This window comes from Phocoena sinus, chromosome 15, assembly GCF_008692025.1.
Source record: "Phocoena sinus isolate mPhoSin1 chromosome 15, mPhoSin1.pri, whole genome shotgun sequence".
Classification (NCBI taxonomy): Eukaryota; Metazoa; Chordata; class Mammalia; order Artiodactyla; family Phocoenidae; genus Phocoena; species Phocoena sinus.
Window position 1 is genome coordinate 14,593,976 of NC_045777.1, and position 121,311 is coordinate 14,715,286.

The 121,311-nt window shown below is 52.1% G+C and overlaps 1 protein-coding gene across 1 annotated transcript; it reads left to right on the forward strand.

Annotated features, from left to right (window-relative positions):
* The first annotated feature begins 34,158 nt into the window (after positions 1-34,158).
* CDH22 (cadherin 22) lies at positions 34,159-104,382 on the forward strand. Its single transcript, XM_032606205.1, has 11 exons — positions 34,159-34,410; positions 44,001-44,295; positions 57,292-57,411; positions 66,442-66,609; positions 71,290-71,483; positions 74,048-74,301; positions 83,022-83,158; positions 94,457-94,578; positions 94,697-94,814; positions 99,913-100,164; positions 103,071-104,382. The coding sequence occupies exons 1-11, from the start codon at positions 34,159-34,161 to the stop codon at positions 103,652-103,654; spliced, it is 2,496 nt and encodes an 831-aa protein (XP_032462096.1). The 3' UTR covers positions 103,655-104,382.
* The last annotated feature ends 16,929 nt before the right edge of the window (positions 104,383-121,311 follow it).

The window sequence follows — 121,311 nt, forward strand, 5'->3', positions numbered from 1 at the left end:
AGCCACCCCGTGAGGGTCCCCGCAGGGTAAGGGGCACCCATCTGCTTTACATGCACAACAGCCTGGGTGTTTAAAAATGGGATAAGGTTGATGGCGATCCTCTGCTTCACAAGCTTTCAACAGCTTTCCATCACTATCAGGACAAAGTTTAAAATTTAACAAGGCCCGCGAGGCCCTTCGTGGTGTGGCCCCCTGCCTGTTTTTCTTGCCTCATTTCAGCCCTCCTTCCCCATCACTCCTGATGCGTCGACCTCCTGCTGCCTTTCAGGTTTCTCAGCTCCGCAATCCATCCAGCCTCAGGGCCTTTACCTGTGCTGTTCCCTCCACTTGTCCGCTCTCTCCCTCCCCGACCCTACCACTTCAGTTAACACCCACTCGTCCCTCCAGTCTGAGAAAATCGGACATCCTCAGGGAACCCTTCCCAGAGCTCCAGACTGGACCAGCCCCCCCTGTTTGATGCCCTACTTGCTCCCCCATAACTTTATTTAGTCACCAGGGATCGAACCTGTGTCCCCTGAAGTGGAAGCACAGAGTCTCAACCACTGGACCGCCAGGGAAGCCCCATCATCATTTGTTTTAATGCAGTCCTGAGTTAATAATGATAGTACTAGCTAACAATTATTGAGTACTTCGTGCTCAATAATAAATGATAGTATATTACATGTTTTCTCATATTTTTAGTCATTTAATTGCTCAAACAACCCAATGAGGTAGCTACCGTTCTTATTCCCGTTCTACAGACGAAGAAACTGAGGCCCAGAAGGGGTTATTTGGGCTGTAAGATCACACAGATATCTTTAAAAAGAGTGGATATATGTACATGTATAACCGATTCACGTTGCTGTACAGCAGAAACTAACACAACATTGTAAAGCAACTAGACTCCAGTAAAAATTAAAAAAAAAAAAAAATCACACTGATAGTGAACAGCCAAACTGGCATATGGACCCAGGCAGCCTGGCTCCAGAGCCCGCAAACGTCTGTCTTTTCTGCTTGATGTTAAACCCCATGAGATGAGGGACCATGTCTATCTTGCTCACAGCTTTGTCCCCCGCATCCTTCAGAGGGTGCAGTAAATGTTGAATGAATGAATGGAGTTTAAGCGCTACAAGGTTCGTGGTGTGGGAATGCAAGCAAGGAGGCTGGAGTGATGGACGGGACGGCATGAAAAGGCCTGTATGGCAGCCAAAGGAGTCCAGATTTGGCTGTGGTTCGTGGGAACCATGGAGCTTTCTTGAGCAGAGGAGGGTGGAGCTCAGATAAGTATGTTAGAGAGATCCCGCTGCTGGCAGTTGTGGAGGAGAGCCAGAGGTGGGGTCCTTTCCTGCCCAGTAGCCAGGCGAGACTGGCACCTGCCCCCTCCCACTTGGCCCTATTAGCATTCCGCGTGTGGCTTGGGCTCCACAATTAACACAAAGGTACAGTCATTCGTTCTGACTGGCGGAGGTACAGTCATTCATTCTGACTGGCGGACTCCGTGGATCAGCCAATCGGGGGCTGGCTGCGCGGTGCCTCGGCTGGGAAGGCGTGTCACAGCACAGCGGCCACCGAAATGAAAAGCTATTAATAATGATCCTAGAACTTCACTCCCATCAGCTGTTCGTTTAAAGGTGTTCCGTACTTGGAACTGCCCGATTTATGTGGGCAATAATGCGCCCTGGTCAGTCCGCACTTTTTAAAGCAGCGCTAATGGGGTGAGACCGAGACCCCGGGGGATGCTGGGGAATAAGGCTTGAAGGCCAGGCCTGGTCAGCCTCAAACCTCAACTCCCTGCCCAGCACCATCTTAAAAGGCCCTGGAGATTACGAAAAGGGAAGAGCTGAAAGAGCCAGGAGAGCTGGCTTCAAATCCCAGCCGCTACACTTGACCGACTTAAGCTGTCTCTTCCCAACGCAACCCCCCGCCCCAGCCTCAGCTTCCTCACGTGCACTTTGAGTAAAAGAACACCCAAACGGCAAGCATCCGTGAGAAGCATACAGTAAGGGCTCAATAACGTCTTCGTTTTCTCCCCCATCTCTTTTTTTCAATGGAAAACTTCCCCACCACCTGCCCAGTCCTCTCCAGGAAGGAGAAGCAGTCAATCCACTTCAATGTTTATCAAGGACCTACGGTTGCAATTTGATTTGAATTTCTGAAGGCCTCACAACAACAAGGAGAGACATAGTATCGTGCCCATTTTAGAGATGGGAAAGCTGAGGCTCAGAGGAGGCAGAGACAAGACTAAGGTGACCCAGCTCAAAGTCCACTACAATGTGAGTTCCAAATGGGCAGAGACTGGATCTGTTTTGTCCACTACTGAGTACCCAGCACTTTGCACAGTGCATGGCACAGAATAGAAGTACAACGATTGTTGAGTTGCAAACAAAAAGTGTCAGAACCCTGAATCTTTGACTTGGAGGCCTGCGGCCCTTTCCATGTTGAACCCCAGGGGTAGACACAGTCAGAAGAGCTGGGTGCTACCCCCATCTCCTGGGTAAGTTACGTAATGGGGACATCGCATCAAATGACTCTAGGGAGGGGGTTCTCAGCCTCGGCACTATTGACATCTTGGGTTGGATAATTCTCTGTTGTGTGTGGGGGGGGGACCTGTCCTGTGCACTATAGGATGTTTCACAGTGTCCCTGGCCTCCCACCCACTAGATGCCAGTAGCACCCCTCCAGCTATGACAAGCAAAAGTGTCTCCAGACATTGCAAATGTCCCTGGGGGTCAAAATCGCCCCTGGTTGGGAACCACTGTTCTAAGAGCTTTCTCCAAACATCACACAACCTCTGCACAGCAGAGGGTTACGTCGTGGAGGTCTGGCGGGGAGACGATACTTGAACTCATGACCCAGCCATGACCCGAGAGGACATATCATATTGATATTTCCACAGAGTCACATTTTCCCACTTGGCCTGTTCGAGGGCAGTTCTTCTCTTTGTCCAGAGCCAGTCGCCTGGTAGTTTCTGCTGATGACGCTAACCTGGTCCACACACGGAGGTTGTGGAGGAGAGCCAGAGGTGGGGTCCTCTTCCTGCCCCCCACCCCCCGCCTTACACAAAAGGTCACTTCCTTTTGTGTAAGGTGAATTTCCCAGAATGCATTGTAGCTAAAACCGGGGACTGCTAGGTCCCTATTAGGGTCAGAGGTGAAGAAGAGATCTGAGGCTGTTAGGGATGAAACCTAGGAATGACCTGGGCTGGTCTCCAGGGAGGCTCTGGAGGATCTGGAGACAAGAGAAAGCCATAGGCAGGTCAGGGGGCAGGTACAGCTTCAGCAAAGATGAGGAGGCTGGAGTGAGCAGTGGTAGGGAGCGAGGGAAAAAATGGCCTGTACCCATTCCAGAAGGATAGACACGAGGACATCCTTCCTTCTCCAATGGGCCCTGCCTCTCACTTTCCCACCTGAGGAAGCCACCCCTTTTCCCCCGGGTACACAGTTCCTCCTAGCTCTAAGTCATTCCCTCCAAGCCTCCTTCCACTGGGACTCATTACACAGAGTAATGGCCTGGAGGGGCAGGAAAGGTGGATGCTTTGATGTGGGACACCGAGGGTTTCAATTTCAAACACAGATTGGAACTTACAGCCCTGTGGCCTTGGCCCAATCATATGACGGAGGACGACTGACAGTCAAAATATTAAACAACTGGCACAGCACAGGCACTGACCAGTCAGAGCAGATGACACCTGGAAAAAACCCAAACAAACAGTAGTGCTGGCTGAACACCACCAAGCCTGCCTCTGCACTGCTACTCCACCTCCACAGAATGGTGACACATCTGCACTGTGGGGCTATGGGATGAAATAGAGGAAAAGCGCCCAGCACAGCAACTTGCATACAGCAGGCAATCAATAAATATGCCTTAGCTTCCCCAGAGGATCCAGAAGGTGCTGAGGTCCCTGCGGCAGACCCTGGATGCCAGCAAAGACTTCTCTCTTTCCAGATGTTGAGGAAGCTTTCTAATGATTCCGCCCCGCCTCCCCCGCTGCCCCAACCCTCCGGGGCCCAGGAGCACAGAGGCTGGAGAGATGCACGGGGTCCAAATACATCAACTACAACCAGCGCGCTGAGGCTATGGGCCCTGGACCCTTACCCCCCAGGGGTCTCCATCCTGCCCAGGGGCCCTGGAACACCAACCGTCGCCTGTCCCAGGAGGACCTGGATCTGTCACTCCATCCTGGCGCAGCCAGCCCCCCCTCGGTGTGTTGAGGCAGTTGTCATCATGAAATCCATTTTCTTTTTCCTTACCATATCTATTTTTCTAATTCTTACTTAACGAGCTCCCCTGAAAATAAGAAAATCATTGGAACAATTTCCTTAAGTGTGAAAGATTAGTCTGAAATCGGCATTAAGGGGACTAATTACCTTCATTCTCCCACCTTTCCGACAGCCGTTTGTTAGTGGCAAGGTCTCATTCATCTGCTGCTCAGGGAAGGCTGTCAACATTTGGCTGCGATGGGATTCTCCGCTCCTGCTTTTACTCCCAGGGTGCGTGCCTGCGCGCGCGTGTGTGCGTGTGTGTGTGTGTGTGTGTGTGTGTGTGTGAAAGAGAGAGAGCGACAAATGGGAAGTGGGCACAGACAAGAGCAGAATGTCCCATGGGCAGGTCTGGGGGTGGGGGGAGAGTGGGGTCCTGTTCAGGGTCAGGAGTGGCTGGGTACCTGGGGGTGGTGGAGACAGGGTCCTGCCATGCAAGCTCCTCACAAGCTCCTCTCCAGGGACCTCGATTCCCCACCACTACTCACTGGATGGCTTTGGGAAGTCGCTTTGTGTCTTTGGGCCCATCTTCTCATTGGTAAAACGAGAGTAGGGAATTCCCTAGTAGTCCCTTGGTTAGGACTCCGAGCTTTCACAGAAGAGGGCCCAGGTTCGATCCCTGCACGGGGAATTAAGATCCCACAGGCTGCATGGTATGGCCAAAAAAGAAAAAAAAAAAAGTAAAATGAGGGTGATTTCTCATAGCTACAGTAACAGCACTGTCGGGCTTTCATGGAGACCAGGCCCTGCACAGGTGACCCGGTTAATCCTGGCTATAGCCCCAAGGGCATCCACTGTCATTAGCTCAGTGTACAGAGGAGAGAGTGGACGATCAGAGACGTTAGGGAACATGCCTCAGGTCACGCAGACAGCAAGTTCAGAGCTGCAGGTGGAACCTGGGTCTGTCTGATTCTGGAGCTCAGGCCCTGTCCACTCTACCTGGACTCCAGACCTCCATCTGCTCCCAGAATAGCACTCCCAGAGAACACAGAGTCTGAAGACCTGGGCTCCAACCCCAAATGGAGCTCATACCAGTGGTGTGACCAGAGACACCTCCAGGCATCTCTCTGAGCCTCGGTTTTCTCCTCTGTGAAATGGGGATGGTTGTCATGCTTCCCACCATAGAAGGATGTGGCGAGGCCCACATGTTGGAACTGAAATGTGAGGTGGCCGAGTGAAGGATGCCAGTGGCAAAGCTCATTTGAGGGCGGAGGACACAGGGAGAGGCAAAGACTTGCACATAGGCATCCTCGGAGTCTATGGAAGCTGGGGACAAGAACCCAGGTGTATGTACTCCCAGCTCCCCTACACCTGCTCAGCTCCTGCCTCTCCTGTCCCCAGTGTTGAGGGGCCTCCTTTTGGAACAAGGCTGTGAGCGGCAGGAAGACAGACTGACAAATGGTGACGCCCAGAGCGAGGCAGAGATTATGGGCTCAGCGTCCAGCCTGGTACCTGGTATGGGAGAGGGGCTGTCACCCACCCCCTCTTCCGGGGAAAACTCATTGGGGGAGGCGGATAAGCTCTGAGAAGATGATGGGAACATCTTCCATTTTCCATTTAACCACCTGATATTGAATTATAAATAATTCATACACCTGCCAAACATTTGATTAAAAGAACCCAATTCGCACTGCATTTGTCAAGGGGTAAGAATTGCATTTGGTGTTTTTATTTTAATCTGTCCTTAACTCTTTTACGAATATTTATTTATACTTGGCTGTCAGGTTTTATTCTATTTGCCCTGATTTTATTCTGGCTGTAGCTGGAGTTTTTTCCTTTCCCTTTTTATTTTGTCACTTCTGCCTAGTAGTCATGCATTTAAGAGCCCAGAGGTAATAAATAAGGAAGTGGGACTCTGTCTCTGCTCTCTCCCTGCACTCCTGCCCCACCCCTGTCTACACCCAGGCTATTTGGTCTAAACACCCAGGGTGTTTATGGACCCCCCTCTCCCCCGATCTTCTCCCCACCCACCCAGGCTAACGTACTGTGGGTCTCACCTGCCAAGTCCAGGGTGTCTGGGCATGTCACACACATACACACACACCTCTGTCTCCGGACCTCAGCCCATGCCCTTCCCTACCATCCTCCTTCTTTGTCACCAAGCACAGAGGAAGCCCTCTAATAATTATGTTTTTGAATGAATAAATGAAGCAACATCATTATCAGTGTGTTTGGAGACAAAAAGGAAAGTATTGGTAGTCATCAAGTCTGGTGATGAGAACAAGCTGTCACTGTGGACTAGACAAGCTCAAAACCCCAGCCCTGCCACTTACCCTCTGTGTGAAAGTGGGTAAAATACTTCAGTTCCCTAGGTCTGCGCTCCCCCCATCTGTAAAAGGCATACATTAAAATAGCACCCATGTCAGAGATTGATACACGAATTAGTGCGTGCGCCCAGCACATGGTAAGCATTCAAAAACTGGGAGCTGTTCATTTTTATTATAATCTTCAGTCTCTCTCTCTCTCTCTCAACGCTGCCCATATTCCCACCTGCCCTTCCTGCTTGTCCCTTGAGGCTGAGTTTCGGGCGTTTGTAATATTATCCTGAATGCCGGGTGTAGGTCGACAGATGTGTCTGTGACAAACAAGAAAAAGAAAAGCAGGCCATTCCTTTTTTGCTGGCTACCTGCTTCCGCAATAACGTTCTGTGTTTGTCGGAGGGCTTACACCAGTCGGTTTGTGAGTTGACATAAAAACTTGTTTCTGCCAAGTGATTCAGGTGAGCTGGGAATTTACTTGAGACCTTGTGGTTGCTCTCTGAATACAAAGGGCCTGGGAGGCCGTATGCCCAAGAAAGCCTGTGATTTTGACAACAGAGCATTAGGGTGGGGATATGCGATTTTTCAAAAAGTTTATGAAACAGATTCTTATATACATCATGTGTTTCATCTCAATCTCCTGTAAAATTCTAGCGTCTTTCAAAATCCATCCAGCCACCCCACTCTCCCCTGGCTTTCCCCAGTCCGCCAGGTATCTCACAGGATTAGACGGGACCTCAGGGCCCTGTCTGTCACCTGAACTGTTCAGAGCCTCATCACGGGTCTCCCTGCCTCCGGGCTTGTCCCTTCCAAAGCCATACCCCACACTGAGCGTTCTTTCTGAGACCCAGCCAACCCCATCACTCTCTTGATTAAACCTTCAGTGTTTCCCGCGGCCCTCAAAGTAGAGTTGAAGTTGGCCCTTGATTGTGAGTGGGGTCTGCCACCCCAGTTAGATGGTGGAGACTTTTCCTTTTGTCATCGATAATTTAATCCTCTGAGAAGCCAAGCCACAGCTTCCCTGCGTGCCTACTTTATGTCATGCACTGTGCCTGGCACAGGGTTCAGGGGTGAGTCAGGCCCCTGCTTAGAGCCAGGAAAGCTGTGGGAAGAGGGAAAGCGCAGGAACCAACATTCACGGAGCACTTCCTATGTACATTTTGCCCACTGCAGCCTGCAAACTAGGTAACATCTTGAAGAGCAAGGAAGTGGCTTGTTCAAGATTGCAGGCTGGTAGGTGACAGACTTGGGATTCAAATCCAGGTCTCTCTGAGTCTGATATTCAAGGTCTATGTTAACACTACCTCCCAGAAACTAGTGGGTGAGGGTCTCAAGATAGAGGGCAACCCCCAGACCACGTGGCCGAGGTCTTTGGGGCCAGCTCAGGTGGGGCTGTGGCACTTCTGGGCGGAGGCTGCAGGTCCTCTTGAGAGGGGGCTCAGAGTCAGGACGGTGCCTCCACCATGATTATCCTAAGACATCAGTGGCCCGGAGACAGTTCAAAAGGCATTTTCACCCTAGAGCCTGAAGAAGTAGAAAGAGGGACCCGTGACTTTCCTGGTGGTCCTGTGGTTAGACTCGGCGCTTCCACTGCAGGGAGCACGGTTTCCATCCCTGGTCAGGGAACTAAGATCCCGCATGCTGTGCGTCCTGGCTGAAAAAAAAAAAAAAAAAAAAGCTGGGCCCAGGCGATGGAGCCAGACAGCCGCAGTCTGAAATCCCAGTTTTGTCCCCACATGACACACATGTGACCTGGGAAAAATCACTTCACCTCTCCGTGCCCTGGTTTCCCCCTCACTAGAACACAAATTATAATCCATCCCTCAGTCTTATTGAGAGGATGGAGTAAGGTCACGTGGGTAAAAACATGCTCTCTCAGCTAGAAAATAAACTATACATTCTCTGTGCACATATAATTTTTTTTTTTTTTTTGCGGTACGCGGGCCTCTCACTGTTGTGGCCTCTCCCGTTGCGGAGCACAGGCTCCGGACGCGCAGGCTCAGCGGCCATGGCTCACAGGCCCAGCCGCTCCGCGGCATGTGGGATCTTCCCAGACCGGGGCGCGAACCCGTGTCCCCTGCATCGGCAGGCGGACTCTCAACAACTGCGCCACCAGGGAAGCCCTGTGCACATATAATTTGGTCCTCCAAACAATTTTGTGAAATAGGCAGGGCAGAAATATTTTTAAGTTAATTTCTTTTAAAAACTTAATTTTATAAGAAATACATGAATCCATTCTCTTAGAAACCAGGACACTGTTGATGAAACTAAAGTCCCCTTTATCACCACTTCCAGTCTGGTCTCTTCCCCACTGCCCTAGAAACCACTCCTGTGATGAGTTTGATTTGTATCATTGCATACCATTTTTATACTTGAGCATACATGACATGTACCTACAGAAAATAAGGAGCATTATTTTGTCTTATTTTAGTGTTAATGGATTCCTACTAGATCTATCATCGCTTGGCGACTTGCTTTTTTCTCTCCTACGATGTGTTTGAAAGCTATCAACGTTGATGGATCTGGTTCATTCCATTTAAGTGGCTGTGTTCCATGGTATGAAAATAGCCTATTTTATGTGTCCCCTCTTTTACCAAGAGACATGTAGAATGTTTTCTCTTTTTCCCTTATTACCGTCAGTGCTTCTGTAACTATGTACGCATCTCCTGGAGCATATGCTGGTGTTTGTCTAGCACAGATGTAATAGATCATGGCGGGGCTTATTGATAGTGATGATAGTTGTCCTATACTGAGCTTTTGCTGTGTTCTAGAAGTGTCACATGCATTATCTCATTTAACCCTCACCTAAAACCTCGTGTGAGTGAAGATCTTGTCCAGTTTTCAGATGAGAAGACTGAGGCGCAGAGACATGCAGAATTTATTCATGGTCACACAGCTGGGTTGGGGCAGAGTCTCCACCAGGCCCTGGTTTTCCTCAGTCCGGCACACACCCTGCCCCAGCAGTGGTGTCCCCCTCTGCTCATGGGGGTTTAGGGCAAGAATATTTGGAAAAACCAACTGGGCTAGTCTGCAGTCAGAGCCCAGAATCCACAAAATTCCAAGTGGCAGGTGTCCTCTGGTGATAAGAAAGGTGTCCAGGTCATTTCTGGGACAGGAGGCTCAACTTGTCAGCTGGGAGGACCACCCTCCCCCTTCCTGAGTTTTCCTTAACGGGGACATCAGAGGCTAAGGCAGCAGAGGCGGGGACTGGCAGGGACATTGAACCGTGAAATTGTAGGATCCTGGAGCTGGGCCTTTGAGGAGAAACTGAGGCCCAGGGCAGGGGTAGGGAGGACTTGCTGACGACCACACAGGCAGCCAGGGGTCGAGCTGGATCGGGAGGCTGCCGTGCCCCGTCCAATGGACCAAGCAACTGAGTCGAGGGGCCTGGAAGCCTGGGCCTGGATTAACGGTACTTGAGATGCAAAGCCGTTACTGTCCCCAGAAGGCCACAACCACATGGGAAACAGCAGGAGAGGTGGCCGCAGGGAGCAGAGGCCCCACCCCTGCTCCCAGCTCCGCCCTTTCCCCTCCGGTTCTGTCGGAGGAGCCAGCCTCTCTCTGCCTGTGCTCCAGGCCCGGCTCTCCTGCTTCTGCCCTCCGTCTTCAGCGTGTCAGCGCGCGGGCCCTGTCAGCATAAGCACAGTCAGCTCTCTCTCTTTTACAAGTCCCTCCCTCCCCCGCCACATTCCTCTCCAGCTACTGCCCGCTCCCTCCTTCCCTTCCCAGCCCCACTGATCGAGTTGCCTCCGCTTCACTCCCTCCCACTCCTCAAGCCACTCCAATCTGGCGTCGGCCCCCCTCCCCGTTACAACTCTCCCAGGGTCCCCGCGGCCTCCTATACTGCGATGCTTCGGTTCCTCACCTCCGATCCCTGCGCCATCACCATCATCACCTTGGTCCTTTATCGACATTGGACGCCTGTGGCCCCGGCATCCTCCGAAATCTCCTTCCTCTGACCTCCGAGACCCCTCTCTCTGCTGGTTTCTAACTGCCTCTCTGAGAGCTCCTTCCCCATCACCTTTGCCATCTCCTCTTCCCCCTGCTCCTCCATTTGTTTAAAAATACAAAAAAGTATACAGAGAAAAATGAACCAAAATCACTTGAAATCTCACCAGTTATTCCTCGTTGATGTTTTTTTGAAGTAGATGTGGCCCGTGAAGCACGTGTCCAGGAATATGCTGTGTCCAGAGGGCCCCTCCCCTGCCCTGCAGCCGCTCTCCAGAGGCAAACCCTGATCCCCCGTCTCATAATTCCTTCTAGAAAAATGTCTTGTTCATACTCCAGCACATATGTCTTTATATTATTTTTATTTACCCCAAAGGGGTCATCCTAACACCCCATTCTGTGCTTCAACTACCCTTTAAATCTTGGAGCTGACTGGGCCTTTTCTCACTCCCCTGGCTTGAGCCAGGAAGGTGTTTTGGGGGGGTGTGATGCCCAAATCACTTGTTGCCGGCTTTCATTTCTTCTCTGGCTTCCAGACCCACACATTCAACTGTACAGTTGGCATCTCCACTTGCGTGGCACCTCACACTTTTTGTGGGTTTGGCATCTTCCTCCCCCACCCCCAGCCCTGCCACCCCCGTCTCCCCAAATGGCTCTACCACTCATCCAAGCCAGCAGCCTGGGGTCACCCCTGAAAGCCTAACGTCATCTCTGGTCTGTGTCTGAATCCTGGATGCACCACTTCGGTTGTGGAAACACCGTGTGTTTCAGGTTCCTGGTGTGTCCTGTGGATTAAGAGATAGGACCTGCCAGGTGCTCAGAGGCTTCCCTGGCACACAGTACCTGCCCAAGAAATGCTGGTTGTGGTTATGGATATTATCCATGTTCCCTCCCTTTTCCAATCACCCACATCCAATCCATCACCTGCGATTGTCCATTCTCCCAGCCAGACTGGCTTAAAGGCCCTTGTCTAGCTCCCCCGCAATCATCGTGGGCCCCTCCAATCTGTTCTGCTCTTAAGTGACCCTTCTGTAACCCTGATTACAGCCACTCCCCTATTTGAACCCTTCAGTGATCACCAACATGTGTAAACTCCACGGTCTCTCCCGTGGCTTAGGGCACAGCAGAGATTCAGCCGGCAGGTCCCAGCTGTGTATGACCAGTGTCTTTTCTGATTGGTTGGTGCCCTGCTGAACTGACCGTTACATATTTCCATGTGCCCCAGGTCCTGTGCGGTCCAGCCCCTGCCAACCTTGCCAGCCCCCTCTCTCCCGCCACTCCCCTTTCAGTTCAGGTTTCAACTGGAATAAGCATCTTACGTGTCTCCAAACAGGACACACTTCCTCTCTGACCTCTGGGCCTTCTCACATGCTGTTCCCTGGGCCTGAAACCTTCTTCCCTCCTCCCCACACAGCCAATTCCTACTTACCCAACGGGTCACTCTCCAGGAAGCCCCTCCCTCATCCCGCTCCCGTAACAGCCTTTCGTAAAGTTTATCACACTTGGTGGTTTCTTGGTGATGGGACTCGGGGTTGCCTTCCATGACTGATTTAAAACTGGTTCTTGCCTATGGTCTCTCTACCACTGAAACGCAAGCCATTTAGGGGTGAGAGATTTTTTTACCCATTCACTGCTGTATGCTCAGCTCCTGACGCAGAGAGGGTGTTTAGAAAACGTTTGTTGAATCACTTATTAATTCTTCCACTTAACAAATATTTGTTGAACTCCTTTTTGTGTCGGGTATTGTTCTATGGCCTAAGGGTACATCAGGGAATCAAACCGACAGGAATTCCTATCCCAGCGAAGCAGATATGCCAGGGATGAGAGAGAAACAAGCAATAAGCATAATAAATAAGTAAATCATTTATGAAAAGGTGATAAACACTGTGAAAAAATCAGGAGGAGGAAAAGGGGGTTGGAAAGGGGCTGTAATTTCAGATGGAGTGATTGGGTTGCTTTCCACTGAAAAGATGATATTTGAGCAAAGATATTAAAATTGATAAGGGAGGGAGCCCTGCCAATATTTAGGGGAAGAATATCACAGGCAGATGGGACAGTCAGTGTAAATGCTGTCAGGTGGGAACACGTCTGCATGTTCAAGGAAAACCCAGAAGCCCAAGGGGGCTGGAGCAGAGGGAGGGAGGGAGGGACAGGGTGGGAGGGGGGATGAAATCAAAGAGGCCATGATCACAGACCATGCAGGGCCTTGTAGAAGCTCTGACTTTTACGCTGAGAGAAATGAGAGCCTTTTTTTTTTTTTTGACAGCTTTATTGAGGTATAATTTACATACTATAATATTCATTCATTGTCAGCATACATTTGATAATTTTTAGTAAATTACAGACTTGTGCAACCACTGTCACTATCAAGTTTTAGAACATTTGTTTTATCCCAGAAAGATCCTACAGTCAATCCCCATTCTCACCAGCAGCCCCAGGCAACCACTAATCTGTTTTCTGTCTCCGTAGATTTGCCTTTTCTGGACATTTCACATCATCAAAACCAAACAGTATGTGGGTTTTTTTTTTGGCGGGGGGGGGTGGGGCTCTGGCTTCTTTCATTGAGCGTAATGTTTTTGAGATGGGTTCCGCATGCTAGCACTTATCGGTGGTGTGTTCCTTTTCATCGCTTAATAGTATTGTTTTGTGCTGCTATACCATACTTTGTTTCTCCATTCACCAGTTGATAGATTTTGTGTTTGTTTTCGTTTGTTTTGGCCACACTGCCCTGCATGTGGAACCTTAGTTCCCCCACCAGGCATCAAACCCCCCCACCCCCCTGCAGTGAAAGCGTGGAGTCTGGACCACCAGGGAAGTCCCTTGATAGACTTTTGTATTGTTTGCACTTTGGGGCTATTCTGAATCATGCTGCTCTGAGCATTTGCTTACGATCTGCATGTGGACCTATGTTTTCACTTCTCTTGGGTAGATACCTAAGAGTGCAATTGCTGGATCATATGGTAAATTTATGTTTAACTTTTTAAGAAACTCCCAAACTGTTTCCCAGATGGGCTGCTATGTGGAGAATAGTCTACAGTGGATCAAGGGTGGAAGCTGAGAGACCAGTTGTTTAATGAGCATAATTTATTAAATAAACCCACTGGATCTGAGGAGAAAGGAATTAGGACAGTCATCCGATTGGCACCAGAGACTCTCATGGAGGACCCAGGCCAGGAGACCCCGGGCTGCAAACCCAGCCTTCCCGGCTCCAGGAAGGTACAGAGAGGCCTGTCTCACGCCCACCCCTCCCTCCACACTACCCAATCCCCAGACAACTTTCATGCAGCCAAAGCGTGAAAATCCCCCGTATGGAAAAGGGTCAGCATCAGGCATGACTGTTCGAAGCCATGGAGCCCTCTCCCCTCAGGGAGACGACAACATTTTCTTTGCAATTAAAATTCCTTTGAAACTGAGACCAAGGAAAATTCAGAGGAGAGAGCTTTTTAAACTAGGGGAAATACTCTTCTTAGCAATTACCATGTGTGCATTTCAACAAAAGCTGTTTCTCCTCCCTCCTCCTGCTGGCTGCAGGGAGCTGTCTCTGCTGGCAACTCCGGTTCCATATTCACACTGAGCCCAGAAGTCTCCCTTGGCCTTCAAAACTTTTCCCTGGCTGGTCCTTGCTTCTCTGTCCACTGCCCACTCTTAGCTCCTGGATCCCTCACACATTCCAGACTTCACTCCAGGCCTTTACTTACAATGTCACTTCCCATGAGTCCTCCTTTCCCAACCAATGGCTCATCTGCCAAGATGAACTTCCACCCTCGTGCTCCCTCTGGCTCTATCCTCAACCCACCGCTATCGTCCCTCCGCATCCCACAGGGATCTTCCTTGCTCTGAGCTCACAGCTCTACCTTTCTGCACAGCTCACTGCTCTGACCACAGCCCTCTGTTAGTATCTTGGCCTGGGAGTGTGATGTCCAACACATTAGAAAGAATGGGATGTTGGAGACCTGGGTTCACTGCATCCAGTCAATCAACACATATTCATCGAGTCATTACAACGTGCCGTGCATGTTGCCAAGCTCTAGGGATTAGCAATTTCTGTGTTTAGAAACAGGAGGCTAGGTTTTTTGGAACAACCCTTCAGCTGAAAAGAGCTAAGAATACTGGATAAAATAGGAAAGGCATCTTATTAAAGCATCAAAGAGCTGACAAGTAAGCTCTTTGTAAGGAATTACCAGGAATTATTAGGTCAAAACTGAAGGGAAAAGAGAAACCCAGAGAAGTTTGAGAGCACAGAATCTGTTTTTGTCCTGAGGGCGTTTGCTGATCTCGGAAATTTTGAATTTGTTTTTGATGATCTCCCAGCATAAAGGGAATTGAAATCAAAGTCCATAGCCCAAACAAAGAGGGTAATCAAGTAGGAGACCCTCACCGAAATAAGCTGGGACTCTGGAGGGCTTCACCCTTGCAGTAAGGGTGAACCAAATGTAACCCAGCTTTGGATCATAGATTGGCAGCTTCATCCACACTACTTGGGCATTCCAGGGAACTTTGAACCTTGAATTTTATTTAAAGCAATCCCAGTATGGTAGCACCACAGCCAAATGCAGATCCTTTTTAGAAGCAAATACCTTTATTCTAGGCATGAAATTCTTCCTAAAAAAACAATAAAAGTCCAAGTATTAGGCTGGCCAAAAATTTCGTTCGGGTTTTCTGTACCATCATACAGAAACCCGAACGACCTTTTTGGCCAACCAAAATGTTGGTTGGCCGTTGTATTTTAGCCAACCAAAATACAATGGCCAGCACAGAGTCAAAAATAACCAGACATGCCAGAAAGCAATGCTAATGAGCTAAGTAAGCAGTAGCGGTACAGTGTGAGCAAACAAACGACACTCCTTGCCTCATAGGGCTTACAGTCCAGCAAGGAAGACAGGTATCAACGCTCTTATCAAGGCCACTAACAACCTCTGCGTTGCCTAGTGGAGTCACTTCTTCATCCTCAGTTTACTTTGCCTCTCAGCAGCTTTCAACACGCTGACCTCTAGTTAATGCTCTTGGTTTCCATGACACCACAGTCTCTTGGATGGCCTCCAGCCTCACTGGAAGCTTCTTCTCAGTCTTTCTGTTTCCTTCTCCTCCTCTATTTCATCTCTGATGTTGGAGTGCCTCAGGGATCACTTCTGGGTCTGCTCTCTGTCTCTCCCCGAGTGATCTCATTCATTTCCTCAGCATTAGATACCACCTACATGCTCATGAATCTCAGATTTATATCCCTTCTCCTTGGAGTCCAGACTGTTCCACCCAACTGCCTGCTACTTATTTCCTCTTGCGGATCTCGTCAATGTCTCAAACATAAGATACCTAAATAGGAACTCTTGCTTCCTCTCCCAACCCTTCCTTCCCTCATTTGCTCCATCACAGTAAGTGTCACACCATACGGTGTTAAGCCAGGAACCTAAGAATCAACTTGAATCCCTGGTTTGAATTAGGGTGGTAATAAAGATGATGCAAAGTGGTCAACTTAGAGAGGTATTTAGGAAGTAAAGTGAACCAGACTTAATAATAGATCGCCCATGGGGGCTGCAGGGATGAGAGTTGTCAAGCATGACTTCCAGCCTTCTGGCTTGGACCACTTGACATATAAGGATGCCATTCACTGAGGTGGGGCACCCAGGAGAAGGACCAGCATGGAAGAAGAAGAACGTATGTTTGTTTTTTCACATGTTAGGTTTGAGGTCTCTCAGAGGCATCTAAGTGGAAGTATTGAGAAGCAATTGTATTTTTTATCTCTGGACTTCAGAAGGAAGGTTGAGACTAAGCTTGGGGGTCGTCATAGTATTGATGGTAATTGGAGCCATTGGCATGGCTGAGATTGCCCAGGAAGCGACTGAAGAGTTTGAACATGGGATAGAGGCAGATATGCCTGCAAAGGAGATGCGGAAAGTATTGTTAGAGAGGTGGGAAGGAACCCCGTTGTTTAGTTTCATGTTTCAGATGCTGCTGAGAGGTTAAGTAAAATGAAGAGTGGAGAACATCCATTGGATTTAGCAAGATGGAGGTCATTGGTGACCTCTGTGAGCCGTCTTGATGCAGTGCTGGGGATGAAAGCCAGATGGCAGTGGGTTGAGAAGAGAGTGGGAGGTGAGTAAAGGAGTTCGTGAGAACACCCAGTCTGCAGAGAAGTTCTGCTGTTAAGGGAAGGGGCTGAGAGGTGTCAAGAGGTGTGTGCCTATTTTTGTTTGCTTTAAGATGGAATCTTCCTGAGCACATGTAAATGCCGGGAGCCCATCAGAGACAGGTGAAGATAAGGCAGGAGAAGGGAGAATTTGTAACGTAAGGTTTCTCAGATGCCGGGAAGGTGTGAGTGGGCTTCCGAACCCAGATGAGGTGCCTGTCCTCAGACAAGAGACATTTTCTCTGTTGAAAAGAGGAAGAAAGAGGAGAGAGGAGATGTGTTCTCTCATCTATAAAATGGGGATAATAATAGCGCCTATCTCTGGGACGGGTAGGGTGGGGATTCCACGAATGGATGCTTATAATGGGCTCAGCCTGGGGTAGTAATGGCGGGTGGTTAAAGCTCGACAGATAGCAGCCACCGTTATTATCTTTCACTCTCAAAGCTCTGATCCACTCTCACTTGTGGATAATAATCATCAAACCTCAGCTGGTTATAGCACTTAACTCTTTCCAGAGGATTACTTTGATATTCATCTATGTGAGCCTCACAACAAACCTGGGAGGATTTATTTCCCCTGTTCTCCAGAAGAGAATGCTGAGGCCCAGAGAGGTGAAGCGACTTGCCTGACTGAGGTCCCACAGCTGGAGTAGCGGAGCTGGGAGTCCAGCCCAGGTCCAGCTCCCAAGCCTACTGCCCCCACTCCAGTTCCTGCCTTCTCCACAAAGAAGAACTCGTATTTAGGGTCTCGCCACTCCCCACACGCAGCCCCTACAGTATAGCCCTATGTGTGAGCTCTGTTTTCTTCAACAGTTGCAGTGTCAGTGTCCCCTGGAGGAAGGGCTGGGGAATCCGTGACTCAAATCTATAGCTTTAAACTCAGGAAGGAGAGGATTAAGGTTTGAACAAGGTGCCGAGCTCGGCTTGCTTTCTTATTCCAGCCTGAGACAGGAGATTAGGGAAGAAAATACCCAATCTGCCAGCTCCATCGCTTGTCAGGAGAGAGAGGAAAGTGAAGCCTCCCTCAGGCCTGGCATCGGCGCTGCCTATCTGTCACCCCAGATGAGGCCCTGCTCGGAGTCTGGGGAGTGATTTGGCCAAACTGGCTTGCAGCTTTCAGTTCCAGCAGTCCCAGCACGGGGATGTAGGACCCGTGAGAAATATTCTCTCCCTGTTCCCTTCTCCCATCTGTTCCAGGCAAAGCTAGGTCATAATGAGTATTTCCTGAGTTAACACCCAGCCCCTTGCCAAGGTGCTCAGCCTGGCCACGCCTTACCTTTCTACCCTCTTCCCCACCTCCCAGTCTCACCCCCGCCCCGCACTCTGGATATCCCTTCCTCCAAGACATCACCCAAGTAGTTCCCTCTGCCTGGTCATCCCTTTCCTCTTTGTTCAACATGGTGAACTGCTACTTAACCTTCGAGGAGCAATTCAAATGTCACCTGCTACAGGGAGCGCCATGTGACTTCCTTAGAGAAGGAAAACGAGCCTGTATTGAGCACCTGCTATGTTCTAGTCCCTGGGTTAGGCTCAGAGATGCGTCAGATCCTGGCCTAGCCTCCACGGGTCCAGGATTGCAGTCCAGTAGGAAGAAGTGGCAAGGCTGGAAGTCCCTGGGGATTTGGACGGGAAGCTGCAGAGAAGGTGGGAAGTGACAACCCCGAATGGGCGGACTCGGGGCTGGGAGAGTGCTGACCTCAGGGCCCAGGCCCGGTAATGCAAGTGACAGGTCAGTTTCCCTGACAGAGCAGCCACCTGTACTTCTCCTTGGTATGTTGGCTCCTCTTGGCATCTTCTGTCTGCTCAACTGTTCACAAAAAAGCCAGGCGGAGGGCAGCAGTGGGAGCACCTGGTGAGGAGCTTGGCTCTGATGTCAGACCACCTGTGCGACCTTGGGGAAGTCACCTGACCTCTCTGTGCCTCATCCCATCCACAAAATGGCAATAGAAATAGGGCCTGCCTTGTAGGGTTGTCCGAGAATTAAGTGGATTACACATGAGGTGCTTAGGATGGTGGTATGAAGCACTCAGTGGGCGTGAGCTATTTTATTACTATTTATTATTTTCACTGGCAGAAGATTTGGGCCCATTATCAGCTCCCCCTGTGCACTAGGTCATCCTCTCTCGGAGCCTCTCTCCAACAGGGAAATGAGGAAAGTAGTGGATTTCCAGCTCTGATGCTCTGGGATAGGAATGAAGGGGGGTAGTAATTGTGAGGGGTTGGGGGAATAGAAAGACCCAGGGACAGAGCTGGGCCCTAAGCAGGGCGGAGACCAACCCCCCACACACACCCCCGCACCGCAGGAAGCCTACCGTGTTGGTGAGCCACAAAAGGTAAGTTTCCAGAAGGGAGCTGGCACCTGGATCACAGAGAACCTTAAATGCCAAAACAGTGCTTCTGAGAGGTGACAGGGCTTGATCAATGATTTGGAGACCGTGTCTAATCATTAGACATGGGTCCTTCAGAGAGGCAGGCATCTCCCCATCCCCAGAGGAGTGCGAGCAGAGGCTGAGATCTAAGAGACATCAGACGTCAGATGGGTGGGTCAAGGTCTAAGAGGGCCTGAAACCCTCAAGAGACTACAGCCCTCCAGGAACAGTGGTTGGGGGGAGAGGTATTAAGTGCCGCAGCCCTGGAGTCAACTGCTTCTTTGGTATGTGACCTTGGCAGTTGACCCCACGCTCCCTGGCCCCAGTTTGCCCATCTCTAAAATGGGGGTGATGGTAGTGTCTTGCATCACGGTCAGTGTGAGGATTAGAGGGAATAGCATTAATGTGCTCCTTTATTGCTGGGGTTACTGTTGCTTCTCCGCCTTGGCCTCCAGAAGCCTATTCTGCTGTCTTGGCCTCTCCTCTCTCCCATTCTAGGAGGAAGCGGCCACACTGGAGACTGGGGCTGACGAGTCTCCAGCCTGAGGCCTCCCTAAGGAGCTTGCCATGGCTACCAGCTGCCTGCAAGGAGAGGCCATAAATCCTGAGCCTGGGGTGGTAGGAGGGAAGGAACCCGTGTGCGGGGTGGGAAGAGGGGGCAGCTAAGTGGAATTGAATCTTGTTTAAGGAGGAGGCCCACACCTCCCTGGGCCTGTACTTTACTGCGAGGTTGACAAGACGAAAGCGGAATTTTCAGTGGCATAATCACTGGGACTTCGGGAAGCCGCGGGAGACAAGCCATGAGGCAGGTGGTGGCAGCCAGGGTTTAAGGGAGATCTGGGGCACTGATCCCGCTGTGATCACAGCGGGCAGCAGACTGGGGGCACAGGGCTCCGAGTGGGGCCGTCCCAGCTGGCTAAGCCCAGGGCTCAGGCCACGTCTTGTCTGCTGTCATCTCCAGAGCCAAGGTCAGGCCCCGATTTTTCAGCCAATTTTATGTAGTGGAACGTACCGCCCAAGACAGCTGTGACAGTGGCTGCTGACAGTCCTCAGCTGAGCCCCTTCACCAGGATTGCCCTCAGCCAAAGGGAGGTGTCTAGCTCAAGGTCACACCCCCTGGAGAGGTGGACAACTCACGTCCAATATCTGGTCGATGCGTGGATTCAAAGGCCAGGCCCCTTGCCTCAGCTTGGAGCATCCCAGCTCCAGAGCGCCCCATGGAAGCGGCTGGGGCCTCTGCTGTGACACCCTCACAGTACAAGTTCTCCCTCTGTGCAGCCTTGCCTCTCTCACCCCGCCACAGTGTTCCCTTCAACTCTCCTCAATAAACCTCCCGGAAGCAAATCTCTACCCTGGAGCCTGTTTCCAGGGAAGCGGACCTAAGGCTTTCCATCACCAGGAGGCTTGTTGTAAAACAGCTTTTGTGTACAGTGTTGTAAGAGGATCACAGAACCTTCTTTTCCAGATGGGGAGACTGAGGCCCAGGGAAGCGAGAAACTTACCCAAGAACACTTGGTGTTAGGGGCAAAAACTGGGATGCCGGACTCCCAGCCCATTAGCCCAACTCCTCCATTTTACAGATGGGCAGACTGAGGACCAGAGAGTTGGGGGATGCAATTCAGCATCTATTACAAGGAACAGGGGAGAGTGGGGTCATGGAGGCGGTATGCTAGGGTGAAAACTCACAGCTTTGGAGCTGGATCCTAGCCACATGGTGTCTTGAGCAAGCCACCTCTTCTTAAGTACTTCTATTTTTCATCAGTAATTGGAGAAACTAAAGCCCATCTCAGGAGGATAGGGTGAGGCTCGCTCAAAATAATAAGAGCTCGCACTGGTTGTTTATTGGATGAGCCCTTCACACACATCTTGATGAATGACTGAGAAAACGTGTTGCTCATAGTAGGTACGTGATGCTTGATCTTTGTTACACAACTTTCTGACCACCTGGTCCAGGGGCTCCCGGGTCTGCATCAGAACCTGCTAGGGAGCTGTCCCAGACCTAGAACAGGCTCTGGGGCCAGACTTTCCTAGTTCAAGTCCTGGATCCCCACTTCTTGGCTATGACTTTGGGCAAGTTACTTCACCTCTCTGTGCCCCAATGTCTTCATCTGTAAAATAATAATAATAAAACAGACTGTGGCACAGATTAAACAAGGGAACTCATGTAAAGCGCTTAGCACAGCGGTTAACAAGCACAGCTTCTTATTTTTATTTCATGAAATACACAAGTCCTGGCACGTAGAAAGAACCCTATAAATGTTGCCTATTAATATTACTATCACTATTACTGAATCAGATGGCCCGGGGACCCGGGGATATGTGTTTTAAGAGTCCCTCTTGTTATGCTTCCAACATGACCCTGCTCCCAGCAGGTCCTCTGATGAGCTCTGGGAACCACAGTTTGACCTTCCACTGGACAGAAGCCCAGAGGGGGCAGGGACTTGCCCACGGTCACCCAGCATGGTGGGATCACAGCCAAGCTCCAACCTAGTCAGCTTGCCTTCCAGCCTGGAGAGCTTCCTTCTGTGCTGCAAAGGGACAGATCCCTTAATGTCATCTGCTTGGGTTGCAGTAAAAATTAACTACCCTGAATATGTGTATCATCAACGCAGCTCCAAGACAGATAAGGGACGGAAATGAGATGTGTCACACGTGCTCCTGGGGTATCCAAGCAGTCTCTTTAATGACTCCCTGGAGGTCCCTCCACTCCTCTGTGAGGACCCCCACAAGCCAGCTGGTCTCCTCTGCTCTGCCCGGGGTGAGACCCATTGCTAGGTCTGGGATGGGTGCCCCAATAAGCCTCGAGTGAGCAGAGCTGAGGGTGGGGCTTCACCCTTGGCCGGCCCGGCTCCAGTCCCCCCTCCCAACTCATCTGTGCATCTTACAGGTGCATCCTGACCGGGACCACCTCGGTTCTCACCCCAGCCCAGATGGTAGTGTTTTACTGTCTGAGTGAGGGTGATGGGTGAGGACTTCTCCCCTACGGATGCTAGAATAGAAGTTGATGCACGGGGGCAAAGGACCCTGCTGTGGGCCCCCAGTCTCTGTCCCTAGGGATCCTCTGTTACAGATAAACTTTAATAGACTCAGGTCTGGGGAAACCTCCCTGTGGCTGGAGCCATGTATTCCAGGAACTGCGTGGGGGAGGGAGAGACCCAGAGGGAACATCCAGGCCCCTGGTACGATGGAGGAGCTGGGATCAGGTATGTGTGTGTGTGGTACGAACAGATATAGCAGGCAGAACAATGGGAGACAGACAAACAAGGAGGTAATACAGGGGGGAGAAGAAGATAGAAGGGAAGGAAGAGAAAGAAAGAAGAGCAGGAGAAAGGAAGAAAGCAGAGGAAAAAGGAGAACGACTAGAATGGAGATATAAATCACGGTATACTCATGCAATGGAGTACTATACAGCAGTGAAGAGGAAACACGAAAGAACAAAGATGAATCTCAAGAACAATGCAAACAAGATGCAAAAGAGTGTATACAGCATGATTCCATCTATCTCAAATTTAAAAACAAAATAAAACTAAACTAAGACTTTAGGAAGGCATAATTAGATGATAAAGTATATAAAAAGGCAAGGGGCTGGTTATCGTAAAAGCCAGGGAGAAGGGAAGCAGTAGGTTATGGTCAAAAAAGGGACACAGTTGGGGGGCTTCTGAAGGGGAGACAATTTTCAGTGTTTTGATCAAAGGGTGATCCATGGGTTCACTTTATAATTATTTGTTAAACTCTGCATTTATGTTTTGTGCACTTCTAGGTATGAATGTCGAATTTCACAATTTTAACTGATTACAAAAGTCGAGAAAGAGGAGGAGGAGAGAGAGGAGGGAGCAGCTCAGGCGTGAGAGGGAGAAGGACCTCCCAGGGCTCTGCTTGGCTGGCACCACAGCAGGGCCCTGCCCCCCATCCGGCTGCATTTGTAAAATGGAATAAATATTGACGCGGCCAGGATGGTATTCAATTTGTCCTGATCACTGGGCTGCGGTGAGTTCTGACAGGGCGAGGTGTAAAGCAGCAGCTCGGATGTAATTTCTACTGTCAACATGATGTACAGCAGGCTCTGCCTGGGGCACCAGCAGGCGGGCAGGGCGGGGGCAGGGCGGGGAGACAGGTGCAGGCCCCGGGGAACCTGGGCTGGAGGGTCCAGGTGGCCACCCCAGGGCAGGTGAGCAGTGGCAGCTAAGGTGTGTGTGTGCATGTGTGTGTAGTTGTGAACGTGCATACACGAGTGTATTCATAACTTTCATGGGAGGTCATGCTTTAAGTAGACAGTCAGGCCTCAGGTAAGCAGTGTCAAGAGGTGTTTGAGGGGAGGCACATAGCCCATGCTTAGAGCTAGATGCAGGCCTTTCCTTCCTTCCCAGCAACCACTAAACATCTCTTTGCCCATCCTCATGCCCCTCCCTCTGCCACAACCCATCTGAATTCCACATCTACCAACTAGCTAGCTGTGTGATCTTGGGCAAGTCCCTCAACCTCTCTGAGCCACTGTCCTTTCTTCTGTAATAGAAATTTTAAAGAGAGCTGTTGCGAGATTTCAATCAGATCCTTGATATAAAGTGTCCTGCGTGGAATTTAGTGTTACCTCTTATTATTAGGTAATTGGATGGCACTGTGCCCGGCGCACAGTAAAATGTTATCTATCATCATTCTCACTGACTGAGAATCAGCTCAGAATATGCAGCCTGCCTCCATTTCTTCCTTCTCTATTCCTTTGATCTGCCAAGGCTGTTCCCCCAAAGGAACAAAGCTTGGGACAAACCCCACTGGGTCCCATCAGCCCCTGCATTCTTATCAGAGTGAAATGAGACTGTGAAGGGGGCTATTGTGAGGAAGAAGCAAGGTGATACCCATAAAGTGTCAGAACAGTGCCTGGGTTTTAGTAGGTGATCAATAAATGTCACTTAAAACAAAAACCAGGGGCCACGCCCGATGTCGCTCTCCCTCATCCCCTACGTCAGACCCATCAGCAAGACTGGTCCACTTCCTAAATATTTCATATCCGTCACCTTCTCTCCATCCCACAACGGCCTCCCTGGTCTGAGCCACCACCAGCGTCTCTCCCCCAGACACCGCCACCGTCTCCTTTTGGGGCCCCTGCTTCTGGTCCTGCACATGCGCAGTTTGTCCTTTAAGCCTCAAACCCGTGACCTCCTTCAAAACACAAGTTTGATCACATCTCCTCTGCTAAAAACCCTTCAATGCCTTCCCATTGCTCTGAGCTAAAAATCCAAACTTCTTAAGCCCATTCGAATGTTGCCTCTCCCCGGTCCCACCCATCCCTAATGAGCACACGCCGTGCTCTGGTCCCTGAATTTTCCGGCCCTCAAACGTGGCTTTGCACATTCTGTCACCTGGGCCCCAGTATGTCTCTCTCATCCTTTACATTTCAGCTCAAAAACCCCTTTCTCAAGGAACTGCCCCTCCCCGGCCCCACCCATCCCTAATGAGGTTGTGACCCTGTTCAATGTGGGAGTCCCCTGTACTTTCCCTCTGTGGGACCTGATCCCGTTGGTAATTGTACATTTACTTGTGAGATGATTGGATTGATGAATATCTCCTCCTTACACAGACACACACACACACACACACACACACACACACACACACACACACACACACGGAACAGAAGGCCGTGGGGGCAGGGACTTCGATTTGTCCACTGCTACATCCTCAGCCTCCAGCACGGTGTCCTGCATGGAGTAGATGCTCAATAAATATTTAATGAATCAATGAATGGAACAAGCAGAAGGAAACGATGCCGTAGAAGGGCAGTCTCAGGGGAGATGGTGTGGCCGTAACCAGGCAACCCCACCACCTGGCCTTCCACCCATCCATCCAGCCGTGCATCCATTCTTTCATCTGTTCATTCACTCGTTCAGCAGCACCCACCGTGAGCGCGGCACAGAGCTGTGAGCTGAAGAGCAGAGAGCAGTGAGGGAGGTGCCCACGGCCAGCTGATGCTGAGACCGAGACAGTGTGGTTCTGAGCCACCACTCAGACAAGTGAGCTCACTGGGGTCGGGGGTGGGTGAATTGGGGGAGGCAGAGAGGCTGCCTGGAGAAGAGGGCATGGGCCCCGAGAGGTGGGTCAGTGTTGGATGTGGGGCAACATGGGAGAAGGGTATTCCTGGCAGAGGGAACAGCAGGAACAAAGGCCTAGAGGCACAAAAGTAGTAAACAGGGGTCCACCTGCCCAGAGAGGTTAGTACATGAAAGGATGCAGTGACAATAACGTAGCGGGGGGCGTCCAGCTCTCACAGGGTCTTGAGTGGCCACATCCTCCCGGTTGTATCTTGGGCAAGTTTCATGAACTCTTTGTGCCTCAGTTCCCTCATCTGAAAAATGAGGACACATAACAGTCCCCACCTCAAAGGACTCTGTCTGTGTGGAGTCATTGAACAGGAAAAACTCTGTTACTCTGAATGGTAACTAACGAGTGCCAGGCCCAAGTCTGGACTTTATCTTGAAGGTGAAAGGGAGCTGGGGAAAATTTTGAAAAGAAACTTCCAGACTGAGCTGGGCTTCATGAAGGTGCATCTGGCAGCATGCCCAGCATAGACTGGGGGCAAGACTGGGGGCCCTTGGACCAGCCTTTGCAGATGGGGTGACCCTGTATATGGGGTACATATGGCCCCAGCCCTGCTCATCCCTCTCCCCTGACCTCCCACCTTTGCCATCCTGGATAATGGTCCAGCTGCCAAGCCCAGAAGCTTTGGCATGTCCTGACCTCCCACTAAAACACCCAGAGAGGCAGTCGCTACCCCACCTAGCAATGTAACGCTGAGCTTCTAGGACACGTGCATCACCCCCAAGACCCCAGGGACAGCCCACGGACTCGGCCCACACAGAACAGGCCCCCATCCAGTCACGCGCTCCACACTTCCCGAGCGCCTAGCACATGCAGGAAGTTGTTCTAGGTGCTGGGATACAGTGCACACGCATGCTTCCCCTGCACACGTCATTACTGATGCAAACGCACACACATGCTCAGGCACACACATGCTCATGGATGTCACGGCGGCCCAAGGCCGTAACTGGTCTGCTCTCTTGTTTATGGTTTCACCGTGCTTTCCTTGGAGCAGGGGGCGGGGGAGCAATGAGAGGTGAGCAGAGACAGGTGACCCTGCCCAGCACCCCTCCACACCTCAACAGCTCCCGCATTACTCTGGGATCCATTCTGGCCTGGAGGGAGAGTACTGAGCTGGTAGAGATCATTTCCCCCCAGGGAGAAGGCAGCAGCGAAGCACAGAGATCTGGGCTCAGGATCCAGCCGGCATGGTGCCCTTGGGACACGGGCAGGGCAGACAGGAGCCAGGCTGCCAGACACAGTTCCCACTGGCAGACCGGGGAGCCGGGCGGGCACGGAGAAAGAACGTATACACGCCAAACCAGCGTACAGAATGGAGGGAGTGAATGAATGAATGCGCAAAGGAATGAGCTGCCTCTTCCTGCATCCCCCAGGCACCAGCCTAGCCCTGGAGCCAGAGGAACTACCCTGAACCGGTACAAGTCTTCACTCTTCTTGGAACAAGGTGCACTCATGGGCTCATAGCAGTTGTTAAATATTTATTTATTTGTTTATTTTTTTGGCCACACCGTGTGGCATGTGGGATCTTAGGTCCCTGACCAGGGATCAAACCCGAACCCCCTGTATTGGAAGCACGGAATCTTAACCACTGGACCACCAGTGTTAAATAATCCACAGTTGTTAAATAAATGCATGAGTGAATAAATGAATGACTGAGTGGACAGATAATTACGAACCCCTTTTACCTGGTCAGGATACTTTGTACATAATAGGGGTCCAGTAGTATTTTTCAAGTGACCAGAAATAATAATAATAACAGTAGCCATTATCGGTACACTAGCTAACATTTATTGCCGAACACTGTGGGTCCCTTCACCTGCATCATCTCATTTATTCCTCACACTAGGTCTAGGAGGTAAGCACTGTTATCCCCATTTTTCCGATAAGAAAACTGAGACTCAGAGAAATGGAGAAAATTACCAAGATCATACATAAAGTAAAACAATGGAATTGGGACTCAAACCCTGGTCTGACTTTGGACCTCGTGGCTTTAGGTCCCCTGAACGTTAAATTCTGCCCCAGAGATAGGGGCCGGGAAGGTTATCAGGAATCTGGGGGAGGAGGCAGGGGTGAGGAGCCCCAGGCTGCACCGTGAAGTCTCCCCTGCTTTGTCCTGCCTGTGGAGTCACTGAGCCCAGCCCCTCTTCTTGGTCTTGGCAGAGTGAGAGTCTGGGAAACAAATGTGGGATGGGTAGGATAAGAATTCCTTCCTCTGTCCCCGGGGAGACAGCCAGATGACAAAGGAAGGCCTGGCGCTACTGAGCTTGCAGTGATACAGCCTTGGCAGCAGTGGTACTAGGGCACTGAGAAATCAAGAAAGGACATGCTGGTCACCCAGCCCAGATTCTGAAAGTATGCAATGTAGGCAGTGGCAGTGATGCCCACAGCAAACCAGCAAGTCTAGCAGCTCCTCAGTGAGAAGGAAAGACAAGTTGCCCAAGCAGCTCCCCAAAGCTATCCGAGGCAGAGTTCTCCTTAGTCCCTCCCAGACCCCAGCTCCCTGTTTGGCTCTGCCAGGTGTATGGGGGAAGGAGCAGGGAGGGATGGAGGAAGGAATAGGCATGATCTCTGTCCTCCAGAAGCTTGCCATCACTGCTGACAGCAAACCCCAGAGGAAGACCCAGCCATAGGGGTCTGAGGGGGTTCAGGGGAGAGAGAGAATGAGTCTGGAGGAAGTGGGGCTGGAACTGGATCATCCAAACCCAGAATGAATAGCTTTGGTGGTTCAACAATATCGTCAACGATACAGATTGTGCCCTCATTTCTTAGTAGGTGCCTTTGGCCTCTTGGAATAGCTCCCCTCATTGTCCCAAAATGGTTGCTATTGCTCTGGCCATCACCTTCTCACACATGCAGAAAATAAAACATTTCTCCTCAAGGCATCTCTTTTTAAAGAGTAAAAAATATATATCCAGACGCTCTTCGGGAGTTATATTTCACTGGCCAGAATTATGTCACATGATACTTTCTAGACCAATCACTGGTGGGGGTGGGGGAATGGCTCTTATTGGCTTAGACTAATCACTGTTCAGAGGGGAGGGGCTGTACACGTGGCCAAGTTGTAGGAAAGTGGCTATCAAAAGAAAATTGAAACAAGAAAGAAGGATGGGGGGATGAATTAGCCTTTAGCAGCCAGCCCATCTTTTATATTTCCCATCGCTCTCTTTACACACCATAAAACCCAGCCAGACTGCTGAGGTAGGGGCGGGAGCTGGGAGAGCAGGCAAAACGAACCTTCAAAGATCCCTAGAGGGGCTGCGGCCCACTTACACAGGTGTCTCCACCTAATCTCTTCCCAGTCTCTCCTGAATCCACTCCAGTCGTGCCTGCACACCCACCACTCAACCAAAATAGCTTTTATCAAGGCCACTAATGACCTCCGTGTTGCTAAATCCAGTAGGCAATACAAAGTCTGCATCCGACTTGACCTATCAGTAGGATGACCGTATATGATCATCCAATCTGAGAGCAAAAGAGGGTATGACGCTATTCATAGTTATGCCAGGACAACAGATGTAAAGTGGAACTGACACACGCAAAGGTGGACAGACAGTCACCAGTTAATGCCTCCTTCTTCCTTTCTTCTGTGGGCTTCCAAGGTACCTCCTCTCTCCTCCCCTCCCCTCCCCCTCTCTCCCCTCTCTCTCAGCCTCCTTCGCTATTTCCTCCTCATCTACCTGATCTCTATGTGCTGAGGTGCAGGACCTCTTCCCCATCTACGCTCACCACTTCATAAGCTCACTCAGTCTCAGCTCTAAATATCATCCAAATTCCCTCATTTGTATCCACAGCCAGGACCTCGCCCCTGAGCTCCTGACTGTAAGTACTGTTGCCTGCTCAACGTCTCTGCTGGATGTCTAATAGGCATTGGATGTAGCACGTCCAAGACTTGATTGTAATATGTCCAAATGAGTCCCTGATTGTCTTCCAAATCTGCTCTGCCCATGCTTGTCTGCAGCTCCGTGAAAGGACACCCCATCATTTCCGTCGCCTAGGCTGCAGATGTGGTCATGCTCGGTTCCTCTCTTTCCCTCACACCCCATTTCTGACCCATCAGCATATCTTGTGATACAGCCTTAATTCTCAGCACCCCCACCGCTCCCACTTGGTCCAAGCCGCCTTTACTCCTCGTCTGGATTACTGAAATAGCTCCCTTGCCCCCTCCCAGCCCCAGCTTCTATTTTGAATACAGAAGCCAAACAACCAGAATGATCTTTTAAAACACAAATCAGATCATGTCATTTCTCTGCTCAAACCCTCCTACTGGGTCCCATCTCACTCAGAAAAACCCAAAGGAGACCCTGCAGAGTCTGATGCCCAACTCCACATCTCTCTGGCTTCATCTCCTGCCGCCCCCCTGCACTCACTCCATTTCAGCAACACTGGGCTCCTTGCTTTTCTCCTGCACACCAAATATGCACTGACCTCAGGACCTTTGCCCTTGCTGTTCCCTCAGCCTAGAATGCTCTTCTTCCAACTATGTGCACAGCTCTCTCCTGCCCTCACTTCAGATCTCTGTTCAAATGTCATTTTCACTGCTGGGCGTTCCCTGACCACCTTGTATAAATTATCATTTATAATACATGATTGAGAGAGAAAGAGGGAGAAAGAAAATCCCCATCCAGCACTTCCTGTGCCCCTTACCCTGCTTTGTTTTTCTCCATAGCACTTAACCATCATCTGACATGTTATTTGTTTGTTTATCGTCTGAACCCACTAGACGTGCAAGGGCAAGGACTCTGTTTCTTTTCATCGTGCTGAGAACAGAACAGAGTGGAAACTCACAAATATCTGTGGAATGAAGGAATGGGCACCAGATACACACATGCGCTGGCATCCACGATTGCAGACCTGTGCCCGCACGCACGTAGGAACCACACGCACTTACGTGGGCCCGAGGGCACATGGATTATAGGAGGTGAGGCTGAAGAGCAGACAGGGCAAAGCCAACATTTATTGAGCAAGGTTGGGGCTCGGCTTTTCATCCCATTTGGGATTAAACAACTGTGCAGTAGGCTGAGACGTGTGGCCCAGAGGAGGCCACCCACATGCCCAAGACCTCACAGAGAGGCCCAGCAGAGCCAAACGCAGCTCAAAGGCGCCACAGCTGTCTCCCCTAAAGGACTTGGAATGCCAAGACAGGGTCCTGTAGTTGACACCCACTTGGGAAAAGCAGCTGGAGCAGGAGAGAAAGGAAGGGAGGGAGGGATGGGGCTGTACAGGATGTGCCTCGTACAAGGGGGTAGGTGGGGACTGAGATGCAGCCACCCTTGTCTTGCCAAGCGTGCCTCCTGGCACTGGGCTGCGTCCACTCAGGGGGGCGACTTTTCCCATCCCCTCAAAGGTGCCCTCCCCCAAGGGGAATCCAAGTCCTGGGTTTGAGGCCCTGCTCCATCACCAAGTATCCCATGCAACTTTGGACAACACTCTTGGACTCTGCCCCTTTCTAAAGTGGGATTTGACCTCAGACCTTTGTAGCGCTTCCACAGGGCACTCCCTCTCCTCCCCAACACCCCAAATCCCACATATCCAAATCCCTCCTGTGCTTTAACTCCAAGTGCCACCTCCTCTGTGATGCTGTCCCTACTCTGCAACCCACTATGCCTAGCCCTCCAAAGTTAAAGGACTCACATCATGAAATTCGTGATTACGGCCATGTGCCATTTCAGTCTCCCATGGTTTTTATTGTATAAAGTCCCTCCTAATATTTCTCTGCATGCTCAGAATAAAATGGACACTGCCTTCCTTCCTCCAGTCTGCCTTGTACCCGCCCTCTCCTGATGCACCTTCAACCACCCCCTTGCTCTGTACCAGCTTCAGTGGCCTCCTTACTGTTCGTCAGCTTGTTCCAGCCTCTGGACCTTTGTACATGTTGTTCCCTCTGCATCGAACCTTGCTGTACCCTGCTGCTTCTCATTCTTCCAGATCAGCCAATGTCCCTTCCTCTGAGAGATCCTCCCTGATGCCCTGTCTATAACAACACACACCCCGGTCCTTCCATCATCCTCTTCCTCCCTCTTTCCTGCTTTATATTCCCTCTTATCAATCTCCAAAACTATATTGTAGATTTCATTCCTTTGTTACCAGAAGGTCAGCTCCATGAGAGCCGCGACTTTTTATTGCTTTGTCTCCAGTGCACAGGGGCTGGCATCAGGGAGGCGCGGGTAAACATTTGTAGAAAGAGTAAATGAATAACCAGAAGAAATGCATCTCTCCCCTGTCGTATAGCTGAGCAGCTGATTGCATCTTGCTGTCTCACACAGAGAAACTGTTTTTCAAGGGTGCTGAATAAATGAAGTGCATTTCTGTGTCCCTAGTTGCAGTAGATGCTAATGTATGATGAACGAATGAATGACTGAATCTTAGTATGTCCCCCTCTCGTAAAAGGTGTTATAAAGAACGAAATCAAGGAAAGGAGGGAGAGAGGGAGGGAGAAAGAGCCACAAGAGCGTGCTTGCAAACATTGGGGGATCTCCCCTTGTTCCCACTTCCTGCGCCAGGCCTCCCCAGAAATGGCCCCAGCCTCCCCCAAACCCTCCCTCCCACCAGCCCCTCCCCTCTGCGTCCCTGCAAGGCTGTGATGGGCCCTGAAACTGCCTGATGGAGCCTGGGGACCAGTTCCTGCAGCGCGCATGGAAGTCATAAGCTCCAGGAAATGAAGGCTTCGGAGCGGCACCTCCTTCTCACCCATGACTCCAGCCTCGTTACAACCAGCCCAGGCCATAACGTGGGGAATCAACGCTGGATCCCCAGAGGCGGCAGCACAGCTCAGGGATTGCGGAGAGGGGGCCGCTTGGGTGGGGGAAGGTCCACCCACATCCCTGGGCGGCGCTTTCATCCCTAGACCCCATGGAGTGGGCGAGGAGGGGGTGGGACAGGGGAGCTGCGGATGCTCACAGCAGGGTCCTGGGCCTTCCTGATGGTCGTTAATCCAGGGTGGGTCCTACAGGGAAAGGGCTGGCTCAGGACTCCTCCCCTCTGCTCTTCCCTATGAACCGCTGATGTTTTCTTATTCTCATTGCCCTGAAATGCAGTTTTAACGCCCTCACCGTCACCCGCACCTCCCAACAGATGACTCCCTACCCTGGAACCCCTTCCATAAAGAAATTCTGGAGCTGACAGTGGGAAAGAGCACTGGGGAGTCGAGCATCTGCAAAATGGGTATAAGACACCAACTTTCACAGTTGTTGTGACTCATGTGAGTTACTGAGTTAAAGGTAGGAGAATCACCTGCTGTGGTCTTGGGTCACAGGAAGTGATCAACACGTCTTCTGCCCCAAAGAGTCCAGCCACTTCCTTTGTCCACAGGAGGACCTGGCTGGGGCCAGGTCAGACCCTCACAGATTCTCTGCTTAGCCACACACCTCATGTTTCCAACCTGGTTCCCCAAACTAGCCAGATCCCCCTTAGCCTGGCTGCATACTCCTCTGTCAAAATGCCCATCCCTTTCTTCTCACTGATCAGATGCCCCCTCCTCCAAGAAAAGCAGCCCTGATGCCCTCCCACCCACCTGCCACTTCCAGACATTTGTGCCCACTCCCTTCCCTGAGGCCCACAGGTGTCAGGCTGCACACCCTTTTACAGCTCTGATCACAAACAACCTGGCATTTAGGTCGTTCGTTACTGGGGGTCTTGTCTCTCACCCCACTAAACTGTGAGCTTATTTAATCTTTATCTTAGCATCCAGCCCAAACCTGGCACAGAGTCGAAGCTCAGCGGAATGGAGTTGTTGAACTGAACTGAGCTTGGGGAGAGGAAAAGTGGGGACTGAGCCCCTCACCTCCGCTAATGCTTCTCCGTGCCTGAAACTCCTCCATGAAAGCAGCATTGCTGTCCCCTGTAAACACCCACATCAAGCCATTATTCATCATTATGGCTTGAGTAGGAGTTAGTCCCTCAGATCCTTTCTTGCTGAAAGCAGAATCTGATGGAGGGAGGGAATGAGAGATGGATTGATCTGGGGAGGCAGTGCCGGTCCAGGAAGAGGAAGTGTCTTCCAGACTTTGGGAAAGGAAGGTTTTTCTGGGCAGTGTGGAGACACGAACGGCAAGCTCAGAGGGGATGTGACCCTGCCCAAAGCCACACAGGGAGCCTCCAAGCAAGGCCCTCTGGGACTCAGGTGCCCCACCCGTGAAAGGGAGTGTTCAGGGACTCACATGAGGTCAGTGGGCCTTCTCTGGGTCCCTGGTTTGGATGGAATGACCTCTCTGTGCTGCTGTGGGGAGGCAGGAGTGGTGGGTGGTGGGCTGCATGCTGGACTCTGTGCCCCCAGGAGGCCTGGGTCCTGGGAGCTCTTGAAGACCCCTTCTGGAAGGGGCAGCTTCCTCTCTAGGATGGGGGTTTTCTATGGGGTGGGCCGGGCCAGGCTGGAGAGATTGTCAGCCAGGGGGCAGGGAAAGCAGCTCATAAGGTCTCTGCCCCTGTGGGCACCCGGGCTGGCCCAGAACCACCAAGAAAGGGCTGGATGCGGGGGCTGTGAGGAAAGGGGGCGTGCTGGGAGAGCGGGGGAGAGGAGAGGTGTGCGACGGGAGTGGAAAAGAAGCAGCCAGGGCTGGGGGAGGGGGAGGGGGAGGGGCGGGGTTACTAAGCCGTGGGCCAAGGAGGCGGGAACCACTCTGTCTTATTTGCCCCACGCTGCACAGTGCCAGGCACATAGTAGGTGTCTAATTAGTACCTAAAGGACGAAAAGGTGGACCCAACCTGCCCTGTCCCCGCAGAGAGCCTCCTCTGATGTTTTCTTGTTTTTCTCGCAGGCTCCTGGCCCGGACGGCCTCTCGTCCCCGAAGGACACCTGCACTCAGGGACCATGACGCACCCCAGACTCCGGAGCTGCCAAGGCGCTGCCTGGTGATCCGGCCGCGGCGGCGCCAGGGGGGCGCGGGCGGGGACCCCGGGGGGCCGTCCATGCCCCGGGTGCGGCCGCGCCCCCTCCCCCTCCAGCCGGGCGCCTCCACGGCTGGGCGGCGTTTAGGGCCGCGGGCCTGTCCGGGTGCCCCGTCGGAGGCGGCGCCCCGGCGGCCGCGCTAAGGCCACCATGTGACGCGGCGCCGCTCCGTCCTGCCACCAAGCGGCGACGCCCTGGTACCTCCCGTCCATGCTCCTGGGCCTGGGCCCCTCGCAGGCCAAGCATGAGGCCGCGGCCCGACGGTCGGGGGCTCCGGGTGGGAGCGGCGCTGTCGCCCGCGATGCTGCTGCTGCTGCTGTTGATGCCGCCGCCGCCGCCGGGACCCCTGTGGGCGGCGGGCACGCCTGCGCCCTCGGCGTCCGGGGCTGCGCAGAACGGCGCGCCGGGCGCGGGCCGCGTGAAGCGCGGCTGGGTGTGGAACCAGTTCTTCGTGGTGGAGGAGTACACAGGCACCGAGCCCCTGTACGTGGGCAAGGTAAAGTGGGACCCCGCACCCGCTGTCCCGCGCCCGGGACCCCGGAGACGCCCGCTGGTAGACGCAAGGGACCCCAGTTCCCCTCCCGCCCTAAATCTCAGTCCCTGCTGCCTCCTCCCGGCTGCCCCTGGTCAGGAGCAGACAATAGGGTCATCACTCTGCTCCCATTAGTACTACGCATCCTTCTCTAGTTCCTCTTCCTTCTGCATCTTAGAGCAAAGAGTACTAGTAGGGAGGGAAACCCAGTCCATCTTGTCGCTAGATACATCTAGAATGGAGAAACGAGTTTGCACATCTGATCGTGTCACACACAAACTGTCCCCACTGTGTTTAAAATTCTTCAGTTGCTTCCCATGCACTTGAGGTCAAATCCAGATTCCCGCCGCTTGCCAAGACCGGCTCCTCCTCCAGCCTCATCTGCTGCCACGCTCGCTCTGAGTTTCCGACCACACACCCTTCTGATGCCCTTCTGATGGTCCCTCCGATGCTCCCACAGGCTCCTGCCAGCCCCATCCCCCCTTATCTAGATTGTTTGCCTCCCTCAACTGCTCTCTCCTGCTCCGTTCTACTACTTCTGCTGCTTACTTTATCTCGCACTCAGGCCTCTGCTCAAATGCCACTTCCTGAAAGAAGCTGCCCCTGACCACACCAGGCTGGGACAGACCCCTCTGCATGTGGGCATCCCTCCCTGTTATGTGCCCTCCTAGGGCCTGGTATCTTTCCTTCATAACACTTAACTATGCGTGTGCTTGTTTGATTATGCAATTAATGCATGTCTTTCCTATTAGATTGTGTGTTTTGCTCACCATAAAATCCCTAGTGCCTAGCACAGACATTGCTCACAAATTGTTCATTGAATGAATGAATGAAGGAATGAAAGCTGCTTTCTCAAACTCTCTGAGTAAATGTTGCTTAACGTGGCAGAAGATCTGTGCCCTAAGAGTATAAGGGGCTGAGAAGGACTTTTGTTCATCCATTTAATCCCTGAGCCCCTCATGGGTGCGATGCTGGAGACACCCTGGTACATAAAAAGCTTCACAGGTCAGCACCTGGCACTGAGTAGGCATTTAATAAGTGGTATGTGTTGGCTGGCTTCATGGAAGTGTTTTCTAAATGCCTGAGCTGGGTTTTGATGTATGAGTAGGAGTTTAGGCTGATGGGGAAGAGGGCATAACCTATCAAAAGACATGGAGGCCTGACGGAAACTGGCTTTTTCAGAGACTTGTCCGCAGTTGAGATGTTGAGGTGGAGGGTGTTTATAGGGCAGGAAAAGCAGCGCAGTGCCCAGGGACAGTTCTCTGGCTTCTGCCGAGGCCAGTCAGCTTTCCAGGAAGTTTTGGTCAGCAGAGGTGAGGGGGGACCAACTGTGGAATTTCCTGTGTGCTTAAATGAGTCTGAGAATTGGGAGGCTGACCAAGCTGCTCAGTTCAAGGCTCATGGCTCAGGACCCTCGACAAGGAGGAGAGGAAAGTTTGATGTAAACCTTGTGGGTTTGTCTTGCAGGAAACCCAGATTCTCACTGGTCTAGATACAGTCATCCCTGGTCCTTGGCTACTGTCCCCTCCATACATGTGGCTGAAGTTGATCCCCACAACAGAGCAAAGTGAAGATTTGACAGAGCACAGAGAGGTTCATGTCTCTGCTCAAGGTCACCCAGCAAACTAGTGGCAGAGCCTAGGACTCCTGACTCCCAGCCAGGGCGGTGAGATGGTGGGGCTGGTAGAATGGGGTGAGGGGAGGGGGAAGGAGGAACCAGTGCCAGCTGGGCAATAGCTAATGGTGAGGTAGCTAGGGATGCAGACTTTGGAGCCAGACACGCCTGAGCTCGAGGCCCGGTTCTGCCAACCAACCCATTAACCGTATTACCTGAAACAAGTTACTTCACCTCTCTGGACCTCAGTCTCTTCGTCTGTAAAAGTGGGGCTAGGGGAGCCCACTTCGGAGGGTTGTTGAAAGGATTACAGAAGAAAACTGAGCACAGAAAGTGTTCGGCCTGTGGCCTGGTTGTTTGTTTATTGTTGTTTTCTCATTATTCCCACGTGAAGCACTTAACCCTTAAACTGCAAGGTAGAAATCGTTCTCTTTTGTGGGCAAGGAACTGGACGCGCAGAGAGGGCAGGCAGACAGTGGGCAAGTGACTTAGCCAGGATTGGAACCTGTGTTCTGATTCTCCAAACATCTCCAAGACCTCCAGGCCTGGGAGAGAGATTTTGGTCCAGGAAGCCCCAGAAAGTCAGGGAAGGACTCTGACACATCTCCCTGAATGTCAGCTGTGGTGGTCTCAGGCACCTCAGTCCGCTTGTCTACCCGGAAGCTGGGGCTCTGAGAAGGCTTCCTCAGCCGCTCACCTCCTGAAAAGATGAGAGAAACCAGCCGCTGATTCACCACTCGCAAACTGCATCCACCTAGCCATTATCGTCATGAGTCAAACGCCACCCCTATTGCCTTGAACCGTAGTCTGTCGGCGATGGGGGGACCCTAGTAAGTCCCTGCCTTAGAAGATGGGGAGGCTGAGGCTAGAGGCAGAGAACATCATGCCAAGGCCAGTTAGCTTTCCAGAGAGTTTGGATTAACAGAGATGGGGTGAGACCAGCACAGTGGTAGAACCAACCCCAAGAGACAAGGCTCTCCTGACACCGGGTCTGGGCCCAGTGCAATTTTTTTTTAATTTTTATTGGCGTATAGTTGATTCACAATGTTGTACCGCTATACAGCAAAGTGAGTCAGTTATACGTATACATATATCCACTCTTTTTTAGATTCTTTTCCCATGTAGATCATTACCGATTATTGAGTAGAGTTACCTGTGCTGTACAGTACCTTCCTATATTAAGCATCTTCTATGAACCAAGCACTTTGCCCAGCCCTGGGGGTCTTCTCTTCACAGCAGCCTCTCGCAGCATCCCCACTGCTGTCATGACTACGTTATCTTCCCCCTCCATCATCTTCACCCACGGCCCCTCCTTGCTTACTCTCAAGGCCACCTACAGAAAAGCACGCCATGCAGGAAGGAGAGAGAAGTTTCCATCTCTTTGCAAACACGTGCCCAAAGCACCCTTTCTTGTGAAAGATGGTATAGTGTGTGGTTCAGGGAGGCCAACCAGAGCCAGACTGCCAGGGCTCAAATCCCAGCTCTGCTGCTGATTCCCTCTCTGACCTTGGCACATTATTTAATCTCTCTGTGCCTTAGTTTCTTTATCTGCTGAGTGAGGCTATACCTGGCACCTCCTCAAGGAGTTGCGGTGAGGATTCAATGAGTTAGCATATGTCAGGAACCTGGAGAGCACCTGGTATGTGCTCAGTAAGTATTAGCTTTTATTATGATGGGTCTCACCTATTATTTCCACCACCTAGAGTACGCATAGATATTATGAACCCCTGCCCCCAATTCCGAAAGCCTTCTGGGCAACCTGAAAGTAGGGGGACGCGGTTGCCAGCCCACCCCTCGCTCTAGGAATATGAGCTCAGCCTTTTAAAAAACCACCTGTCCCCTTTCCAGCCAAGTCCCACATTTGTTCAAGTGGTCGTGTGCGTGCATGCAAACACACACTCATACCATGCTCCCTTGCTCTTCAGGGAAAAAGGACTTCTCCACGGTTTCAGTTAATTCACTGCTTCCCGGTCCCCTGCCCCAGGGAGCCATAGGGAGCCTCTGTCCTTGCCGAATTCCAAAGGTAGCTTAGCAACAGCACCGTCAGCCGCGTGAACCCTGGGCACCCAACGGTAACCTATTTTACAACTGCCTCCTCCATCACTCACCGCCGGGCTCCTGTCAGCACCTGCAGGAACCACTGGCCCCGGTCGTTGTCACCAGGGCCCCACACCAACAGCTCCCTCTGCTGTCCTGCCCCCCCTACTCCCCACCCCCGGCAGCCTGGCTCACCTCTTCCCCTCGCCTTCTCACAACACCCACCCTCAAAGCAACCTACCAACATTTCCCTATAATCTGGGTACTTGGACTAATCCCTTTTCCGAACTGTAATTTCCCCCGAGGCTTCTGTCAGCTGGATGTGGATTTTGTAGGATTTTTAATTTCTTTTTTTTTTTTTTAAAGAGAGAATTATGGGGTCAGCACTTATGACCAGCTCCTGTGGGCGGTGAGATCTATTTTAGATATACGGCAGGATTAAGGTGAGGAGGAGAGCAGATTTAATTAAGTTGCTAATATTTAAAGAAAATTGATGAACTCCTGGTTTACGAGTAGCACAGACATGAACAAACCCCTCGTTCCAGGGGAGGCTTTTTATTTGATTTGCTTTCCGTTTAAATCCTGGACTCGTTTTATTTGTGTAGCCACACAGTCCGTTTAATTGTCTTTAATAAGGAAAACGTACCTCTGCTCGCATTTAATTTTGATTTAATTAGGAGGAAGTAATTAATGGCCTCGTAAATCCCATTTTTCAGCCCCCCAGGATGAGAAGCCATCACTCTGGTGTTTTTCATGTTGTTTATGATCCAGGGCTGGGGCTTAGGGAGGGGGAATTCCCTCAGGGGCCGTCTATACCCGATGCAAAGAACCGAGGATGTGGAGCCAGACAGGCCTCGGGCTGCCTCTTGTTAGCTGTGTGGCTTTAAGTACGATACGGGCCCTGTCTGAGCCTCAGCTTGCCAGACTGTACAATGGGGAGAGGATAATCTCTGAGTCCCAAGATCATTATGAACTATCAAGGAGGTAACAGCAGAGGGTCTAGAAGTGTGCCCAGTGACTGACCTTCCTAGTCTAGCTCATGTGCACCTGGGATTTAACAGAGTGACTGGATCCTCCAGAAATCCCAGCAGACAGTTGGAGAATTCTAATGACAGTTGTATATTTCATTATTCATGTATTCAGTGTTTGGTGCTGTGGCCTATCCTGGGGACCAGGGAGCAATGAACAGCCATATGCTTGATCCTCAGGGAGCTCACCATCTCACTCACACACACACACACACACACACACACACACACATACACACTCACACTCGTCTGTCCCACTCCCCCTGTATTTCCCCTGCATGCATTGTCAGGACAGCTAGCGTGTGCCAGGCGTGGGGAGTTCAGACAAAGACAAATCAAAGTTAGTCCCTGCCCCTGAGCCCCATGACAACTGAGGAGACAGATTGCAACACGAAGGTGTTACAGGCGAGTGTGGAGCAGAGGGGAGTGTGCATGGGACAGGGATACAGAGCAGCGGGAGGGCAAATGGGAAGGCATCTGGGAGGGCTGCCTGAAGGAGGAAACAAGCTGAGTTTAAAAGACAAGAAGATATTGCATGATGGCCCCTGTGTCTCCAGTGGGTCAGGATTTGAGCCTATGGTTCTTGTGTCAGGAGATGGGGGGATGAACTAGGTGACCCTCAATCTCTTCTGAGACCAGGTGCCAGGAAAGGAGAGAAAACTCATCTTCACTGAGCACTTACTGTGTGCCAGGAGCTCCCACATATTATCTGATGAATCTTTGGACTCTGTGGGGAAGCATTATCCATTTCACTTATAGATGAGAAAACTGAGGCTCAGAGGAGGGTAGCCTCCTGCTCAGGGCCAGGCAACAAGTGGGAGACAAAGCTGACGCTGGCACCCGGCCATTCCTGAATACGAGGCCCATCACTTCTCCTGATCTGTGTCGTGAAGTCCTTTTCCAAATGATAAAATTGATAAAATAGAGGCTCAGATTGAAAAGGCCGCCTATAACCATGGCCTGCGGGTACAGGGTGGTACAGGCCTCTCCCCCAGCCGTGAAGCCCAGTGAATGCCCTGTAGCCTACTCCATCTTCCTTTCTCCCGCTTCTTTAGCCAGAAACGTTGTAAGTGGACTAACCAGGTTCCAAAGGCTGCAGAGGGACCCACCTGTGCTTTGGAATCAAACAGAGCTAAGCCCATCTCGGTCTGTTCACCTGGAAAATGGGGAGATATTTACATATGCCACAAAATTAAATTAGATTTCTGCAGAGGCCTGCAATCCGGCACATAGTAGGTGCTCGGTAAATAAGAGCACCGTCCTCCAGCCTCATAGCTGAGATTCTTGAGAAATATCCTCCTGGAGTAGAACCACAGACACTTCTTCTCCACTCCAGAGCCAGGACCCAGGCAGGTGGGGCGAGCAGCCCCAACCCAGCCCAACTCTGCAGCTCTGAGCTCTTAGCTTCTCCGCAGGCCGACCAGCCCTGTTCGGACTCTGCAGTCCCCAGAGAGTAGCCACTGCACCCCACTGTGAGCTCTGTGTCGTGCTTCATGGAAGAGTATCAGTGACATCACTACTGGGTTCCACTCCCTCCTCCCCCATCCTCAGTGGTAGGTGATCCCTGGCCAGGGTCTGAGATAAAATGTCAAGGGCAGCAGGGACATGATGGAGACAGAAAGGGAAGGAGACAGCCACTTACAGAGTGTGTAGGTCATTACCAACATGCTCACGTTTCATCTTCACCACACCTGTGCGAGGTAGGACTTGATCTGATTTCTCAGATGGAAAAACAGACCCAGGGGGTAAAATTAACAAGCCATGCAGGTTGATCACAACATTAGTGAGCCGTGGGATCAGGAGATTGGCTTCCTGCACTTAGCTGGGTGACAAAGCAAATGACCTCCCCTCCCTGTGCCTCAGTTTCCTCATCTGAGAAACGGGAATAATAATAATGTTTCCTAGGGCGGTGACGAAGACTAATAAGATTACAGGTGTTAAGCATTCCCCCAAATGGTATCTATTCTCCCACATTCTTTGGGAATGTTTACTGATTAAATAAAAGGCCGCAACAGGTCTGATTGGGAAGTGGGTGGAGGCACCCTAAAAGGGAACACGTTTGCCCTCTCCTGTCCCCAGCTCCCCTGGGCAAAGGTGGAGGAAGAGCATAAACAGCAAACAGGAGAGACAGGTCTCCTCATCCCCAGCACTGCCGGTGATTCAGGGCTGATGTCTTGAGATAATTTTATTGGGGGTATTAAACTGAGTTATGAGGTTTTTACAATCCAGCCACTTATGAGAAATCTATTAACAGTAACTGGACAGGAAGAAGGCTTCACAGTGGAGCCCAGGATGGGCATTAATTGGGGCAATCTATAACAGGACAGGGACCCGGAAAGTTTCCACCCAACGCCTCCATTTACTCCCTGCAATTTCTGCTGAGAATCAGCAGACTCGCCAAAAAGAGAGAGATGCCCATTAATCGGCTAATGAAATATGAAAATGTTTATGGGCCATTCAATCTTCCAAATGGCACTTCTGTAATCCACCTTTCAGACACAAAGTTCCACCAGCAGAATTTATACTCAGACTCCTCCTGCATGGCAGGGGGTGGGCTTTCATCCCTCTTCATGGTGATTTCATTGGCACCTGTTATCCTGCCGAGTGGGCTGGGGTACATGCCGTCCTGGCCCGAAAGGAGCCTTAGGGATTTTCTTGTTCACGCCCCATCTTTGCGGAAGCTTAGAGAGGAGCAGGGACCTGCCCAAGGTCACCGGCTTCATTGGATGCATTTTCCTCTGCTCAGAGCTGCCTCGGAGATTTGGACGTTGAAGGATAAGGACTTGGGTGTTTCTATTTGGGAGAACAGTCCCTCTGCTGGTTCCTTGCCCAGGAGATCTCAGTGCAGTGAAAACAGCCTGGGTTCTGGAGCTTAACAGTGCCTGGATTAAATCCTAGTTATATATAGCTAACATTTAGTAATAATATAATAATAACGATAGCTACCATTTATGGGACACTTACTATGTCACAGGCAGGGCTGATTTTCCGCTTGTACAAACTGGTATCGTTGTGCCGGTTGTTAAAATAGTGAAAAAGCTCCCCACCTGTGGTAAATAGTCTGTTTCCTCTCCCTTGCCTCAGCCTCCTCAGCCCCTCCGACCTCTCTGTGATCCAGCATCCAAGGGGTTCCCATCTGAACCAGCAGGGGCCCTGCTGCAGTACCACCCCATGGGCAGTGCCTCTGCCGGGCTGGCCGTTACATATTGTGTCACCTGGTGCCAGGCAGGTGCTAAGGGCTTTATGTGGACTTTACGCTCAATTAGCCCCTCCAGTACCTCTAGAAGGAGGTGCTATTATGACCCACATGTTAGAGAGGAGGCAGCTGAGGCCCAGAGAGGTACAGTGACTTGTGCGAGGACTCACAGGGAGGTGATGCTGGAGCCGAGGCTGGACCAGGCTGGACTGCCTCTTCTGCCTCCATGGGCTCCTCCCAGGAGGCCTGAGGATAGAGTGAGAAAGCCCAGGCTGTGGACCAGGCCGGTTCCTCCAGCAGTCTGACCTTGAACAAATCATCCTATTTCTCTAATCCTCAGTGGGAAAGTGAAAAAAAAAAAATCTGCAAAGTGACGATAGCAAAACCTACTCTAGTAGGGATTATTTTTTAATATTTATTTTATTTGTTTTTATTTATTTAATTTTTTAGGCTGTGTCGGGTCTTAGTTGCAGCATGCGGGATCTTTTGTTGCGGCACGTGGGCTCTTCGTTGCAGCGCGCGGGCTTCTCTCTAGCTGTGGCACGCGGGTTCCAGAGTGCGTGGGCTCTGTAGTTAGCGGCCCGCGGGCTTTCTCGTTGAGCCGCGCAAGCTCAGTAGTTGTGGCGCGCGCGGGCTTAACTGCCCCGCGGCATGTTCCCCCACCAGCGATCCAACCCGCATCCCTCGCGTTGGAAGGCGAATTCTTTACCACTGGACCACCAGGGAAGTCCCCTAGTAGGGATTTTTTTTTTTTTTTTAAAGAACTCTGAACCAGATAAGTATGTAAATTTCTCAGTACAGTGCCTGGCACATAACAGGTGCTCCTCCAATTTGCATCCCCTTTCCCCCTCTGTCCCTGCACTCCCTGTCCCCGGCATGTGCCAAGCCCTGAGGCTGGCTCTCCAGGTACCAGATGAGTAAGAAAATACCTCCGGGGGCTCAGAGACTAGGGATCCTGGACCTATAACTTGGAGTGAGGTCATGGCCAGCAGCTTGGAAATTTGTTAGGAATGCAGATTCTGAGGCCCCACCCCAGACCTCCTGGGTCAGAATCTGCTTTTTACCAGGATCTTCAGGTGGTTTGCATGCACATTGAGATTTGAGAAGCGTGGCTGCAGCAGTCCTACGGGCTGAACGTGATAATGATAACTTGCTGTATTGCAAAGATCTTGGAGGGGAATGGTGGGGTTGGAGGTAGGGGCAGGGAGGGAATCCATAAACGCTTTTGGGAAGAGGTGGCATCTGAACTGAGCCTCGCAGGATGAGTAGACTTTCAGTAGACAGAGAAATAAGGACAGGGCACTCGAGGAAGCAGCAGAGAGCTGTGGAGGTGGTTCTGATTTCTTTGTAAGGGCGATACGGAGCCATGGGAGGGTTGCAGGCGGGGGAGGACGTGTTCAGGTCTGCCCCTGAGGCTGACAGCTCTGGCTGCAGAGGGGAAGGTAGATTGCAGGGGCAGGGCTGGAGCAGGAAAAGCCATGGCGGGCTAGTGAAGCACTCCAGCCCAGACAGTGAGGCCTGGGACCAGGATGACGCGTGACTTCCCCAGCCTCAGTGTCTTCACTGAAGAATGGGTATGTCAGAGAAGAGCTGTGCTTAGGCACAGGCCCCCAGTGGGACTTGGCCAGGGGGAGCGCCAGGAGGAGCCCCCACCCCAGCCTCCACCCTGCCTCCCCAGATCCACTCGGACTCAGACGAGGGTGACGGGGCCATCAAGTACACCATCTCAGGCGAGGGCGCTGGCACCATCTTCCTGATCGATGAGCTGACGGGTGACATCCACGCCATGGAGCGCCTGGACCGGGAACAGAAAACCTTCTACACGCTGCGGGCTCAAGCTCGGGACCGCGCCACCAACCGCCTGCTGGAGCCTGAGTCGGAGTTCATCATCAAGGTGCAGGACATCAACGACAGCGAGCCCCGCTTCCTGCACGGCCCCTACATTGGCAGTGTGGCCGAGCTCTCACCCACAGGTGGGTTGCCGGCTCTGAGGGGCGCGGGGAGCCGGGGAACGGGGGAAGGGGAGCTGCCAGGTTGTGAGAAGGAGCCTGCCGCGGGGAGGGGCAGGGGAGACAGGGTATAGGTGTGAGCCCAGGTGCCCACACGGACTCGGGCACAGTCCCGGGCAGTCGCAGCTGCACTTCTGGACAGAGACACACACGTGATCTCAGGCACATACACGGGCACGGTCCCTATGTGGACATGGACCTACGTGCAGACACAGAGACATACTTGGACATGCTTATACACCCACACAGAATCGCACAGGCCAAGACCCACTTACAAGCTCGGCTGTCCACCTGTACACGGCCCGGCTCAGGCACGGCCCCATGCGTGGACAGCATCGGGACAGTCACACACACAGGCATGGCTGTCCACCTGGACACGGCCCTTCCCCAGACTTCAACTCACCCAGACACAGCACAGCCCTTGGCCGCGACTCCCACACAAATGCAGGTACAACCGAACATGGGCACACCTACAACCTAAATCAACCAGAGAGGGCATAGCTGAAACAAGACCCCACCACACAGCCAGACGTGCCCTCGCATTAGACACACAGCCACATGCGATGTCACCCAGGAAACAGCCCCTCATATGGATGCAGCTTATGCACAGACACCTACCTAGACACAGGTGAAAGCCACAGCCAGACATTTTTACCATCCCGGGGTCGGGCTTCACCAGAGCGTAGCCGCAGACAGGCATGGGCACAGCCAGACGCGACAACCTCCAGGCAGCTTCCTCCGCGGGCCACAGGAAGCCCCAGTACACCAAGACCCAGCCACCTGGGGACACAGGCTCACAGAGGTGGCCGAGCCCCCGGACACAGATTCAGCCACCCCCTCCCAGGTGTGGCTGCAAACACCAGGGGCACCTGGTGAAAGGCAGGACGCACACCGAAACACGCATCTGCAGGAAGCCTTCAGACCCAGACACCCTCAGAAACACATCTGCACGGCAGCGGGACACTGAAAGGAAAGGTTGGACGAATCTGCCTTCCCCCACCGTAGGGCCCACAGGTAGTGGAACGACCATCAAGGTCCCACCTAGCCGAGGGCTCATGGTAGAAGCTGGAGTCGTGGCATGAGGGGCAAGCCAGTAGCTGCCACCTTCCCCACCGCGTTAGGCTAAGTCACCTGCAAGCCAGACCGGACAGGGAGCAGTGGCCCTAGGTCCTAGAACACGTGCTGTCGCTGACATACTGTGGCCAAGGGCTTGGCACTGCCTCTCACTTGGCCTTCCAGCTCTGCAGCTACATGTCAGAGGCTGGGGGAATTTGGGTTTTGGGGGAAGAGTGCAGTCAGCCCTGGCTTCCCCAGATTGGACCAAATCTGGCAGATTGGTGGGTAGTGAGTGGGCAGCCGGTGACGGAAGAGAAGGGAGTGGACCGGAGAAAATGGTGAGCATGAAGGAATGGTGGGAGAACAGGGAATGGCGAGGGTGTGAATGTGGATGTGGGCTGGCATTCACACACGCACGGTGCACGCGTGCCTGCTGCACATATGCATCTCACACGTGCACAGGTGTGCCCCTGCACGGCCATAGCCTGGGCATGTGACAGGCTATGTGTCTGCTGAACGGATTCATTCATTCATTGATCAAGTATGCATAGGCACCGGGGACACAGCGAGGAGAAGGTAGACCAGCCTCCCTGCTCTCTCACAGAGCGGACATTCTGGCCGAGGAAGACAGGCAGGAAACAAGTTAGCAGATCATGGGTCTGGGAAGATGACACTGAAGCAAAGACTTGAAAGAAGTGACGGCACGGGCCCTAGGGAACAGCATTCCAGGCAGTGGGAAAAGTACATGCAAAGGTCCCAAGGTTGAATTCCCTCTGAGGGGAAGCAGAAAAGCGACCGGATCACGCAGCCACGTGGTCATAGTCAGGGTTTTGCCTTTTAGGCTCAGCAAGCTGGGAAGTCAGTGGAGGGGCTTGTTCAGAAGAGTGACATGATGTGACTTAATTTTAACAGGATCCTGTGGCTGTTCCATGAAGATTAGATGGGAAGGTGGGGTAAGGGCAGGAGCAGATTGCCCATTGAGAAGGATATTGCAGTTACCTAGGCAGGAAATGATGGTGGCTTGGAACAAGGTGGTACCAGTAAGGGTATTGAAAAGAGGTCAACTTCTGGATATATTTCAAAAGTAGAGCTGAAAGCATTTGCTAATAGATTGGATGTGGGGCGTGAGAGAAAGAAAATTCAAGGATGACTATCGAGATTTTGACCTGGGCAATTAAATAGATGGAATCTCCATTTACTGAGATGGAAGAAACAGTGGGAGGAACAGATTTTGGGGGGATGGAGGGAAATCAGGAGTTTGGTTTCAGACTTGCTAAGTTGGAAGTATTTATTAGAAAGCCAAGGAAAGATCTTGGAAAAGGCAGTTCAGTATACAGGTTCAGCAGCAAAGTCTGAGCTAGAGAGATAAATTTGGAGGTTGTCCATGGCAAAGACCCAGGGAGCACTTAGAACTCAATTTTGCAAGTGGGGAAATGAGACTCAGAGCAGGAGTCCAAGGTCACACAGCAAGTGAGGAGTAGCTTAAAGCCCTGACTTCCCAGGTCCAGCAGCCCTCACTCCTGGACTCAAACTCTGGCAGGCCCAGAGTTTGGAGACTCTGGCCCTCTGTCTCTTCACCCAAAACTGAACTGCATGTTTCTGCATGGAAAAGGCTAGAAAGATGACGAGAGAGATAAGGCTGGAGAAGGAAGCTGGAATCATATGCGAAGGACTTGAGGGAAGCACATAGCCTGGGAAAGGCTTAAGCAAGGAAGTAGCATGGGCAAACTTGCATTTTAGAAATTCCCCTCTGCTGTGGGGTGGAGAGTGGATGGGGATGAGGGATCCAGAAGGAGGTGCAGCCCCATATGCGCCAGGTTGGCTTGCCCATCACCACTTCACTCACTTCAACTCCGAGTGATGGCAGGACTGATGTCAACATCCCCATTGAACAGATGGGAACACCAAGGCTCAGAGAGAGGAGAAAATGTACCCACAGTCACATAGCAAGTCAATGACTGAGCAAGTTGGGCTTGGCTCCCAGGCTGTTGGAGCAGCAAGGTTCCTATATCACTCGTGGGGAAAGTGAGACCGAGAAAAGGGCAAGGACTCATTCAAGGTCACCCAGAGAGTGGGAGGCAGCACCAGCCCCCAGCTTCATGAGCACGGCCCTAAGGAACCCCAGCCCTGCCTCACCTTCCTCTCCCGGTCCACTGACTCTGACATTCCGCTCAGGAAAAAGTGGGGACTTAACTAGGACAAGCCAGGGGAACCCAGGAGGGGGAAAGAGGAAGCAGAAATTAAATTAGTTTGTTTCATTTGAGCAACTTTTTGAAGGGGAGGCAAATCCGACACCGGGGTGCTTACAGAGACTCCAGGCGGCTTTGAAAATCAGTCACGATTACTGAGCCTCCTGATCTGGGCTAAGCGGGGCGGGGCCAACAAGCAGCACCAGGGTCTGGGCGGCTTCCGAGATCAGAAGGAGAAGGGACACAGCCTGGAACATGAAAGGCAGCAGCGCTCACCATTTAAACCACTCACAGCTTAAAAGGGAAGGGAGGTGTGCCGGGGGCCTCCAATGAGCCATGCTTCTGAGGAGGGGCACGCCAGCCATGCTGAGCCTAATGCGGTGAAGCGGGTCCTGCATCTGACCGCCAGGAGGCCCGGCTCCCCCGCGTGACCTTGGGAAAGTCCCTGCCCCTCTCTGGGCCCCAAATTCCCTTTTGAGCACGGAGGGGGCTCATTCATGCCTAGATGTTTACTGAGTGCCTACTCTGTGCCAGGCACTGTTCCAGGCATTGGGGATTCTTAGAAAGCCTACATCTAGAGCAAGGAGAGAGACAGGAAAGAAAGAAACAAGTCAACATATAAATGCACCCTGTGGTGTAAGTGCTGCGAAGAATAAGGGAATTGGGAGTTATACTGGGGGAGTGCTAGTTTAGAGGGGTCAGGGAAAGCCTTTCTTTTTTATAAGAGAACACTTGAACAAAGCTCTGAAGAAACCAAGGGAATGGACAAAGAAGCTATGTGAAACAGTGGTTTTCAAAGTTTACTGTGCATCCAAGTTACTTGGAGGACTTGTTAAAACACAGATGGCTCCCCTCTCCTCCCCAGGGTTTCTGATTCAGTAGGTCTGGGCTATTAGAAATATTTGCTTTTTTTTTTTTTTTTTTTTTTTTTGCGGTACGTGGGCCTCTCACTCTTGTGGCCTCTCCTGTTGCAGAGCACAGGCTCTGGATGCGCAGGCTCAGCGGCCATGGCTCACGGGCCCAGCCGCTCCGCGGCATGTGGGATCTTCCCGGACCGGGGCAGGAACCCGTGTCCCCTGCATCGGCAGGCGGACTCTCAACCACTGCGCCACCAGGGAAGCCCTAGAAATGTTTGCATTTTTTAACAAAGATGCTGTCAAAGGTGATGCTGATGCTACTGGTTCAGGGACCACACTTGGAGAACCACTAAGCTACAGGAAGAATGTTCCAGGCAGAGGGAACAGCGAGTGTAAAGGTCCTGAGGAATAATGTTTGGTCATGTTTGAGGAATAGCAAGGAAGTCAATGTGGCTGAAGAGAAGAGTAAATGAGGGGGAGAGGATCCAAGGAGGTCAGAAGAGGTACCGGAAGCTGGACCACATAGGACTTTGTAGCCATTGAAAGCCTTGGTTGTACTGTGAGTGAGATAGGGAGCAGAGGAGTTATATGATCCAACGTAGATTTTTAAAAGATGATTTGCTGGCCGCCATGTTGAAAATAGACTGTAGGGGTCAAGGATAGAAGAGGGAGTTCAACGAGGAGACAACTGCAGTCTTGAGGGCAAGAGGTGATGGTGACTTGGATCCTGGATGTATGCTGAAGGTAGAACCGACAGGGTTTGTGAGGGATTGGATGTGGGAAGTGAGAGAGAGAGAAGACAAGGATGATGCTGAAGTTTTTGACCTGAGCAACTAGATGGATGGAGCTGCTATTGCTGAGATGGGGAATGATCCAGGAAGAGCAAGTTTGCAGCACAAAATTAAGAATTCATTATTGGACACGTTAAGATTGAGATGTCTACTGGAAATCCACGTGGAGTTCTCAAGGGGACAGTTGGATCTCTGAGTCTGGAGGTCAGGAGCAAGTTCAGGGCTGGAGTTACAACTCTGGAAGTCATCAGCAGAGAGAGAGAATTTAAAGTTTGAGACTGGGTGAAATCAATAAGGGAGTGAGTTTTGGTAGAGAAGAGTTAGACTAGATAATCTCCTGATGTTGGGGGGCTAGACCCCTTCCCTAGGCTGTCACAACCCGACCAGTGGACCACAGGAGAATTTCACAGAGCTCCTGTGCCCGGTTCAACTCCACCTACTTATTAATGCCAACTATGTATAAGACAAAATACTTGGCACTGTTGAGGATACAAAAATGAGAAGTTCAATCCAGCATGCATCTGTTAGCCACTGCTTTATTCTGGGCACTGCAGGGGATATAAAGATAAGTAATTGAATTAAATCCACAAATGTTTATTAGCACCCATTATATTACAAGGCCTCCAGTGTACTTGGCTCTGGAGGGGTTGCAAAGATGAGTCACCCAACTAAGCAAACACTTATTAGCACCTACTTTATATATATATATATATATATATATATATATATATATATATATATATATATATATATAGCCCCAAGGGGATAGAAAAATAAGCAGTTGGCTTAATTCAGTAAATACATAATAGTTCCTACTGTGTACATGTCACTTTTTCTTTTTTTTCCTGTACGTGTCACTGCTAGGTATGTGGGGATACAAAGATAAGCAAGATACTGCCACTGACCTCAAAGTGGTAGCAGATCAGTTTCATCTGTGGTGCCAACTCTGATCGACTGGTAGTGACTGTAGGGCTGTGTTGAGGAGTCTGAGGTCTCATTTGGGCTCAGCAGAAAAGAATGCCACAGTCGATTAGTGATGTCTGCTGGGAGCAAAGGAAGGAGAATGTGGTGAAGGAGAACGCGTATGTGGTGGTACATATACCGTAGGATGGGCGTTACTGGACCATGGGATTGGGGCTCAACAGACAGTCGAAACGGGCAGGGGCCCTGCCACAGCTGCTTTCCCATGGATTCCAATCCCTTCTGTGAGCAGCATCTTTAATAGATGGAAAAAAGACTTTCGTAGTACAGTCTGCACTTCTTGGGACATTCACTAAATAATAGCTATCGGCCAACACTGCTTTCACAAAGCTATTTCCGTTTATTCTCACAGTCCTGCGGAATAAGCAGGGCAGGTATTTCTCTCCTCATTTTACCAATGAGGAGATAAATGCAGAGAGAGGTAAAGTAACTTGCCTGAGGTTCCATACTAAGAGCTGGAGCCGGAACCAGACCCAGAACCTGGAATCAGAACCTAAACTACTTGGCTCTGTGTACATGGGAAACAGTCACAGCCATCTCTTTTGTGTGCACAGGACTTTACAGCTTGCAAAACACTTTCACATCCCTAATCTCATTTCATCCTCCCAGGAACTCTCTTGGGTTAAGTGTTGATACCCCCATTTTACAGATGAGGAAACTGAGGCTCAAGAGAGGAGGGGAAATAAAATCGGGAGGGCACACTATCTGATTCTCAGGTCCCATGCTTGGGAGGATGGCGGCAGAGAGGAAAGGAGGAAGGCAGGAGGCAGTGTGCTCCCCAGGGGTCTCACTCGGGGAGGGCGGTGGCTGGCTGGGAGCCTCCGATTGTCCCATCTGCAGCTGGAGAGAGTGTGGCTCAACAGCCCTCAGGCCCAAGCCAGGAATCACTCGCTGGCCTCTGCAGAGACAACTTCTAAAGATGTTTTTAATTAAAGTCCAGGAAGATCTATATGTGCAATATCTCCTTGCCTAGCAACGGCTCTGGCTCTCACCACCCAGGATGGGGAGAAGTGGGACAGGAGGTTTCTGGTGGAGAGAGGTGTCAGAGAAGAACAGAGGCCCTGGCCCTCAGGAGTCGGCCCCATATCTTTCTTTGTCTTTTCCATCAACAAATCACTCAGCGAACACGAGCACCCTCGCTATGCTAGGCCCTGTGCCTGCACAGTGGGCACAAAGGTGACAAACCTACCATCCTGCCCTCAAGGGTCTAGCACATAGTAGGTGCTCCGTAGATATTGGGTGACTGAATGGAACTGAATTATAAGCCAAAACTGTTTGCTTTCTGCAACTGGCAGAGGGATGCTACTGCAGAAACTTAGAATGTTGCTGTCCCGAACAAACATGGTGACCGGACTCCTCCACAGAGGGTCCCGTTTAAATGTGGAGAGGATAGAAGAGCCTATGGGACTCAGTTAGGGATAGCAGGGGAGTCCCTTCTCTCAGGGGGACAGATGAGATCCACACACACACTCAAGTGTTGCCTGCCTGGGTGAGTCCGTGGCTACCTCTTTCTGTCCCACTCTCTCTCTCTGTCTCTCTCTATATCTCTGCCTCTCTTACCCTCATCTCTCTGTCTCTATCCTGATTTCTCCCTATGTGTCTGGGTACCTCTGTTTTTCTCACTTTCTCTCTGTCCATCTCTCTGCATCTCTGTCCCTCTGTCCCTTGTTTCTCTGTCTCTGACCCATTTTCTCGCTCCATCTCTCTATGCCTCCTTCTCTGTCACTTGTCTCTGGACCTGCTTCCTCCCCCTCTATCCTCCGACCTCCCCTTCCCGTGCAGCCACTTTCCTGAATCTCCTGTGTATCATTCGTCTACATTAGGCTGACTTGGGTGGGCAGCCGGAAGTGCGGTTGAGGCCAGTCCAGTAAGCTGGCATTGTAAGTGATGAGCAAAGAGGGAGTTGGGAGGGGCGTGGTGAGGGGGGGAGTTTGAGAAGGGGCTTGTTTCCTGTGTAATCTGCATGTTCCCAGGGACTTGACAAGTGGTTTTTAATTTTTAATAGAAAGCATTCCATACAGTTCCGGCAGCAGCAGGGGGTGGGACTCATGTTTCATAAATGTTTGAGAAGATAATGGGAGCCAAGGGTTTCCCCAGGCCCAGCAGGGAGGCAAGGGGAGGTAGGGAAGAGGCAGGATGATAATAATTACAAACATCTTCATAATCATGACACTTGGTCACCTCAGTTGAGGACTCTGTTCTTTTCCAGAGCGTTTCATCTCCTTCATCTTATTAAGGGGTATCCCTCACCCAGGAGAAAGGAAGGGTAAAGTGTTGTCTCCATTTTACGGAAGGGGAGCTGAGGCCCAGTCAGGCCGAGTAGTTTTCCCACCGCCACACAGAGAGCCAAGGAGAGGGCTGGAATGAGAATTTGTCTTCAATCCCTGACATCCACTCCACGTGACACCACCTTCTCCCTGAGCAGCTGGAGGTCCTGGGGCCCAATTTTGAGCTTCCGTTGGATTTCACAGACAGCAAGGGTTAAAGGGACAAGAAGGGAAAGAATTCTGGCCTGGGAGCCAGAGCATGGATTCCAGTTCTGGCCCCATGACAAACCGTGTCAGAAAACAGATAAACTAGAAGTGAGGAGTGGGCAAGCCCCCTCCTTCCTGATACTGGTACCCACGGGTCTCCTGCGCAGGGCCAAGGACACAGACCCAGAGATCTTCTGACCGTACAGAGAGAGGAGAAAGGAATAAACTCTTATTGAGCACCTACTACATGCCTGGCTTCACCAGGCACTTAAATCCATCATCTCTAATTCCCATAGCACCTCTGAGAGGCAGAGTGGGCCCCTCTAAATTACCAGTGAGGAAACAGGTCAAACAGGGGGAAAGACTTGATTGAGGGCACAGAGTGAGGAAGTGGTGGGATTTGAACCCAGGACTCTCTGATGCCAAAGTCCACCCAGTCTCCATGAAGTTGTGAGGGGCATCTCTTTGTAGGAGTGTCCAGCTTCTCATGCTGATTTGGTGGCTTGTGTCAATCCTTGCTGCTTCCTTCTGGGTGCCGGTCTCAGTACAGGCACAGTGAGTCCAGGAGGGTGACATGCTGGCTACAGTGTTGTGGGTTTGAATCTTTTCCTACCACTTACTAATAACCTAATCTTGGGAAAGTCATTGAGCCTCTCTGTGACTCAGTTTGCTCTTCAGTTCAATCAAAGGCTGGGGCATCAGTTCTCAGTCTGGAACGCACTTTAGAATCACTGCAGGAGCTTTTAAAATCCCTTGCCTGTGCTCCACCCCAAGAGAGCTCTATTAAATTGGTCTGGGATGGGGGCTCAGCATCAGTTTTACTTTAAAGCTCCTGAGAGATTCTAATGTGCAGCCAGGTTGAGAACCACTGGTTTCTGTGCTCTCCAAGGACCAGCCTTTGCATAGCCAACATTCCACATGGAGCCCTGGGCTCTGAGATACTCTTTACCCGAGAATCCTTCGGGCAACCCTTCCTATGCCGGCCTGGAATTAGGCCCTGGATCCCGCGTAGCAGGACTGGGTGGCAGCACCATGGACAGCAAATGGCTCATTCTAGCCAATCCCATCCCTGCTTCTGGAAGTCTGGGCTTGAACCAGCTGCCAGAGAGCGAGAACCCTGAGCCCTGTTCCTCTGCTCTTCCCTCGCTCTCCTTTCTCTGACTCTTCTCTCATTTGCCTATCTACTTCTTCTACTGATCCCCTCTCCTACAACCTTATAAGGCAAGGTACATGTGTGTTTTGACATCAGATCGACCTGGGTTTGAATCCTGCCTCTCCTATTTCCTTGCCAGATGAATTTAGCCAGGGGCTGTCCTTGCTGCTGAACAAGGAAATCTATTTGAGTTCTCACAGCGATCCTGAGAGCTCGGTAGTAATATTACCCCCATGTCACAAATGATGAAATTGAGGCAAAAGGGGTTCATTACTAAACATCACTCAGCCTCCGTTTCCTCGTCTGCAAAGTGGAAACCTTCATAGAGCTTACTTCAAGGCTCTATTATATGAATTCCATGAGATACTATACATAAAGGGCTTATTATAGTATGTATCACAAAGAAGTTATTTAATAAACCTAATCGATCATTGTCATTGAATAAGGGCATATAATAATGGGTTTCATTATTAATTTACATTGTCACCCTTCACTGTGTGTAGCAGTTTCCTCATCTGTAAAATGGAATTGATGCAGGATTGCTCTGGAGTCGGCTCGTATCAGCTCATGAGAGCCAAGTATTGATTTTCAGGAGTTTTATGAACCACTTGATACCACATTCATAGCTTGAAATTGGCCATGGTGAGAGTATTTACACCGTAGAAATCAGCAAACCCTACAAAGCAGGGATTTCCTCCCTACCCCTCCATCCCCCAGAGCCGGTGGTTAAACACGTGCCAGCATGCCCCTGCGTCTACATCAGAGAATTGGTGTGAGGACTGAAGGAGAGAATGGCCGTGATGGCGCATTGCAAAACGCAAACTGCTGAACTTAGGGCCACGGCCCAAGGTGGTCCTACAGCAGCCACAAGCCTGGCACCCTTTTGTCTGCGGATTCTGGGGAGCTGCTGACTTGTGAAGAAGGTGGGAGGGCGTGTGGGGCCTCGGGAAATCAGTGGTGAATCACTGACCCTTTGCCATCCCCACGTGTCGGCATTAACTGTAATGGCTGCAATAAAGAATCCCAGATCGGGGAAATGATTCCATCATCCCCGCGGGAGTCCCAGGGATGCAGCCAGGGATAGAGAGAGAGAGCTCATCCTTGTCCCTGGGAAGTCACTCAGCCCGGCCCTGTGCCTTGCCCAGGGGGAGAGGGGGAGAGGGGGAGAGGGGGAGAGGGGGAGAGGAGAGTGACAGGGAGACCCTCTCTCATAACTGTTACAACAGCTACTAGTTATTGAGCACCCACCGTGAGCCTGATGCTTTATGTATCATCTCTCATTTCAGTTCGTCTGTGAGGGAGGCTTGATTGTGCCGTTGTATACAGGCACGCAGCGTCTGCTGAGAGGACAGCAACCTGCGTTTATTGAGTTCTTAGTGTGGGATGGGCACTGTCCTCGGTGCTGAATACAGAAACCTATTTGAATTCTGAAACCAATCCCAGGAGTTTGGTGGTACTCTCACCCTCATTTCACAAATGAGGAAATTGAGGCAAAAATGGGGCTCATGACAGGCCCAAGACCAAACTTCTAATAAGCGGCAGAGTCACTGATTGTGATTCAGTACACCAGGCCACCATCCAGAGTCACTGTGTGTGTGTGTGTGCTGACTCTGGCTCCCAGAGGACTTTGGCCTTAGAGAGTCCTGGGTTCAAATCCCACCACTTCCTCAGCCTTTGCCCTCAGTCGAGTCTTTTCCCCTGTTTGACCTCTTTCCTCACCTGTAATTTAGAGGGGCCCACTCTGCCTCTCAGAGATGCTATGAGAATTAGAGGTGATGGATTTAAGTGGCTGGTGAAGCTAGGCATGTAGTGAGTGCTCAATAGGGTTTATTTCTTTCTCCTCTCTCTGTTTAAGAGGAGGCACCTAGGATCATGCCCTTGCCCTGAATAGGAGACCCCTGAGTACCAAGCATCAAGAAGGAGGGGGCTTGCCCAAACCTCTTCCCCAGCTTCTGCAGGCAACTCTGACATGGTTGATAGGGAGCTGGAGCCTCCAAAGAGAGAGGCGCATTGCAGGGCCGGTTTAGGAGGCTGGGGCGGGGGGGACACGGAGAGGAAAATGAGAAATGCAAAAGAGTGAAAAATAAATACATGTGTCTGTCTGGAGTGATCGAGGGCTGGAGGTGGGAGGGGCGGGTGGCCGGCTGGGCTTAGCAGAATTGCTGCAGTAGCGCTTGCAGAGCCTCACTCATTAGCCAGGCAGTGAACTGGCGTCACCCCCCAGCATGCCGCCCTGCTGGCCCAGAGAGCCCAACCCACCAGGAGGGCCCTACCCAGAACCTCAGGAGGCCTGGGCCCCAGCCCCTCACCATCAGGGCACCCAGAAGAGGGCATCTCCTTGAGGTGAGGTCTGAGTCTCATCCCCCTTGGGTCCTATCCTGAGCCCCCGAGACTCCCTCTTGGGTCTTGCATCTCACACCCTCCTATCTGGAAAGGTTTGGATGGACCACACAGCTTTGCCCATCCTTCCATTCACCCCCTTCCCCACCCCTTCCATCACCCCCGCCCTGTCCAGCCTCACATCCCAAGCCCTGCTTTTGTCAAATTGAACATGATGTCAAATTAGAGCCATCTCTGGGACAGGCCGAGAGGAGCTCCCAGTTTAATGAGGCAGCGTCGAAAATCAATAACTTAATTGCCGCTGTTTGATGGACTTTTATCCAATTTATACTCTCCCCAGCAGCCTACGTGCAGAGCATGAGGAGAAGTGTGTGTGTCGGGGGCGGGAACTGTCTGGGCACCCGGGAGGAGGGGCGAGGAGGGCACCAGGACCCACAGCCAGCTACTTCCATAGGGAAAGCTGGCCGCTGCTCTTCTGCCTGGGGCCCAAGAGACACTGACCCTGAGCCCCAGGAACTTGGTTGTCCTTCTGGGATGCCCGCACATCCCCATGGCGGGATGGCGGGGGTGGGGGGATTAGGATGTGGGAGGAAGGAGGCAGAATTCCCTTGAGAAATCAGGAGGGGCTGGGATGGGTAGAAGGACCCCTGCTTTGGGAGTAAAGTGCCTGGTTTCCAGTGTTAGCCCTAACTCTGTGATGACCTTAATTGGTGAAAATAACCATTTCCACCACCCACTGAGATACTGCTCTGAGTTCTGCACTGGGGGATTAAAATGTGTTCCCTCATGAACCAAGGACTAGGACTGTCCCCATTTTGCTGGTGAGGAAACTGAGATGCAGAGAGGCTGTCTTCCCCTGCCAGAGTTTTACAGCTGGGAACCACCGAAGGGAGATTTGAATCCAGATCTGACTGCATGGTCATGCTTGTGCCACTGGGAAGGCCCGAGGTCTGGAAGCGGGTTGGGGCTTAATGTGAGGATGAGGACTGTGAGGGGATTGGCTTCAATGACCTCCGGCCTAGGTCTCCTTTCCCAGATTCTCTGGGAGTGGGGAGCGATGGGGAGGACGAGCACAGCGGCCCCAGCTGACCCCTGTCTCGCTTGGTCCCCTGGGCCCAGGCACGTCGGTGATGCAGGTGATGGCCTCGGATGCGGATGACCCCACGTACGGCAGCAGCGCTCGACTGGTGTACAGCGTGCTGGATGGCGAGCGCCACTTCACCGTGGACCCCAAGACCGGTGAGGGGCGGGGCCAGGCCAAAGGGGCGGAGCCGGGGCGGAACCAGAGGCGTGGCGCAAGGGGCGGGGGCGGAGGGGGCGGGCGGAAGTCTCTCAGCGTTCCAACCAACAGTGCTGAGGTTAGGACAGAGGACACCGAGGCATCTTTCTGGCTCCAGGAGAACCCAGGGTCGCGGAGAGGGAGGGCGACCAGGCAGGAAGAGAGAAGGACCGAGGAGCAGAAAAAAAAATAGAGTGGGGGACGCATGCAAGACTGGTGAGGAAACCAAAAGGCAGGAGGCTATCACTATGGGCACCCTGAAAGGACTTCGGAGGTCGGAACTCAGTGGCCCCTCTTGCTGTTGGAGCTAAACTGAGGCAGGCGTGTCCGCAGCCCAGACGGGGTCGGTCATGGTCATAAGTGTCGCTGGGGGCCGGGGGTAAGGGGGGGACGGCCGTCGGCCGGTGAAGGCACCTTTTCGGCAGTTGTGAAAGCTGTTCAGGTGGTGGTTGTTAAGGATCTGATGGGAAGACCGAGGCCGAGACCGTTAGGGAAGGATGGCTTCTTGACCTCCTTGCCCTCCCCCCCATCACCAAGCAATGGTGCAGCACTCCCACGCACCGTCCCCCACGTCGCTCACTCTGAGGCTAGAACCTGAGCGCATCTCTGAGGGGCCTCGTGAGAGTGGCAGGGAGAACAGAGGCAGAAGGCTGAGGCTCAGAGAGAGGAAGTGGTTCACTCAAGGTCCCACAGCTGGGAGCGGCTGCCGGTGACAAGGGCAGTGCTCTCACTGTCCCAGGGACTGGAGAAGGCAAGGGATGAGACATCAGACACCACAGAACGTTCGTCAAATGCCTTCATGGGGCTCACAGTTCAGTGGGGGCAGGGTGACAGGCATCCGTGTGGGCAATTAGGATGCAGGTTTCTTGGAGGCGGGAGCAGCAATCTCCAAAGGGTAAGAAAGTGTTGGCCAGACCGAGATTCAGAGAAGGGCATTCCAGGCAGAGGGCATGGTGTACGCAAAACTGGGAGGAGGAGAACAGCCTGAGGCATGAGGGGAATTGTAAGCAACTCCGGACTGGAGAAGAGGCTTGTTGAGGGGTAATGCAGAGAGGCTGGCAGGGGCCTGACTGCCCCGTGTAAGGCGGGCTGAAGCACTTGGATTTTATTCTAAGGGTGGTGGGGCGGGAGGGTGTTTGATGGATTTGGGTTTGGGGTTTTTGTGTGTGTTTGTTTTGTTTAGGCGGAGAGGTTGAGGATTCCAGTCTGTAATTGCATTCTCTTACACATAATATCCGCATTATTTTTTTCTCCTTGTGAAACTAATACGTTTCAGAAAACATTCAAACATTAAAGAAATGTTTTTTAAAAGAGACAAAGGAAGGAAGGAAGAAAGGGCTTCCCACCCTCATCCCCAGTAATTGCAACCCCAAAGGTAGCCACTTGGTATATATATCCTATGAGACCTCGAACTCATTCACTTGAAAAGTATTGAGGGTTTTTTTTTTTTTAATAGATAATACATTTCAAGGTTCAAAATTCAAAAAGTCCAAATTTGTATTTAGTGGAAATTCTTCACCCCGTCTAGTCCCCCAGCCACCCAGTCTGTATCCCCAAGGCAACCAATGTAATTTTCTTGTGTATCTTTCCAGAGCTATTCTATGCGTGTACAAGAAAATAGGTACATGTATTTGGTGTTTTTTTCTTTTACACAAATGGTAGCTATAAACACACACTATACACACCGCTTGCCTTTTTCGCTTAACAATACATCTTGCAGATTATTCCATATTGGCACATAAAGAGCTTCATCGTTCTTTTGTTTAACAGCAGTTGTGGATACACTAAAATTTATCTCACCAGCCCCCTATTGATGGACACTTACGCTGTTTCCAACCTTTTTCTACGACGGACAGTGTTACAATGCGTAACCTCATACATAGATCATTCTGTGCTTGTGCGGATGTATCTGCAGGATAATTTTCAGGAAGTGGAAAAGCTGGGTCAAAGAGCATAGTGCGTTTGGAATCTGTATAGATGATGAGGAAATGTACTGGATTACACTCCTGAAGACCCGATTACGAGAGAGCCTGTTTCTCTTCCCCCCTCACCAACACTGTGGATTCATTGATGACTTTTAAGCAGGGAAGTGACATGCTCAGGTTTTCATTTTAACAAGATCCCTCGGGCTGCCACTGTATAGCATGGCTCAGAGGCAGGAACTGAATTCAGGGAGACCCAGGAGCCTGGAGTGCCCAGCAGAGAGCCCCGAAAGACAAAAGCCAAAGCCTGCGCCCTTTCTCAGCACCCACCCAGACTCCTTAACCTGCTTCGTCTAGTTAGGGAGCCAGAGATGATGCGGGATTGGTAGAGAGGGTTAGTTGAGATACTGAGGAGGGAGAATGAGGGATGACAGTGAGATTCTGCAAAGGGCAAACCTTGGAGGCCTGGATGCATGTACGGGACTATATTCAGGGAGGAATCTGGGGGTTCCTAACTTTGGAACCTAGGATGGGAAGGGGCACCACCTACAGAAACAGAAGGAGGAACGTAGATTAAGAAAACTGTCTAGGGACAGAGGAATTACTGAATGTGTTCCAGGATCTGATATAGAGCTAATTAATTCAATTTTAACTATATTGGCTTTAAGATGAGAGAAGAGGAGGAAAGAAACATCTAGGATGGGCCGTCTGAAATATGGGCCTAAAGCTCCAGGAATGGTTGAGGCTCTTTAAGCGTTGGTTTCCCCATGTACACGACAGAGGTCATAATACTCATCTCACATGATTGTTGTGAGGATCCAACGGGAGAGTTCATTCATTCATTCAGCAACTCTTTATTGAGTCCTGTACGTGCCCAGCTCTGCTCTAGGCTCTAGGAAGGCAGCAGCAGGGAAACCCAACACCCTACCCTCATGGAGCTTTTATTTAAGTAGGAAATACAGAAAATAAGCACATAAACATACAACATAATGTGGAGTAGCAATGAGTGCTAGGAAAACACATAAACAGGGTAAGAGAGTAGACTTAGAAGAAGAAATCAGGACAGGCCTTTCTGGGGAGGTGACGTTGGGACTGAGTCCTGAATGAAGTGAGGGTGTGAGCCACTTCGTATCTAGGAGAGATACTGACATGCTCAGTGCAATACGTGGTACATAAACGTAAACCAGGGGGATGATGGGGATGATGATGATGGCGATGATGATGAAGCCTTCGTCCATTCAACCTGAGGAGGTGAAGTCCTTAGAGTTGATCAGCTTTAAGGTGGGGAGGAAAAGACAGAACACAGAAATAAGGGAAGGGCCAGGACTGAGTCTGGGAGGTGGCAGGGGTGGGCAGATGAAGCATCAGACTCCAGAGTGAGCAGGATGGCCAGGTTCTAAGAAAGAACATCCCCCACGGCAGAGAGTCAGGAGGAGGGTGGCAGGTGGGAGGCCGTGGAGCCTGGGAGGGCAGAAACAGTTCTCAAGAAGCCAGAAAGTGGGCACCAGGCAAGGTAAGTGAAGAAACACAAACAGGGTCCTTGTTTCTAGGGTCCTTCAGCTTTCTCGGTTTGGAAGGGTCTTTGTAGACATTGCCCGGGAAGGACCCGATTTTTCCTCCCCTTTCCTTCGGCCCCGTGGTAGGAGCCACCCTGGTGCCATTTCCAGCCCCAGCTCCATTTCCCCAGCCAGGAATATTCCACTCATGCGGGTCTATATTTAGCAGCTGCTGCGAGGTACAGTCTGTTCTCGCTGTGCAGATAGCAGGGAGCAGAGCCGGAACAGGGCCTGTGAGGAAGGTGTGAGGGAGGGGAGAAGGCGGGGCGCCACGAGGCTCGTGCCAGAGGAGGAATTAACTTGTGTGTTTTAAAGGCCAGGCCTGCCCGTAGACCCCCAACAGGGAAAACAGGGATGGCATTTGCGGGCTAATGAGGCGTCACTTGGGCTCCAGGGCCCCTTCTGCCGCGTTTGGAGGGGACGGCGGGGGCGGGGAGAACAACAGCTGGAACTGGGGCAACTGCTGAGGACAAGGCTGTGGGTTGCCGGGGCCAGGTTCTCATTACCAGCCCCCGCTCACCACCACCCCAGCGAGAATAGAAAGCCTCTCTCTCTCTCAGAGACTCCAAGATATCTGCTGACAATTCTCAGTTGAGCCAGAGATGTCTGCTTTTCCTGGGAGGGAATGAAACTAACGTGTGTAAGTACCAGATCCTGATCAGGGTGGTGTACTAGATCTGGTTTCTGCCTTCATGGTGCTTTTGTTCCAACAGAGAAGCCAAATACAAAGAGACAACGACACCCAGGCTGCGAGAGGCGGGCAGAGGGTCTGTGGTTGTAGGTCAGTAAGTCAAGATGTTTATCGAACACCTACTATATGCCGGACCCTATAGATAAGATGATGGATGGACAAGACCAGCATGAATCTCAGCCCTTGTGGAACTGATTTATGAGGTCCTCAACCCAGGACTTGAGGAGGGGGAATCATCAAGGCATCTCCAAAATGTGGGACCTGCTGCTGGAAGCTTTGTCTCCTTTAACCCTCTTAACAGCCCTTCCAACTGGGTATCCCCATTTGACAGAATAGGAAACTGAGGCTCAGAGAGAGTTAAGAACTTACCCGAGGTCAGATAACGTATAAATGGTGGAAAGAAGGCTTGAATCCATACCTGTCTGACTCCAAAGTCCTTCAGAATCCCAAAGTGCCTCTTATCTGACTCTGTGTAGCCCTGGCACATAGTAGGCCCTCAGTAAGGGTCTAATAAATGGGTCAGTGAGTGAATCTTCAGAGCCAGATGGTTTAAGAACAACTTCATCAGCTGATTTGGGAATTTTCCCCCAGGCCCCCCAGGAGGGCACCAGCCTCCAATATGCTTCTCCCAGCATCAGGAGTGGGAAGTGGAACAGAGTAGATAGCAAAATATGCCATCAGTTCCTGCCATCCCTGAACTGCCTCTTGGTAAAGTGACTGTGCTGGGGAGAGGAAGGGTCTATTTCCCTGCCTTTTGAATCTAGGCCACCTTATGACTTGCTTTGGGCCAATAGAATGTAGCAGAAGTGATGTTCTGCAAATTCCCTGATTAGACCTTAAGAGACCTTGCAGTTTTCACTCTTCTCGCCTGGAACATGGGCCTGAGACTACCATATAGGGCAGCCAGCCCAGCTCAATGGAGGATGAGAGAGGTCTGGCCAATAGCCAGGGTCAACCGCCCGGCAGGTACATGAGGCTATCTTGGATCTTCCAGCCAGATGACCCTGCAGTGAAACACAGCTGTGTGAGTGAGCCCCAAAGAGGGACGGCCTACGGAGCTCGATTTCTCTGTTAACCTATCTACTGCTATATGACAAACCGTCCCCAAACACGGTGGCGTAAACAAAACTGATTTATTATGTGTCACAATTCTGTGGGTTGGATGGGCAATTCTTTTGCTGGGGTCACTCCCATGGTAACAGTCAGCCGGCAGGTCAGCTAGGACAGCTGGCATGGCTGGGCCTGCCACATGGCCTTTCATCCTGGCCTTCTTCACAGCACAGTGGTCTCAGGGTTCCAAGAGGACGAGCCCCAGTGCACAAGGGCTGATCAAGCCTCTGCTTTTGTCACACTTGCTAACGTCCCATTAGCCAAAGCAAGTCGCACGCACGGCCAAGGCCAGTGTCAGTGTGGAAGGGGATGGCCCAAGGATGTGGATCCCAGCAGGCACACTTCATCGGGAGCTATCACCATAGCAACCTATCACTGGGTGTGACCCCAGGAACAGGGTCCAGAGGCAGCATGGCCTCAGGGTACCAACCTCCTAGTTGCCCAGAGATGGCATCTAATCACACACTGTTTACCTGTTTCCAGGTAAGAAGACTTCAGTGTCCCCAGTTCCCCTGGAGCTGGAAGTGACAGGGCAGCAAGGAGGCCGGCCACATAAGCATGGCTCCTCACCCACAGGGGTACACCTCAGCCAGACCCCTGCTCCGAGCCCCACTCAGAGTGAGGGTCGCTGAGCTTCTGGTCCACAAGCTCATAGATGTACAGCGGCCCCGATCCCATCACCAGCCTCCGCATCAGTGAGATCCTAGGTGTAAATGACATGCACAAAGCTTAGCACGTAGTAAGTGTTCAACTGGCCCGCACCCCTCCTGCCTTTCTGCCTGGCTCACACCGGGAGCCCTCTACCACGTCTCTGGCCCAGTGATCACTCCCACGTCAGTCCATCTGTCTACCCTCTCCTTCCTCCCTCCCACCCTCTTTCTCCACCCCTTGCTGTCCGTCTGCCTCTCTGGTTCGCGCTGCCCTTGCTGTTCTTCATCTTGCTTTCTCCCCCTCTTTCTCTCTTTCTGTTTCTCTCCAGGTCTCTGTCTCTCTGTGGATCTCTGTCTTACTGCCTCCTCCTGCGTGTGTGTATTTCTCTCTGGCTTTACTGCTCCCCTCTTTCTTTCTCTCTTTTTCTGTCTCTGTGGGTCTCCCTTTCCCTCTCCTCCCCTCCTTTCCCTTCCTCTTTGCCTCTGAGTGCGTGGCTCTCTGTCTCTTTCCCCTCTAACGCTCACTAGATTGCCTTCTGTCTGTCTGTCTCTTCTCTCTCTCTTCTTCCCTCTCTGCCACCTTCATCCTTCTTCCTCTCCTCTCTTTTCCCTTTCTGCTCTTTCTCTCCTTCCAGCCCCCCAGGGGAGAGGACATGACAGGCCCACATTCCCAGTACAGCCCCTGCTGTCCAGGACTGCAAACACTCAGCTAAGAGACCAGCCAAGGCCTTGGGCCCCATCCTCATCCCTAGAAGGGCATCCCTCTGACAATCCCAGTGTTGAGGTGCGGCACCAGGGGGAAGGAACTAGGGGCCTGCTGCGTGATTGGAAGCATGTCTTGCCTGATTAGGACTGAGACGAGCACGGGGGCTGTCTCATGAGCTGAGACAGGACCACATAAACAGCATTTCTCTGTCAGAGGCCTGGGCTCTCCCCTTGTACCTGGTGGTGGGCGGGAGGGGGGATACCAGGCAGGCTGGGCAGGGACCCTCCGTCCTTACAGTGGTCCAGCAGAGCAGTCCACAGCACGGATTCTGGCCCCAGAGTGCCTGCTGGAATCCTGACTGTGCGCTTTCTAGATGTGTGACCTTGGGCCAGTACCTAACCTCTCTGTGCCTCCATCTCCTTATCTGTAAACTGGGTATAATCAAAGCACCTTCCTCCTAGGGTGTTGAGAAGATCAAATGAGGCAGTTCACTCAGATGTACATCAGGGTCAGTTATTGTTGTTACTGTCACATGCAGTCCTCATGAGATGAAACTCTGAGCCAGTGGTTCTCAACCGATTTTGTCCCCAGGGACCATCTGACAGTGTCTGGAACTAGGGTTGGGCAGGGAGGGTGCTGCTGCCAGCATCTAGTGGATGGAATTATCCTGCCCAAAATGTCCATGGTACCAAGTTGGAGAATCTTGTTCTTTCGGGAGGTATTGTGACTGTCCCATTTTACAGATAAGGAAACTGAGGTTCAGAGAGGTGAAGGGATTTGCTCAAGATCACATGGTCAACAAACGGCAGATCTGGGATTTATCCCAAGTTCGTCTGCTTCCAAGTCTCCCCTGCCCTTGGAAAGACCAGTCCCGGCTGAGGAGGGGGTCAAGAGAGAGCTTACTGAGGAGTCTTGAAGGCTTCTGATAGAGAGTCTGTATGACCCCTGATTAGACAGACTACACTTTCCATATCTCCATGGGATCCCTCAAAAGCAGGAATAAGTGTGTGCGGTAGCTGTGCGTGTACATGTGACCTCATGTGTGTTACATATGTAGTACGTAAGTGTGTGAGCCATATCAGTGTTTGTGTGCACGTAAGTGACTCCAAGGTGAGTGTGTTTGAGGGTAGGTGTGAGTCCAGTTCATTTTGTTAAACGCTCACCGAGCTGCCACTCCGGGCCTGGCTCTGGGCTGAGCGCCACCGACCCAGAGACAAATCAGACACAGCCCAGGCTCGTGCAGAGAATTATTGCAGGTTCCCCCTCACATGGGGAAACCGAAGCCCCCAGAGTGGGATCGGTAGCCCAGGGGGTCACACAGTGCCTGGTTCTAGTCCCTACGCCTCTTTTTAGTAAACCAAATAGTCTATATTCTATTGCTTTTTTGTTGCGTGTGTGTGTTTGAGAGTGTGTGTTAGTATGTGTGTGTATGTGTACGAGTGTGTGGGAAGGTGTGTTTTAAAGTGTGTATGTGTGAATCTGATAGTTGTATGTGTATGTGTGAAAGAGTAGTGTGTGTGTGTGTGTGTAGCATAGAATCTGTGAGTTATCTGTGAGCATATCTATAAAAGCACGTGTGTGTGTGTGTGTGTAGCATAGAATCTGTGAGTTATCTGTGAGCATATCTATAAAAGCACGTGTGTGTGTGTGTAGCATAGAATCTGTGTGCGTTATCTGTGAGCATATCTATAGAAGCACGTGTGTGTGTGTGTGTGTGTGTGTGTGTAGCATAGAATCTGTGAGCATATCTATAGAAGCACGTGTGTGTGTGTGTGTGTGTGTGTGTGTAGCATAGAATCTGTGAGTTATCTGTGAGCATATCTATAAAAGCAAGTGTGTGTGTAGCATAGAATCTGTGTGCGTTATCTGTGAGCATATCTATAGAAGCACGTGTGTGTGTGTAGCATAGAATCTGTGAGTTATCTGTGAGCCTATCTATATAAGCACGTGTGTGTGTGTGTGTGTGTGTGTAGCATAGAATCTGTGAGTTATCTGTGAGCATATCTATATAAGCACGTGTGTGTGTGTGTGTGTGTGTGTGTAGCATAGAGTCTGTGAGTTATCTGTGAGCATATCTATAAAAGCACGTGTGTGTGTGTAGCATAGAATCTGTGAGTTATCTGTGAGCCTATCTATATAAGCACGTGTGTGTGTGTGTGTGTGTGTGTGTGTGTGTGTGTGTGTGTGTGGTGGCTGCTGGGCCCCACACCTGCACAGCGGCCATATCCGTGTCTTCTGCATCAGCCGCTCCCCTCCTGAACTTGAACGAGCCCGGCCTCTGCCTGGGGAGGGGTCTCCATATCAGCTGGCAGCTGGCAGGGTGGCATCCCTGGCCTCACCCTCCCTCATCCACAGGCGTGATCCGGACGGCCGTGCCTGACCTTGACCGCGAGAGCCAGGAGCGCTACGAGGTGGTGATCCAGGCCACAGACATGGCGGGCCAGCTGGGCGGCCTCTCCGGCTCCACAACTGTCACCATCGTGGTCACCGACGTCAACGACAACCCTCCCCGGTTCCCGCAGAGTGAGTGAGGCCTTCCCAGAGGGAGGAGGCAGATCCCTGTGTCTGTCTGATCATCCCTCCAAGCCACCCACTGACCCCAAGCTGCCTTGTAGCCTTCCTACCATAGAGGAACTCCCCCATCTGTCTGTGTCCATCCATCCGAGTCACCCACTTACCCCCTGCCCCTCCAACCACTCTTCTTGCAAGGGATGGCCTCAAAGTTGTCTGGTTTTCCATACATCCAAGTAACGCGGTTACCTTCCCACCCCTCACCTTGCTTCCTGCCAGAGTGAGCCCCGTCTGTCCACCCACCCCGACTGGCCCTTGCACACACCCCTGTCCTGTTTATTGTGTGTGTGATCTGCTACTGACCCAAGCTTGCAAAGGGACATTGGAGGTGGGAGGACAGATACAAGGATATCTTAGGGATATAGACAGAGGCTGCAGCCATGCCCAAGCTGAGTGACACCTATAATTGTGCATGGAGATGCCAAGGTCTGGAGTGACAGGTCTTACCCTTTTCCTCTGAGCCTGGAGGGCAGGATTCCGTGCTCCTGAACTAGGAGGCCTTTCCACTCTCTGCCTCCCCAGGCAAAACAGGGCGGAGGCGGCTTCTCTGACTCAGCCCCCCACCTCCCCATCAGCCCAGCCAGCCCCTCTGTCCCAGGTTCAGGCTGAGCCGCGTGAGAAGCCGCCGAAGCTGGCAGAGACTAAATGCCGTGGGGAGCTGGGCTGATTCCTATCGGGCAAGTCATTACTTGAGGTCTGCTGCTCTCACATTAGGCCCCGCCACAGGGGACTGACCCCCAAGAGATAAGGGAATCCAATCCCTTAGCTGAGAGCACATCGCAGCCTAAGCGCCTCTGTCCAGACGCACAGCGGGGTGGGCAGAGCCGGCCAGCCAGCTCCACATCGTTGCCAGGGAGCCTGGTATGGCAGCCGCCCCCAGCCACTCCTCCAGCCCAGCCCCACTCACCGATGGGAAGCTTCAAAGCACCGTGTGGAGGGGCGGGGACCACCCAGTCTTCTGCCCAGTTGTGTGATGCTCTGTGCCAGCCCTGAGCCAGAAGGGGTAGGGCAGAGCAGAGGGGCCAGGGTCCCCCAGAAGACTCCTGTTTATTCATTCATGTACTCCTTCATTCTTTCTTTATTGTGAAATACACACACAAACAGAAGTGCGTAAAACAGAAATGTCCAGTTCGACAAATAATTACAAAGCAAACACTCCTGGAACCACCAGCCAGGACCCCAGAAGCCCCCAAAAGCCCCTTCTCTTTTTTTTCCCATCCAGCTATTCCTTTATTTTATTTTTTAATTTTTTTAACATCTTTATTGGAGTATAATTGCTTTACAATGGTGTGTTTGTTTCTGCTGTATCACAAAGTGAACCAGCTATACATATACATGTATCCCCATATCCCCTCCCTCTTGTGTTTCCCTCTCACCTTCCCTAACCCACCCCTCTAGGTGGTCGCAAAGCACCGAGCTGATCTCCCTGCGCTATGCGGCTGCTTCCCAGTAGCTATCTATCTGACATTTGGTAGTGTGTATATGACCATGCCACTCTCAAGCCCTTTCTTGATCATAACTCCTCCCCCCAAACCCTCCTCCGGAGTTAACTTCCATCTGCTTTTGTGATCATCTCCTTGCTTTTCTTTTTGCTTGAAGTATAGTTGATGTATAATATTATATAAATCATAGGTGCACAATATGGTAATTTGCAAGTTTTAAAGGTTATACTCCATTTATAGTTATTACAAATTATTTGCTATATTCCCTGTGTTGTACAATATATCCGTGTAGCTTATGTTAAACCTAATAATTTATACCTCTTAATCCCCTCCTCCTATCTTGACCCTTCCTCCTTCCCTCTCCCCCTTGGTAACCACTGGTTTGTTCTCTATATCTGTGAGTCTGCTTCTTTTTTATTATATTCACTAGTTTATTATATTTTTTAAATTTTTATTTATTTATTTATTTTTGGCCGTGTTGGGTCTTCGTTTCTGTGCAAGGGCTTTCTCTAGTTGCGGCGAATGGGGGCCTCTCTTCATCGCGGTGCGCGGGCCTCTCACTGTCGCGGCCTCTCTTGTTGCGGACCACAAGCTCCAGACACGCAGGCTCAGTAGTTGTGGCTCACGGGCCTAGTTGCTCCGCGGCATGTGGGATCTTCCCAGACTAGGGCTCGAACCCGTGTCCCCTGCATTGGCAGGCAGATTCTCAACCACTGCGCCACCAGGGCAGCCCTGTTATATTTTTTAGATTCCCCATATAAGCAATATCATACAGTATTTTTCTTTTTCTGTCTTATTTCACTTAGCATAATGCATTGTAAGTCCATCCATGTTGCTGCAAATGGCAAAATTTCATTCTTTTTTATGGATGAGTAGTATTTCATTGTGTATATATATACCACATCTTCTTTATCCATTCCTTTAGGGTTGATTCACCCATGTAGGCATCGCCTAACATTTAGTTTAATTTCATGTTTTTTAACCTTATCTAAATGGAGCCACACAATACAAATGACTTGTGTCTTGCTTTTTTGTCTCTCAAAATTATGTTTGTGAAATCACATGTTGTTGCTTGTAGCTATAATTTATTCATTTTCACTGCTGTATAGTACTCCATGATTTATCTATTCTCCTGTCAGTGGACATTTGGGTTGTTTCCAGTTTGAGGCTATTATAGAGGATACCGCTTTGAACATTGTTGCATGTGTCCTAGTGCCATTTTGCACACACTTCTCTAGTATACAGAGGAGCAGAATAAACTCATCTTCAATTTTACTAAATAAAGCCACATTGCTTTCCCCCACGAAGAAATGCATGTGTCCATTGTACCATATCCTCACCGACAGTTGGTACTGTCAGATTCTTTCATTTGTGTTAATCTGGTGAGTGTATACTAGTATCTCATGCTGCTTTTCATTCATTCACTCACTAGTCACTCACACATTTCATTTATGTGACAGCCTGGTGTTCTGCCGGGCACCGTGAATGCCTGATGAATAAGGGATGTGGTCCCTGCCTTGCTGGAGCTCACACCCCTGAGGGAGGGAGGGGGAGAGAGAGAGGGAGAGAGAATAAACAGAAAATGATAGAGAAATGCAGTAATCCTTACAATGGGATGAGCTTGGGGGCCCTAGACACACAGGAACAGAGCCTGGAGGTCTGGGAAGCTTCCCTGTTGGAGGTAATATTCAGTGAGACTAAAAAAGAGTAGGAACAGGGGAGGTGAGGGCAGAGAGGAGAATAAGGAGAGGGAATGTCTAGGGGTGGGACAGAGCAAGTCATCCTTAAGGAATTACAAGAACTTCAGCCAGATTGAAGCTCAAGTTAGGGTAGGCGGTTGGGGGCATGAGGCTGCAGAAGTCAGCAGGGGCCAGGCAGCAAGCATCTTGCAGAGCAGGCCAAGGGGCTTGCACAACTCCATCCCAAGGGCAGCGGTGAGCTATGGCAAGGATTAACGCAGGGGAGTGTCGAGGTCAGCTTGTGTTAAAGCGCCCCCCACCCCGGCTGTTTATGTGACAGTGAATCAGAGGCAGCCGCTCCACACAAGGGTATCCAGACCAGAGGGGGTCCCAAGAGACACATCCCCATCTCCACAACCCCTGCTGGCCCATCATTTAGCAAATCACCCTCACCTTCATCTCGGCTCTGGGAGGAGAGCAGGGAGCTGTTTGCGTCCCACCTGACCCTCATTCCTTCTGGTTTCCCCCTGCTTCCCCACCTCCTCTGGCCACAATGGTCATCTTGCCATTCTTCAAACACGCCAGGCATTGCACCCACCTCAGGGCCTTTGCACCTGCTGTTTCCTCTGTGTAGAATGCTCCTTCTGAAATATCTGCTTGACTCACTCCCTCACCTCCCTCAGACTTTTGCAGAAATGTCGTCTTTTCCTCAATTGCCTTATTTAAAACTCCACACACGCCATCATCATCACTCCCATTTCCCTTCCCAGCTTTATTTTTCTCCAAAGTACCATTTGACCTGCTGTTTTACTGATGTGATTGTTTAGTGTCTTTCTCCTTCCATTAAGAGGAAAGCACTGTGAGCCCTGGGATTTGGGTCTGTTTTGCTTGTTGCTGGAACCCCAGTGCAAAGAGCTGCATCTGGGACATCATAGATACTAAATAAATATGTGGAAATGAAGGAACCAATATCATGAACATCAACAGCGACAAAAAATCAGCACGAAGCCCCACTGTTCTAATGCAATTTGTTCCATTTATTGGGTAGCTACCAGGTGTTGGGCCCTATATCATCATCTGAGCTAGTTGCAGGATGAACAGTGCTGTTAGGAAGGCACTGTTATTATTCCCATTCTACAGATGAGGAAAACCAAAGCTTGGGATTACACAGCTGGGACTGACTCTAGAGCCTTAGCCTTGATCACTGTGCTCCTCTGTCCCTTCACTGGGCAGATGGGGACACTGAGTCCCAAAGAACTGCAGGCACTTTCCCAAGTCAATCAGAGAATAAAGCCAGGGTGAGAATTAAAACCCTCCTCTTTGCACTGCATCCCACATTTCTGCAGGGGACGCACCTCTCCCAGCATCAGTCCTGGCCAAGCAGGGAGCGCCTTCAAGACACTGCCCTCCAAGGAGCCCATCTGAGACACCCCACTCATCTCCCCTAGCGCTGGTGGGAGCTGGGGGAGGGGCTGTCACTCCATCCCTGCTCACAGCTGTATTCCCTACAGAGATGTACCAGTTCAGCATTCAGGAGTCGGCCCCCATCGGCACAGCTGTGGGACGCGTGAAGGCTGAGGACTCAGACGTGGGCGAAAACACAGACATGACTTACCACCTCAGGGAGGAGAGCGGCAGCGGCGGCCACGTGTTCAAGGTCACCACAGACAGCGACACTCAGGAGGCCATCATCTTAGTGCAGAAGGTGCGGGGCTGCCCCAGGAGGGGTGGGGGAGGCAGGCCCCAGGGCAGCGGGGTCCGGGGGTCTGTTGAGTGGCCAAATATCCCCACCCCACTCCACTCCAGGGATTAAGTCTCTCCGGAAACTCTGGACCAACCTGGGAAGACGCTGATGGTGTCATTCCCACTTTACAAATGGGAGAATGAAGCACAGAGAGGTTAAGTGACTTGTCCAAGGTTGCACAGCTAGTTGTCAAGAGCCAGGATTCAATCCAGATTTGGATCTGTGCTCTTCAACACTATGCCGAGCTACTTCAAGTTCACACCAGGCCCTTCACACTCATTGTTTCCTTTAATCCTCATGTTCCCCTCTGAAGGAAATATGCCCATTTTTACAGGTGAGAAAACAGAGGCTCAGAGAGATAAAAGGGCTTGCCCAAGAGCACACCTGTAAAGGGTAGAGTGGGATTTGAACCCAGGTCTGGTGAGCCCAAAGTGCTTTCCTTCCTGAGTCTAACAGCCTCCTCACCCACTGGCCAGCCTCGGAACCAGAAGCTAAAATAGCAAAGTCAGCAACCCCTAGGGAAAGCGGACGGAGGTCAAATAAAAAAGCAAAAATCCATCTTCCAGGACTTGGTCACGGGCTTGGCAACTCAGGGCTGCGCAGGCCTTTGAGCCTGTCCGCTCCAACCCTGCTGTCCCATGGGAGGTCTAAATCCCCTGCCCTGGCCCACAAATGGTCATAGGCCTTTGTACATGCCCGGGGATGGGATGCTCACTCCCTACCATCGTCCAGCTCTTCCTCCTCCCATTCAGCCAGAATCCGTCTCCTTCAACCTGCTCCTATCAGCCCAGGTTCTGCCCTCTGGGACCCACAGAAACATCTGCCCCCCGACGGCCCTTCATTCACTCAATAAGCAAACTCTCTACCTGGCCTTGAGGGCTTGAGGATAGAGAAAACTCCCAGTTTCTTCAACAAGGATAATAATATAATACTAATACTTACAACGAGTGTTTACATTGTGCCAGGAGTCCTTCCACTGCTTTCCATGTATTAACTCATTTGATCCCTACAATGACCCTCTGAAGTACTATTATTGCCCATTTTATAGATGAGAAACTGAGGCCCTGAGAACTTCAGACATTTGCATCCAAGGTCATGCATCTTACAGAGCAGTTGTAGGGCTATGGATCCAGGCAGTCTGGCTCCAGAATCCACCCTTTTAAGCATGAAGTGGTTTTCAGACTTCTGACCTCCATTTGTCCTCACTGTAAGATGAGCCCATTTCACAGATGGGGAACTGGAGGCCCAGAGAAGCCCAGCATCACACAGCAACAGAATCAGGCCCCAAGCCCAGCCTGGGGACCCCAGCACAGCATTTGCTCTCATCCACAGTGCTGCCTCTATCCTGCCCCCCTCTCCTCCCTGGCTCTTGGGCCCCCCTCCCGCCTGCTCCAGTAGTGGCGCCCGAGGTGCCTCTGTGGAGTCAGTGCTGGCTCAGGGAGCAGAGCCCCCACCTGATTGATGACCTGGCTCCAGAGCCCATCGCTCACTCCCAGACCAGGTCCGCGCCTGCCTCCCTGCATCCTGATTTCCCAGGCAACAGGATGGAGGAAGGAGGTAGGAGGTAGCCTTTTTTTTTTTTTTTTTTTTTTGCTGCTGGAGAAGGGGGCGGGGGATGGGAGGTTCTGAGAGGAAAGGAGGGTCCCTACACACAGGGCAGGTCTCCAGGAAGGTGGCCCCTGCTGCTCAGATAGCTCCCCCACCGTGTAACGGAGGTGCCTGTGGTTCCACCAGTGCAATTTCTCTTTGCTCTAAGGCATTGTCCTTAGAAGGCCAGCACCCATACAGCCATGGAGCTTGTCCATCAGAGGGTCACCCACCAGCACTCTCTGATGAGAAGCAGGGCTCAGCATGGCTTTAGCCAGATCTCTGAGGAAAGCTCTAAGGCAGCCAGGCTTATCACGCTCAACTCACATTAGCAGCTGCCACCGGTATATACCAGGAACGTGTCATTTAACCCTCCCACCTGAGGCCCAGAGAGGCCAAATAGATTGCCGGCAGACACAGAGCCAGTCAGCCACAGATCCAGTGCCTTTCCTCTCATGGGCCTGGGACTTGGGAGCCGACCTTGGGCAAGTTACAGAGCCTTCTGGGCCTCGATTTCCTTGTGTGTAAAATGTGATGATAATAATAATACAAGCCTCTTTGGGATGTTGTAAAATAGATGAGCCACTATGTTTAGAACACTGGCACATAGCGCTTTGTAGAGTAATAAATTAATGCCCCAACCTACTGTGCTCTGTAGCGGGAAGTCTGGGTATCAGTACTTGACCCTGTGTCCCTGGACAAGACTGTCCCCAGCAGGGCCTTACTTTCTCCACTTGTAACCAGAGAGGGTTGGTCTGGGTCTTGGACAGCCGGTTCCATGGTGCAGCCTGATACTCAGGAGGCCCTGCTGAGTCAACTGTCACCTTGGGCCAGCTCCGCCCTCTCGGGGCCCATCCCCCCTGACTTAGGATCTGTCTGCCCGGAGGTGTTGAGCAGACCCCAACCCACTCACCGGCCCTCTGCTTCCTCCCCACCAGCGCCTGGACTTCGAGTCCCAGCCCGTGCACACCGTGGTCCTGGAGGCGCTCAACAAGTTCGTGGACCCCCGCTTCGCTGACCTGGGCACGTTCCGCGACCAGGCGATCGTGCGTGTGGCCGTGACCGACGTGGACGAGCCCCCCGAGTTCCAGCAGCCCTCCGGCCTCCTGGAGGTACAGGAGGACGCGCAGGTGGGCTCCCTGGTCGTCGTGGTGACGGCGCGGGACCCCGACGCCGCCAACCGGCCCGTCCGGTGAGACCCCCGCCTGGGGCCGACGCCTGCTGCCTGCTACCCCGTCAGCGCCCTCGGACAGACGGCGGGCAGAGGGGGAGGGGGCAGGGCGGGGAAGGGAGGGGAAAAAGATGGTGTGGGGGGAGGGGAGAGAGAGAGATGGACACAGAGATGGAGAGAAACAGGCGGGGAGCCAAGGAGACAAGGGAAACAGGTTAGAGAACAGTCGCAGAGAGACAAGGGACCCAGGATAAGGAGAGAGAACCAGGTGTGACAGACACATCACAGTGACCTGGGCTCAACCTCAGTCCTCCACCAAAAAAAAAAAAAAAAAGATAATTTCAGCTTTTCAGGTCAAAAATGTTGAAAACCATCCTCGAGCTCTGTTTTTCTCTCACACCTCCCTCCAGTCCATCAGCAGCCCCTGTCATCCCTGCTTTAAAATCATCAGCAGAATCAGACCATTTCTCACCACCTCCGCTGCTGCCACCCTGGTCCAAGCCACCTCTTTCTCCTGCCTGGATTACTGCCTCCTCGCTGGACTCCCTGCTTGTGTCCTCACACCTCTTCAGTCTAGAATGGGCACAGGAGCTAGACTGATCCCACCCAAATGTAAATCAGGGCGTGGCCCTCCTCTGCTCAAAGCCCTCCAAAGGCACCTCTTGGGCTCAGGATAAAAGCCCAGACCCTCACAATGCCCCCCAGGCCCTATGCGGTGTGGCCTCACTGTAACCTCTCAGACATCACCTCCCGCTACCCTCCTTCCCTGGTTCACTCTGCTCAGCCACACTGGCCTCCGCCCAGCTCCGCAGATACACCCAGCCCACCTCTACCCCAGGGCCTTTGCATCTCCTGATCGCTTTGCCTGGAATGTTCTCCCCCTTAATATCTCCATGGTTGGTCCTCTCACTTCCTCCAGGACTTTCCTCAAGCATCAGCTTCTCAGTGCAACCTTCCCCAACCACTCTTTCTAAAATGTCAACCCCACCCCAACCTGTCCCCACACTTCGTATCCATTTTCCTTTGTCCTTCATCACCAGCTAACCTGCTACCCATTTTCCTGATGACTTCGTTTGTACCCCCCCCTAAAAGATAAACACCAGGAGGGTAGGGATGCATGTCTGTGTTCACGGCTGTATCCTCAGCACCTCACCCACTGCCTAGCGCTTGGTGGACACTCCCGGACGCATGGTGAATGAATGCCATGTAAAATCAGAGAAAGACTGAGAAAAGAGAGAGACTCATGGAGGGGTAGTGAGACCAACAGTGAGAGGAAGTGACCAGAGAAGGAGGAGAGCCGGTGGAAAGAGGGCAGGAGTAACTAAAGGACAGAGGGACCTACCTGGCACTGTGGGAACAGAGAGAGGAGACTTGGAGAGAAAGCCAGAAAGGGGAAGAAATAGAATCAGACACAGAGGCAGAGCAGTGAGTGGGGCAGGTGGGGGGAGGGGAGGGGACGCTGTGGCACCAGCAGTGTCCCGGGAAGGGTTTGAGAGCTGCAGCGGTTAGGGAGTCCCTGACCGTGGCCCAGGTTGGAAGAATGTCAGATAGAAAGTGATCCAGAGGAGAAGGTCGGGGTGGGGCGGATGGCCATTGTTGGATGGATGGGAAAAAGAGCCTGGAGCTTCCTGCTTTTTCCCTAAAACCCCTGTTATATAGTCAGTGAATGATCCCTCAGGCAACTGTGTGCCTAGCTCTGTGCTGAGCATCGGAGAAAGAGGGAAGGGAAGTTACTTTGAGGATCTCTGCATCACATATCTCCAGATGCGTAACATTCCCACCATCATCTGTGTGAACGGCTCAGATTTGTGCAGTGCACAGGCTGTGCAACCTTACATGGCAACCCGAGGTGAGGACACAAAGATGCCATCCTGCTTAACTACCCATGCACTTCCAGACTAGGAGCTACCCTCAGGGGTCTAGAAAGACTTCTTGGAGGAGGCAGGAATTGAACTCAGCTGGGTACCTGAGCCTGGTCAGGTATAACTATGAAGAGAAGGCCATTCCCGGATGCAGGCGTATGGAGGCAGGGGAGTGGTAGGTGTGCCTGGAAAAGAGTAGACTGTGATAGCTACAGGAGGCGGAGGGAGATGAGCTAGTGAGAGAAGTCTCACGGGCCTCAAAGGTAGGCCAAGGGGCTCAGACTGATCCAGAGGTCCAGAGTGCCTCCTGGGCTGCCTCCACCCTTCTCAAGGCCAAAACTGCCCTCCACTGCCTCTGAACTCCTCCACCGCCCTTCCATCCCTGCTACTGGTAGGTACAGTCTTTAAACGTCCCCATCAGCCTTGGGCTCAGCCCAGACCTCTCCCAGGAGGGCATTATCACCCATGTTTGGCAGGAAACTCAGGCCCAGGGAGGGGAGGAGTTAAGAACCGGCAGGAGGAGCCTCATCCTTGCCTCCCAGGTCCCTGCTTCAGTCTGCCTGGCCCCCTCCTCTCCAGTATAGCTCTCCACATCCCCTCTCAGTCCTCTCCCTCCCACTCTCCGTTGACTTCCCTTCCCCACCCCCACCCCCCACCCCCGCTTTTATCTGCACTGAAAGGGCCAACTTGGAAACCTGCTCTCACCTCTTTTCATCTCTCTTTGCTGCCTCTTCCCTGGGGCCCCTCAGATGTGGAGGCGGCGAGGAGCTTGAGACAGGTCCAATTTCATACGACAAACATTTACCCAACTCCTCCTCCATGCCCAGCCCTGAGCCAGGCCTGAGATGACTCAGCCAAGGGCAGAGCTGGAGAGGAGCGCCCAGTCCATGGGGGACAGGCACGGAAATGGGAGGCCAGAGAAGGGGTCCTCACAGCCCACATGTGCGGCCCAGAGCCCAGCTTATGTTCCAGCTCCCCCAGTTCCAAAGGTCCTAGACTCAGCACCTACGCATTGAGTCATGTCATCCAGGAAATGAGGATCCAGGAAATGGGGAAATGGTGATAAGACCCAGTCCCTCCCCTCATGGAGTTTGTGGGCCGTTGTGGGGGGCAGACAGTCAACAAGTAGCTGTTGAGACACATCAACAAATGGTTAAAAAGGATCATTGCTGATAAGAGCTATGAAGAAAATAAACTACTATGTAATGGGATAAGGAGGATTGGGGCCACAGGGGTCTACTTTGGCTTAAGTTGTCAAGGAGCTGGCAAATGAGTTCACATCAGAATGATCAAGAGAGAGCCACCCAAACAAAGATGTGTGGAAGCGCTTTCCAGGTAGAAGGAACAGCAAGTGCAAAGGTCCAGAGGCAGGAACAAGCTTAGTGCGTTCCTGGAAATGAGGTGGTATCCTGGGAGATTTTGCCTAGCATAGTAGGCACCTTGGAAATACACATGTACAGAGTGATTCTTCTGAGTCGCTGCGCTGGAGAGAGTGGAAGATGCCTCATACTGTGGCGTTTGGCCCTCAGAATGTAGTTAACTCATTCTACAGATGAAGGAGCTGAGGGTCTGAGAGGAGAAGTGACTCTCCCAGTGTCACTCGGCCTGAAAGGGGAAGGAATGAGATTTAACCCATGATTGTCTGCTTCTTGAGCCCAGCCTCCTGCCATTTTACTCCTGCTTCTGACTCTCTTTTTAGTTAGAACTATTTCCATCCTTACACTGTGCCCTTCCCTGTGCGTGAGGCCCAGAGAGTCAGATGGGGGCGATGGGAAGGCTGGGGCCCCGTGTGAGCAAATCTAGTGACAGATCTAAGCCCGAGTGGGCTGAGGCAGGGGCTAAGGACTAAGGAGCTCCAAGCAGGGGCAAGGACTCTGGGCACCAAGGAGGGATGGCCCCCGAGCAAGGATGAAGAGGACGAGGTTGGAATGGGAGGACAGCACTCCCGGGTGGAGTGGTAGTGAGGGCCTGGTGGCAGGAACAGAATCATGGAGCCAGGAGGTTAAGTTCAGGGGCAGGGAGGTCAGCTGGATGAGCTCACGTGAGGGGGGTGGGCTGGAGATGAGGTCATGGGGGGGCACTTGGGGACAAGCTGTGAAGGGCCTTGAGTATCAGATGAAGGTGTGGGACTTTATCCCTAGGCAGTGGGAAGTCTTGGAAGGCTTTTGAGAGGAGGAGGAGAGGGCTCAGATGGGCCCATGCCTGGATTAGGCAGCCTTGCAGATAGACCGGCTGTTTATCAGCCCAGCCCCAGCCCTACCAGCCCCAGCCCCGTCGTGAGTCTTCCTTGAATGCCCAAAACAGGAAAGCCCACACTGGACCAGAGAGAGAGTGAACACTTCATTTCCTCCCAGCAGTCCACAGTGGGGTGCAGCAGAAAGTACATGCACTTTAGAATCATGAATCCTAGCTCAGTTGTAGAATTGTGGGAAAATCACTGCACCCACTCCAAGCCTCAGTTTTCCCATCTCTAAAATGGGTGTCATTGTAGTTCTTGCCTCATTCATTTATTTAAAAAAATAGGTACTAAATGTCTATCATGGACCAGGTTCTGCGCTCAGTGGTACCGGGATTGGAGGGAGGATTAAGTGTTTGGTACATAATAGATCCTCAGGAAATGAACATTACGATTTTTCTCGGTGCTCTGGACACCTGTTTCTCCCCTTCATTCTGCAACCAGAACTAACCACACATGAATTTCTAGGTGTCATGTGCAGGCTTTGAGTGTGTGCTTTAAAAGGGTTAGGGGAGGGGAAAGAGTCGAAGACAGTATGGGCTGAGCAGAGAAGAATCCCCGGGTCAGGGCAGCAGCCCCTTTTGCATCTGAAGAGTTTCCCCCACTAGTAGCTCAGGTGGGGGCCGCATCATTCAGCCTGCTGCATGTACACGTGTATGTACACGAGCCTGGACACAAGAGCACCGGGCAGCCTGGACACACATGGATCTGCAGACTTTCATATCTATCATGCCTGTGTGAGCTATCTATGCACATATTTATGTGGAGAAAACCCACATGCGCACTCAAGGCAGGAAGAAGTACCCTCCCCACTTCTCTCACCCTGACCTTGACAGCAGCAGTGTTTTGTGTTGTGCCCAGGGTGTGGGAGCACCCGCAGGTATACCTGGCTGGTCCTCAGGAGGGTGCCCTTAGTTAGATCTGGGAATCTGGACAGACAGACGTGGCTTGGGAATTTGGCTCTGCCACTAACCAGCCCTTTTGACCCAGGGCGAGGCACCTGGCTTCTCTGAGCCTCAGCTTCCTCATGTGTAAAACGGCAGCGGCAGTGATGACTGTTATCTGCAAGGACTGGAGGAGCTCGTGTATGTGAAGCCCTTACACAGGCCTGTCACAAAGTCTTGCTGAGCAAATAAAAATAAGAGCTAAACCGTACGTCATGTGGTAGGTGCCCAGCGCTGTTAAAACTGTTTTATTGGTAGTACTTGTCTAATCCACACAACCACCCTGTGAGGTAGGTGTTATTATTAGCGCCATTTCTAAGAGGGAACCAAAGACCAGAGAGGTTAAGTGACTTGCTCAGGGTCACACAGCTAGGTTTCAAACCTAGCCAGATGGCCACCAGATCCGCACTCCTGACCGTCATTCCCAGGCTTTCTTTGCACGTGTGCACACGCGCGCGCACACTAGCAGACACATACCCACACTCTGTCACTGTATTCTTCCACCCACACCAGCTGCTCTTCCCCTTCCCGCCCTTCAGATCCTGGCAGTGAGAACTGAGCAGAACCTTCTAGACCACAGATGCCTCCTGTCCTTCTCAGACCGCTGGCAATGCTGCCATGTCCATACATGGTGCCTCCCACCCCCAGGCACACAGACCACACACTGGGTTGAAGGGTCACCTGTGTCCCCCTTACCAGACATTTCGGAACGCTCCTTAGAATAACAATAGTTCTCACTCGGGGAGTCATTTTCCTGGAACCCAACTAGGCACCTGTCCCCTAGCCAGGTGCTTAATCCTCCCAACCACTTGCAAGGTGGGAGTAAAATCGGTTCCATTTTGCTGAAAATTAAGGCTCAAAGATGCAGTGACTTGTCCGGGGACATCGTGGATCCAGACCCAGGGCTGAGCGGCTGCCTCTTATACCTTCCAACTGCAACACAGCGTCACACACCAGTTCCCACCCACAACACAGACACACAACTCTTGCACCTACACGTGAGGGGTACACGAGCGTCCCCCGCTGCCCCCCACGTCTGCCAGGCCACACTCCTTGCCACACACCACGCCCTCCGCCCCTCCCTCCCATTCACTCGCTGGCTCCCTGAGCTGGAACAAAGCCACCTGGGCTCAGCGGCCACACGGACCTGCAGCCCCAAATCTTTAGCTGGTTAACGGAGGCTCCCCGTGGCTCCCGCCCCATGGCCTCGGGAACAGCTGCCTCCACTTAGATTCCAGCCCCGCTTCCCCCCCAAGAGGGAACAAAAAAGAACTGGGAGGAGGAGGGAGAAGAGAGCAAACAGGTCTGAGCCGAGAGGGGAGGAGAAAGAAGAAGGCGGTGGGCATCCTCCCACCAGCCCGGCCTCACGCGCAGCCCTGACCAGGTGATCAGGAGCCCCAGGCTAGGTCATGCCCCTGGCTCTCTCCTGGACTCACTTCTCCCACCTGTAAAATCAGGAGGAGGTCTCCACGTTCCTTCCAGCTGAGCTGACACTACTCAGAGTCTGGTTCTACCTCCTTTGGACCCAAACATCCGACAGGCCAGGCTTGGGGCAAAGGCAACCTGAGACTCCATGCATTGCCACTTTGGATGGTTCAGTGCGCTAGAAAGAACTCTGGGTGTAGAGGCCCATATTGGGGTACAGATTCCAATTCTGTGACAGTCCCTGTGCAACCTTGGGCAGGGTTATCACTAGCCCGTATGGCACCTTTCGTAAATAAGAAAAAAGTCGCCTTTTGAGAAGATGCTCCCTGGGCTAGGACACATGGCTGGGCAAGCAGAACACTGGCTGGACTTCACCCCCACTTCCCCTCTTCAGCCTGTTAACTCTGTGCAGGACACAACCTGCACAACCATACTTGGCAGCCCTAAGCTTGGCAAGTTTCCTCTCTGAGCCTCAGTGTCTCCATCTGCAAAATGGGGTGAGATCACATCAGCCTCACAAGATGCCAGGCAGGGAGGGACATTGTCTGTCTTGTTTGCCATTTTGTCCCCAGGGCTTAGCACATAGCAGCACAGAGAAGGCACTCAGTTAATGTTTAGGCGTAAAGGAACGAAGGGAGGGATGGCCGGAGGAAAAGTAAGCTACAAACCGCTAAGAGCTATACGGGTGAGAGGAATTGTCATCTTGGATCTGAACCTCCCCGCACACTTTCACCCAGGTCAGGAGGACCCAGGCTGATCAGGGCCAAGGAGAATATAGGCTTAGCAGCTTAGGGACAGGAAGGGGCAATAAACTAGGGACTCAGGAGATGCCCACTACAGCCACGTGCCCAGGCCTTTTCAGTTTGACACGAGCCTCCACTTCCACTACAACAGTGAATATGAAAATAAGGGCTGTCACCTCTGCCCAGTTCCATGAATTACCTCCTCTAACCCACACCAGTGTGAGGTGAGTATGAATCACCCTATTTTCCAGACAACCAAACAGAGGCCAAAGAGGTCCAGTGACTTGTCCAAGGTCACACAGGTGGAATAAGAAGCAGAGGATTCAAAGCCAGCTCCAGCTGCTCCCAGATCTGTGCAGTCCCACTGGACATCATTATCCCCATTCAACAGATGAGGAAACTGAGGCCCAGAGAGGTTTGGTAATGCAGCCAAGGCCCCACTGAAGGGTCATCTCAGGGCTTCGGGTTCCCACAGAGGGTGTTTCTGGTATCCTCAGTTTCCCCGCTCTGGAAGATGGGGGAAGGGCCCCTTTCCTTCTGTTGGTGGAAGTGGGAGGGGCGCCCCGCTGGGGCAGAGCCCCACCCCACCACGCTCCTTTGTCCCCGCTTCACAAAGAGCCCTTGCTAGGCATTAGGGGCCTTCGTCGGCCGTGCAGCCTGGCGGTGCCCCCTCCCGCGTTATCAGCGCCGAGAAGCGGCGGAGAGAGCTGGCGGGGCCTCTCTGGGCCGCCGCCTCCCGAGACATGTGTTGGACACGGGCCTTTCAGGCCTGGAGTAGCCGCACAAAGGCCGGGGAAGAAGGCGGAACAAAGGGCTTTTTCACGCGGCAACGAAAAAGCCGCAGATTAGCACGGGCATGCGAAGGTGGCGGGGAGGGGCCGGCGGGCATCCCCCCAGATCCCTTCCCGCCGCCCCCGCTCAGCCCGTGTGCCCTGTCTGGGGCCTCCGGAGAGCCTCAGAGCGACAGAGCCAACCCACTCGCTCCTGCTCAAAATCCCCCTTGGCGCCCCAGGACACTCAGCCCCCTGAATTCTGCACTCTGCCCGTTCTGATGCCTCCTCCTCCCCACTTCCCAGTTCTGGCCGTTTTTGCACCATAAGCCATTCCCTAAGTAATTCTCACCCGCCCTTTGCAGCTTCTGTTCCCCCTGCCTGGAATGCCGTCCTGTCCCTTTCTCAAGCCCAACTCTAGGGTCACCTCTTATGGAAAGATAAGAATCAAATATCCCGCGGGTGCTAACTCTATGCTGGGCCCTTTGCCTTCTTCCAGCCCTCACAACGACCGTGGGACGCAAATCATTAGCCCCATTACCCAGCTGAGGAAACTGAGGCTCAGAAAGCTTGAGGGTTGCCCATGGTCACATGGCAGGTACCCAGTGCAGCTGAGATGCAAACTCAGATCCATTTCCACTCCTCTGCTTCTTGTGTCTCCCAGGCAGGTGGTTCCTCTTTGGGGGTTGGGTGGAGGGACATGGGCACAGGTTCCACTGGCGCCAGGCCACCTTCAATCAGCCCCGCCCTGCCTCCTTCAGGTACGCCATTGACCGTGACTCAGATTTGGACCAGATTTTTGATATCGATGCGGACACGGGCGCCATCGTAACCGGCAAGGGGCTGGACCGAGAGACTGCCGGCTGGCACAACATCACTGTGCTGGCCATGGAGGCGGGTGAGCCAGGGGGCGGGGCGAATATGGGAGGGAGGGGCGATGGCTGAGGGCTGGATCTGGGGCGGGGCAAAGCCCAGGGAGGAGGGACCAAAGGCTGGGGGCGGGGCAAAGAGTAAGAAACTGGGCAAAGCTAGGGTGGGGGAGTGACCCGCAGGAGCAAAGATCTGGGAAGGCTCCCAAGCCAAAAAATGAGGGCCAGTCTTGGGTCTGGCTTTCTTACCTCAGCATTTATTGAGCACCTACTACACACTAATCCCTTTTTTAGAGGCTGGGGATACAGCCCTGAACAAGATAGAAGAACTCCTTTCTCCATGGGGTAGAGTTAAACCATCAACAAACTGAGAGAAAGGGTGTAAGCATGTCAGCTGATGCTAAGTGCTAACAAGAAACTGAGAAAGAAGGAAGCAGAGGAAGGGGATTGGGAGGGGATTGTTTCTCTTAGGGGAAGGCCTCTCTGAAAAGGAGAGATTTCAACAGAGAGCTCAGTAAAGTGAGGGAGTCATGCCGCCGTCAGAGGGAAGAGTGTTCCAAGGAGAGGGAACAGCCAGTGCAAAGGGCCTGAGGTAGTAGTTTGCCTAACGTTGGAGGAACAGCAAGGAGGACAGTGTGGTTGGTGAGGGGCAAAGTGGTCAGCCATTGCAAGGTTTTTGGACTTGACTCCAAATGAGGTGGGAGTCACTGTGGGGGTGTTGAGTAGAGGAGGGAGGCTGCCTGACATGATACCTCTGGCTGCTGCATTGCGAATAGACTGGGAGCTCCGAGGCGGGGGCGGGGGCGTGGAGGGGGAACAGGGGCTCAGCCAGAAGTTGCATGTGACAGTGCCCAGAAGATGAGACAGTGGCCTGGCCCAGGATGATTAGCCATGTTAATGGTGAGACGTGGTCAGCTTTGGGAGACAGACTGAAGACAGAGCCCGCAGGACCTGCTGATGGGATGGTACAGAGGAGAGACAGAGAGGGGTCAAAGGATGACTCCAAGGTGCTTGGCCTGAGTTTCTGGAAGTGTGTGTGTGTGTGTGTGTGTGTGTGTGTGTGTGTGTGCGTGTGAGAGAGAGAGAGATAGAGAGAGAGACATGCAATTTGGCACAGCTGGGGAGGAGTGTGAGCTGAGAGAGAAAGAGGGGGCCCTGGGACATGGGGGCCAGACAAGTCAGGCCGTGGAGGAGGAGCTAAGAGCATGGAGGGTCATGCCACCCAGGAGTGGGGACAGGGCAGTTCTAGGCCTCCTCCACAACCACAGCAACACTGCCACTGCCCCTGCCTGGACCTGCTCTGCAAGCTCCCCACCCTGTCAGCTCCCCAGGTCTCAGGAGCCAGCAAAGCCTCCAGGAAGCAGTGGTGACAACAGGAATACTCAGAGTCTCTGAGCCTTTGGTGGGGTGGGCATCGTTCAAACTCCCCTCTGCATACCTCGGCCCCAGGCCCCTCCTGCCACTTTGAGGCCTCCTGGTGGCCTCCCTCCTCCTCCACCTGCTGGTGCCTCCCACTTCCCAGGCCCAACCAGCCCATTACAGCCAAGGAAGTCCCTAGGCTGAAGTTCCCTTCGTCTCTTTCAACTTCGGTTTAAAAGAAAATACAATGCTGGCTCAAACCTCAGTGCCTGCTGCTCCCGAGCCTTTTAATCCACTTCTCCACCGCATGAAAGGGAGATAACAAAGGTGGCTGGAGAGGAAGTGGTGGCTGGACTGGAAGGAAGACAGCTCGCCCTCCTTACCTCCCCGAACCTGCCCCTTGGGCAACCATGGGGACTGGCCCAGCTGCTGGGCAGAGATGCCTCCTCTCCCTACCCACAGATACATCTCCTCTACCAGCTGTCACACCGCCCAAAGGCCCACCGCTAGCAAGCCCGTTCTGGGGTTAAGCATTGTGCTTCTACCCAGTGAGTCTCTTTCAGAAAGCAGCTAGAGCCACATATGAAGTCTGCAGTGCTGCCGTTTCACAGGAGAGAGCATGTCCGGGGGACTCTCCGCCACAAACATTTTACAGTGTTTACCTAATAGCTACTGAGCTCTGTGCTTCCCCGCATGTCCTGTATTGATCGTGATCTGTTACAGAGCCGCACCCATTTTACTGATGGGAAAATCGAGGCTCAGATCGTTAGGGGATTTGTCCAAGGACGTGCGGTGGCAGAACTGGGATTTGGACCAAGTGTTCCTGGTTTCCTCCGCAGCTTTGCTACGTGGCCTCCCTTTTCCTGGTACTCTGCTCTCGGGACCCCACCCCAACCCCCAACCCTCCCCGGCAACTGAGCTGGGGAAGGAGATGAGTCTCTGCAAGGAAGGGACTGGTCGCTGGGCTAGAGATCACGCCCCTCTGAGCTGCAATTCACAACCCCTGCCCAACCCTCACCGAGGATATTAATCAATGGGAAAATGAATGGTTCCCACTTCACAGTGCTGGTGGGAGGATTAAATAGGATAATACATGGAAAGAACTTAGCCTAGTACTTAGCTCTCAGTTAATGGTATCTATCGATTTTGACTCTGTGCACTCAGCTTAAGCACCAGCTCTGTGCCAGGCACTCTACAAGGCTGTGCTCATTGAATCTTCCCACCTATCAGGTGTTGATTCTGCCGTTATCCCCAGTGCGTGGACGAGGAAACTAAGAGAGGTGAAGTCATTTGTCCAAATTCCCAGCGCAAGCCTGTCAGACTGCACAGCCCGCTGTCACCCAGATGCCCCTCAAGTCATATGTCTTTGGTACCAGGCACAAAGCCGGGAGTGTTGCACATAATCCACCCACTCTGGCTTCTTGCCATCTCTGTGAGACAAGGACAAATTATTATCCCCACTTTACAGCCAAGGAAATAGAGGCTCAGGAAGGAACAGCGATGGCCCGGAGTCACAGAGCAAGTCCATGCGGGGCCAGGGCTCCCAGCAGCCAGCCGGGCCCCCAAGTGCAACACCCATGTCTTCCTGCTGAAGCATCCCTTTGGCTTCCTCAGAAACGGGGGATGGTGGTGGGGTCATGGTGCCCCGCCTGCTCTGGGTGTAACAAACATGAGGTGACAAGAAGAAGAGGGAAAATATTTATACACAGCCGGCACCTCGGGGGATGCAGCACTCAGCCGGGAGCTGCCACCTGTCACACCGGATTACCTCAAAGACTCCCGAACCACTTAGTATGCCCGCTCCCCCCTCCCCAAACTTCTGAGTCATCCATTCTGCCCATGCAGACGCTCCTTCCACTGACATTATCTTTAACGTTTTGTAATCATGAAATATTAATGACCGTTATTGAATTTAAAGTACAATTTGTGTCTGAATCCTTCAGTGGAAAGGGCAGTTGTAAAGGGACAGTCTTCAAAGAGATGGCAGGGTGGAGGGGGAGACTTGGAAAGCCAGTGCTGGAGTGGGCGGTGCCAGGGGGCTGCAGCCGGCCCCCTCTTCCAGGCCCTAAGCTGGTCTGGAGGGGTGGTCTCTAGCCGCCCCGGACATCAAAGAGTTAAGCAGATTAGCTAGAGCTTCCCCATCTGGGTCACCCCAGGCCAAGTCACGGTTTTACAGCACCCTGATTTTTTCCTTATACCGCAAAGCACACTTTATGATTTATATGTGCATTTGTGTGTGTGCTTTGTTAATCTCTCTTCCCCAGGAAACGATACCTTCCATGAGGGCAGGGTCACATGTGTATCTGTAGCATTCACACCAGGCCTGGCACTTAGAAGGTGTGTATAAACATTTCCTGAATGGATAGATAAATGGGCTTGCCCACCCAGTTAGGAAGGCAGGGCGACATGATGGAGAAAAACTGGTTCTAGTGGCATGGCTCCCGGCTGTGAGTTTGGGCAGTCGTTTCCCCTCTTCTTGCCTTAGTTTTCTCATCTATTAAATGGTACCGTATTGGATAGCTATAAGGATAATAACTATTGTTAACTATTAATAACAGTGGCTTCTATTTATTTGAAGCTCACAATATACCAGATATTGTGCTGAATGCTTTATATAAAGTGTCTGCTGAGGGCCTCTTGTCACCCACCTGCTCTGGGCACTGGGATCTGGTGATAAAAAGTCTTGGCCACTGACCTCAGGAGTTCACAGGTGGGCAGAGAGAGACACATCCACTGTCGGTGGCAACGCAGAGGGCAAGGAAGGGGGCGGTGGGCATTCAGGAGGTGTAGCCGGGGACTTGCCTCCCTACAGGAGAAGGCAAGAGACTTTCCCAGAGGAGGGGACATTTGAGTTGGGTCTCAAAGGCTAAGGAAAGGGGGTTTGGGAGCTCCAAGCAGAAAGAGCCCCACATGCTCAGGCCTGGAGGCTAGGCCGGCAGAAAGACCCCTGTCCATTCTGAGAATGGAGAGACTGGGCGTGGCCAGAGGCTGGAGCCAGAGAATGGCTGGAGTAGGTGGGGTGAGGTGAGCGTGCAGAAGCTCGCTGGGCCTCTACAGGAAGGACCTCGGATGTCCTGTGAGCAGCCGGACATCTCCTGGAGACGACAGGGAGCCAGTGCAGGTTTTAGAGCAGAAGAGGAAGATGGTCAGATGTGCAGTCCGCAGCGTTCACTCGGGTTGGTGGGGGAGGGTGGACGGGATGGGGGCAGCCTGGAGCAGGCAACAGATGGGAGGCTGTCTGGAAGACTCGGGCTTGGACATGTGCTGAGGGTACAGGGCAGGGTGGGGACGGGCAGGAGGAAGTGCCAGGGAGGCTGACTGTGGTGCCATCTGGGGAAGAGGCCTGGCACAGCCCTGCATGGAAGGGGTTGCTTCATAAGGCAGTGAGCTCCCCGTCACCAGAAGTGTGTAAATGACGCCTGGGTTCCTCTTGGATTGGGTAACTCCCGGGATCCTGTGCCACCTATGTACTTAACAGATGCCACCAGGAACAAAGATTTTTGTGATGTCCATGGAGTCTCATAAGACAGCCCAGAGTATCAGGACCAGCCTAGCCCTAGGGAGGAAAACTTTCTCCCACCCCACCCCCCCAATGCCAGGGCCCTTGTTTTACCCAGAAGTCCTCCAGCACCCTACGGAGGACCAAACATCCCCACCCCAGTAAGGTCAAACCTCCAATCTCCACTTGGACGCCAAACAGATAATCAAAGAAACAGAGAAGGGCACCCTAACCTCATGCTCCCAATGGAGGTGAGTGGGCACGGGGCAGGGAGTGCGAGGCGACCGCCTCTGGCAGCCCTGACACCCCCCTCCCCCGGGCGCACTCCCACCTGCTCACCCAGCCCCCCTCGCCGTCCTGCCTGTCTTGGCCAGCTCGTAATTGGGATGATAAATCTTCCTGCCCAGCTGGCCAGCGCTAATCAGAGCCTGGTGTTTGGATGCAATTTAATTCCCTCGAGAGGAGGGAGGCGCTGAGGGGACGGTGGAGAAGAGGGTCCAGGCTCTGGGCCTCCCACCCTTGCACCACTGCAAGGTGTTACCTTCCAGCTGCCCCCCACCTCTCTGTCCCCCTTCCTCCCCCCTCTCCCCACTTCTCACTCCCCTTCCCACTCCTGCTCTTGTGACCCCACTTCTCTCTTTCTCTGTGACAGCCAAGGAGAACTTCAGAGTCCAGCTCCATTTGTTTTACAAATGAGAAAAGCTTGGTCCAGAGAGAGAGGCAGGAAGAGGGTCACACAGCTTGACTGCTCCCTAGATGGTGGGATCTGGGCGGGGGGAGCGTGGAACCCTCACAGAATTAGTCCATCCAGAGGTCTCAGTCTCTCCCTGTCGTCACCTCCACAGCATCCCAGCCTAGTCAGGGGTGCCACAGACAGTGAAATCCATTCATTCGCTAAATCTTTATTAAGTACCTACTGTGTGCCATACACAGAGGGGCTTTGGATACAGCAGCAAACACAAGAGACCAAAATTCTGCTTACTTTCTGGTGAGGGAGATAGATGATGGGCAAGTTAAGTGAGTAAAAAAATAGCGGGTGTTGGATAAGTGCTGTGGAGAAAAGTAGAGCAGGGAAGTGGGTAGCTGGTGGGATGACAAGGAACAAATTTAAATAAGGTCATCAGGGGAGGTCCCTCTGGGAAGACATCTGGGCAAAGATCTGAAGGAGGGAAAGGAGGAAACCTGGAGCAGAGGGAAGGGGAGAGCCAGGCGAGGGACGAGGCCAAGGAGGAAGATCACAAGGGCCTTACGGGCATGTAGGTCTTGGGCTTATAGTCTGATTTCCCAGGACTAGAGCAGTCAAGGAAAGCTTCCTGGAGCAGGCAGAGACATTTGTTTGGGGCCTTGAGGCAAGTCGGATTCTGGCAGCTGAAGATGGTCAGAAAGGCAGTACCATTTGATGGTTAAAACTCCCCTTTTGGACCCAGACCCAGGTTCCATTGATGGTTCCCTGTGAGACTTCGGGCAAGTTCTTTAGCCTCTCTGAGCCAGTTTCCTCGTGAGCAAAACGGCAATAATTCAAATCCCTACCTCCCACGACGGTGGACAGGATGAAATGAGCAGCACAGACCCTGGCCCGTGGCAGGTGCTCGATATGTGTTTGCTGGTGTCCTGGCAGGAGCATATCCCTAGGAGTTCCCTAACAGGGTCACCAGGCCAGGCCCCATCCTCCCTACACTTCCTACTGGCCTCTAGCCCTCCAAGTCCAGTTTGGTCCAGACACCCAGGTTAGGAACTGCTAGGGGGTGGGGGTCTTCCTTAGAAGGAATCCAGAATCTTACTATCTACAGCCTCCTCTCCCACCCCAGGACCTTTGCACATGCTGTTCCTACTGCCTGGGGCACACTTTCCTTCCCATCCCCTTCATCTGATTACCTCCTAGTTGGATCTCAGCCTAAAGGTCACCTACGCCAGGGCAAATATCCCTGCACCCCACCAGGGTAGGCACCCCTGCCTCATACTCTCACGGTCCTGGACTTTTTTCCCTCTACTTTTATCACAGTCTAGAGTGATATCTGTCCCTGCCACTAGACCAAGAGGCCATGTTGGTCTTGTTCAATGTTGTGTTCTTGGTACAAAGGAGGCGCTCAAACTGTAATAGTCAGCAAAAACCAGAAGTCTCAGTCTCAAATTGCCTGGTTCAATCCCCCGTCTGTTATACGTAAGGGATGCTGAGGCCCGAAGAAGGTTAAGGGGCCTGCCCACACAGCACAGCAGCTCTCCCACCCAAGCCTGCTCTCTTCCCAAGGCACCCAAGGAATTGCCCACCCTCCTCTGCCCCTCGGCCCTGGGGCTATACCTGCCACCTCCCCGGGTTAACGGTGAGCCAGCTCAGAGAGGAAGCACCGGGCTGAAGCACGTTTAATTTAGGAATCGGTTAAGACTGCGGGCCTGCTCAGCTCTGGGTTGTCAATCAGCCTTCCTCAAGGCTGCATCAATTAGTTTAAAAATATTGAATGTAATTTTGCCTGACACAACATACTGCAGCAACTGCAAAATATAATTTATTTTAGAAGAAGAAATAATTAAACTAATTTGCATGTCAGTCAGCTGAACTGAAATGCCAAGGGAGGGGCGTGGGACCCATGGGGGATCCAGCCCCTGGACACAGCACCTGCCACTGGGCATTGGGTGAGGTCAGCCTGGGCCTCGGTCTGAGCAGTAGCTGCGTCTGGATGGACAAATATTCAGGCAGCAGGAGGGCCCACTGGCACGGCATCTAGACCACGCACTGGACTTAAGAGTCGGGAGACCTAGGACCCAGCCTCAGTTCTGCCACTGACTTGCCTGTGGCTTTAGACAAAGTCTTGCCCCTTTCTGGGCCTCAGTTTCTCCATCTACAAAATGGGTTTAGGGAATTCCCTGGCAGTCCAGTGGTTAGGACTCTGTGCTTTCACTGCCGGGGCCTGGGTTCGATCCCTGGTCGGGGAAATAAGATCCTGCAAGCTGTGTGGCATGGCCAAAAATTAAATTAAAAAAAAAAATGGTTTTAACAAGACCTCCTTTATGGGTTGTTTTGAGGATCCAATGATGTCATAGATAAGAAAGTTTGTTATAAACTGGAAAATCCTGCACAAAGAGGAATGTTAATTAATTGATGGATTTCTTGTTTTATACTAGAAACATTGAAGTTCGTAAAAATTATGCATTATTATCAATTATTACAAATGATGCTAACTGTGATCGGGAGGGGTTTGGAGGAAGCCAATCAGAGGCGAGATGCCCGGTTGGACCTCCCCCAGCACCTGCCAGTCACCCCTAGGCAGTAGTTTGCAACACTTGCTATTGATACATATTAGATTCACCTGGAGCTGTTAAACAAACCGTCAACAGGCTTCCCTGGTGGCGCCGTGGTTGAGAGTCCGCCTGCCGATGCGGGGGACACGGGTTCCCTGCGCGTCCGGAGCCTGTGCTCCGCAACGGGAGGGGCCACAACAGTCAGAGGCCCGCGAACCGCCAAAAAAACAAAACAAAACACATCAATGACCAAGCCTTGGGCTTAGAACATTTTAAAGGCTTCCCAGGTGATCCTAATAGCCAAGCTGAAGACTGCCACGATGTCAAGGGCACGGGATGCTGACTTAGGGCTGGACCACAAGCTCTGGGGGGTCCAGACCAGTCCCCAATTCAGGGGTCTCTGGGATAAGCTCTGTAGGTGGCAACTTTGGCGACGTAGAGGCACACCTCTCGGCTGCCCTACCTCTCAGATCTAACAAATCCTCATGCCAAAAAGGATTCAGGGCCTTCCCAAGAGGTGATCCATGACATTTGAAAGGAGGAGATAGGACAACAACAAGACGGTAAGGTAAGGATGTTCTAACTAATCTTATTGTGACAAACATTGCAATATCTACATTTATTTTACACCTTAAACTTACACAGTGTTATATATCAATTACATCTCAATAAAGCTGGGGGGAAAAAAGAGGTAGGAGAGGCCCAGCAGAACCCAGAGGAATGCTACGATAATGGGGTTCTCACCAGCAGTGGACCCAACCCTCCAGCAGAGTGTCTGCCCACTGAGGATCTTATCCTACTCTGAGGTCCCCCTTCTGCATGGCCCCATACGACCCTGTCTCTCCCTCCAGCCCCGCACCCCCCACCCGCTGCAGGGGAGGGGGCCCTGACCACCCCCTACCCTCCTTCTGCCTCAGTGGGGAGAGAGGGGCCTGATCCTGACAGTGGACCTCAACCTCCCCTCCTAAGCACCCCCCGCTGGCTGTTTAAGTTCTCTGGCAAAACACTCTTAAAAATAACAGCTCACCCGACATTCCCAGTCACGACTCCCATCTCCCACCCCCAGAAAATCCCCCACTAATCGCAGAAGCAGCAGATCTGGGTGAGCTGAGAAGATAAGGCGCCCCTGCCTAAGGGGAGCTCCAGAGGGGAGTCGGGGGCTGAGTTAATTAAGGACTGGCCCCTCCCCCCGCTTCCTTTCCCTGACCCCTGCAGGAGGTGGCTGCACCTGCCTCCCAATCTCCCCTGCAGGAGGTGGCTGCACCTGCCTCCCAATCTCCATTTCTCTTTTTATCAACACAGGAGAAGCTGCAGTCGGCATCCAGTGGGGCCCTGAGTCCAGAGAAGGAAGCAGCCGCCCAGCCCCGACTTGCCCCCAAAACTCATGGCATTCCTGGCTGCCTGGAAGCTTCCAGGCTGCCCCCAAAATAGCTCCCTGTCAGCCGGGTCAGAGACCCAGCCATCAGGTCACTGCTTGGAAGCGGGTAGTTTCCTCTCCCAGGGACGTCCTTGATTTCACTGGCGGGTAGAACATGTCAGTAATGAACTCATGGCTAAGATAGCCAAGGACAGGGCACCAATGAACACTCAGGGGTCTGGGTGGGGGGCTATAAGGGGCCAGCATTCAGGGTGCTTCTCGGATGAGGTATCGCAACAGCCTAGAGTCACTGAATGTCATTCAAGGATATCTGTTGATTTAACAAATCCTTATGTAACACTTATGTGCTATGTACACAGTTTTAAGTGCTTTGCACCTATTAACTCAGTTTGTCCTCTTAACCAACCTGCTACTAGTAGCCCCATTTTGTAGGTAAGAAAACTGAGGCACAGAGAGCTCAAGTGACCTGGCATGGATCACACAGCTACTAAGTGACAGAGTTGAGATTGGAACCACTTGGCTCCCAAGTCCTTGCTCTTAATCTCTATGCGCTGTTCATTTTCCAGGTGTGGAAACTGATACCAGAGCGGGAAAAGTTTTACCCAAGGTCAAACACTGTGTCAGAGACAGAGCCATGCCTGAAATTCAAGACTCTTTCTGTCTAAATGTTTCCAGGCTTCATTCATTCATTCAACAAATCTATTAGAACCAGCTCTATGCCACATCCCACAATGCTGGGGACCCAGGGATTAATACAACAGAGGCCTTGACCTCAAAGACATTGCAGTTGGAGGAGTGGGGACTTTGTGGCTTTGCTGAGGACCTTGGCAAAGACCCACCTCCAGTGGACTTGTCTTGCCCTCTCATGATCAGGTCTTAAAAGAGCAGAGACAGCTTTAGTTGTCAGCTGATCAATTCTTTAAACTTTAGCATGTTTTTTAGTTTCCCTTATGCAATATGGGGATAGAAATTGTACCAAACCGTAGGATTTCTGCAAGGATACCTGAAATAATGGATATGGATACTCCAGGAGAAATCTGTGCACCCCACGGTGATGGAATGGAGGTGGCAATGTTGATTGTAGTGTTGTTGGAGGTGGGAGTGGGGGGTAGTGATGTGATAGTGATGTGGGTGATGATGGCGGGGGTCATGGTAGTATTGGTGGCGCTGGTAATGGAAGTTGTGGTGGAGATAGTGAATGATTGGTGATGATGGTGGCCACAGGGGGGTGATGGTGGTGGTAAGGGTGGTGAGAGTGATGGCCTTAGTGTTTATGATGATGGTAGAGATGAGGAAGGTGGTATTAGTCAATGCAGTGGTGGTGGCGGCAGCGATAATTCTAATGGTGATGGCAACAAAGGAGTGGTGATGGCATTGGTGACGGTGATAGTGGTGAGGATGGTGATGGTGGTACTGATAGTTATGTTGGTAGAGGTGGCAATAATAATGCTAATGGTGGTGATGGTTTAATGGTAGTAGTGGTACTGGTGATGGTGATGGTGATGGTGAAGGTAGTAATGGTGGAGACGGTGACGGTGTTGGTGATGGTGATGGAGGTTGTGGCGATGATGCCAGTGGTACCAGTGCTAATGGCCGTGGTGGTGGTGGCAATAGTGACAGTAATGGCGATGGTTACAGTGGTGGTCTAATGGTGGTGATGATGATAGCAATGGTGGTGGTGGTGATGACCCAGTTAGCCAGACATCCTTGGTCCTGGTCCTAATATGAGCTTGATCAACCCACAGATCTCTCAGTGTGACCTCACTGCCTACTCTTGTCCTAGCAGTAGATGGGGGGGGGTGTCTAAATCTCACACTTGATGCCTCCCACCCTACGGCTGTGCTCTTGTTACAGACAATCATGCCCAGCTATCCCGGGCATCCCTAAGGATCCGAATCCTGGATGTGAACGACAATCCCCCAGAGCTGGCCACACCCTACGAGGCAGACGTGTGTGAGGATGCCGAGCCAGGCCAGGTAGCACTGAAGGGTTGGGGACTGGGGGTCGGTGTCAGGACTGGCCAGGACACCCTCTACTCAAGCCCAGAGTGGGCTTGGCCTCACCTCAGCCCCCTGCCCCCTCCTCACCCTTCAGCTCATCCAGACCATCAGTGTGGTAGACAGAGACGAGCCCCAGAGCGGGCACCGCTTCTACTTCCGCCTGGTGCCTGAAGCTCCCAGCAGCCCTCATTTCTCTCTGCTCAACATCCAAGGTGAGTTATCTCAGAACAACCGAATCCTAGGATCCATGGAGGGAGGGGCTTAGCCTCCCCAGCCCCTTCCCATACTACAGAGGCGCCCAGAGGGCCAGTGGTGGTCCAAGATCACACAGAAAGTCTGAGCCAAGCTGGAGATGTTACCCAGCCTGCGAGCCAGACCCTGAAGAACAAGCAGGAGGTGCGTTGGCTGAGTGGAGGAGGGCTTCCCAAGGATAGAGAATGGTAGATGGAAAGGTATAGAGAGGGAATACATGAGGAGTGGGGCGGTGGCCCAGCATCCAGGGTGGAAAGAGCCCCTGATCTAAGTGAAGACTGGAATAAGCCACACGCACACACTCCCACCTCTCCGTTTACAAAGTGCTTTATCCCACTCGCATTTCTCTTTACATCCTCACGGTCACCTTGGGAGGTGGTTTTCTTACCCCTCCCCCCATTGTGCAGGTGATGAGACTCTAAGAGGATAAGGGACCTACCCAGGGTCATATAGGGAGTCAGTGGTGAGGCTGGGACTCAAACCCACACCTATCTCACGAGCAATCTTCACGAGTCTGGACTTTGTTCTATTCAGTGCTGGACCCTGGGTGCCTGGCACATAGTAGGTATTCAAAAATATGTGTGAGGGAATTCCCTGGCAGTCCACTGGTTAGGACTCCAAGCTTCCACTGCAGGGGGCACGGGTTTGATCCCCGATCGGGGAACTAAGATCCCGCAAGCCACACGGCGTGGCCAGAGAAAAACATATAAACAAAAACGTGTTAGACAAAACAGGAGGAAATAAAGCAAGGCAGGAGTAGAAGCTGTTTTAAATAAGGTGATCTAGGAAGGCCTCTCTGAAGGAATCAACAGTGAGTAGGGATCTAAAGGAAGTGAGGGGGTGAATGATCCAAGTGCAAGAAACAGCAAGTGCAAAGACCCTGAGGTGGGAACAGGCTTGGGACGTTCAAGACCTGCATAGTTGGGGTGAGTGAGTGACAGGACTGGAGGAGATGCAGTCAGAGAGGTACTAGGGGCCGGATCATGTGGGTTCCTTCTGATCCTGTTCCAGGTCTGGTATCACCCCCAAGACCTTGACACCCCTTCCCTCAGTGGCTTCTGAAGCCAGACCCATCCGTATTTCCAGGAGTAATATTAAAAATATTTAACAACCAGTGCAGCTCAGATAATCAATCAGAAAGGACCCTGATCATAAATAATCTGGAGTAGGATCATGGAGCCTCTGCTGAGCCAGGCTTGAACCCCTTAGTGACTCGATCGTGTTAAAGTTGGGGGTGTGCTTGAGGGAGAGGCTGAGGCAGCAGGGAAGGACTTGGGGGACTCAGAGTCATGGCTATTTAAACCTTTCTGGAAGTAGTTCAGTATTTTAACAACTCTAACGACTAGTGCTGCCCTGATTGCTCACTATGGCAGTGGTACCCCAAGCTGAGCGCCGGAGACACAAATAGCCCTGGACTGACCTCACCAAGTTCACAATCTTTCCAACCCAAGGGGCCTGAGGTTCTGCCCCAACTGCCTCTCTTTGACGGGGGGTGGGGGCTGGGGGCTGGGTTGGCCACCAGGGCTCCCATCCGGCGCTGAGGCCGGCACTGCCAGGAAAGGGCTCCTCCTCCAGTCCCCCGGCCCCTCCCACGGTGTGCCAAGCCCCCTCCTCCTCACCATATAAATAGCCCAGTTGACAAACGGCTACCCCAACCCATCTGTTTCTTTGTACAAATTTGTAGCCAGTTTGGAAACGTGATTTATAAATATTGCTTTTGCAGCCAGGATTGACACTGATGTATGTCAGGCCAGATGGATGAATGCAGTGCTGGGCGCAGATCCTGCCTAGAAGGGTGGGGTTGGGGCCTGGGGTGGCCACTGGCTTCCCCAAATGAAGCCAGCTGCTGCCCAGGAGGGCAGCTGAGAGGGAAAGGCATAATGCTCAGGGATTTCCTCTTATGGGGTGAAAGAGTAGCAGGAACCAGAGCTCTCCAGACATATGGTTCCATGACCAAAGACAGCAACCCTGAGAAACAAATATGTCCTCTCCTCTCTTCTGTTCTTGCTTGGGAATTAGAGGCTGAGTCAGAGCCATCCACTCATTTTTCAAATCTGTCCACTTCTCTGTGCCTCCACTACCACTCTTTTTTTTTTTTTTTTTTTTTTTCACTACCACTCTTATTTCACATCTAGAACACACAGTAGCTTCCTAACTGGTCTTCCACATCCACTGTTGTATTTTAGATTAGAGGCTCCCTTGCTTAGAAGGTAGGCTTAGCAAAGGCAGGGACCATGTCTGTCTTGTTCATTGCTGTATCCTCAGGGGCTAGAGTAATCCTGACCTATAGAGGGTGTTTAATTAGTATTCGCTATTAAATAGATGGATGATATGTCACTAGGTTGCTTCTTTGCCCATCAATCGATGGTCTCCTGTTGCCTTTAAGAAAATAACCCAATTCCTTACCATGGCCTCTAAGACTCTCTATTATGAGCCCCTGCCTCCCCCTCCAGCCTCTTCTTGACTCGCTCTAGTCATCATCCTTATCCCTCCAGCCGCAAAGGACTGCTCTCAGTTCCCTGAGTTCCTATGCCTCTTCTAACCTCAGGACCTTTGCATGGACTATTCCCTCCCCTAGAATTCATTGTTCAGGGCTCACAATAATATCATTTCTTCCAAAAAGTTCTCCCTGATCCCCCAGACTGGTCAGATCCTCTGTTAGATGCTCTTCCTATACTTTGCCTTCTTAGCACTCACCATCGTTTGCAATTGTACACTAAATTGTGAGTTTATTTGATTAACCTTTGTCTCTCGCATCAGAATATAAGGCCAGATCCAGGACTATGGTTGATTTAGCTCCCCATTATTCCCCACCCCCCCATGACTAGCATGGTGCCAAGCACAGACTAGTTACTCAATAAAGATTTATCGGATGGATGGATGATTCGATGGGTGGTTGGAAAAGGTAGCTGTGCCACCGATTCACGGGATAAATTCAGACAAGTCCCTTCTCTCTGAGCCTCAACTTCCACGTATGTAAAATGGGAATAATGTTACAACTCTTGGTGGTTGTGAGGATTAAACATTTCTGTGTATTTGAAGTATCTACCCAGTCCTCGATACATAAGAAGTATGCAGCCAATGCAAAGGAGTCCCACACCATTCCTTCTTTTCCTCATCTTGCCCTTGAGCCTTTCTTTCCCAGGGGGAGGCAGATGTTGTCACAGCTGGAGTTGACTCACCCTTTGGCAGGAGGGCTAGAGTTCAAGCCGGAGCTTGAGGAGCTGACCCAGGACCACCAGTTACCCTAAAAGATGTGGTTCATTCAAGCATCATTCTTCAAGGCTGGCTCAGTGCCAGGGAAGAGACAGGCACACGCTACCTTAACACAGCATGACAAGTGCTGTCACAGAAGTGTGCGTGGCGCCTGCAGTCAGAGCAGGGAGGGGGAAGCCATAAATCCTTCCTTCCCGGGGAAGCGTAGAAAGGAGGCCACAGAAAAGAGGTGACATTTAGCTGGAGCATGACGGATGAGGAATTCGCCCAGGCAAGAAAGTGGAGAGGGTGTTCCAGCTAGCAGGAACTTAGTGAAAAAAGGCAGGGCAGCCTAGACAGAGCGCGGGCGTGGGGTGTAGCACGTGGGGGTGGGGCATGAAAAAATTAACAACCAGCACTCATGGAGCATTTCTATGTGTTAGGAACTGTTCTAAGGGTTATGTGCTAATTACACTGTTTAATCCTCACACCTACGTGATGCTATTTTCCTCCATTTCGGATGAGGAAACTGAGATCCAGGGAAGCTAAATGAGTTTCCCAAGCTAGTAAATGACCAACTCAGCATTAGTTATTAACATTTTAATGGAAATTTTCAAAGATGTATACAAGTAGATAAAATAACACAATGAACTCCTATGTGCCCATCACATGAGCTTTAACCCATGACCGGTCTTGTTTCAGCTGGACCTCCAGTCCACTTCACAGGTGTGCCCAAGGTCACAAGTCGGCCCTTCCAAGGGCTCTTCTTCCTGCATTGTGTTCATGGTGGGGAAGGCCAGGCAGGCGCACTGAATTGGGGGCTGCGGGGAAGAGGCTGAGCTAACTGGGACCGCAAAGCTGGGGAAGGGACCCAGGCTGTCAAAATCTGAGGTCAGGGAGACCAGCCTGAAGCCTGCGAGGGCAGAGAGGACTCAGGAGGGAGGCCTGGGCCCCCAGCGGGAAGCGGGACCCCTTTTGTGGAGCTGGCTGTCAAGGATGGGAGCAGCAGGGAGCTGGGCTCTGAGTACTTCTCGACTACCGCATTGGCAGCCACCAGAATGACAGAGGGTCAGTGATGGCCTGGCCCATGCAGGAGAGGTGTGGAGGAGTCACCGGGGCGGGGGAGCCCGTGCTCTACACCCACCCCCCGAGGCACTCCCAGCACGAGGCCGAAGCAGTGCGATGAGTATGACTCATGTGAGTTCACTGTTCCCTCTGGCCATTATGCATCAAAAGGAAAGAGACCGGTGAGGTGACCTTGGTACCCTGGGGGTCCCCATCAGGCCCCAAGGGGCATGCCCCCGGCCCTCCAGGCTCAGCTCTTAAAGAGACTCCTGACAGAATGATGCCTCAGCCAAAGGCAGGTGCCAGCCCGTGTTCCCAGTCTTCTCTGATGACCCAGAGCTTGTCAGTGCCCAGGAAGCCACAACCCAAGGACCCCAGGACCCCAGGATCAGGATGCATTGGACAGCTGGGGTGGAATCTGAGAGAAAAAAAGGCTGTTGAGACAAAAGGCAAAAAAAATTTTTTTGATATAGCCAGGGACAGGACCTTGGCACCACTGGGGACAAAATCTTGGAATAGCTGAAAACAGAATTTTGAGACAGCTGAGAATAGAAGCTTAGGACAGCTAAGGACAGAATTGAGGGCTCTATGGCTGGGGACAGGACCTTCAGGCAGCTGGGGGCAGAATTTGGGGAGAGTCGGTAACAGAATTTTAGGAGATCAGGGAATAGACCCGTGGGTCAGCTGGGAGACAGTAGCTGGGGGCGGAGTGAGGCCAATCCCGAGGTGGAATTGGGAGGTGACTGGGGCGGGGGAGGCCGAACCCAAGTCACACACCACTCCGTTTCTTCGAAGCAGACAATACAGCCGCGGTGCACACGCAGCACATGGGCTTCAACCGGCAGGAGCAGGACGTGTTCTTCCTGCCCATCCTGGTGGTGGACAGCGGGCCGCCCACGCTGAGCAGCACGGGGACACTCACCATCCGCATCTGTGGCTGCGACAGCTCCGGCGCCATCCAGTCCTGCAACGCCACGGCCTTTGTCGTGGCCACGTCCCTCAGCCCCGGAGCCCTCATCGCCCTCTTGGTCTGTGTCCTCATCCTGGTCGGTAAGTCCACCAAGAGCCAGCCCCCCCGCCCGACTGGCCCCCATCCTTGGGCCCTGGATGTCCTTTCTGAGGTGCCCCCATGGGGGTCTCACTTTCCCTCCCCATCCTAGGAAGGGCTGGCTTGATTGATGTCCAGGTTCTAACCCGCAGCTCCTACGAGAAGTCTCCTAAGTACGGAGCAGCCCTACCAGCAACTCCAGAAGGTGTCAGCCCCCAGCTGAGACTAAGTTCATGCTGGCCAACCCTCTACATGGCCCAAAGTCTCTCTAATTTTGAGAAACCAAGCCTATTTTTTAAAATTCTCTCATGTCTATTGTCCTATTTTAGTCTTTATGTAGTACTTTTAGTAAAAAAAGGGCTCTTGTGAACCTCACAACCCCTCAGCCAGATGTGGCATCCCCATTTTTGAGATGACAAAACTGAGGCTCAGATCGTTAAGTGGCCTGCAAAAGGGGACCCAGTTCATCTTCTGACTTGAAATCAGGTCTTTTCACCCTGTGTTCCCTGCTCCTTTAACTACCCCACCTGCTAGGAATCTAAACTGGGGGCAAAACTTTGGGGCAGCTGGAGTAAAATCTTAAGACACTTGGGGGCAAAATCTACTTGGGTATCAGTTCCACCAGCAGCCGGTTGAACCCCCCAGAGTGTCCCCAGGGAAGAGGTCAATTTTTCAGGAGCTAAACTGGATTCAGGTGGCCACAATGCCGCCTCTCACTGTTAAAGCAGAAAGGCCTCACCTCTGTCCTGACTACTGGACGACAACCAGAGCTGGAGGAACTCAAGGAAGGGCCAGATGGCAGGTCCCAGGTTTGCTCAGTTCCCTGGGAGATTCAGCTGCCTCCCACGCCTCACCACCCACCCCTGGGACCTGCAGAGGTCCTGGGCAGGCCCCTCCTAGCTGGGAGGCGCCCCCCTCCTCTCCACTCCCCAGCCCGTGGCTCAGAAACCCTTTTCCAGAGGATGCACTTTACAGCGGTTTCATTTTCCGAGGCAGTGCAAACAAATTTCTGCCTAATTGCCCACAAACGAAGAAAGTGCACATCAGTGCTCTAAAGGTGATGGGCGGAATCACTGATCAGGCCTGGCACATCTGTCTCCTGCCGCCCGCGCTTCCCACCATCTGCTCTCACGGGCATCCCCCTCCACAGCTCCCGGCCTCCAGCTTCAGAAGCCGACCATCCATCTTTCCCACTTCTCTCCTGACACCTTTCCTCCCTCCCAACCTGTCCCTGGATCCCACCTCTTTCCCTGTCATGATCCACCTTGTTAGGTCGTGAGCCAGCACCCTGCCCCATGGCCCTCGCAGCTGGTTCTGCCCACTGGCCTGGCCTGAGCTGTTTGGAGCTGCAAGAAGAATCCAGTGCCTGAGAGGATACCCAACACATGTCTGTCCATCCATCCACCCACCTATCCATTTAATTCTCTCATTTGCTCATCGGTTCCTAATTTATCCGTCCAGTGAGTACCCCCACCCATGTGCTAAATTATTCTAGGCACTGGGATTCATCAGTGAATGAAAGATACAAAAAGCCCTGAGTAACTGGAAAGTTGGGGTTGCCATCGCTGAGACTGGGAGACTGAGGGTGGGAAGGGGGAAAGATTATTCTTTCAAATTTGGACACATTAAGTTTGAGATTCTCCTGGTCAACCCCGAGGACTTGCTAGAGAGGAAACTGGATGTACAATCTAGATTTCAGGGGAGAAGTCCAGGCTGGAGGCCGCAATATGGGAGTTGTCAGCCTCTAAATGGAATTTAAAGCCACGAGACAAGGAAAGCGACAAGAGAGGGGGTGTGGAAAAAAGACCAAGGACTGAGTCTTGGGACATCTGATGTTAAGAAGTCAGAGAGGAGAGGAGAAGAGAAGCTTGCTTATAAGGTTGAGAACGAGTTATCAGTGAGGTGGGAGGAGGAAGAGTATGCAGAGTCCTGGAAGGCAAGTGAAGAAAGCCAAAAAAACCTGCTCATCCTTGCATCACCCAGGTCTCCATCCAATTCTTCATTCAGTCATTCATTCAACAAGCATGGTTCTCTTGCTTACTGCATGCCAGGCACCACTCTAGGGGAACGTTCCCCAGGTCCCGGAGGGCAGTTCACAGTGTGTATTTTGAGGCGGGGTGAGACTGAATCTTAACATGGCAGGCTCTGTGCTATGAATGAGCAGTGACTTTCAAACCTGAGCTGCCTGGGCATTACCTGCAGGCCTTATTGAAACGGACTGCTGGGCCCCACCCAGTAGATCTAGGACAGGACCTGAGAATTTGCATTTCTAACAAGTTCGCAGGAGATGCTGATGCTGGTCCAGGGTCCGAACCAGGGTGATAGAGAGGAACCCCTCATCAGGGGAGCTTGGAGGTGATATCCTGAACCCGGCCTTGAGCTCTCAGGGAAGGGCTCCTGCAGGAGATATCTGGACCAGAGACCCAGAGGGCGAATAGGGTGATCAGGGCTTCTGGAGTGGACAGAGGAGGGCAAGGGTGAAAGAGAGGTCAGGGTCTAGGACATTTCACTCCCCCCAGACCTCAGCTGCCCCATTCCCATCGCCACCCCCCAGCACCCAGAGACCTCAGGGGGATGTATCTCTTCATAGAGTTAAGGATGGAGACCTCAGAGTTTGGGTCCAGCCCTCAACACCCATGAAATCTCTTAACACTGCTCTCTGTCCCCACCCCACCCCCAGTGGTGGCATAGGCTTGATTTGCACACCTCCCAAGATGGGCAGCTCACTACCTATCCAGATAGCCAGCTACAGTCTGACTGTGAGAAAGGTATTGTTGCACAGAAATCTAGGAAATTTGCATGAGCATTTAGGCTGAGCCAGCTCTGCAGGGGAGGAGGGAAAGGATGGTCCCCGGACTGCCCTGGGGGGGGCGCTGCCCTCACGCGCCCCCTTCTGTCTCCCGCGCAGTGCTGGTGCTGCTGATACTCACCCTCAGGCGCCACCACAAGGGCCACCTGAGCTCGGACGAGGACGAGGACATGCGGGACAACGTCATCAAATACAACGACGAGGGGGGCGGCGAGCAGGACACCGAAGCCTACGACATGTCGGCACTGCGAAGCCTCTACGACTTCGGCGAGCTCAAGGGCGGCGGCGACGGCGGCGGCGGCGGCGGCGGCGGCGGCGGCGGCGGCGGCGTGGGCCCGGGCGGGGACCCGGGGAGCCCCCCGCAGGCCCGTCTGCCTTCGGAGCATCACTCGCTGCCGCAGGGGCCGCCGAGCCCCGAGCCGGACTTCTCGGTGTTCAGGGACTTCATCAGCCGCAAGGTGGCGCTGGCGGACGGGGACCTGTCGGTGCCGCCCTACGACGCCTTCCAGACCTACGCCTTCGAGGGCGCGGACTCGCCAGCCGCCTCGCTTAGCTCGCTGCACAGCGGCTCGTCGGGCTCCGAGCAGGACTTTGCCTATCTCAGCAGCTGGGGTCCCCGCTTCCGGCCCCTGGCCGCCCTCTACGCCGGCCACCTCCCAGAAGGCGAGGCCCCGGCCTCCTAGCCCGCCCTCCCTGCAGCCCAGGACCCAACTGGACCCCAGGACAAAGCACGTCCCCTGCCCACCCCCTTCCCCCAACCCTCCCAGGGCGGCGGGACAGGAGGGGGACCTTGTTCGGGCAGCGGACTCCCCGACGGCATCCCTCCCCTGGGGGGGCGGGGGGGGTTGGGCAGCTTTTGCCCAGAAGTGCGGGAATTATGACCAACATCATTAAAACTGCAGCGAGAACGGGCACTGCGTGGCTCTGGGGTTAGACAGGGAGAGAGGGTGGTGTGGATCCCTCCTGGCTTAGGGGAGAAGCTGGGGGGAGGGTGCTGCAGAAGTGCCAGCCCAGGAATGCCCCATCAGAGTTAAGAGGAAAGAAGGGCTGTTCATTTACTAAGCGCCTACTCTGTGCTGGGCCTGTACAAAGACCATCTTAGTCATCACACAAACCTTGAGGTGGGGCCCTGCAGGTAACAGTTGGAGAAAGCCACCCAGAGAAGTGGCTGGGACCTGTCCAAGGACACCTTGCCAGTGTACCGTGGAGCCACAGCACTTACCGGCTACCTGGCCTTGGGCAAGTTACCTCTCTTCTCTGGGCCTCAGTTTCCTCCTGTGTCAAACGAGGCAAATAGCAGAACATACCTCGAAGAGTCTTGAGGATAAAAAGGCTTCATATGTGTCAAGTGGTTAGGACAGTGCCTGGCACATAGTAGGTGCTCAATAAATGTTAGCCTTTGATACTGTTATTATCTTTGTTTTTATTAGAAGCCCAGCATGTCTGCCTCCCAGATCTGAGCTCTCTCCCCCTTTTCCCAACATCTCCAAGGATATAGAAAACCTGACTGTTGGTGTTGCTTCTGCTCTGAGTCGGGGATAGGGACGTTCCCAGAAATTGGAGAGCCTTCCGGTGTCTCAGGCAACCCTGGAATACGACACCTGGCAGGCGTGCCAAGAGATGACAAGGTGGGCAGCTCCAGGACTTGGATGAAGTGGGAGGGTTGGTGGGAGATGGAAGGGTCAGAAGCCACTGAGTGTGATGGGGACCTTATCTGTTTGTTCTGGGAACCCAGCAGTTTCCCCATCCATGGACCCAAGTTAAGAACCCCAGGGCTAAGCCTCCAGCTCTGAAACCATTTGATTATAAGATATAGGTTATTTGTCCTCCTGCCCCACACCCAAGTGATTAATTCATTCTGCATTGATTGGCTGTGAATTCCAGCTCCTGCTAGGTGAGCATCCTTCATCAAGGTTCTCAACTGCTGAAGCCTCAGTTTCCTCATCTGTAAAATGGGGCTAATGATAGCCCCTACCTTAAAGGATGTTAAGAGGCTTAAAGGAGATAAAGAATGTTAAGCTCCGATCCCAGTGCCTTCCTGCCACATTGAAAGTGCTCAATAAATAAATGCTCATTTGCCTTATTCTTTTACCCTCCCAGGGAGCATTCATTCATTCCCTCCACATTTGCCAAGGTCCAGAGATAGTCATTATGTCCTGAGTGCCTTGCCTGTATTATCTCACCTAAAGTTAGATACTGTCAGCCCCAGTTCACAGGTGAGGAAACTGAGGTTCAGAGAGTAGTAACCCGTGCAAGGTTACACAGAGCGTGAGTAGTTCCTGCCTTCCAGTAACTTCCAACCTGGGTTGGGGCAGGAGGCAGGGGGCCAGGAGCAGCCAATAACAATGCATTGGGTAAGAGTTGTAGCAGAATTAACAGAAAAAGATCCCGGAGACACGGAAGAAAGATTGAATAATTTCCAGAGGAGGTGACCCCAACTGGATCTTGAAGAATGAGTATGAGATGTTCGAGATGGCCAAGCAAGCCAGACATTCCAGGCAGAAAGTAGAGCATCCTCAAAGGCTGGGGGCAGGGGGCAGCAGGAAGCATGAGTAGTGTGTGGTCCTCAGAGCTGGACCACTGGGAGGAGGAATAGCGAGATGTGAGCAGGGAAGGCTGCTTGGAGGTGGGTTGCGAAAAGACCTTTAAGGCCAGGCTAAGAAAGGATGCTTTGTTCAACTTGACCATGTCTCCTAAAGTCCACTGAGGGATAGGAGGTTAGTGTGTTTAGCCCAGGTGGGGACACATCAGGACCCTCATCCATATAGGAGCCTTAACCCACGGTTCCTGTAGCTCATGATATGAATGGGTATTGTAATTTGGGGACCACTGGGGTGGTGTGTGATCCCCTCTCTCACCCATGTGTGCCCAGCTCTCACGTACAGAATCGCAACTATTCTCAGGTTGGTTATTGCCATCTCCATTGTAGACAGGGAAACTGAGACCCAGACCCAGAGGAGTAAAGTGATGGGCTCAAGGTCACCCAGCTGGTAGGGGACAGAGCTGGGATAACACAGGACCTCTGATTCCAAGTCTCTGTTCCTTCCACGTATGCCCGTTGCCTTGACAGACTCTGACCCTGCCGAAAAGGAGATTACAGGCAGGTTATGTGTCCAGAGGGACGAACAAATACAGAGTCACAAAAACCCCTGAACGTCTGGTCCAAACCCCATACATGGGGAATGACTTTCTCAAGGTCACACAGGGTTAAAGAGCTTACAGAAGTAAAAAACATTATTCATCCAGAGTCACCTTCTGAGCCTCTGGCTCTTCCGTTTTCCAGCTGTGTGACTTCAGACAAGTGTTTTACCCTCTCTGTGCCTCTGTTTTCTTATCCAAAAAGTGCACCCACTAGAACACCTACTCCATGGGGTTGCAGCGAGGATAAAATGCAGAAATAACCACTGACACTTACCGAGCATTTCCCACACGCCAGGCACTGCTCTAAGCACTTCACGTGAATTAACTCTTTTAATCCCTCACCAGCCCAGTGAGGTAGCCCTCATTTTATAGGTCAGAAAGTGAGGCACAGAGAGGTTAAGTAACTTGCCAAGATCAAACAGCTAATAAGTGGAGATGCCAAGATTTAATGGGGGCGCTCTGGCCCCCAGAACCTACACCGTCTGCAGCACTCACAGTGCCTGGCACAAAGGAAGCATCGGACATGTGGCCTGGGAGTATCTGATGTCCCCGCCTGTGCCCTGGGAGAACTTCACTCACCGCCACATTCTACAGCCTGTGGGAGTCCTCAAGCCTCCCCGTGATTTCTGCTAATACTGCGGTGGGGATGGAGGGATAGATCACGTTCCCTTAATTCCCTCTGCTTCCAGCTCCTGCACCTGCATTTGCCTTCTCCACTGGGCCCTGAGCCAACCCAGGAGTGAAATACGTGAGTCCGGCCCCTTCTCTGGGTTCCACAAGGTGTCCACTAATGCCAAGCATTTCGTGAGCTTTGTACACTTTTCTGATGGTTTGGGGTCACAGACAAGGGCCTGGTTGTGGCGTACACAGACTTTAACCATCGCCCTCATTGGTTGCCACCAATTTCCCCCACGAACTCCGTTTCCTCTCCCTGTGTTACGCAGAGCACAGCCACCCCAGCTCCAGGCTCTAATTGCACACACCCGACTCTATCACGGAGCTCAGAAAACAAAGAGCCTTCCCTTTCCCGTGTCTGCCCCCCTTTCAAGGCATCTGAGAAAATGAAAAGAAAAAAATTTCCCTTTTATTGTCATCATCTCCATCACTGTCGTCAGCACGGGATAGAAGAGCAGTCAGGGTCATGAGCAAGAATTGATATATAATTGGCCAAGAGTTTTAGAAGCAGGGATATTAATGACAGTGACAATGATGGTAATAAGGATGATGACAGCGCCCATACATGGCGCTTGCTGCGTGCCAGGCACTGTTCTAAGCCCTGTATGTAATTAGTACTAATACAGGTAAAACCCATGGAAGGTGGACTCTTTGTTTACTGTGTTTAGCGCTTTATTTAAGTGGCCTTGTTTAATTTTAAACAGGTACATCATTAGCCCCATTTTATAGATGATTTATAGATGAGGAACCCAGGGCTCCTGGGTTTATAGATGAGGAACCCAGGGCTCACAACTGGGGAGGGACTAGCTGTGGGATACAGAGCGTACAAGGGCTGGGACCATTTCACACGCACCCCACCACAATTCTGAGCGGAACCAGGGCAGCTCGGATTCTGAGTGGAGTTTCTGGGAGAGTGTGGGGAGGGGAGAGAAGCAGGTGGTGAGAAGGGGAGGCACTTGAGACAGATGGCAGAGCTGGGCAGCAAGGTGGAGTCCAAGCCCGGGTCTGCGTCTCTGGTATGTCCCAACATGTGCGTGTATGCCCGTGGATGTGGGCACGCACCGGAGAAGTGGGAAGGCAGCGCAGAGCACACAGGTCAAGAACTGACCTCCCACCTCCTGCTTCAGGCGGCTCAGAGAGCTGGCATTTGTCACGGGGCGGCTAAGCGCTGCATCTGTCAGCCAGCCGTCATGACTGCCCACCCCCGGGTCACGAATCAGCAGCTCCACTTACCTCCTGCCAGCCAGCGCTCTCAGGCCAGCTCTGTCACTGGCCGCTGAGCCTTTGGAAAATGTAACCCTGTCAGCCCTCACTCGGAGGCAAGAGGGTTCACGCTTCAGCGCGTGCACAAGGCGGTACGAGTGCGCCCACATACTCACGCCAGCACACAACACAGGCACGTGTCTACCTTCAGACATGTTGCTAGCTGGGTGCGCGTTGCAGACACACACATGCTTGCAGCCATGCACATAGAGCATACCCCTGCAGGTCTGCAAATGTGGTCACGTGCCCGCACTCTATGCACGTACTAGAGGCACTCTCACGTATGCACTGACACTTGTACACAAAATTTGTACACAGCCTTCCATAGCTGTGTTCTCTTACAGGCGTGTACGTGTGTGTCCACTGTTACCCTTCCAGGAGCCAACACATTTCCTCATTCAGGCATGAACATATACACATTCATGAACATATGTGTATCTCCAGACACTCCCAGTCAGGTACATGGTACACATATGCGTATCCCCTCCCATGTGCTTGGTCACATGAGCTCGTAGCTCCAGGCGTGCATTCATAATGTGAATGCACATCTGTATGTGTGCACGGGAAAGCGTGCGTACGTAGCCTCGGGAACTGTTGGTTACAATCTAAGTTCAACTGCGTGATGCCCAGAGATGTGTATGCACGTGTGAGCACACAGGTCTGTGTGTACATAATATACACGATCACTCACAAGCATCTAAACACACAGGCATCCTCCAGTAAGCGCTTGGATCTACACCAAGGACACACACACGTACAATGGTATATACCCCCGCACATCTGCCTGCCTACATATGTGTACCTCCACTTTCACACCACCTGTCCTCAGGTACCTAACCACCTCTGTTCACATGCGCCTTCAGGCTGGCCCACCGCGGCTCACCCACGGCCATGCCACATGTGTCTAACTCCACACCCAACCAAGCACACAGACAGACACGTGCCTCCGAAGCCCGTCTCCCACACGTGTGCGGGGTCAGAGCCCTGGCACGTGGGAGCACACACACCCACCCTGGGAAGCAGCATGTCCCAGCCCCAGATTGTCAGGTGTGCTGGGGACAGCAGGAATGGTGCCCACTCACGGAAATCACCACTCACGCAGAACTGCATCTGCCGCAAACTTCTCATCTGCTGTGCAAACGATGATTAAATGATATTGTGCAAGAGAAAATGGCAAGGAGGGATTCATTAGCTTTATTGTCAGAAAGGACTCCATGGGCTACAGCTCCCGTCTCCGAGGCTGGCTTAACCCCCTGAGTGCTGGGGACATTGCGCTCCGACGTGGGCTTGTGGAAAATGAAGGCCCCGGAGACAGAGATCCCGGCGTCGGGCCCACATGAGCCAGCTGGGTGCAGAGAGCACTGGGAGGGAACCATGAGTCCAGGCAGCTGCTGCAAACGTGCCCCTCATTTGCTCGGTAGCCTTGGTCTTGTCGTTTCATTTATCAAATAATTTGTCCCCCCTACCACGTCCCAGGAATGCAGAGATATGGAGGCCGTGGTCCCCCCTGGATGCATGAGGCTTCTCAGATAGAGAAGGGCATTCCAGGCTGATTAAACAACTTAAGCAAAGACTTGAAGGCTGGGAGACATGGTAGTAGTGCCAGGCTTGTCCAGGAATCACTGGGCCTGGACAGGTCAGTTGGAGGACAGATTGTAAAGGGCCCAGTAAACCCTTCCAAAGAGCTTGGGCCTTTTCCCAAGAACAATGGAGAACCATGAAAGGTGTATGGAAAGGGTTGACAGATATACTACAGGGTGCCCAGTGGTATTTGAATTTCAGATAAATAACAAATAGTTGTCCTAGTATCAGTATGTCCTAAATATTACACGGGCCATACTTATAATAAAACATGTGTCATTGTTTATCTGAAATTCACATTTAACTGGGAATCCTGTCTTTTTATTTGCCCAATCTGTCAACACTGTGTATGGATTTGCATTTTAGAAGGATCGCCCTAGCTTGCTCTGTCCAGGGTAGAGTAGAGGGTGAGAGAAGAGAACAAGACCAGTGAAGAGATGAGGAGCTCACATTCTCACCTTCTTCTTTAATCAGAAAACCCCCAATTTTCAGCCGGGCACATGGCCCTCTATCACAAGGACCGCATTTCCCTGTCTCCGTCACAACTATGTACTGCATGGACTGAGTCATAGTCAACACAATCTAAGCAGAATTGTTAAGTGGCAGCTTCTGGGAACATCTCCTTAAAAGACTGTTGACCCATGCTTTTAGCCTCTTTTTCCTGCTCCTTTCTCCTTTCTGCTAGCTGAACACGGCTGAGATGGCTAGCACTCAAGCAGCCACCTTGGGGGCTTGGCTTGGGTGAAGGAGTGGTGGGGATGAGTCCTCTTTCCCACTCCAAACCGAGAAAGAGGCTGAAACCCTGGGACCCCTCACTGAGACCTTTAGTGGCACCTGCTGTATGCAGAACACAGAGCCACGTGGGGAGAGGGGGAAAATGGGGAGAAAAAGATACGCTTGCTCTCGGAAAGGTGATGAAGCCCAGCCTTGCCAGGAGAGTTTAGATGAAGCTGAAATCTGGGAACAAGGGAGGGATTGGGAAAGGGACAGAGGTGAGGTTATCTAGCCCAGAGGAGGGACTGATGCCCTGAGGCCTTGAGGGCAGTGTGCTTAGCACTAGAGGGAGCTTGGTGGATTCCACCAGGCAGAGCGAAGATGTGGGGTAGCCTGCTGATTACAAGCATGGGTGCCTGTGAAATGGGTCTGCAGGAAACAGAAGAGCTATAGGAGAAGCGCTTTTTTAAAAGGTGTATTTATTTATTTCTTTGGTTGCGCCGGGTCTTAGTTGTGGCACACGGGATCTTTGGTGCCGCGTGTGGGATCTTCCTTGCGGCATGTGGGATCTTTAGCTGTGGCATGCGATCTCTTAGTTGTGGTATGTGGGATCTAGTCCCCTGACCAGGGATCGAACCGGGGGCCCCCCTGCATTGGGAGCACAGAGTCTTAGCCACTGGACCACCAGGGAAGTCCCAGGAGAAGCGCTTTTAACGCTTCATATCCCCAGATCTGTTTGCTAGGGCGGCTGTAACAAAGCACTAGAAGCTGGGTGGTTTAAACACAGCTTCTCACAGTGCTAGAGGAAGGATGTCAGAAATGCAGGTGCCAACAGCGTTGGTTCCTAGCATGTGGGTATGTGGGCCTAGATGAGGCCCATGTATGCGAGGCTGTGTAAGGGAAGGCTCCGTGAGAGGGAGGCCTCTCTCCTTGGCTGGTAGATGGCTGTCTTCTCCCCTGTGTGCGTGTCTGTCTCCCTGTCCAAATTTCCCCTTTTTATAAGGATACTAATCATACTGGATTAGGGGTCCACCCAACTCCAGGATGACCTCCTCTTAGCTAATCACATCTGCAATGACCCTATTTCCAAATAAGGACACATTCTGGAGTACTGCAGTTTAGGACTTCAACATATGAATTTTAGGGGGACACAATGCATCCCCCATGGCAGCCTCAGCACCAGCCATCACCAGAGACACCGGGCTCACAGGCTCTTTAACCGGGGCTATGTGGGACTTCCATCCTTTGGTGGAAGCTTGTACAGTCTGAGGGAGGAGGCCTTGGGACCCTGACCACAAGCTGGAATGGGGCATAGTTTTCTCCCTTCTTCTTCTTTCTTACTGGTCGATTCTCTCAGAACTTCACATTTAACCATACACACACACAAACATACACATATATACACATCCTCACAGACTCTCCACTCAGAGAAAACCCCTGAGACCCTCCCATATACACGAAGGCACATACACAAAGACACTCAGGCAGAACCCTCACACACAAAGAATCACACGCGTATATACGCATGCTCACAGCCACAGGGACACACAGAAACCACAACTCACACACATCTTCCAGATGCGTGCTAGCAGACCCACACAGGGACAGTGACTGCCACATCGATGGACGCACAGGGACATATCTATGGCCTCCCAATCCTACCCGATGCAGACCTGCTTGTGCATTCTCACAGGCCCTTATAGCCACACACAGACACAGAACATATAGACAAAGGCTTTCCCGTGCACACACACCCACACAGGGGCTGTCTGCACACACAGGACTGTTTAATCCTACTGTGGTTGGCAGAGCCTGGCATGCACACACAACATCCCTCTGGCCTCACAGCTCACCATCCACTCCCTGGTAATTGGAAGCAACTTAATCCCCCTCCTGCCCAGCCAATCGCAGTCTCCACAGAGCAGGCAGCAATCAAAATGCCCCACCATGGAGGCAGCGAGGCAGAGAGTCCCCTCCCCACTCTGGTTTCCCCATCCACCTTTGTAGTTGAGATGGGATTTACTAACCTAGACGCGCGTGGGCGCACGCACGCACACACACACACACACATACGTATGCTGAAGTCTTGAGACTGTATACACCACACATACAATTACGTATACACAGAAACACACAATTGCATATACACACACAACCACACATAGAAGCATAGGAAGACAGGTTACACAACAGATATTAAGCCACGGTGAGATAGAGGGTGTCTGTATCCACAAAGACACACGGTCTCCTGATCGGTGGCGTGAATGTGTGTACATCGTTGCAAAAGTTCTACTAATGCGTGTGAACACATAGACATAGGGTGATACCTTGAGTTGAAGGACAGGTATACACAGCCATACACAGATCTCCACGGGTGCTCAGTGAACACCCTCCTGGGGTCTGAGCATATGGACACCGAAACACAGTGACACTAAGAAGGTACATAGCACAGGGACTTCCCTGGCAGTCCAGTAGTTAAGACTCCACACTTCCATTGCCTGCACACGCACACAAAACACACAAAACCCTCACTGGCCCATGGCGTGTCCCTCCGAGGCCCATGGTCTACGTTTGCTGGACCCAGAGATGGCCCGGTTCCCTCCCCTTTCAGGGCGATTTCCCATGAAAGGGGGGGTGAAGACCCCACCTGTCAACCCGCTGTTTGTCACTCCATCATGACCAGTGTGCTGACATTCAAAGCCCGGCACTGCGATGATCGCGTCTAGCTGTAATGTACTACAGATTGCACTGACATTTGGAAAATATTCCACCTCGGGACCCATTCAACTTCAAACTTTTTTTCCTGGAAGAGGAAAGAAATGGCAGAGACGGGGCAGCGAGGGCCTGCCGTGTTCCATCAAGGAGCTGCTTTCCAGCCCAGACCCCAGGAGCTGACTCCCGGCCCCTCCTCCCAGAGACCCTGGGTCACTGGCTGCCCCATCTGCATCTACCTGTGGACAGGGGGATGGGGAAGAGGAATGGAGGTTCCCAAGGAAGAGACGAGGTTCCAGACCATCCAGCACGTCTTCACAGAGGGTCTACCGGGAATCCCTCCATCAAGTGTGACCTGGCAATAGCTACCTGTCATCAGTAGAGCAACCCAGGTTGGGGCCCCCTTGGTTCCGGGTACCTCCTGGCCCACCTCCCACCACGTAGGCCCGCCCACTGTCGGGCAGGGCTTTCCCACAGCACATCTGCTACACAAATCACTGCCATTGATTTCTTGGAAAGCAGCTTTAGGGACTTTGTGATTTTTTTTTTTTTTTTTAGTTTGATTTTAAATCCTGGTTTATTCTCAGCACCTTAAAAGAGGAAGTGGAGATTTGAAGGCAGGCTGGATCCTTCCTGCCACTTGGTTTTCCTGCTTTTTCACCCCCAAACCCAGCCCACCTCTTTTACATAACTTGTCTCTTCCCCCAAAGGGAGTGGCACGGGGACCTCTGCCCTGCCCTGAGATGGGAGGAGGGGATGGAGTGAAAGATAATGGCGTGGAGCCCAGGCACTGTCCCCTGTCCTCCTGGTGATTCCCCCCACCCAAGCCCTAGTCAGGATCTCCCCTTCCTACCCCCAGCCTTGGACTCAGGGCACTGTCCCAGGAGCCCCCTAAACTCTGCCGCTTCCAGCTCTGTGGCCTTGGGCACACCATTAAAACTCTCAAGGTCTCTGTTTCTTCCTACAAAATGGGTATAGAGGTGCCATCTCCCCGAACCGTGGAAGGACCCACGGAGATAACCAAGGCAGTGGGGGCTTTGCGAGTGCTCTGAGTCATGAGGGGTTCTCAGTGATCATCGTCTCGCTGGGAGAGGATCTGGCTGCCTTACAGGGGCCATTGGGTACAGGTGGAGTCAGAGAGGCCTTCCCAGCTGAGTGTTTCAAGCTCAGCCTCTGGAAATGTTGCAGCTGCCACTCTGCTACGACCCAGCTGGGACCCACTGACAGCATCTTAATTTCAGCCCAAGCTCTTCTCCAGACGGACTGCTAATTAGGGCTAATGGGCAGCTCTCCCTGCTGGTTCCCGCTGCCTTCTCCTCCTTTATTAAAGGGAGCCACTGAGCAGGGTCGCTGGGCTGATGCCCCAGGGCCCCATGGGTGAGTCAGTCCTCTGGGTTAAACATTGCTTCCAAAGTCTCTTGGCCAGGGTGAGCTATTCTGTTGCTTTTTTACCTGACAAATGGGAGGTGGAGGAAGGGGCAATATTCATCCAGGCAGGCAGTCAGGCAGGCAGTTCAGTGACCATGTACCCACTTCCTACTTTATGCCAGGCCCGTGGGAGGCACTGAGGCCATACAGATAAGCTGAACCCGAAGCCAGACATTCCTGAATTCAAAACTTAGTTTAAGCTTGTTCTGGCTGTGTGACCTTGGGCAAGTTACTTAACCTCTCTGAACCCAAGCTCCACATTTGTAAGGCAGTCCCTACTTCACAGATGTGTTGTAAGGATGAGATTAGATGAAGGAAGCTGAACACAGTGAACAGCACCACGGCCATGAGGCTGGCAGGAGTCTAAGGGATCATAAAAGGCCTTGAACACCATCTTGAGAAGCTAGAACTTCATGCCCAGAGAGCAATAAACAAGAACTATTATTCTTACCATGCCTATCTCTGTTCAGTGCTTATTAAGCACCGCCAAAGTGCTAAAAATATGATAATAGCTACACTTACACAGCACTCACTATACGCCAGTCACTGTTCTAAGTAACTCGTTTAATCCCCACAACAACCCTAGAAGATAAGGGTGATTATTATCCCCATTTTACAGATATAGAAACTGAGACACAGAAACGTCTTGCCCATGACCACCTAGTCAGTATTTAGTTATCTATCGCTGTGTAACAAATTAGCCCAAAACTTAACCGCTTAAAACAATAAATATTTATTATCTCACAGTTTCTATAGGTCGGGACTCCACAGGCACAGTTTACCCGGGTGCCCCAGGTCCTCACTGCTACTGACGGGAGATATTAGTTCCTTGCCATGTGGGTCTCTCCATAGACCATAGGGCAATTCATAACGTGGCAGCTGTCTTCCCTCATAGAGGATGAGCAAGATAGGGTGCCCAAGATGGAAGCCATCATCCTTTTATAACCTACTCTCAGAGGTGACATTCCATCACTTCTGCTATACTGTATCTATTAGAAGCAAGTCACTAGGTCCAGCCCACACTCAAGAGGAAGGTACTCCACAAAGGCATAAATACCAGATGCCACCACCCCGTCAGAGGCCATCTTAGTGGGTATCCAGTGCAGCCAGTAAATCGAGGAGCTGGGGCATGAATCTAGGAAGGCTGGGTCCAGAATCCTTGTTCTAAACCCAGAATCTGGTTAATATCCCAGCTCCACAATGGTTGCCTGAAAGATGAGAAGTGAGACACCATTCCTGCCCTCCTGAAGCTCTCCATCTAGAGAGAGAAGCAGAAAAGTAAGAGGGTGAGAGGAAAGGTACAGCAGCAGAGGAGGGTAGAGCAGATTAAGCAGGAAGCCTTCCTGAAGGCGGTGATGCCTGACCTGAGAAGCAAAAGACAAGATGGAGGGCTTCCCTGGTGGCACGGTGGCTAAGAATCCGCCTGCCAATGCAGGGCACCCGGGTTTGAGCCCTGGTCCAGGAAGATCCCACATGCCATGGAGCAACTGAGCCCACGCGCCACGACTACTGAGCCTGCTCTCTAGAGACCGCGAGCCACAACTACTGAGCATGTGTGCCGCAACTACCGAAGCCCGCACGCTTAGAGCCCGTGCTCCGCAACAAGAGAAGCCACCGCGATGAGAAGCCCGCGCACCACAAAGAGCAGCCCCCGCTCACCGCAACTAGAGAAAGCCCGCGCGCAGCAACGAAGACCCAACGCAGCCATAAATTAATTGATTAATTAATTTTTTTAAAAAGACAAGATGGAGTTGGTAAGCAAAGAGGGGTATGGAAAAGAATCTGGCAGCTGGAACAATTTGTGCCAAGGCTCATGTGGAAGACTGGTGCTTTGCGTGAAGGCCAATGCATGTATGGGGAGAAGAGGGGAGGGCTGGGCTGGGCAAGCAGGAGTTGGAGAGGTAAACAGAGACCAGGGTGTAAAGGGGCAGGTAACAGAGCTTAGATATTATTCTAAAGAGCTAGGGAGCTGTGGAAGGCTGTCCACGATAAGATTTTTTTTTTTTCAGGGCTATTGATTTTTTTTTTTAATTTATTTTTGGCTGCGTTGGGTCTTCATTGCTGCGCGAGGGCTTTTCTCTAGTTGCGGCAAACGGGGGCTACTCTTCGCTGCGGTGCACGGGCTTCTTGTTGTGGAGCACAGGCTCTAGGTGCATGGGCTTCAGTAGTATGGCACACGGGCTCAGTAGTTGTGGCGCACGGGCTTAGTTGCTCTGCAGCATGCGGGACCTTCCCGAACCAGGGCTCGAACTCGTGTCCCCTGCACTGGCAGGCGGATTCTTAACCACTGCACCACCAGGGAAGCCCTAAGATTTTTGTTTTAAAAAGACTATCTTGAGTGGTGTGGAGAATAGAAGAGGGTGGCTGGGGGCAAGGAGAGGAGTGAGGAGGTTCTTCCTTGTTTTATTCATTCATTCAGGTCATGAATATTTAGCAAGGGCCAAGTATATTACGGTTCTAGGCACTGGAGACACAGCCATCAATAACACAAGGCTATTCTCTCTTGGAAGTCACGTTCTACTGGGAGAATATAACTTACAAAACTAATACATAAAAATGAAAATTACCAAGGTGATAGGTGCTACAAAAAATAATAATCATAAAGCAAAGTAGCATAAAAGCAAAAGTGACCACATAAGCCACATTGACCTTAAACCTGAATGACAAGAAAGAGCTGGCCATGGGAACACAGCATTCCAGGCAGAGAAACAGCTAGTGCAAAGGTCCTGAGGTGGAGTGGGTTTGGTTGGAGGCCAGTACGGCTGAAGCATACTAGCCAAGAGGGAAAAGGACAAGAAATGAGGCTGAAGAAGTAGACAGAAGCCAAAACAAGAGAGCCTGCACCTGACTCCCAGCCCTGGTAGCAGGGAAGAAAGGAAGAAATGCCGAGGGGTGATATGAAGAGGGCGCAATCCACTGGCCTCGTGCAAGCAAATCGGAGTGATGATGCTGGGCCCAGTGGACCAGGGAAGCCATGGCAAATGAGGGAGAGAAGAGAGGCTGGCTTAGCCCTGGCCCACTTTCCAAACGGGCCTCCTCCCCACGGGTCCAGCTGCAAATTAACAGTCATCCCCACGGCAGACCCAGGCAAAGGCAGCAGATAGGCGGTATTTGCATATTTGTTTAATAAAAAGTTATGGATGTACAAAGATGGATAATTAATTACCCAGCATATTTTCCCTCTGTTCCCCCGCCCCTCCTCCACATTACCACCGTGGCCCCAATCACTTTCCTTTTGCCTCTGCTTGTGGGGAGCGGGGAAGCCAGGCCCAATAAATATGTACTTATGAAGTGTGTATTGCGGCCCATCAGGCTTGCACAAGCAGCAGCCCCAGGCTGTTCTGCCTGAAATATTTATGCCGGTACCTAGGGCCACTTTATCTATTTATTTCTGCAAAGAAATTAAATTAGATAGTTTGATAGCTTTCAGTGTAATTACAAAAGAAATTTACATGAGATGGTTATGAGAAGGAGGGGGATCGTTAAGCACCCAAACCCCAAGGATATCCATTAGTTGGGACCCCCTCCCTGATTTCCTCCCCAGCTACTGCAAGACAGTGGGGAGGTGTCGCTCCCAGGGAAAGCCGGGGTGGGGGCATTCAAATTGCTGGAACATGAGCCCCAGGAGGGTGGGAGCGTCTGTCTGTTTCAGCCATGGGCGTGGAGCATGGTAAGTGCCCAGCGAATGCTCAGACTGAGTGGATGCCAGCTCCCCCAAGCAAAGGGGTTTCTTATTTCTGAGCCTCAGTTTCCCCATCTGTAATAACGCCTCCCTCACCAAGTTGTTCTGAGAATTCAACAAGATAATGCACGCAAAATGCTCTCTAACCATTGCTGCCATTTATTGAGCGCTTATAATATTTTGGAAACTGTTCCAGGTACCATATTGAATCCTCTCAACAATCATTTTTCCCCGGTGGTCTAGTGGTTAGGACTTGGCCTCTCTCATAACAATCATTTAAATCATATGTCAGTACTTTAAGTTTATCGCCATTTAACGATGGGAAAAGTGAGAGTTGAGCAGGTTAAATGAGTTATCCCAGCAGATCAGGGCAGGGCCAGGTTTTAAACTAGGCAGCTGGGCAGAGCCCACACCTCTGGCAGGAGCTATGAAACCACCATAGCTATCTTTGAACTGGGCGGGTCTTGTATTTCAGAGTTAAAGACCTACTGCCTTCACCTACACCTGAGTGTAGCCAGGGAAACCCGGACCCAGGAAGGAAGAGAGAGCATTGTACCAGCAACCCACTGAGTAAGCCGGGGCTGGAACCCTCCTAGCACCACTGTGCTCACCTCCCCATGGGCTGAGTCATTATCTGGGTCTGATTAGCACTGATTGCCGGGGGCGATGGGGGGCCGCGGGGAAGAGGAGGGAGCCCCACCTGGGGCTGGGCCTGGGGGGTGGGAAAGTAAGGGCGCCGAGGTGCGGGGGATTCCTCTCAACCACCTGGTCACCCGCTCGCCAGGCCAGGGGGCTACGATCTGAGCCCTGGAGGGACGCCCCCTGAAACCCAGGGCTGGGAAAACACACTTTACTCCCAAACTGGGGAACTGAGGCTGGTTGAGGAAGTTACGGGGGGGCCCAAAATGCCTGAATTCTAATTCTGCCTCTGCCACTTAAACTAGTTGTGTGGCAAGTTAATCTCTCTGAGCCTTGGTTTCTTCATCCACAAGATGGGAAGATAATAATAGTCCCTTCCTCCTCGAGTTTCATAAGGACAAAAGAAGATCTGAAAAGAAGTAAGCACTCAAGAAACATACCATTATTATTATTTCCCGAATCCCTGAAAGTGGGGAAAGCAGTGATCTTTTTTTTTTTTTTAATTTATTTTTGGCTGCGTTGGGTCTTCGTTGCTGTGCGCAGCTTTCTCTAGTTGCGGCGAGCAGGGGCCATTCTTTGTCGTGGTGCCTGGGCTTCTCATTGTGGTGGCTTCTCTTGTTGTGGAGCACGGGCGCTAGGCATGTGGGCTGCAGTAGTTGTGGCATACGGGCTCAGTAGTTGTGGCTCGTGGGCTTAGTTGCTCCGTGGCATGTGGGATCTTCCCAGACCAGGGCTCGAACCCGTGTCCCCTGCATTGGCAGACAGATTCTTAACCACTGCGCCACCAGGGAAGTCCTGAACTGTCTTTTTAACCGACGGCTGCAGGGCTGATGGAGGCAGGAGAAAGCTCTGCCCTTGGGGCTTAGAGGCAGGGTGGGGTGGCCCTTCTTCCGGCCCTGTGAAAGCCCCCACCCCACGCCCGCCCATCTTGGGGGTGGGCTGAAGAAGGAAACACCATGTGTTGATGGTCTCTGTGTGCCCGGTAAAGTCATTCAGGTGAGTCTCATTCCCAGATGAGGACACAGGTGCAGCCTGCAAGTCCTTTGCACATCAGGGGGGCGGAGCCAAAATTAGAACCTGGGTCACTCTGACCCCAAAGCCTCTGGGGCATCCAGGGCACCAGCTCGAAGCCTTCTTCGTGGCATGGGAAGTCACCTGGGCCCTGGGTGGCCCTGTCTGTCCCAGGCCCTGCCCAGGGCAGAAACTCAGCTAAAAGGAGTACAGAGGATTTAATGGAGGGGGCTAATCAGGGAATCCTAGCGAGGACGCCAGACAAGATCTAATTAAAATGCCGGCCACCATGAGTTCCCTGTTTTAATTTACCACAAATTGGCTTAAAAGGGGGGATGGAAATGAAGATATTAGTTTTTTTTTTTTTAAGAGCCAAGAGGGAAAATCCTTTGAGGATTTTATTACTTGTTTCTGTTTTTAAAAAAGCCATTCTCAGCTGAGGGATTTGGGTTCCATCTCTATCCCCATTGGAGGCAATTTTCAGGGCCAGCCTGTTAGAGTGCTGGCATGGTAACCCCTTTATAATATAAAACACCATTTCCTGGGCTTCCCTGGTGGTGCAGGGGTTGAGAGTCCGCCTGCCGATGCAGGGGACACGGGTTCGTGCCCCGGTCCGGGAAGATCCCACATGCCGCGGAGCGGCTGGGCCCGTGAGCCATGGCCGCTGGGCCTGCGTGTCCGGAGCCTGTGCTCCGCAACGGCAGAGGCCACAACAGTGAGAGGCCCGCGTACCGCAAAAAAAAAAAAAAAAAAAACACCATTTCCTGAATGAGCACTTAGCACGTGTACATTCCAACCCTCACCACCCCACAGATCAGCATCATTGCACCTGTTTAACTGAGGCTCAGAGAGGTGAAATGATTTGCTCCAGGTCACCCAGCTGGGAAGTGGTACAGCCTGGTTCCAGCAACCATGTGCTCCCCACTGCAGCCAGGCTCTTGTTCAGCCCCAGATCCTGGTCCAAGCCTCAGACCGACTCTGGATCCTGCTTTAGGAACCAGCAGAGTTGAGGAGGGGACACAGGTGGGCTCCAGCCTGTCCTCTGCATTCTGCAGGGCCTGCCAGTGGTCATTAGTATTCCAGAGGCGCCATGAACTTCCTGACCTTCACTCAAGGTGGGGTAGTCCCAGAGGGGCAGTGATTTCTGGACCCCAACACACACACACACAGAGGAACTGGGTCTCTGCCCTTCAGCACCTCGCAGCGGGGACCCAACCCATTCATCACCGTCTCCTGGCAAAGGCCAGCTCCTGCCACCACCACCCCACAGTGACTGGCCCTGGCAACCAGTGCCCTTGATCTCACTGCAGTGTCCTCCACTCCGTGTTCCCCCCATCCTCCTGTCTACTGGAAATAATTTGTTTTGCCGATGTGGAAACAATACAAACTTAGGCTCAGCAGCAAAAGCAGTCCCCCCACCATGTCTTCTACACAGGCAACAGCAGCCCACCCCCAATTCCCCAAAGCCTGAGGGCACTCCCAAGCTCTCTTACA

What these genes read in the sequence shown, in the direction of transcription:
- CDH22 (XM_032606205.1), top strand. Translation starts at nt 34,159, where the DNA reads ATGAGGCCGCGGCCCGACGGTCGGGGGCTCCGGGTGGGAGCGGCGCTG. An exon ending in CTCTCTGCTCAACATCCAAG is followed by an intron (nt 94,815 to 99,912) that starts GTGAGTTATCTC and finishes TCTTCGAAGCAG; the next exon opens with ACAATACAGCCGCGGTGCAC. An exon ending in CTGTGTCCTCATCCTGGTCG is followed by an intron (nt 100,165 to 103,070) that starts GTAAGTCCACCA and finishes TCTCCCGCGCAG; the next exon opens with TGCTGGTGCTGCTGATACTC.